This window comes from Tubulanus polymorphus, chromosome 4 (assembly GCF_964204645.1).
Source record: "Tubulanus polymorphus chromosome 4, tnTubPoly1.2, whole genome shotgun sequence".
Classification (NCBI taxonomy): domain Eukaryota; kingdom Metazoa; phylum Nemertea; class Palaeonemertea; order Tubulaniformes; family Tubulanidae; genus Tubulanus; species Tubulanus polymorphus.
This window is the reverse complement of record NC_134028.1, coordinates 10,767,773-10,911,951: the sequence shown is the minus strand read 5'-3', so window position 1 is coordinate 10,911,951 and position 144,179 is coordinate 10,767,773. Positions and strand designations below refer to the sequence as shown.

At 35.3% G+C, this 144,179-nt stretch overlaps 2 protein-coding genes across 7 annotated transcripts; both read left to right on the top strand.

Moving 5' to 3' along the window:
- The first annotated feature begins 4,589 nt into the window (after window positions 1-4,589).
- Window positions 4,590-36,396, top strand: LOC141903568 (alpha-2-macroglobulin receptor-associated protein-like). 4 transcript variants are annotated; one of them, XM_074791742.1, is made up of 8 exons: window positions 4,590-4,731; window positions 14,094-14,291; window positions 30,239-30,380; window positions 30,470-30,646; window positions 30,906-31,001; window positions 33,084-33,328; window positions 33,575-33,733; window positions 34,741-36,396. In XM_074791742.1, the coding sequence occupies exons 2-8, from the start codon at window positions 14,154-14,156 to the stop codon at window positions 34,801-34,803; spliced, it is 1,020 nt and encodes a 339-aa protein (XP_074647843.1). In that variant the 5' UTR covers window positions 4,590-4,731; window positions 14,094-14,153; the 3' UTR covers window positions 34,804-36,396. The 4 variants fall into 4 exon arrangements, with proteins under 4 accessions (XP_074647843.1, XP_074647846.1, XP_074647847.1 ...); XM_074791746.1 differs by having other exon boundaries at window positions 4,591-4,731; window positions 14,094-14,135; XM_074791744.1 differs by having other exon boundaries at window positions 4,711-4,796.
- Window positions 36,397-82,053: 45,657 nt separating this feature from the next.
- Window positions 82,054-138,688, top strand: LOC141904722 (glutamine--fructose-6-phosphate aminotransferase [isomerizing] 1-like). 3 transcript variants are annotated; one of them, XM_074793362.1, is made up of 21 exons: window positions 82,054-82,195; window positions 103,364-103,471; window positions 104,254-104,346; window positions 104,436-104,561; window positions 106,773-106,831; window positions 106,928-107,062; window positions 110,809-110,870; window positions 112,405-112,484; window positions 112,805-112,825; window positions 122,630-122,659; window positions 125,513-125,630; window positions 126,982-127,151; window positions 127,234-127,427; window positions 127,573-127,693; window positions 128,257-128,414; window positions 128,489-128,731; window positions 128,811-128,939; window positions 129,023-129,061; window positions 129,919-130,080; window positions 134,574-134,626; window positions 134,940-138,688. In XM_074793362.1, the coding sequence occupies exons 1-20, from the start codon at window positions 82,189-82,191 to the stop codon at window positions 134,616-134,618; spliced, it is 2,100 nt and encodes a 699-aa protein (XP_074649463.1). In that variant the 5' UTR covers window positions 82,054-82,188; the 3' UTR covers window positions 134,619-134,626; window positions 134,940-138,688. The 3 variants fall into 3 exon arrangements, with proteins under 3 accessions (XP_074649463.1, XP_074649465.1, XP_074649466.1); XM_074793364.1 differs by lacking the exon at window positions 122,630-122,659; XM_074793365.1 differs by lacking the exons at window positions 112,805-112,825; window positions 122,630-122,659.
- Window positions 138,689-144,179: the final 5,491 nt, after the last annotated feature.

Sequence of the window (144,179 nt, the reverse complement as noted above, 5' to 3'; positions counted from 1 at the left end):
TGTTATTTGAGAAGTCGTGGGTCTTGTTGTGCGTGGATGCTTTGATGAGATCTATATTGATGTCGCCCATAATGAACACGTTATTTTTAGGCAATTTAGCTAATGTTGAATTAAGTTCATTGGTAAACTGATCAATTGGTTAACCTCCTTGTCGATATAAGACACCGACTAATATTTTTTCATTACGTGAAATCGACAATTCACAAAATAACAATTCAAAAGTGTTACTTTCTATACTCAGGTCGTTACGTACTTTACAATGGTAATGGTCATCGATGTATATAGCCACACCGCCTGCATGGTTAAAATGACGATTTAAGAAAAAGCTATTGTACCCGTCTAGTTTGTATAATACGTCATTATCGTGATCGTCTAGCGCCCACGTTTCGGATATCCCAATGACTGTGGGTGAAAGTTTAAACTAGTTATTGTATCTCTTAAATTTTCAAAGTTTTTGTTCATGCTTCTAACATTGGTATGGTATAGAAATAATCCACTCTGTTGGTCGTTGGTGTTCACAAGAGCGTTAAGCGAGTCAATGGAATAATAAGTAGTGTCGGGGGGGATCCTTCTCACTATCCAAAAATATATCATCATGAAACATAATTTACAGGCGAAATGCGGGTAGATGGTTACACAGTAGAAAAATTGGAAACAACAAAAAAAAATTTTGTCCTTTAGACATGTACACAGTATTAATCGCATATGCAGAGTAATAGTGATGATAACTTGGGGATATCGCACTGGAGTTATATTATCGAAAATTAATCAAAATGTACTAATGATAGGTACATAATAGAACGGGCAGACGTGTTACATATCTCTATACACCAAATGTCTACGTATTCAAGGAAGGATAACAAGTAGTTTTATATTCCGATTCGCTCGGATAGTAACCAACAAACGAGTCGATGAGTAGAGAAAATAAAGTTCCCTATTATAACTCATTGATAATAAGGAAGAGGTTTAAAGGAGGTACAATCTCGAGTCCAGACACAGAATTGAATTGAGAGTTCGAATAAATGCATGATTTAAAAAGAAATGTAACACCTTTTGAATTTACATCTAGTATCATATTATCAAATTCAACAATAAACGAAGTGAAATGCAGTTAAGTCAAACACCACAAATATATACTAAAAGAGGTTTTGTTCGAGACTTCCCTTAGTCTCGGATTTCGTTCATATCGAACGTTAAGGATCGCCGAGACAATTAACGCAGTGCGGACCATGGAGCGATTTTTAGTGCCCATCGAAACGGTATGAATTATTCTGTCGAGTCGTTGAAAGGAAGGTGCGTAATTTAAACGGAAACTGAAAGTAATGCACAATGCAACATTTAGTCCCTTAAAGGGTCTAATTTCGCAACGGATCGTAGAATAGGTTAGGTTTGTAGGTAGAAGGGTATGGTACGGATATCACGATGGACGGAACACAATGTGATGTAAGTATATAATGAACGGATCGGAACACTAGTACGCGGAGTCGTTCGAGTTCGCTAACGGGGTCGAACATAGAAGTGTACGGATTTCAGATATGAACAAAACACGAATGCAACGCAATTGTTGACGGGATCGGATTAGTAGTATGTGGTGTCGTTCGGGTTCGCTGATGGGGTTGATTCCTTGTTGAGAGCCGATATTGATGAATGGTCGCTGATTTCAATCGCTTTCTCGCGCTCGGTTTTAATGACGAGTATTTTACCATCGCGAACGTAAAAACCGTAAATACGCTTAGATTTCCATAATTTTCGGACTTCGTACAGAATCGCCTGGCGTCTTTTCGTCAGGTCTTCATTAGCGTAAACATCTTTAGGGAGCTTTTTACGATTAACCAACACGTATTGCCGCGCTCGGTGAGTGACGAATTTACAGATAATCGGGCGGTTTGTTCCATCTCTTTTGGGCCCGAGGCGATGAGATCGATCGATATCTCGGAGTTCCATCGCGGGAGCGTCATCAGGCATGATCTTACGTGCGAGATCTAGAATTATTTGGTCCGTGTTTTCGGAAGAATTTTCTTTTATACCGTTTACAATGATATTGTTTCGCCTGGAATATTGTTCCTGGTGATCCAGTTTCGCACTAAGATCAGCTATGACTTCGTTTTGATCATCGATCGTTTTTACAAGATGTTCCAGTTGATTTTGAAATGTGAACTTTATGGCCGACACGATTCGGTTCACTAGACCCGCGGTTGATTCCTCGTTATTTAGCAGGTTCGAGACGGTGCTCGCAATTTCGTCTACGGGGAAATTTTCATTATGTGGCCTCGTTGCCTGTTGATTCACGTTTGGAGGAATATTGGGTTTTTTTATACCTTCACGAGGTGAGAATTCTTCAGAGGGGAATCTTTTCCTCGATTCGGGGTCTGAGGCTGCAGTCGGGGTACTAGTGACTGGCGTGATCAGAGTTTGTTGTTTCGGAGCGCTTTGAGTATTTGACGCGGGTTCAACGTTATTGTTACTCGGCGTTGTGCCTTTGTTATCTGCGGTAGCGGTGGCAGGTTTCGTCGAGCGATCTTTCTTCGGTCTACCCATACTTAGATTATCTCCAGTCGACCATGACTTTTTGACAGGTACACAACGTCTCTATGGTAACGTTTGGCAACTACGGTGTGAACGACTTAAGGACAGACTATCGACGATATCTATAGATTAATACTATAGAACCACTAAATACCAGTAAAAAGTTACCTAATTTCTTTGTACACTTCGTTGTCTCATTCAGAAGAACAGCACTGCATAGATTGAGTAGATCTTATAAATCAAGCAAGTGTGGAAGGACATCGAAATGAAACTTTAAATCTCCACTGTACCAACACGTCTTAACAGCCGGACGCCATTTTTTGAACAAGATGTAGGCCCTAGTCGAATAAAGGAATCAAGTAAGCTGCATCGAATCGATCCTATTCCTTTTCAGCAATGGAAACACAACGCTATGGTCTTATTTGAAAATATCTTTATTGACATGTAAATATGCACAAAATCTGTAGAGATATGATTAATTCTCGATGACTACAACATTAATACATATGTGTCAAACCTACGATGGAGAACCGAAACATTTTTTTCTCAACTATTTTTTCATTTTTTGACTGGTCCCCTGATGTACAACCATGGAGGACTCTTAGTAGAGACAACATGCCATGCAACAGAAATAGTCTATTCCCACAATGGTTGGTACGTGGTATGGCAATAATGAATATTCCGACACTTTTGATAATTACAGCACAAAATTAATCTTTTACACAAGGGTCATTTTAAACTATGTACGATATACATGTACCTGAGGTTGATAGAAATTCCTCAAATCGAAAATAACTGAATCTACATAGGGGAATCAATATATACCTTGTAGACAAATGGCCATTTAACATCATTATCAATACATAACATGGTTTTCATAAAAATTGACTAATACGTAGTAGTGTATTCAAATTTTCAACTCCCCTGGTGTAGAGTATACTCATTAGTCACAGATTTCTACAGGTATATAACATGTGACAATGCTAATGATTATTGAAAATGAAGAAAATCATACATTGGATAATATAGCAGCAATATTAGACAATTGGTGGTCACCAATTTTAATAGGGGTAGACCTCTTACCTGCTAATACACCAGGGTCAAGGAAATCAATATAGGTTGGCAGGCTGTATGGTGCCAAATTTCAAGATGGCAGACATGGCTGTCATGTTGGACATATCATCTAGCTGATAGATCACCATTTTCAATATCACCTCTTACCTGTTCCAACTCATACACAAACTTTCAAGAAGATTTATTAAGACTTACCGGCTGTAGAGTTCTAACAAACCTTACAGGAGGGTGGTGCAGGAGGGTTAGAGATTATTACAACATTGAACATTTTGAAAGTTCAGATGAGAAACTAAGCTTCTTTCGCAAGTTATTTTGTACCAATGGAGGCACGTGTCATACATGAGCAAAAATGGACTTCAGTAAAGCAAAAGTCCATAAAAATTATACGATGCCCCTAGGAAAGGCATCAAGACAACACATCAAAGTGTAATGAAAACGTTAAAAAGAAACCTGATTCCATCTATGGACACTCATAATCCTCAAATGGACAAAAATGTTTGAATATTCAATACAAGTTCATACCTGCAAAATGCAAATCAATTATGCAAATTCACACATGGAATCAAAATTAGAAGAAGTTGCGTTGGCACAACCATAGAAGAGAATCTTCAATGACATAACAAAATAGAGAATATTCTTTTTTCAGAGTACATTTTTAAAGGGGTCCAGGAACACTATACTATGCCTACTCGGAAAGTGATATGGAATGCCCAAAAATCAGACACTCCATGTCAAGTTTAAATATAGAATGAATTGTGTGAATTTTAGTTAATTAAAGATTTCATATCGATATGAGCTTACTGTTTTGATCAGTTCAAAAACCTGGTGAAAAAAGGATAAATTCGAGCCTCGACTATTTTTGCACCGGTAGCTGGCGCCATCTAATTAACTAACACATCAGCGTTTCAGTCGTAGCGGAGTTCGGATTTTAGATGCAACTATATTTCAACTTGGGTTGTATTCTCACTTGGGGCGTAACATCTTCAATTAGAATAGAGAATGGGACAGGCAACCAGTCTAGACCGTCTATAAAACGATTGCGGTAAAAGTGGGACTATTAAGCGAATTTCAAGGCCGTGTGGTTGTGTGTGGATGACTTTGCAACGCAAACAGACATCAGACCACAATGAGGTTAGTAGCTTAAAGAGGCGTAGGGCCGAACCAAAAATAGTACCTGCAAATGGGATAGATAAGAGGTAACGAATTTCGGTTAGGCCTATGTATGAACAGATGAAATCCATTGATCCTGGAGACAGATCGATGATGAAATAAGGGATTCCGTGGACTTTTTTGCTTGGAGGAGTAAGGTAGTCAGTAACCTGTCTGTGGTTTAGTTTCACAATCGGATATTTTCACAAACCACAGTCAGGAATGGGAAGGTCACTTTTGTATGAAATCTTCGTCAGCCAATTTGACTGACGAGTAATTTGCCTGGCATTTCATTGTCTCTTAAGATATCCGTCCAATTTTTGTTGTAATCGACGCACAACAGATTCGTAGTTTGTCTGATACCTATAACACCTCACCTGACGATCTTAATCCATGTGCAAATCGGCCGTAAAGTGAGAGTAAATTTCCGTCGGGTCAACAGCTGCCATTTTAAAAATTACTGGAGGTGCTGGCACCTGTGGACTGAGGCCAGGACAACAGCACAAACTAACGAAGCGAAACGACGAAATTGAAAAAAATTAAGAAATCAACACTTATTCACATTTTTCTTATACCAGAATTTATTATTTCATTATTTATTATGGAAAACACGAAGATCTGAAATATAGATTGGAAAACCATCAAAAATAAAAATTGTCGTTTCGTCTTGGAAGTTTTATATAAATCCTTGTAGGTCCCCTTGTCTTATCATGCCACATGTGCAATACAGAGAAATGGCGGCCAATGGCGAAATTGGTGGAGAAATTAATTAATTTCTCAAAATAATGTTCATTAACCACTCGAAACATACATAAAATTGGATTATTTCGGAAGGTACCTGTGTTAGTTTGTGAATTAAGCCATTAATTGTGGACTGAAGTGAATAGAAAGTATATTTTTGAAGTGTTACTTTTTTCAACCGTGTTTTGGTCCTTGTCATCCCTAACGTTGGTATAAGCCCATCTGATTATAAAAAGCTTACCACCAACGATTAGGTAACTAACTAGGAGTAAGGGTACCAAACACGGTGGGGGATTCGGCCTTCTTAGACATTGAAACATCATTTCGCAGATTTTACGAAAGATTTTACTAGTCAAGTTTACGACGTTTCATTCTGATTGGCTATTTCGCGTTGCGCATGCGCACTAGGGTGCATGACTTAGAAAAATCAAGAGTTGGAGAAAATAGAGCGGATAGAGCGAGACTCGAACCCGGGTAGCTATATCCATAAAAAATTCAAATAGCTCCAATCTTACTGAAAGAAAGCTTGTTGGAATGGGGAGTGCTCAAATAACAATATGCTTTTTAAATTTTTGAATTATCTTCAGTAGTTTTCGAGATATCGTAAATTGAAGTTTGAAAATTTGAGCGAAAAGTGTCTTCATGTTTCAATACACAAAAACTGTGATCTAAGAAGGCAATATTTCATGTAACAGTGGTGGCGCCACCAGAGCGATGGCGGGTTAATTGAGTCTACTCTAAGAAAGTCAAAAATTACCAACGAATTAACCAACACAGTTACCTAAAACTGCAACAGCTTATAAGACAAGATACTCGAGAATAGTTATAAGCTAACCAACAAGAAACGTGAGTGTATTCAAGAGTTTTAAGGCATTGTTTAAATACCAGAACGATCGGAGATATAAATCCAAGATGGCGGCGCCCATTAACAATAACAACAACAAGAAACCGCGAGAAACGACTATGACGAAATCCGACATCAAAGGGATTCTATCCGTCCTCAAGCTATCGAGCACACCCAACTCCTTAGAAGAACTGAGAACACAGTACATAAACTTAGCAAAGCAGCTTCATCCGGATAAAAACGTAGCTGCCGAGGCAACTGAACAATTTCAACAGCTTAATCGAGCCTATATCTATCTCAGAGACAAACTTAAAAGTTCAAGAGCGTCGACCAGGACCAGTACAACCCCCGAGAACAACGTCAACATTGATGAAAAATCAAACTCTATGGTTATTGAATTTGATACGGAAAAAACTGCTGCGTATATAATCGTTCTACGTGAAATGTATGGTAACCCTGTTGACAGGGGAGCACACGGCCTTCACTTCTCATCGATCTACAAGGGTAGTAATGAAAATTCGCTTGGATCGGTCCATATCACCCTGTACCGTGGGTCAGCAAAAGGAAAGACAGCCAAATCACCCAAACTACACGTCCAAGGAAACTCGTATCTCCTATGGATGAACGAACACTTCCATGATATCCAGAACAGAATTACTCAAAGGGGACAACTAAAGCGTCTATCGATTGCCAGCCCTACCAAGGCAACAAAGAATAACTGTATCGAGTGTAATGATCCAGATAACACGCAGATGATCCAGTGTTCTCTGTGCGAAAACTGGACGCACTTCAAATGTACCAAACTACCGAAGGACCAGGTAGAAAACCTAGTGCAAAACATTGATGATCTGTACATGTGTCCTAAGTGCAGGCCTTCCAAAAAAACTGATGTGACGAATATCAAATCATACTGTGATGCTGCCACTATGTGCGAGATTGCTGTAAACCCGGAGGCCGCAGATACTATCACCAAACAGATAGCGACTGAACCAACAACAACTGCTGCGTGCCAAACGAAAGAGACTCTTCTGGATGGGGAAGACATCATACAAATGTTTCAGACCATACAGGCAGCAATAGTATCACTAACACAGGAAGTCAGCCAGTGCGCGAGAACTAGTCAGTTACGAGGCATCAACGATAAGCTTGACAACTGTGCGCAGAGGATTGATAATGTATCGCAATATTGTGAAAACATTCCAGACATGATTAAAACCACAGAAACTGTCCGAAAAATTTTGGATAGAAACGATTCGAGAATCCGCGATATCTTACAATCAACACACAATACAGATACTCTAAAGCAAGATCTACACGATATGAAGGCAAATATGGAGGAACAAAACTCTAGTATAAACCGTGTCGCGAATATGCTAAACAAAAAAGAGGACACTACCGACTATTTGCATACGAATGCTAAAACTACCGTACAGATACGTAAACCGCGGGACACACACAGACCAGATATACCAATCGGCGAGCATGACCACGGAAAAAACTATTCGGGCGAAAGAAAGTCGTCGGTAAGCCACCAAGATAGCTACCCGCACGATGGGAACAGTCACCGGTCTGAACACATACAATCGCGATCAAAGAAAAGTGTACTTGTAATCGGTGAGTCAAACTTGAAATACCTTAACGAAAGGAGGTTTGTGAAAGACAGTTGCGAAGTAGAAAAAATCCGGGCGTACACAATTACTGAAGCTGCAAACGTGATCGACAGTCTCCCAGATACATACGACCCGAATTGTATCATACTACATGTTGGGACAAATGATATTCGAAACACTAACTGCGCGGACGAGTGCGTAACAACAATGATCGACCTCATAAACATGATTAAACGCCGATATCCGGAGTGTAAAGTCGAGACTATTTAACGCCATCATAGAAAGTATGGCCGCTAAAGATTCTAACGCATACGTCTGCAGACATGAGAACCTAAACAACAAACGACTCTTCATGGACAATGTACACTTTAACGACGGGCAAGGAATCCGATCCTTCGCTAGAAACTTGGCTGTAACCACACGCTCATCACTCGGACTTTTTGGAAAATAATATTCACTATATTACGTGTAGTCTGATCTCGGAACAACCAATATGATTCCAAGGTCCGATAGAGTTATGTTGCATGTTTGTACATGGAATATCCAGGGCCTGGTCAGTCATTATCATAACAAAATTGAAGACAAACTATTTCTGGATCAAATCAAACCGTACGACATCATTTGTCTAACTGAAACCCATTCCTCTGAATCCGATGACATCCAGGTACCTGGCTATTTCAACTACCAGGTCACCAGAAATCGCGGTGAAAATGCTAGGCGCAATTCTGGTGGTATAATGATACTATGTAAAAATCATCTCAAAAATTGTGTAAAAGTAATTGAACAACCTTCATCTGAAATTATTTGGCTGAAAGTCCAAGACAGTACAGGGCAGAACTCGAATACTCCCCTTTTCATTGCATCATGTTATATCAGCCCAACAAATTCTACCTTTGGTAACAAAAATTCGGATGACACTTTTCAATTAGGGCCTACTTGAATTAGAGTATTTAAAATATGCGAGCCAGGGCAATGTAATAATTACGGGTGATTTTAACGCTAGAATTGGGGAGGTATCTGACATAAGTTCAATTAATCCAGATGACAAATATATACCAAATATGGTTAGTATAGATCTAGACATACCAATACTGAAAAAACGGAAAAGTAAAGACAAAACAGTAAATAAGATGGGTAAAAATATGATTAACTTATGTAAAACAAATAACCTGTGCATCCTAAATGGCAGGACCCCAGGTGATCATTTCGGGGAGTTTACATGCCATCAGTGGAATGGTAGCAGTGTTGTTGATTTGGCAATTGTAAACGACACTATTTTTCCCCTGGTTCAATACTTCTATGTCCACACATCATTCTCAGAATTATCAGATCACAGTGCAATAGGCTTTGGGATTGATTTCCAATCGCACTATATGGGAGAAGGGAATCGCAGTGAATGTAAATCCAAAAAGTTCAATAACAGACAATTCTCGAAGTTTAAAAGCCCTGATGACGTCATAGAAATTCTGACAAACGACGACATCATCTCAAAACTCCAAAACTACTGCGAAGATGCAGTATGGCAATCTCTGAACCCAAGCTATGACACTGTAGATACTGTTGTCAACGATTTTATGCTAATCCTAAATGAAAAAGTAGCTGAACCCCAACGACATCCTAACCCCCCCATGAAAACTGATAACAAACAGTGGTTTGATAGAGAATGTGAAAGGTCAAGAACTAAAGTTCGACATTTCGGCAAGATCCTGCATAAATACCCCAGTCAATGTAATAGGCAAAAATATTTTATGCGCAAAAAACTCCACCGCAAACTTCTAAGGTCTAAACGTGCTGAGTTTAGGCAGGGGCAATTTGACGAACTTAGAAACGCGAAAAGGAATCCTAAACAGTTTTGGAAATAAGTTAAAAAATTATCAAACACTAACAGATCCTCACGTAACTCTATTGATGACCTGGAACCATTCATTCATCATTTCAAATCAATTTTTCAAGATAATGTAAATGATGCAAGGCAAAAACATCCCCTTAAAAATTTGTCAAATGATGATATATTCACTGAATTAGACTTCTTGATCACCGACAAAGAAATTCGAATTGCTGTTCAGAAACTAAAGAACAACAAATCGCCTGGTCTTGATGGTATAACAAATGAGATTTTGAAATATGGCATTGATATCCTGATTCACCCACTGGCCAAACTATTCAACTTTGTGTATTCAAGCGGGCACTTCCCGCATCAATGGGCTGAAGGGTTGATAGTACCAATCCATAAAAATGGAGACAAATGCAACCCAGATAACTATAGGGGCATAACCCTAAACAGCTGTCTCGGCAAATTATTCTCTTCAGTATTGAACAATCGGCTTATGTCATACCTGGAGACCAAAAATGTTATCACCAAAAACCAAATTGGATTTATGCCTAAATGCCGAACAACAGACCACCTTTTCACACTCCAAAGACTTATTCAGATGAAACTTAGTGCCTCGGAAAAATTATATACATGCTTTATCGATCTTAAAAAAGCATTTGACTCAATATGGCATGAGGGACTGATCCACAAAATTAGCAATTTAGCTCTTGGAAAGAGGTTCACCAGACTTATCGAAAGTATGTATCAAAATATTTCGTGGAGCCTAAAGATTAATGAAAACTCCACATCACAGCCTTTCCAGTGTCACAATGGTGTACAACAGGGTAATATTTTAAGCCCGTTACTCTTTAATGTCTTCATAAATGATGTCGCCGATATATTTGATGAATTTTGTGATCCTGTACTAGGCTACTTGGCGAAACATTTATTAACTATCTCTTATGCCGACGACCTGGTCATTGTATCGAATTCGAAAGAAGGTCTTCAGAAATGTATGGATAAATTTTCTAACTACTGCTCAAAATGGAAACTCAGTATCAACCCTGTTAAGAGTAAAGTTATAATCTTTAACAAAAAGGGGCAAATTCCAATCAATGTTGAATTCGATATAAATGGGAAGAGTGTTGAAATTGTTAAAGAATTCAAATATTTGGGATTAATTTTTACAGCCAACGGTTCATTCAAAAAAGCAAAAGAAATACTCTACAACACTGCCAACCGGGCCATGCTATCAATAATGAAAATGATAGGGATACAAAATTGTTCACCAGATATCTCTCTGAAACTCTTCGACAGCCTTGTCATGCCCATTTCTTTATACGGCTGTGAAATTTGGCTGCCAAATATTACATTAAGCAAGAAGATGACCTCTGGTAAACCATATTGTATTGAGCAAGCATTTGACAGTGATACTCATCTAACTGGACTGATTATTAAATTCTGTAAATTTATTCTGAATGTTAACCGAAAAACAACAAATCTAGCTGTCCTAGGGGTACTAGGGAGATTGCCTATGTACATCAATGCCTGTACTCAAGTCATTAGATACTGGGAACACGCTTGCGCACGAAAAGGTCATCTTATCAATACAGTCTTTAAAGAAATGATGTCAAAAAAATGTACATGGAATAGTTTTGTTGATGCTCTTTTAACAGCCACGAACAGGAACATCAAGCTAGATACTGACAGAGTACTAGCTGAACTCTCAAAATCTATAAGACACGTCCTAACTGAGAGATACAAAATATTTTGGAAACAAAAAATCCTCCAATTTAGCAAATTGAAATGCTACTGCCAAATTAAATCTGAATTCAGCATGGAACACTATCTATCAATGAGCATCAACAAAACCTATAAATCCGAAGTCACAAGAATGCGACTGAGTGCTCACCATCTGTTAATAGAAAGGGGTAGGCATTCTGGCCTCCCAAGGGAAAATAGGTTATGCACCTCATGTAATATAATTGAAGACGAATTCCATTTTATTATGCAGTGTACCAAATTTGATAGCTACAGAGTTGAACTAATTAAATGTTTTGATACCCATTTTTCCGAACAGAAATTTACAACCCCTGAAAACAAATTTATCACCATTATGTCTTCACCCCTGATGGCTCATAACCTTGGCAAATATATTTGGCTTAGCAAAACAAACCCGCTGTGAATAAAGAAACAATACCTAACTATTCCAGATATGTATATAATTTCCTATCATGTACAAAATGTAAATACTGTTAAGGAATTTCTCATATTTTATACTGTTTTTCTTCTTCTTTTTTTTTCTCATCTTTATTGTGCAAAACCAATAATGTAAAGCATTACGGAATAATAAAGATATTTTGAATTGAATTTGAATTGAATTGTAAACAAACTTCAATATCTCTTAAACTAAAAGAGATAGACTAGAAATTTAAAGAGCAATACACTCATAGCACTTTCAGGTGACAGTTGAAAGACCCAAAATTTTTATCTGATTCCAAATGCCTATGGTTTCCATGGAAACCAGCCGAAAAATGGTAAAATAATGAAAATATCGATGTTAGATCAAAAGTTATGATGTAGAAAGGGGATAGAATAACTAGTTATCAATAGTTCATGTTTGCCCAAGTTTATCTAGGAATATCTATTATTATATAGATTATCATTATTAGATTTCCATGGTAACGGCAAGAAAAAATGTGAAATATTGATATGATTTCAGAAGAAATTATTTTTTTCACTACATAATTTTTGAAATGAATGAACATGATTATCAAGGCCTGTCAGTTAGGTCTATAGCCATAGGCTCCTATTGCAAATTGATTTAAATATACCAATTTTATATATGATTTGCTAAATGGATTTTAGTTAAGAAAAGCAGAAAATTAGGCTTGGCCTAGCTCAAAACGCTGAAATTTGAAATATATTCATGATATCATAATAAAATCAATCAGTTTAGAAACATAAACCAGGCAAAAGTAATAATACTACTAATAATAACTAAATAATAATCCATTTGTTTTGTTTTGAGCTAAATTTCAACAATATTTTATATATATTTCAATTTTGCTGCTTTTGGAAAATCCCCTCGGGAGCCTCACTGTCCCATCACGCGCCTCTATTTTTGCCCGTCACAAGCCTCAATTCATCCCGTTAGACGCCTCCCTCTTTCAACAGCCGCTTTACCGACGGGAGCGTAGTGGCGATCCGCGCCCCAAAAAAATTTTTTTTGCCGATCATTTCGCTAAATCTGTCCTAATATTCAGAAATATAGTGATGAGTAAGTATGAATCGGAAAATAAATACAATAATTCACCGCTAGACCGATGAATAATTGTTGAATATTGATCTCATCACGAGCAGCGCGGCGCGTCGTCATTCAATAACAAGTGCCGGCCACCATTTTGTATCGCTCGCTTCAACGCAAAACTTAGACATTGAATTTTCCGGCAGCGATCGCTCAGCCCTGACACGAAATAAAATCATGCGGTCTTCAGTATTTGAATTTTAAGATCCTAAACCTTCCGATTCCTGATGATTCGTCGCTTATTCCGGGTCCTAAGCTGACGAATTTTGCTCTTGAAAAAGGGTATATTTCGATTTCTATTTTCTTCGTCTAAAATGCGGATTTATACACTAAACCAACCCCCAAGTGATAAAGATCGATCTTATTGGTTGATTCCAAAAGATTTTAGCTCATTTGCATTGATAGACAGGTTTTATGAATGATTTTACTACGCGATGTCAAAACGCGTAGTAAAAACGCGCATCACACTTTTCCTAATCAATAATGGTCGTCACAATCGATAGTGGTGCCCCGCGCGGACATGAATATACCTAACCTGGGCCAGTAAATTACTAGCGCAGCATCATACCACTGGCACTAGACCACCGAGCTCGCTGAAAACCACTCGAATGTTTTAACTAAATATAGCCTCACCTTACCCTAATCCTATCCCTAGGGGGTAAAACGGACCCTAACCCTAACCCTCTGGACCCTCTTCTCACCCTCTTGACACTAATCCTCTCCTCTCTAGACCATAATCCCAATGTCAATATAAAACCGTCGTAAATATAGAATTTACTACTGCTATACGGCTACGACGCCGTAAATATAGCAACTTTGTTCTGAAAATTGTGTGTCTCAGAGAATTTTGTATCACCTATTTCTAAAGGACCTTTCTTTCTTCAAACATTCTCTCAATGTAGGCCCCCTGGGCGAAAACCACTTCAATGCGTAGCTAAGATGCTGGCCTATGAGCCAAAAGCAGGATTTCCCCCAAATTTACGCGCTTATATATGAACTAAACTCTCGAATTTCTTGTTTTTGCTATAGGATATAGAAGATTTTGGAATAGTGGTCTGAGCTCAACAACCGGTACGCAATTTGGGTACAATGCTTCGCTTATTGTGTTTTATCATGTGTGTCCTATTCCTGAACAGAATCATCGCGTCTGGAATGCAGTACTCTGCTGATACTATTAGACCATTTAGAATGAGTAAGGTGAATTTGGTATGGTCGAAAGCGCAAAAGGTTTGTGTATTTTTTTCACGACACATGTCAGGGGCTAGTCTAGTACCTAGCCGTTGTTCCCCAAATGCCAAATTGGCAGAATAAGCCGTTTTTGGAAAGTGTTCCTGACTGTGTTGACCTTGTGTGTGCTTAATGCCAGTTGTTCCCATCGTCAAGTTACATGTTTCAAACAGATTGGGAGTCACAATGTTCATTTTAAGCCCGGGCTAAAATTCGGTTTAAAAAGATGTGTTTGCCATCTAACAGTGAAGTACCGTACTATACATCTAGTAATTTACTGACCTGACTGACTTAGGATAGCCTACACAGCACAGCATCATAACAGTGCATGACACAGTTCTCTCACACTGAGTTGTTCAAAACATTGGTTATGACATTCATACACAATCTTTGGATCAAAATTAGTATGATTGGACTTAGTGATATGTTCTGACCATGTTGCCGGTCCATACCGGCGTTTCAGAATGGTTCTTGGAGGGGTACAGACCCATTGCTCAGTTTTTCAGAATGGTTCCTTATCACAGACAGGTTACTGGCGGATGTTCTAACATCGCTGAATCACTGAATTGCTGAAAGGCTAAATTCTGTGTTAATTATAATCTTTTTTCATTTCATTGATTTTTTTCAAATAATTGTAAAAAAAACAATGTAGGCTATAATTAGTGATAAAAGCATATAAATGACAGCATATTTGACGACGGTAACGCCTTAAGAGCAAAATTAAAGTTATTGATAGCGCTCTAACATTTAATTGAATTCGCTGTAAGCGGCCCAGCAGGACAAACAAACGCACGTTTATTTGTATTTACATCCAGCAGTCAACGATTTCAGGTTCGTTCCCAGGGTGAATCCCTACTAAAGCTGTAAGACTACATTGAAGTGCCGATGACGATAGTCGAAAGCCATTACTATGGTGGCTGATAAGGGCCATGCGTAAAAAACACGAATATGCAAATGAGGGCGACATTACGACAAAACTAAAATAACGCGACATCCATCCTCCATCAAATTGTGACAAGTCCCTGTGATTTTTTTGGCAATGCAGCGTCCCAGTGAAGGGTGCTCCTAATTACCGAGATGACACAATTTACCGAGATGACATGAAATATAGCATTTTTGCCAATTTCTGAACCCTTTTAACACTTGAAATCATGTTATATCAGTAATAAATACCTTCTAGATTCATATTTTGTAGAAAAATAACTTTAAGCTGAGATCAGAATTCATTGAAATTTATTGTAAAAAATTGAAATTTATTGAGAAAAATACAATGTAAATGCACTCTCCAAAGTAATTTGTACCGAATATCATGAAAAATGAAAGACATTTTATTTTTTAACGGAAATCTGAAGTGAAATAAACTTTTGATCTCGGTGAAATCAAAGAAATATATTGAATTGATCGCAATGTGATCTCGGTAACTTAATGTCATAAATACTAAAATATTTCACCCCAAAACTAATTTCATATGCATAATAATGCACAAAATGCATTTCAATATAAATTTTGTGTATCCAAAAGCAACATATTGACTTCAAATACGTCATCTCGGTGAGCAATAAATTTCATTGAATTAGATTGATCGGCAATCTCATCTCTGTAAAGTTAAAAGTTATTTCACTGTTTTCACCGTCTCCATTGAATTCATTGATTTGATCTTTTAGTTTCTAGTTGCCACGAGCTGTAAATCGTCTTTCAGTTTTTCATTTTCTGATATAGTATTATCGAGGATTTCGTTTTGTATGATTGGTACAGTTGTTTCATTCGCTTTCTTTGTTTATTTGCAACAATAGTATTGTTCCCGTGCGGCTGTTCTTTTTAGGGTTGACTTAGTTGACTGTCATCTGTATGTTAGAGACTTGTTTTTGCTTGCACAAGTAGTGAGTTTCTTTACTGATTCAGTTAGTTTCTCCTGTGCATTCAAACTTGATTGAATGAATAGTAGTGTAGTGTCTTTATATTTGACAACATCGTGAATCTTCAAAGCACGGCCGGTATCCATATCACTGAAAAAAAGATAAAAGATCATTCATTAATATTTTTATCCTCTTCGTTTTTTATTGGTTTACCTTTGTCAGCAGTATGAGGTTGGCATTGGGCCAATTCATCTAAAATCGCGGTACGTTTTTTTATGTGAGCATTTTTTTCGTTGGTTCTCGGGTTAAACGATGTATAATCGATGCGATTGAAGACATGATGAACCTTCATCGATGACATGGTCAACTTTGTTTAAATTCGACGAAAAACTGTTTTTGGCGGGAAAATTCTTAGCTCTTGCGTATAAAATTGCAATGACTTCGATTGGGGGGCGTTGTCTCTACGAGCGAATGTGATTGGCTGTTTTTGGGATATACGGGGAATTGCGGCGCAACTAAAATAATAATGGGAAAGCCATTAATGGTGGACGTTGCATTGGACTAGGTGCCGTATATGTGCGAATTTTAAATGCTCATTGCTGGTGAGAATATAATTATTTCACATATCGCCATAGGTATTGTTTCATTTTAATACCCGGTGATTGTGTTGATTGAGATTGAAGTGAAGCAAACGTTCACTACACAAGGCCTCCACGTGCGCTGGAGCGCTAACATCAGACTGTTGCACACACTAACACACGCTCATACTAGACTACTATATGGTGATGCTGTAACGCTGCTTGGCGCGTGCACGTTTGGTATGATAACAGGCTGAATAATCCTCGTAGCAGATGAGCATTGAGTTTTCTGTTTGATAGAATTTGTAATAAATTGTAATTTTTTGTGACCTGAAAATACTAAGCAGCAAACTATAGGTATAGGTCGAGGAATATTGTAGTGGTAAATTCCAGGATTTAAAACGATCTAATACTATGCCCCGGTTAGCTTCCGCGGCCATACATTGGAAGAGGTTTTATTTCCAAGACTCAATCTTCAGCCACCCTCTGATATGTGACATCATATGAATTTTATTTGAATATTTTTTCATATTGTGAAAAATATTTTTTTGAAAATATAAAATAGTTTCCAATGCCGCGCCTACCTGTACCCTACGAAATTTTGGACGTAGACCATAAACAAATGTTTATATTTGGTCTTATTTGTCGACTACAAAATAATTCTTTAAGAAAGATAAAATACAATTTAAACTTCTAGAACTTTGAAGTCGCGAATTAAAAAGATTTTTCAAGCAATGCACTTACTCCAAACAACCTCAAGCTTTCAAGGTAAACCACACTTTGCCCATGGGCAATTTATTTGGCACTGCTCATAGTATTTTTCTTTTTGGTTTGCTTGAAGGGCTTGTATAAAATTGACTTAAAGTCAATTTTATCAATCGTAGAAACACTTAGGCCTGATTAATTTGGTCACAACATGATTTGTATTAATGCCTAATTTCCTCGTAATTTCACTTTCTTGTGATATGATATAAATTTCATAATTGTCTGCAAAATTGTGTATGTTTGAATATAATATGTATGTGAAATAAAAGTGTGCACTTGCTAGATTCAGAATGTGTAATTTGGAGGCTCTTTGAGTTATATCTGTGTGAATATTCCTGGAAATGTCAAAATTCATGTTTACATTTGATGCGCCCATTATATTGATCGCGTGGCACCGACTGGCCGGTCAATATTGGCTTCGGGGAAAAATGCGCGACATTGAAACTTCAATTTGTTTCATTTTATGACTAAAAAACATTACAAAGATCAATATTTTTGTGAAGTTTTAGCGAGGAAATATTGATTTCATTCAATTTTTCATCTTAATTCCGGAAATAGTAGTGCAAAATGTACTCACTGTTCGTTGATGACCTATTTCTTGCATTGATTTTTGACGATTCGTAAAAAAAACAGCCTAGATTAGCTGACACGTCATCTTTAGCCTTTGCATATCAAAATATTTACCCAGAATCCCTTTCTTAACATCCCAGAACCAATAGAATTGCCGTCGATTAAAAACGTTAACAAACAAAATGGCCGACAATGTGTCCGATCGATGTGGAAATTACCTTGTGTTTAACGGACTATAAATCTTAATAAAAGGAATGCAAACGATTTATGCACATTTAGACCGTAAGTTAAGATTATATTCTATGATTAGTGACCTTTATTTACATACAAATCTGGGTAAACAGCCGGCAGAATATAAATCCAATATGGCGGACATCGGTTCATATTCCTACTAAGACAGGTACCTTTCGAAATAATCCAATTTTAGGTATGTTTTGAACGATTAATCACCATTTTTCTGAGAAATTGATTAATTTCTACAAATTCCGCCATTTCTCTGCATTGCATAAGCCTACCGGTCATGGGCCTACTAATTAGCGTCGACAAGCGTCAATGGTTCAGTATTTAGTATCAATATTTCAGGATTCAATGTCAGAATGTCTGAATCCCCTCGAGAAAACAAAAGCAACTTGTTTTATAATTATCAATTTACAACTTATTATATAAGGGTAATACAGTAAAAAGAATATAACATGATGTTATATATAGTTGTGTATATATGTATATGTATATATGTAGTGAAAACGATATTATCGTTTTCATAACAAATTAATCATATTGAAATGAACCGTGACTGGATATTTACATTAAAAAAATGTACATTCCTGGTTTTTGGCGAACCGTAGGTTAGCCTATGCAAACGGCCTGGTGAAGCAGTTTTCATTGAAAATGAATAGAGTACCGGTGTGTCAACAAGGCACAAACATTGGCTGTTGAACCAATAGTTTTGATTTTTGGTGTCATAGTTTGGCTTAATGAGTTCTCGAGCCCACAAAAATTTCATAGTGATCAAGTTATTTTTAGGGGACTTATTCTTGAAAAACACGTAAAAATCCAGCTTTTTAGCACTAATTAATGGAACGTTTTCACATATGAAAATTTGCGTACTTGGAATTGAAATATATAAAAGTTCAATCCTTCCTGGAAGTGTTGCCGTTTTTCTGTGACTCCTCTCAATATACTTTTCTACCTAAACCCCCTAAATTTGAGTTGACCTTGTTACCTGAGCTACATAGAATGCTGTTTGTTGGATATACAGGAAATTCCGGGAACTTCTGATGTAAGTGGGAAAGCCCATAGGGAAAACCCAATGTGGAACCCAAAACAAAATGGCGAGCATTTCATTCGACTAGGTATCGTATGTTCACTTATAATTTGTTTGGTGTAACCTACGAGCAATTATCTCAACAGGAGGAAGCTCGTCCTATATCAGTGTATTACACACTGGTTGGATCAGTAACGCTGTCAATCACTTATTTACGGGTGTGTGGCATTCGACCTAGCTGGATAGCAGTGCCGCGCGTTGCTACTAAAAGCAATCCATTTAGGTATTTTTAGATGACGTATACAACTCACACATGCGCATTTATCACCACAATGGCTGCGCCCATGAGAGCTACTCCTCGATGAAAAAATTTTTGAAATCGGTTGAAGAATAGAGTTTCTACGATATTGTACGCATCTATGAAATTTTAGGTAAGTTCCGCGATGAATATGCATTATAAATGACATATTTTATACGTTGCTGACGGTTCCTGTATATGAAATATCCTGTTTTGAATAGATAAGCTTTCGATGAATACTGGGGTTACCTTCTGATGTGTGCGGAACAATGCGGAATTAGAGAAAAGTGCTCTTACAATTTTGCAAAAATAGTATATTTCTGATCTCTATCGAAATAGGGATTGACACATATGACTGTTTTCTGCGGTTTACATAGTTTCCTAGCAGTCTTTAGGCCTAATAAAAAGCACTTATTTTCAGTGATCTATTACTACGAAATCCATTCAGTTGTTCAAATAGCTTTATTTTACGAGCACATACTTGTTCTTAAATGGGTAAGTAGAAAGATGTAGCCCTCATTTTGAAACTACATGTAGCAGTTTTATAGACTTCAGTCCAGAGTCTGATTCAATTAAAAGGTCAAATCTTACAATTTGGCCATTACTGGAAAATCAAAAACTTAAAAGTTGCCCTACGCATTTTGTTCTTGTAGATCGACATTCCTGTGCTGAAGCATTTTGCCGTTTGTGTTGTGAAGAACGCGTTTTGATACAGAAAGGACGTCCGATCGATAAAAATCTTCAACATAAATTAATCAATGACGCTTCAGAAGTCGACTTTAATTTGACTCAAATTTACATCCTCCCTTTTTATGTACAGTCTGCCTCAGAAAACTTGAACGATGACGCGGACAAAAAAATAAAAATGTGCTAAGGCAATCAATATAACGGTACGCAGATGGGGGTTGAGCCAGTTAAGTGTTCAAAATGTTGTTCGCGCGGTATTTACCTCCTTACTGACTCGATTCGACAATGTATCGTGGATAAGGCTACTGAGTTTGCTTTTCAGATTTTCAGATTGATACCAGAAAGCACAATAATATTCTTTTTCTTTAGTACTGGCTTTATAATTTCTTCAAGATACTGAAACAACTTAACTACACCTTCATTTCTGATCTGATACAGGCCCCCTCTATTTATCATATCGGTCCACTTTTGTGCATACTCAAGAAGGTTTGAAGAGTTACTGGCACCTGGAGATATTTTTCATGATCTCAGTATCTGAACAATAAGAGTAGGACCAGGTTTTTTGGACTTAGAGTAATGTTTTAGTAATTTAAAACAAATGTACCCTGCTGTATAATGTGATATCTGTATTTCTGCAGTATTTAAAATACATTTTTCTGAATCCATGGCATCATTCGAATCATTATCCATTTGTCTCTTATTCAGAACGACACGGAAAGCTGTTCGGAGGAATATCTGGGACAAGAACGGATCCGTTTTTGACTCTGGAATGTGTAAGAGACACTTCAACTGCTTTATTTCCGCGGATCTAGCATAAGTGTAAATAGCATTATAGCGCTCAGAGAAATGAAGACACGAACCGCCGGCAACTATACAATTCCATAGTCTTTCAATAATATCGTCGATAAAGAATGTTGCTTCTGTCCCTAAATTTGATGTTTTGATTGTGGATAGCAACTGATCAACTTCTGATTTCAATGCCGTGTTCGAGATTACTATTTGGTTTTTTGTCATTTCTTCGAATGCGTTGATGGTGACCTGCACCACATTCATCGTTATATCCTGCTCGGAACATTTTAGTTTATCTGTAAGAAAAAATATTAATTAAGATTAAGTGATAATCAGTTGCGTTTATGTGTATGATTAAATGAATTGTATAGGCCTAATCAAATTGGAATATATTATTATAAAAATTACCATTATTGCAAGAATGAACATTATAAAGTGATTTATTTTATGTGTATAAACTATGATAAAATAAGTTGCTATTATTAAAAATTACCACTGATCGCTTTTATTTGTTGATGTTTGCAAAGTTTGGCTTTTTTCTGGGCTGCTTGATTTTGAATTTTGGCAATATTGGCTTTGCGCTCTTTCAATACATCTCTCCCTAAGATCGGAAAGTTGAATAGGCTACATTAGAATTGAATTCAAATCAAATTTAGGACTTGAGATCCTATCCCATGGCTGTGTCCCTGCTTTGAGCTTTCAAGCCATATTCTTATTTAATAATATATAAATACTTACCAGATAAACATGACAGACAAGTCCAGTTATCATCATCCTCATCTGGTTTCTACCCGATACAACTCCGATGGCACCACATTAAAATACATCTTTCTCGGGCGCAGCAAACCATATCATTGGTTGAATCAATTCCACAAATACAGTAAAAATCCTCTGGTTCATTTAATAGGCCATTGATATCAATATCTTCAGGATCTATATCGAAAAAACCATCAAAATCGCACGTTTTTTGTACATGTTCATCAACGGCCGCCATCGTCGTTATTGTTTGTTGCCGTGGATACGTCTCACGGGAATCTCCGAACAAGCAGCAGAAATAGCCGATGAGCAATTAGCCTGCGGCAGCAGTTTGATTGACAGCGTTGCTGATCGTGTCTACAGGAATATAGGGCGAGCTTCCTCCTGTTGAGATAATTGCTCGTAGGTGTAACGAATATAACCATGTAGGCTATTCAATTCAGTATCCAAAGTAGCAAGTATGGTAGAGAATTGTGATAAATTGATAATGGACTAAAATAGTCTGTAGACAATAGCGGGCAGTGGAATGCTCTCAGCTTTTCATCTAATCTACAGTCAGTTTTTTCAGCTGATTTAGGGGTGGGAGCTAGTCTTCACACATATACCCTTATATATATCGCTATCGCATAGGGAAATCCGTGCAAAGCGATCAATAGAGAAAGTACAGCATAGTTATCACACGCATGCTGTTAAAAACAAACACGGATGAGATTTGGAGAAGTCGTGCGTTGCGCAAGTATTTTAATTCAATTCAAGGATGATAAAATCTGGAAATTGCGAGTATAATAATATCTTGTATGTATTAATCGTGTAATAAGGGGCTAAGAATTAATGAAGTGATTAGATTTAGAATAAAAGATTGTTGTTTAAGAGTTTGTTCAGCATATCGTTGTCAGTTGATGGATTTAATTCGGTAATCTATTCTACATTTGATTGCAATCCAAATTAATTTATAGTTAGTAAAATATTTTTGACAATATACACTCATTGATTTGAAGGTGAGCCACAGGGCCATTGGACCTTTATTATGGACTTAAGTCCATTTTGTTATCGCTTATGAAACTTTCTTCCTTTGGTACAAAATGACTTCCAAACGAAGCTTAGTTTTTCTTCGGAAATTTTAAAACATTAAATGCAGTAATAAGAGCTCTAACCCTATTGAATTTCATTGGATTCTGTTGCTTATTTATCAATTTAGTTATTTATTTGTTGTTGGAACTACATTTCGTTTCGGAAGAACACATGCCCTTTTACGTATATTCATGCTTCACACACGTGCGCGTTAGATATACTCGCTGCTATGTGGTGTATTGATCTGTGTATGTATATGAAAAGCGTGAGTTGCTTATTGCCTAGTTAAAGTTTTCTTGGAAACTGCAAATGACTCAACTGGGAGGGTTCGTCACGGCCGGCCATGAAAAGCAGTGAATTTTATAGAAGGGCAGTAAAAGTGATTGGGAAAGAGGGGAGTGAATCTTGGAAATTGTTCAATTTATGAAAATAAATTGTCCAACAAATTTCGTACACAGTGTATGAAATAAATGAAATCGTCACACCATGAACGTGGAGAGTGCCTATTCGAGTCAGTGGGGAAAAACCACTACCATGTATATTCATGATGAATCATGATGCAGTTGTGTGTGATGGAGATCGTATCAATAGACAGATTTTGATGAAAACTTCTGGATTCAATCAAGGTGGACACCTTAGGCTTTTTCGCATTGTTAGCTATTTTCTCTTCTAGTCTCTTCATCGCCTTTCGGTTAATCTTCCTTGCTTTATTCCTTGCAGTAATATAGGTTTGGTAGTCCTGGCCATTCCTTGTCCAAAGCCATCTTCTAAAAAGCTGGTGTTTTCTTCGCACTGACTTGAGTGTATCTAGGTTTATCCAACTTCTGCCTCTCCTGCCTGATGACCTTGACATCCGTGTTGACTTGTCAACAGCTGCTTTCCAGACTTATTCAGACTTATCAACAGCACAAAATGGTCGCTCTTGCCTAGTCCTGATACTGCTAATATCATTGATAATGTCCTCTCTGTTGGAAAGAACCAGATCCACTATGTTGGCCCTTTCTCCCACTCTGTAGCGTGTTGGTGATGTGTGGTGTTGTATCATGAATACGTACTTAACCACTTTCAAAAATGAATAAGCTGGGTGGTTGGGTCCAGTCTCACACTTATTGTCTACCCAGTTCACCAGGGGATAGTTAAGGTCTCCCATAATCATGAGATGTGAGTCATCTCTTTCTGTGGCCTTCCTATGAAGGTCATTTAGCTTTTCACTATTCTCTGGAGCACTGCTTGGGCTTTTATAGATGAATCCGAGCATTTCCATTTTTCCTTTTTTCCATTCATAATCTTGAAGGTGGCATTCGACGAAGACCGACTCAGAGAAATCACCATGTTTCAAATCTTCACACGGGAGCGGTTTCAGTTTGCTCAGTACGTACAGGATTACTCCTCTCCCAAGTTTTTCAAGGTTATGGAACTGTTCGTAGCCAATGTTAGCTCGTGGTCTTCAATCTTATATCTACACTTCTTTTGCTTCATATTTATGACTCCACTAACGTTGGGGCGATCTAGGTCTATCAATGCTTGTAATTCTGCTCGTTTATTCATCATCGGATCAACATTTGTATATATACATGTGCAGTTTCTAAACACATTTACATGATGACTGGAAACATCACCCGAAGAAGTAGAACTATTTACACCATGTGTTATTTTGCTGTCTTCCTTGCTGGTTCGCCCCTTGTTGTGTACTTACCTATGTTCACAACTCTTTCTTTGCGACGAATCCAGACAGCACATTGGTCCCCTGACTCCTTGGATTGGTTCCTCTTGTTTTTCAGGGCCTTGAAAAGGTCTTCCTCTTCTTGCCTTTGAGGTGTGAGATCTTTTTGCACTGATACTATCATACACAGTCTTGAATCCTCATTATCATCTGTTTTTTTATTCTCCCTGGTTTCTTTTCTGGCATTGTGTTACGCCTTCAAGCGTCATCTCTCATTGTTTCGGTTAAGAATGTGACTCTCGCGGGCCTACACTTGTCACCAACATTTTCTTGAAATTTTCCAATTCGGCGTTGTGCGGGAGTCTGAACACCATGAGGTTGTTCTTTCTCCTGGCTGTCTCCTCCATCTCTAATAATTGCTCTTTTTGTCTAGAAGAGATAATTTCTTTGATGCAGTAGGAGATCGGTAGGATCATCGGGATCTACCGGAGTAAACTGCTGGGATATTGCTTTTACTGCTCCTACCGTCTTCTCCGGGAGTTTACATTCACTCAAGTTCACAAATGCCTGGTCAACTTAGGTTACTTTCGTGAAAGCTTCTCTACCTCTCTTTCAAGATGCTACTTTGTTGCATTCTTTTGAACAATACCAGTGCATAAGTGGTAGTTCTTTCCTGCTGTCTTTTTTAATCAGCTCGTATGTGTCTTTATCGATATTTTTTTTATATGAGCATTATTTTCATTGATTCTCGGGTTAAACGACGTATAATCGACGCGATTGAAGACATGACGAACCTCCGTCAATGACATGGTCAACTTAGTTTAAAATCGTCAAAAACTGTTTTTGGCGGGAAAATTCTTAGCTCTTGCATATAAGGTTGCCATAACCTCGATTGGGGGGCGTTGTCTCTACGAGCAAATGTGATTGGCTGTTTTTGGGATATACAGGGAATTCCGGGGCTACTCCAAAATAATAATGGGAAAGCCATAAATGGCGAGCGTTTCATTGGACTAGGTGCCGTATATGTGCGAATTTTAAATGCTCATTGCTGGTGAGAATATAACTATTTCACATATCGCCATATTGGAATTGTTTCATTTTATTGCCCGGTAATTGTGTTGATTTATTTGAATATTTTTTCATATTGAGAAAAATATTTTTTGAAAATATAAAATAGCTTCCCTGCCGCGCAACCTGTACCCTACAAAATTTTGGACGTAGACCTGTTTATCTTTGGTCTTATTTGACTACAAAATAATTCTTCAAGAAACATAAAATACAATATAAACTTCTAGAACTTTGAAGTCACGAATTATTCAAGATGAAAAACGAATTATGAAAGATTTTTCAAGCAATGCCCTTACTCCAAATGAAAGGCTGAATCCAAGAACATGTCTATCGCAATTTTGAGCCCAAACGTCTACTTTTACTTAGTAGCCACTTGAGAACAATAAGCAATTAACGATATCAGCTACTTTTCCAGCAGTATACCTTTCAAAACAGTCACTCTGAAGTAGCATTCCTTTCAATTCGGTTGGTTTTCTATAGTGGCTGTTTCGAAGAGTCTACTATTGAAAAGTGACCATTTTAAAACATCTGGTTTCGATAGTGTACACTAGCAGTAGAGGTGACTGTATAACCACCCGTCTGTCAACAGTGACTTTGTGATAGTAACTCTTACCATAACAGCTACTCTCAAAACACGTCGTTTCTAAAAGTCAACTATTGAAAAGTGACCATTTTGAGATGGCATGGTAATTTCCTGTTCAAAATAGCAGCATCTGTTTAAGATTTGCAGTGATACGTGACAGGGTCAAAGGTACTGTTAAACCCTATCTGCTTTGTATACAGAACTCTGTATGCTTTGAATACAGTTCTGTGAATAGAAAATCTAAGTTTTTGAGTTGCTGAGAATCCCCTAAATTATATCATCATGGATTAAATCCATTAATACGAAAATATAGTGCCAGTCCTAGAATTTTAAGATTTGCGATTATAAAACATTCTGGTGCGTTCATAAATCTTTGATTTTGTAGAAAAGAAAGACAAAAAATAAATTTGTCTTTTAGGCTTAATTTGTTTTTAAGGGTATATGAGAGAGGAATATACAAATAAAATCATATGTTGAGAAAATGAATTACGAAAAAAATGTATCTAAAATACTTAGAATTAACCTTGAATTTATTGTTTATTTCGATACAAATGATTTTTAAGTAATCCATGTGATGTTCACTTTGTCACGCGGTTCTCTGCTTGTTCGTTCTTGAAAATCGTTTTATCGCTTGCTAGAAGTGATACCCTAATCAAAATCTTAGTTCGTAGTTATATAGTTTGGTTGAAATGAAATTACCGAGTATTATGAAAGATCAAAGGATTAGCGTATAAGAGTTGAGTGTTGAGATGTTCACGTAATTTTGAAATCAGCAATTTCATTTGATAGAGAAAACTTCGTTTGGCTTAAGTAGTGAAAGAAATGTAATAGGCTGTAATTTCAGTTTCACATACTTTCCTACTTTGTTGAGTAAATTGTTAATATAGGTTATCAACAACTCAGCAGCAGCTATCGGTCAGCAGGTCAATTACACTGGCTAACTAGACAGTGATTGATGAACCAATGAACTAACTGCACTAACCTCCTAAAGACCACGAACCAAAAGTAATCACCTCTCTTAATAGTAATAAACTTGCACCGCAATATCTCTATGAGACTATATTTTATTTTTACGAATCGATGAACCAATGAATCGCTGAATTATAAGATAATCGTCAGTTTTCTCCAACTAACCTCTTTTTTTCTCAAATTATCGTAAACCAACGTTACCAATACTTGAATTTGGAAGCGAATGCAGGCTAGAACCAACAAGGGTACCGCTTTATGGTGCAGATATACAGGGAATCCCTCGCATAGCGACAAACTCGGTTGTATATCCCTTCTGTGCCGAAAAGTAAATAATTTTCGATCTAAACGGCTACAGGACCCGAAGAAGTCGAATAAAATACTCTAAACCGTGTTAACTGTAGATAAATGAAGAAATTCCACAATAGAATTTTGTATCATGAAATTTATTAAAGTTGAACCACAACGTTTCGGCTGTTGACTGACAGCCATCTGACTAAAAGCCCTTCTCACTAGGAATGCCTACATTCCACCTGCTGATGGCTGTTAGTCAACAGTCGAAACGTTGCGGTTTCACCATAACAAATTTTATCATATTTAAAATTCTATTACGGGATTTCTTCATTCATGACCCCAGGGACGATCACCAAAGGCTGTTACCATAATCCAAATGATATCTTGAATACCATACAAAGTTTCTTCTATTAAATTCGATCAAATATGGGCTCTCTTAGAATTTTTAAAATCCACATGGATAAAGCATATTTTGTTTTTAAAAAATCAATGATTTTGCGAAATAAGGATTCGGGGAAATTCAGACACTCCAAAATGCACATCTTAACTTAAGATGCAAAGACAACCAGGCCCCGTTGAAAATAAACCACCATTTCAATAATGAGAGGTTAGCCTGAATTCATGATTGTGCTTTTAATCTAAGAATTTAAATCAAAAATAAATGCAGGCCTATGCTTGAAAAAAGCTGCATTTGTTCAAATTGAATTCATGAAAAGAAGGAAATTTCGATTTATCTTAAAACTACATAACTATTGACAATTTGTAAACAAATTTAATTCCAATCTCGACTTTTATTGGTTAGAGTTGGGAATCGCTCATTACATTTCACATCCTCAAAGAGTATCTACAATATCTTCGGATCTTAACTGAGTCACTCTTAATGGAACTATACCCCAAACTATAGAGTGAGTAGAGTTTTCCGTATGTTTATATTGTCACATATCACTGCAAATTTGAAGCATATGTTGCTACCGTGTATTTATAACAGGGAATCTGGCAAGCGATCTCAAAATGGTCACTTTTCAATAGTTGACTTTTAGAAACAATGTGTTTTGAGAGTAGCTGCTATGGTAGGAGTTACTATCACAAAGTCACCGTTAACAGGCGGGTGGTTTTACAGTCATCTCTACTGCTAGTGTGCACTATCGAAACCAGATGTTTCAAAATGGTCACTTTTCAATAGTAGACTCTTCGAAACAGCCACTATAGAAAACCAAACGAATTGAAAGGAATACTATTACAGAGTGACTGTTTTAAAATGTATACTACTGGAAAAGTAGCTGATATCGTTAATTGCTTATTGTTCTCAAGTGGCTACTAAGTAAAAGTAGATGTTTGGGCTCAAAAGTGCGATAGACATGTTCTTGGATTCAGCCTTTCAAATAACCTCTAGCTTTCAAGGTAATCCACACTTTGCCCATGGGCAATTTATATTGTCACTGCAATTGTACATATACCACAACAATCATCTTTTTAATCATCTCCTGTTGCAATGCTTTTCTTAGCCCCCTTGTTTGTTGGGCCATGTTGTTGGTCAATCTTAGACTTAGCGAGGCTTTCTGGGTTGAACTGTTACTTTTCTTTTTTAATCTGCCGGTTTGTGCTGAGAGAGTCATTAGAAAAAAATGTAAACATAAGGGTCGCTCGCCGGTCTTTCCGGAGGGTATCAACACTACAGATCCGCCATTTTGTCCGCCATCTTTGTCCGCCATTTTTTTGCCTAATTTCAAGTCCAGAAAAATTCTTTCCTGACTGTCTGACATTCTCCAATAACCTAATAGCTCTGCAGATGGTCCATTTTGCTCTTACCTAGGGATCTGTCCTTCGTGGAATCTTTCTATCGTGTTTTCTACCTCTAAATGCCACTTTTTTCTGAGAGCGAGAAAGCTCGAGACTGCTTCCAACGGCGCATGCACTAATATCCAGACGCTTATTAGTATGACCCTTGCATACATGTGGCACGATAGACAAGGTGACCTGCAAGGATTTATATAAAACTTCCATAAGGAAAGGACAATTTTATTTTTTTGGTTTTCCAACATATGTTTCAAATCTTCGGGTTTTCCATGATAAATAATAAATTTCTAGTTGAAGAAAAATGTGAATAAGTGTTGATTTCTTAATTTTTCAAATTTCTTTGTTTCGTTAGTTTGTGTTGTTGTTCTGGTCCCAGTCTACAGGTGGTAACACTCTCCACAATTTTTCAAAATGGCCGCTGTTGAATCAACGGTAATTTACCCTCAATATACGTCCGATCTGCACAAGGATTAAGATCGTCGATTTTGGAGAATCACTAAACATTATTACAGTAGATATTTTTGACAAATCTCTGCTTCATATTTGCTAATCCTAGTTAGTCCGGAGCAAAAATCGTGAAGATATTGAAACCAAAAATGTCTTTAAAATCTATTTTCTAGTTGAGATGTCGTAAAATAAACCATTCCACTGGATTCCTGATAACATTCTGAGTCTGAAACAGTGATCTTTGATATATTTGTAGAATATAAGATATATTTCAAACTAGTTTCACACATAAGTTTAATACTTACTTAAACGTAGACACTTTCAATCATAAAATATTCTTTGTCCATCATGCAGTAGTCCTGAAAGTGGCACTTTGGCTGCAATCCCTACAATACGATACATTGTAGTACTAGCATGAACCCAGTCACCCCGGTCTGGACTACACATTGAAACCTGTTGAACTGGGGCTCATTTTGGTTTATTTTTCTTTTTAAGCGATTGACGAAAACTGAATTAATAGAACTTTATTCAGATTTAAAATTACAAGATGAGGTTGAATGGGAATTAAAAAAGCGAAAATCAGATGGCTCTGATGAAGCTGGAGAATTCGAATCCAAAGTCAGAAAATCAATGCTGGGTAAATTCTCTGTATGCTCCCCTTGTACCGGAAACAAGTAGACACTGTGATATACATGTAACAAAATATTTATTTTCATTAATTATCAGCAATTATGGACAGATACAAACTTTATGGAGCTGATGGAAGTAATTATAAGCCACCAAAGATAATGGATAAGAATAAAATTCCTGCACCAGTGTTTGATCCAGCAGGGGATATAGATGGTAACACAGACCCCTCACTAGCAAAATTGTGGAATAAAGCCAAAAGATCCGGATTTACTGGTAAATTGAATATTGTTTGTTTACTTTTGTTTATATTGGATTGTCCATTTAACCTTACGAAAGGTTTGGAAGTGTTACTCGCACACTGTAAGTAGCCAGCAGGACTCGAAACCATGTATGACTCAGCATTGACAGTGAATGCAACATCATCAACACTGCCCCACTGAGCCTCTATGGCTGTTTATTTACTTATTGACATACCAGTACTAAAGTAATCTTTCAATTAGGCCTAAGTGCTGTTTTGATTATTAATTTTCAGGTCCGGAACTTTTGGATTTAAAGCAAGAGTTCGTACAGCATCAAGAAAAGATAAAGGAATATAAAGAACTGTACGATAAACTTTTAAAAGTTGACGGTAAATTTTTTATCAATGTAACGGAAATGTATGCAGTGAAACTTGCCATATTCGGGACAATCGTGTGAGGCGACTTTCCAAATGATAACTAACACTAGTGAATTAAATTGGAAAATGAGATTAAAAAATAGCGACGACTTAACTAATGTGATGACTAATCTGGCATCGACTTTATAGAGTTAGTATTACAGTCAGAAATAACCTATAGACGAGAAGAGATTTCCAGGTAGAAATAACCTACCACGAAACTTATCATACACTATATACATTTAGTTTATTGACCATACTGACGACAAGACCAAGCCAAAAACTGTCTGGTGTCACTGGTGGCATAGTATTTATGCTAAACCACTCAACAGTAGCGAGCATTACTACAATAGTATTGATATCCCCCAGTGATATCAGGACAACCATTGGAAATGCACATTACACAATACAGTATCTAAACGCACACGTACTGGGTACGTAACAGTAAACTTTAATATAGAATGACTGTCAAACCCACAATAAGACAACTTAAAAAATTCCAAAATATCACAGAATGAAAAGTTTATTAAGAGCCTCAAATTTGCACTCCAAAACAACGGAATATTCATGCACATCAGCTATTTTTGGCTTTACCACAAAATGTCTATGGGTCCCCCTGGCCCTGACATCCGAGGATATACCCAAAAAGGCTATAGTACAAGCCTTTGGTTGTCCAATAATCAGCCCACATATTCTTCTTGCCTTAGGGCGTATTCTTTTATTACCTCCAAAGTCTCCATCCGAAATGTCGAGGTGACTCCAAACAAATCCGAATCACACCACCTCAACAGAAAGGAGGTTTTGGACTTTCGCAAAAAAGTAACATGATTATAAATAGAGTGCGATTTGAGGCAAACGGATTCTTTCAGGGCTCTGACCCGTCTGGTTCTGGGTCTGCCCTCTGGGGGCATATCCGGATAATGATTTTAATCTACATATGCCATCCGGGTTATCCAACCTTACCCCACGTATCTGTGCCCTAGGGCCAATGTCATCTCGAAAGAAACCGCTAAAAATAACTTCGGTTCACAGCCTTAATATCAGCCTTGCTCCATTTCCAGGACCTTAGTATATGCCCCAAGCCTATGATCCTAGCATGTGCCGGACATAATATGACAGTCCTGTGATCTTATTTGTGCCTAAGAAGGTAATCATTTGCCTGAATTGCTAGACCTGTTGGTTCCTTATAGTTTGCCATTTTTCATTGAAATTCGCGATATGGTATATTTAGAGAAGGGATCCTTATCAGGCGCCAGTTTTTAGGCCTGAAAGAGCCTTAAGGGATCGTAAGTGCACTAGTAGCAGGAGTCAGCGACTTTATTTAGACAAGCTGAGGTTTTATCGTATCCAACGGTCCAATGGTAGGATATCATATTTGAAGGATTAATAATGACGATGCATTGTAAGTGAAAAAACGCTCATTGAAAACTTGCAGCAAGAGATCTTTATTCCAAATGAACAAAAACATGGCGGATTTTTGGTTCCAATTTCCGGTTCTAGCGCCATCAAACGAGTAATTCCAGAACTTTAATTTGTCAATTTCCCGTATTGCTAAGGTTTTCATTGTAAGCCGAATCTTGCTGACTAGGTTCGACTGAAGTGTAAGTCTGCCGTGTGCCAGTGAGTCATGGGGAAAACCTATTACCATGTAAGCCTATTTCATCGAAGTTGAACATGCTTTCACTAAGATTTCATCATTATGTATTGCAAATTCACCCCTAATGAATGAATGGATGTCATTGGCAATTAAATGTGGCTGCCAGGGTGGCCATCTTGAATATCTTGTTGGCACTATACAGCCTTCAATGCTTTATGGATCTTCATGAAACTCAGTATGATGATTGGGGTAGGTGAGATGTCCATCCCAATTGAAAATAGAGAATTTGGGCCTTTAAATAAGGCCGTCAAGGCAGCCATCTTGAATTTCTCGTTTGCGCGATACAGCCTACAATTCTTGATAGGTTTGGATGAATCTTTGTGTTAGGATTGGTGCTTACTGATTATCCTTGGGAGACACGTGGCTTCGCCACATTCTAGTTATTGGTTATTTTTCAGGTATTTCGGAAAATTCAGTTGAACCGTCAAAGATTTTAGATATGTCATTTCAAGAAATAAAGGAAAAACGTAAATCATTGAAACAGATGCATCACGGAATTAAAAACAGCCTCCAGAAGTTGGAACAAATAACCCATGGTCAGCAAACTGAAAGTAAACTGGAATTTAATGAGCCAAGAGTATTTGATTTATGGATTCAAGCATTAAAGTCCAATATGACACAGATTGAGTTAATTTCATTTAAGGTACGTGATGTATTTATTCATGAGGTGAATTCAATATCATTGATCTCTTTATGTTCACCAGTGGCCATTGAATTGCCGGACAACATGGTATTTCCATTTTTATCAGATCTATACATATTTTGAAACTGCAGTCTAATGCAAAATTATAGTGTTGCTGATATGTTTAATGAATATATCGAAATTGTCCGGTTGGCAAACGTTTAAACAAGTCCAATTTCATTTTCTGGTAGAATCTTTCATTTCTAGGAAGAATTGAAACATTTCGAACATAAAATCAAGAAACATGAGTACATGAAAGAAAAAGCTAAATTAGAGAATATAAATTTACGAACTAAAAAAAATGAAATACCACCAGATTTTCCTGTGGATAGTATGAGTCGCAGAGCTGAGGAATATAAGTACAAGGTTTGCAATGTTTTTGTCTTACTCATTGTTCATATAATGCACCCATCATTGATTTGGATCAATCCTCCCAGCTCATCCAATCAATTTTACACAAAAAGGTTGGGGCGGTCCACTCCATCACAAATCTATTTTACAGTCCTTAGCAGTCCCTGTGCACTCACCTCTAATCGATGTGTTTCTGTCGTCATAGTTGTGGACTCAACCTCGACTCGCCAATGCCTATATTTTTTGAAGTCAATGAAGATAGTGATAATTTGCATTACGCCAGTATCTTGTAAGGACTGGATATAATATATCAAGCAACAGCGCTGAGTGATTGTTGATATATTTACTGTTAGTACCGCACGTATCATGCCAAAAGCGAGCCTCCGACTGATGTGAGACCTATTTAAACTGTTCCAGGAAACCAGGTACTTGCTGACAGCTGGCTACATTTCGAACAAACTGCCAATGATTTTAACGACTCCTGTTGAAGCATCTGATTTCTTAACTTACTACATGTATACGTTGTTTAAAATCAACTTTGTCGAGGATAGATGAAACGCTGATTCTGAAAGACTACGCATATGGCAAAGGACAACAATTTTTTGCTTGGCGATAAAAGTTTTAGGATGGCAGTGAAGTCTTAACACAGTAGGGTGACCTGCCCTGCAAATACACTGCCGATGGTTAGCACATTTTCGCTCGATTTCCGTGTGTTGGGGACTCGATCGCATGTACTTTTTGTGGTTCTGACATTCCATATTGAAAAGATTTTATGAATTTTTTTATCGTTTGTACCTCGATATGTTGTATCGTTTGTACCTCGAGTGGATGTTGAGTTCATTGAATAACGATCGAGTGGATGAGTTAAGGGGGCTCGTCCAATTGATTGATGGGTGCCTCACTCATTGTTGCTTGTTGTTTTTCTCAATGCACGAAGTACCTGCCTCTACTACCACAGCTCCTTCAATGATTTTCCTTCCTTCTGAACTCCCTTTTCATATGATTTTATTATGCTTTTTCAGTTGAAAAAGATTCATGCTGATTTGCAGTACAGACTGGAAAAAGTTAAACACACAGAGCTTTAAAACAGCGGTGCTACAGACGACTTCCCATTTTTTAATCCAGATCTTGATGAGTTGCGAGTTGTACCACACAAATCTGGGTCCACCTTATTTGGTCTCTGTCATTTAGATATCTATTACTTATAGTCCAACAAAAGAAGGGTTTCTGTACATGTATAACATTTACTCCGGCTTTACTCCGGCAAATTTGGATTAGGCGGGGTAAGATTTTACATCACAATTTCTCCTGAACTGATTCAATTGATTATAGACTATTTCAATTGTATAGACCATTAGGTTTTAGAAGTGTTGCTGGTACATATGTAACATTGAAAGAAATGTGGAATTAGGCTCATCAATATTGTAACACATGACCTCTCCTTCCCCCACCCAACCAGGGGTAATGTAAAAGGAATTGTCAAAATGGGATCGGATAGACTACACATAGGCCTATGCCTACCTGTTTCTCAAAATACTCAAAATTGAAAAGCAATGTCTTACATTTTAGTCCACTTATGACTCGAGAGTCGCAGTGGATTTTTGCATTCACTTTTCTCTTTGTCCATCCATAGGCGGAGTCCAGTTATTTTGGAAAGCTTTGAGGATGCTTCAGTGGTTTGATGTTTACTTAATACATGTAGGTCGATCTACCCTAGACACATCCGCAGCAGCCCAAAAACTGGCTGGGGTTAAGATTCGGATTAATCACTGAATTCTGAGTTTTTACACATTTTTTCAGTTTTTAAGGGAAATGTTTGATACGCTTTTATCAATTTTGATTGTTCGTATTTATGGGTACATGTATTTTATGTATACCCTCTAGCCCTTCATTATGAGAAAAAGATTTGGGTCCACTGGATGGCCGTCCATTATAACAATACAATTCTTTTTTTTTTTATCAGGGATGGATTCGTTCAGTTCCACGTGCAGCACGCACAACCCCCTCAAAGTTTTCTAGTGCCCTTGAAATGTATCGTTACAAAACACCATCTCACCACATTACCCCCAAACAGTGATGATGTCTGTGAATTCCTTATGGCAGTGTTGTCAAAAACATAACATCTATGCACTTCATAAATAGGCTACTTGAACATAAGCACTTCCAGTAATCTAGTCTGCTCAGAATCGTGGAAAAGGTGCTTTCTTTGCCAAAAATAGTTTTGAAAATCCTGAAAGGGCAGAAATAATTTCCAAAAATTCTTGGCATGGCTCAATTGACAAATTATAAAAAGATCAGGCTCAAATAAAAAATCTATAACGGACATGTTCATACTGCCAAAAATTCAGAAATGGCTCCCTTTTTTCCCCACATAACATTTTCAAAGCCGGGCTAAAGAAAGTTACATAAGCAGCGGCAAATAATTGGTGTATGATTTGTTCTAGAATCACTCTAGATGCTACGAAAATTATCCATTTAACAATTTTTTCGAAATTTTCTTAGGCGATTGGTATTTGTGTATCATTATATAATGCGCATGATGTTTTTGGACCCTGCTTGTATATTCCTTACCTTCGGCCTTGTTTACAGATGTGCTCTTGTGAATAAGTGATACCTCTGTGTTTTGGGCTGGATCCTAGAAATATTCATAAATAATGTACATTTTATAATAAACTAAAATCATCATAACTTATAACATCTTTTATCTGTTTATTCGAATGTCAAGATGCATTCTCCAAATTCTGATTGCACACATGTTGGTCACATCAAGAACAGCCCTGATTATTGGTTAACCTACGTATGCAGTCACTTTTGAGTGACTGGGAACACTTTTTGTGACACAAAATTTTATGCCAATAGTGGTGCTGATTTTTATGAGTCCAGACAGTTCAAGACTTGTCCGCTTTGTTTCTTACAATGAACTAATATCATAGCTATTGATTTTTCAGTGCTTTCTCTGAAAATTCAATTTTGCCTATGCCGACTTTTCTTTAAATCCATCATCTCAATCTGAGCCTAATGACACACACGATTCTAAACTTGAGACAGAACGTACCGAAGAAGGTCCCACCAAAAAAAACATTTGATTTTGATAGATGAAATTTTGATTTTTGTGTTCAGTTAAGGAAACTACTTATTTTCCATGACAATTACCAGTTAAAGGGATGGTTCCTTAGAAATTTCTGAAAATACTTAAAATTTAGATATGTGTTACTTGGAAAAAAATTCAGGGTTGGAAGGTCTGCTATCCTCTGGTTTTATGTCATAAAAATGTACGATGACCTGCATTTATGACATTTTGAAGGAGAAAAGGATTTCCTCATCCAATTCATCGACATATAATATGTACACACGGTATCAGTAACAAAAACAAGAATAGAGATACTTAGGACATGATTGTCAACGCAGTTGTGACGTCAAACTGTTTAAACACGAAGAATACAGTTGGACAATACAACAAAGTAGCTTTATTCCGCCACGTAACTACTTCCTTCTTACTCTTCTTACTCCTTCTTAGGTTACATAAACAACCTGACACTAATACAAGGACACTACAGTCCCTCCTTCTACCAGATTTTGAATGAACTTACTAAATTAAAAATGTATGATACAAATAATTTGTATTTCCCCACCAACCACAAGTAACATCAGTTTAATCAAAACTACACGGACATAAACTTAGAAACTACAAGTATCTAAATTATACATTAATAAGTCCAAACACTGTTCCGGGGCCGGTTCTATAGTCGAGACTTAAGTCCAAAAAGTGGTCTTAAATCTTAAGTGCAGTCTTATTTTTTTAAGACCGGACATTTTCTGTTCCAGAGAGAAGACTTAAGCTTAAGCCACAGTCTTAAGTCTAATATTTTTAAGTCCGTCCATTAGTGGACTTAAATATTTAAGACCGGTCTTAAAATCTAAGGAAAAATACAAAATGGCGCATTTACTTTTTAGTATCATTTTGCCAGCTCGAAAAGAAAGAGAATTTCGTTGGTTATCTAACCCATTAGAGGTTTTTACCGCTGATGAGTTGAAAGAACGGTTTCGATTCAGACCAGAGGGTATCGATTTTCTCGTGAGAACATTCGGAGCCGCGTTGACGCCTATACAGGATAACGAAAGAGGGAAACCTTTCTCAGTAGTTTGGCAGATTTTAATCGCGCTTCGGTTTTATGCCACAGGGCATTTTCTGCAAGTAATTGGGGATACTTTTGGTATAGCGAAGAGTTCCGTTTCACGCATAATAACTCGAGTAACAAATGCAATCGTTGACCAAATACCAAAATTTTTTCGATGGCCAACCGACGTAAATACAAAGCGCGAGATAATGCAAGGATTCTATGACATAGCCCATTTTCCATCAGTTATTGGGTGCATCGACTGTACACACATCCGAATACAAAGACCACATCATCACGAAAATTACTACGTAAACCGCATGCGGTATCATTCATTGAATATTCAAGCTGTTTGTGACAACAAAGGTAATTAACCCTTACCAAATTATGATTGGCATATTCATATTTTGGTAGTTGATCAAAGAAATATTGATTCAGAAAATTGATATTTTTCTAGGTCGTTTTACTAATGTAGTAGCGCGCTGGCCAGGAGCCACTGACGACAGCCACATCCTGCGAACTTCACAAATCGGGAGGTAAGTTTCACATTTTCAAGAACTGTATTGAATATATGTGTGCGTGTGCGTGCGTGTTACCAACTGAGGCGATTTCACTAAATATACTTTGTATAATAGGTATTTTGAGGAAAATCCTGCAATCGGAGGATTGAGAAATGGACTGGTTTTGGGAGACAGCGGTTATCCATTATAACCGTACTTGATGACCCCATTTCATCAGCCCGGAGACAGGTCCGAAGAGAATTATAACAGGGCTCATAAGATGACTCGTAGCCTCATTGAACGAACATTTGGAGTGTTGAAGCGGCGTTTCCACTGTCCTCATGGCGAAATTCGTATGGAGCCAAAAAAAGTCTGTAAGATATTTTCTGCGTGCGCGGTTTTACATAATATAGCGATCAACTTGAATGAACCTTTAGATTTTGATGAAAACTTCGAAGTCGATTTGCCAGAACAAGAGGCTGTTCGTGAAGTACTTGGAAATCGCGGGCAAGAAACAAGAAATCACATTGTTCAAGAATATTTTTTGTAAAAATTTAACATAAAATATATATTGTTTGAGAATGTTTCATTATTTATAACATGTATTGTATTGTAATATAAATGCAAAGAGTAAAACATAAAATAAATCATAACGATAACAATAATTGGCATTTAATAAATTTAATTTTCTTGTTTTTGATGGGTTTCGTCGTCGTCATGTCTGTCTGTCTGTCCGTCTGTGGATGTTTCTTTATGACACGATTTAAGCTGTTTGTGTGGACCGACAATTCTGTAATTTCACACAGGTATTCTCTACTTGATGTAGATGGTGCAGCTTGGTTTATATTTGATTCCGATGGTTATAAGTGCTCTAATTTGGTTAAAAGATAATTAACGTTACTCGCTAGTTCAAGCCGCTGTATTGCGCGTTGCTACGACGAAGCTCGATCAACATACTGGTACTCGCTGTGTAATACTGAACACGTATATACCTGTAGATATTGATCGTACTAGCACCGGTTTTAGATAGCGCGCGCGCTGATCGGTCTTAACACTTCTCGGAACTGCTGTGCTAAATGCTGAGAGGCCGAATCTATGCGCAATCATTTATTGGGCTCGTCACATTTGATAGTGAATGGATAAATAACCGGTGTCAATGACGGTCGCTACTCCCCATCAGTATAACTCATCAGTATAAGAAATAATTCTTTTTTTTTCAATCCCCGAAGTTGTTGTTACTATGTTGACATCGCCGTTTTATAAGCATATACCGATGATTCTTCTAGTATTTTCAGGGTCACAAGACATGACGAAGTCGCAAAGTTTTGTACAAATTTCACGAAACAAACAATTATTTAGGCGGCACCTGATCTATTGATTAATTATGATAAATAATGTTTATTTCATTAAAAATTTGTTTTATTCAAACACTACTTTCATCGCACATAGCGTGATCGGTAGGCCATGGACTCTTTCATGTGGTAGGCCTATTGCAAATGATACAATCCGCGTGTCCGTGAATAAGTGACACGTGGTCGGGGCGGGTTGTGAGGAGCATCGAAACTAATCCGTCACAAATAATAGATAGAAAACAATACCTTAAGAGCTTAACTTTTATTAACATCATTACCAAATCAAAACCTGCACATCCTATCATAAATAGAAATTCTAAGAATTTATTTCAAAGAATAATAAATTACGTCTAAATATTGGGATTCGAACTCGTAGCATCGATTCAGGTGCCTTTCCCAAAGCGGGTATCCCGCGGAGAAAACCCATTACTATTTATATCGAGAATCGCCTTTTTGACAGCGAGTTCGGTGAATGAAACAGAAACAATTACACCGAAACCCATCATGGAAAGTTTCTTTCTGGTTTCAGTAAATATAATTCCATTTTAAGTTTTTCTATTTCGAGGTCTGTCTTCATCATCTTTCTTTTTACATACTCCATCTGAAGCTCGATAAGATCCGCCTGTGTCGCCGTTCTCTTTTTCTTGTTGCCTATAATCAAATAGAATATTAAACTAAGCGTTCTATTCTAGTTCTTCAAAATTTGATTCATTTAGAAAAATATTTACCATCAGCCTTAGATGAACTAGCCTGCTCAATATCTGCTGCCTGTAGGCCTACTCCTGAAAAACACGTATACACAATATCAAGATACCAAGTCGGGTTGCAGATGGGATACAGTATATACCGGTATGTAACGTTTCCAATACTTACCTCCATCAATCATAACAAGCGGGCCATCTCCCATAGCCGTTTCAATCAGAGTTACATTTTGGAATGGTTTATCTGCTTGGTCATCTCCTTCAACGGTAAGAATATACTATTTATTTATGAAAGATTGAATAATTTCATACGAGAATACCAATAGAGCTGAAAATAAGTCGAAATACAATTTGTTTTACGTAGCATACTAGTACTACTCATTGCCTATTTTTCATACAAAAAATACACTGGAATCATTTAAGCACCGTAAAAGAACTAGATGTAAGCTTTACATAGACGTATCGGCCCCACTCCGCGCGGTTGCGCCACCGCGCGGGATTTACGCGAAGCAGCAGAACACAAACATGGCCACTCAATTTTCAATGATAGAAATCGTGTGTGCATTTCAATTATTTCGGCTGTTAGGGTTTTAAGGCACAATATAAGTTGATGATATGATATGGCGATGTTAATTAATGATAATTCTGCAGTGAAGCTAGTCACGAACGGTACCGATTGAGTGTACAGCTGCCAAAAACACTGAAATGTGCGTAGTTGCGTAACTATTTGCAGTGAATTGCAGACGAAACATCAAGCCTTAACGGCCGTTTAAAAAGAAATTATACCAATCGCAATAGTAAAATGAAAATGAGATAGAACCTAAGTTAAAATTCTGGCCATTTCTAAAATGTTATTACTAATTTTTAGTCAGTGCGGAACGTTTAGTTTTCCAACAATAATGAGGGGTGGTAGGTAGTCATGCGATTCAAGTCATCATTTATTACACGTTACTTCCGTGTTGTTGAAAATCTCGCGAGTCCTGGACCAAACCCCAATGAACAATGTGATCTGTGTGCTGGCCACAAATGCACACAGATCACACTACACTACCCATTACACACTCCAGTACCCACAGCTTTCATATATTCATCCAAATATTTAGTGTCTTTCTTCCTGGGTTATTTGCCGTAATTGTGGTCAGAGGTCTTGCATTGGGAGCTTCAATATTTCCGATTTGCTCCGCTCCATCGACATCGTCTAAAATTAGAAATAATACGAATTTACGGGATTCGAACTATGCGTCAATTTAGCCATGCTGGCGTAGAATGGGAATATACTTCATGGGAAAGAGCAGTCGCCTGACACTACGGTTTACGACGATGATTTTATTAAATTATGTTTAATACTCTATTGCTATGGATTTAGTCGGGGATACTATGGATTTAGTCGGGGATACTGTTCAGTCATGCAATGCTAGATCGGAATATGGTTAGATATATATGTGGATAAGTCTTCGAAAAGCTGTCAAGGTAGGATCTTCCAATAAAGTCAATTACTTTGGGATTCGATTCAAATGTTGCCAGTTAGCAGGTGCGTGATCAGGTGACGTACTAGGTCAAGGTCACCTTTGTTTACACACAGACGAAAATGAGTTAGGGCAGGCTAGATTGATAAAACAAACAAACTATGAGCTCTAGACACTAACAAACATCCCACACCCTCACCATTCTTAAACAAATGGTGAATCGTGAATGATTTAAATCCAAAAAGATAGAAACAATTATTTTACTTTGTAGAATGAACGTTTCCACGCCGTCGATCCCGTACCACGTTGTATTGTCACACCACAATTCGATCACGTTCTTAGTTCACCAAGAATCTTAGTGTCTGATGTAGGCTACCACAATTTGAATGGACGTGTCTGGGTGGGTGGTTACACAGGATCGTAGAGAAACGTAGATACACTGTGGAGACAGCCACACTGCCAGGACTGGGTGAAGTTCTTAGTTGCCTGGTCCAACTCAGGGTGGAGGTCCCCCCCCACCGGTTTTCGAAATCAAATTGTTTTGTTTAACGAATTTCTTTTTCGCCTCCCCTTTGATATTCTTCCACTTTTTCTTGATTTCGTCGACCGTTCTTCGCGCTACGCCAATCGCGTTCACTTTCGAGCAGATTTCTTTCCAAATTTCGCGTTTTCGTTTAGCGGTTATGGTATCGCTAAATGCACCCGATAAAATTGCGTTATTGTCGTTAACTAATTTAACTAAAAGATTCGTTTCATCCGTCGTATAATTGAAAGATCTCTTCCGCGCGATACTGTCATTTAAAATCTCCGCCATTTTGGATTCAGTCTTAAGTCCTTAAAAGGGGCTTAAGACTGTCTTAAGACCAACACTAAGACCACTCTTTGGAACGCAAAATTAAGACCGACTTAGTTAAGTCGGTCTTAGAGGATTTAAGACAAACAAATGACTTAAGACTAGACTTATTTTAAGTCTCGACTATGGAACCGGCCCCCGGTAACTAAAAACTACTCCTGTAACCCAAGTAATTTGTCTTAATTAATCTTACATAGATAATTTGACGTAATGGCCTACTACTTCGTGTAAGCAAATATCAGTCTGACCATATATTCATACAAATCGTTAATTAAAGCATTATCCATTCTCGAAACCCTTTGAAGCTGAGTTTTGAGTGGGCCTCGTTAAAGTTTTATGAGCTTTTTCGCGAAAATCTGATCACAAAAATATCTTTTTTAAAAAGCCAATCATAAACCAAAGTGAATTTATGATTGTTTTTTTAAAACAGATCAGCAGGTGTTCAAGTTCATTTATTGTATAGAAAAGAACGTACAGTATAATAATGTTTATTATTTATTATATGTTCGCGTGAACCCGCGGTATCGTCTCCCGTTTTACTTCCGGGTTTAATTTTAAGATCTAAAATTGCATTTTAAGATCGATTTCTGTGAAATCTTTGGTTGATTTGTTTTTTTGGAGGAATATTTTTATTAGCTCTACAGAAATTATCATTGACAATTGTGTTAAGTTTGGTAAAATTGCTTTTTCTCAAATCGGATGGATGACCTTGATATGCTAATTAGCCATGTGCTCAAACTGCAAATTCAATCGAATTTTATTTAGCAATGAATATTGAATCCAGTTCAATTTTATTCTATTGAACAAATAAAAACATCAAATCCAATTCAATTTTGGTTTTATTGAGCAAATTTCAGAAAATTCAATTCTATACGCGATTCCACATAGTGACGGTGCTAGCGGCAGGTGCGCGTAGATGGTGGATAAACACAAACCCGGAAGTTCATTTTCATCGCGCTTTCTTTCGGAATTTATCATCATCCTCTTAAAGTCTAAAGCGATCTTTTATGGATAGACTAGATATGGTGAGTCATCCCTCCTTAACAATCATAGTAACATTGCATTGTATATAAAAGCCTTAAAAGTCTACAACAAAGCCGGGACCCGGGCGCGTATTCAACGATGTTCAACTGATTTTTCTCCCGGGTTCTTTACCTCCATCTATTCAAATGACTCGTTTGTTTATGCTCCGGTAAATGTAATGGTAGGCCATTAGTATTTTGTTCGAATGTATTGGAATAAATGCCTGGTAATAATATGAGTAATAGGGGTAATGGGCTTTCAAGCCAAAGGTCGAACGGTCGAGCTCAATAAAAAACAAAACATTAAAAGTAATTTAAAACTATAATATATTTTCATAACCGTGTGTATTTTATATTATAACTAAATATTTATTCTAAGATATTAATAATTTTAATTTTAAAAGCATATTGTATTAGGGCCTAAATCAATTGGTCGCTCCACTTCGCTACCGCTCCGCTCCGCGACCAATTGATTTATTTACAATACACAAATTCATATAATCAAATATATTTTAATAATAATAATTATTCTATTATTCAACTGAAATACACACGGTTATGAAAATATATTATAGTTTTAAATTACTTTTAATATTTGTTTTTAATGAACTCGACCATTCAACCTTTAACCTGAAAGCCCATTACCCCTATTACTCTTAAAATATTCATGTAAATGAATAACATTTAAGTTGACAGATTATTCAATATAAAAGTATATATTTACAACATTATTTCAATATTCATATTTGTGTGAGTTAGATTTTTAAACATTAAAAGTGTTAGTAAAGTGTGATTGAAATAATGCATAGCTGTTTATACTAGAACATGATTCTATTTGAGCCTATATACATTTCATGTAATGAACTATTGAATAAATCTATAAATTCACAGCTGTTACAGCTGTTACTATGACGCCGAGACATATGAGTCATAATATTACAAACGTGTAGAACACTCTAGAACCGGAACCAGATGACGTGGCAAGAAATGAACAGGCGCTGTAACATTACGCTCAGGATATTCTATCTCTCGAAACGAAATTAGGAGTTTATAGTTTACAATTCTAAATCTAAATGTAAGTACTGTTTTTTGTAGTTATTAGGGCTATTAAATATGAAACCTTTAGATATATTTAAGTGTATTTAGTATATCTTTTAGATGGCTAGAGTTGCCGCTAATATCTTTTAGATTAATAAAACGCCATACGCATCAAGAAGTGATAGAGAAACTCAAGATACTCTTTCTGACTGAGGAATCAACAGCAATGGGGATATCGAACCAATAGAAATTAGCACAAGAAACACAAGAATCGCCAAAAGATCGACGAAGAAACTATATAAGAATTTCAAAAACATTAAGACTCCAATGATTAAGTTTAACATTTGTTGATGTAGTTAAATATTTACCAGCAATTGAAAAATGTTTGTAATTATAAATTGTATTTATAGATATCAAATGATGTATTGGAAGAAACGGCCGAACAACTTGTATAATGTATTGTGTAAATCTGATTGGCGAATTTTTATGTTCGGACGTTTCTATTCAGAATGAATATATAATTAGGATTAGCGCATGCGCATTGAGCAAAACCGCGCACGAATGCGCGGTTTTGCTCAGTGGTATGATTTAGATATTTCATGTCGGTTGTTTCTATTTACATAATGAATATATAATTATGATTAACGCATGCGCATTGAGCAAAACCGCGCATGAATGCGCGGTTTGCCTAATGCGAACACGTTTAGATATTTCATGTCGGTTGTTTCTATTTTACAGAATTTACATAATGAATATATAATTATGATTAACGCATGCGCATTGAGCAAAACCGCGCATGAATGCGCGGTTTTGCCTAATGCGAACACGTTTTGATATTTTCTGTGTTCGGTTGTTTCTATTTTACAGAATTTACATAATGAATGTATAATTATGATTAACGCATGCGCATTAAGCAAAAGCGCGCATTCATGCGCGCTTTTGCTTAATGGTATTTGCCCAGTGGTATTATTTAGATATCAAGGAATCGAAACAATTTATCAAAAGCAGCGAGGAATGAAAAAGGATGACGTTGGTCGAAGAAATGGAAGAGGATTCTAAAATATTAACCAATTTAGTAAAAAATACGTATAATAAATGGAACCAGAACAACCACAAACTATCAATATTACAAATAACACTGGTGTTATAAATATATATTACAAGAAGTGTTCTAAATGTGAATTAGATAAATTAGCTTTAACAGAATTTAGTAAGCGTAAGATTAGCAAAGATGGTTTTCAATATTGTTGTAAAACTTGTTTTAAACTATATACTAAACAATACCGAGAAGATAATATAGAACATTATAATTATTATATGGCAGAATATATGAGAGAAAGATATCAAACAGATCTTAATTTTTGATTTAAACAATGCTTAAGATCTAGATTAACACAATTATTCAACAAAGAAACACATTCAGAAACACTATCTATTCTATTGGGTTGTTCAGATGAATTTCTCAAATCATGGATTATATTTCAATTCGATGATAAGATGAATGTAGATAATTATGGGGATTATTACCATATTGATCACGTGTTACCAATATCTAAATTTAACATGAATGATGAATACAATAAAAAACTTATTTGGGGTTGGAAAAATTTAAGGCCTTTAGAAAAGAAAGAAAATCAAATCAAATCTAATAAACTAGATTTACAGTTATATTTAGAACAGTTAACAAAGGCAAAGAAATTTATTGATCAATGGAACAATGATCCAAATAATGAACTCATTGAAAACTAGAATGTGGAAATATTTTACTGCTAATGAAACATATGAATATATCGATGTATTAGATGATTTAGTGAAAGGTAATAATAATTCTGAACATAGTTCTATAAATATGAAACCTATACAAGCTAGAAATGAAGATAATTCAGAAATAGTTTGGAATAATTTATATGGAGCATTTGTTACACATGATTTCGGAGAACCTAAATTTAAAATAGGACAACACGTCAGAATATCTAAATATAGAAAAACATTTTATAAAGGTTATACCCCAAATTTTACTGAAGAAATATTCAAGATTAAAAAGATAATATTAACTAAACCATTTGTTTATAAATTAGAAGATTTAAAAGACGAACAAATATTAGGTTATTTCTATGAACAAGAATTATCACTTGTACCAAATCCAGATGAAATAGAATACAAAATAGAAAAAGTATTGAAAACAAAAACTCTTAAAGGAAAAAAGTATTCTTTGGTGAAATATAAAGGATATGATGATAAATTTAATGAATGGATTTTATCTAGTGAAATTAAAAGAATAAATGAATAAAGATTTATTTATATTTGAACCGCATAATATGTTAGTTACTGGTGTAACCAATTGTGGTAAAACACATTTCATATTAGATTTGTTAGAAACTATTTATAAGAATCATTTTGATAATATAATATTATTCTGTCCTACTTATGAAATGAATAAAACATATAATAGAGATATAGTTAAGATAAAAAAGTTTATTATATTAAATCCTAAAACAGTAAAAGAAAATTTAGATAATTGTATTAAAATAGCAATTGATACTTATAAAGGATCAAATACATTATTCATTATAGATGATTGCGCAAATTTACATGATTCAAAAGTTAGAGAAAGTGAGTTATGTTATCTAGCTTTCTCTGGGAGACATTTTGGGATAACAACATGGGTTTTAAATCAAAAATATAATTCAATTGTTAAAGACTTTAGGGAGAATATAAGATTTCTAGTTTTATTTTATAACAAAGATAAAAAATCTATGCAACAATCATTGGAAGAAAATCAAATTATACCTACTGAATTACATGATGAATATATGAATGAATTTAAGAATAATAAAGGTTCAAAATTATTACTGAGATTACAATTTCCATATGAATATAAATTTATAAAATAACTATTTATATATCTATCTAATACGTATTAAATACGTATTAAATACATTAATACTTAAAACCCCCTTTTTTAAAATAAATATTATTCATACAATTTCCAACCAATTTATTTTTATTTTTTTCAACTAATATATGAATAAGTTTGCATGCGCATTGAGCAAAACCGCGCATGAATGCGCGGTTTGCCTAATGCGAACACGTTTAGATATTTCATGTCGGTTGTTTCTATTTTACAGAATTTACATAATGAATATATAATTATGATTAACGCATGCGCATTGAGCAAAACCGCGCATGAATGCGCGGTTTTGCCTAATGCGAACACGTTTTGATATTTTCTGTGTTCGGTTGTTTCTATTTTACAGAATTTACATAATGAATGTATAATTATGATTAACGCATGCGCATTAAGCAAAAGCGCGCATTCATGCGCGCTTTTGCTTAATGGTATTTGCCCAGTGGTATTATTTAGATATCAAGGAATCGAAACAATTTATCAAAAGCAGCGAGGAATGAAAAAGGATGACGTTGGTCGAAGAAATGGAAGAGGATTCTAAAATATTAACCAATTTAGTAAAAAATACGTATAATAAATGGAACCAGAACAACCACAAACTATCAATATTACAAATAACACTGGTGTTATAAATATATATTACAAGAAGTGTTCTAAATGTGAATTAGATAAATTAGCTTTAACAGAATTTAGTAAGCGTAAGATTAGCAAAGATGGTTTTCAATATTGTTGTAAAACTTGTTTTAAACTATATACTAAACAATACCGAGAAGATAATATAGAACATTATAATTATTATATGGCAGAATATATGAGAGAAAGATATCAAACAGATCTTAATTTTTGATTTAAACAATGCTTAAGATCTAGATTAACACAATTATTCAACAAAGAAACACATTCAGAAACACTATCTATTCTATTGGGTTGTTCAGATGAATTTCTCAAATCATGGATTATATTTCAATTCGATGATAAGATGAATGTAGATAATTATGGGGATTATTACCATATTGATCACGTGTTACCAATATCTAAATTTAACATGAATGATGAATACAATAAAAAACTTATTTGGGGTTGGAAAAATTTAAGGCCTTTAGAAAAGAAAGAAAATCAAATCAAATCTAATAAACTAGATTTACAGTTATATTTAGAACAGTTAACAAAGGCAAAGAAATTTATTGATCAATGGAACAATGATCCAAATAATGAACTCATTGAAAACTAGAATGTGGAAATATTTTACTGCTAATGAAACATATGAATATATCGATGTATTAGATGATTTAGTGAAAGGTAATAATAATTCTGAACATAGTTCTATAAATATGAAACCTATACAAGCTAGAAATGAAGATAATTCAGAAATAGTTTGGAATAATTTATATGGAGCATTTGTTACACATGATTTCGGAGAACCTAAATTTAAAATAGGACAACACGTCAGAATATCTAAATATAGAAAAACATTTTATAAAGGTTATACCCCAAATTTTACTGAAGAAATATTCAAGATTAAAAAGATAATATTAACTAAACCATTTGTTTATAAATTAGAAGATTTAAAAGACGAACAAATATTAGGTTATTTCTATGAACAAGAATTATCACTTGTACCAAATCCAGATGAAATAGAATACAAAATAGAAAAAGTATTGAAAACAAAAACTCTTAAAGGAAAAAAGTATTCTTTGGTGAAATATAAAGGATATGATGATAAATTTAATGAATGGATTTTATCTAGTGAAATTAAAAGAATAAATGAATAAAGATTTATTTATATTTGAACCGCATAATATGTTAGTTACTGGTGTAACCAATTGTGGTAAAACACATTTCATATTAGATTTGTTAGAAACTATTTATAAGAATCATTTTGATAATATAATATTATTCTGTCCTACTTATGAAATGAATAAAACATATAATAGAGATATAGTTAAGATAAAAAAGTTTATTATATTAAATCCTAAAACAGTAAAAGAAAATTTAGATAATTGTATTAAAATAGCAATTGATACTTATAAAGGATCAAATACATTATTCATTATAGATGATTGCGCAAATTTACATGATTCAAAAGTTAGAGAAAGTGAGTTATGTTATCTAGCTTTCTCTGGGAGACATTTTGGGATAACAACATGGGTTTTAAATCAAAAATATAATTCAATTGTTAAAGACTTTAGGGAGAATATAAGATTTCTAGTTTTATTTTATAACAAAGATAAAAAATCTATGCAACAATCATTGGAAGAAAATCAAATTATACCTACTGAATTACATGATGAATATATGAATGAATTTAAGAATAATAAAGGTTCAAAATTATTACTGAGATTACAATTTCCATATGAATATAAATTTATAAAATAACTATTTATATATCTATCTAATACGTATTAAATACGTATTAAATACATTAATACTTAAAACCCCCTTTTTTAAAATAAATATTATTCATACAATTTCCAACCAATTTATTTTTATTTTTTTCAACTAATATATGAATAAGTTTGAAAATAATAAAGGTTATTTATTATTACTGAGGTTTCTAATATAAATTTTAAAAAAATATAATTTAAGGTATTTTGAAATAATACGTATTAAATACGTATTAGATACGTATTAGATATGTATTAGATACGTATTAGATACGTATTAGATATGTATTAAATACGTATTAGATACGTATTAGATACGTATTAGATACCTTAATACTTAAAACCCCCTTTTTTATTTACTATTATTTTATACAATTTTCAACGTTTATTACTTTTTGAGTGTTAGATAATCACTTTCTGAATCACTTTCATCATCACTCTCCAATTCATCATCAGACCCTAACAATCTATTCAAATTCTCTACCGAATTTTCTTCTTCAAATTCTTTATTATTTGTGTACTTATTCTTTACCCTTTTTACCGTATCTTCATAAATAATTGGTTTATTGATATACTTATTAGTCATCTCAACTATATCTTTATTTTCTGATTCAAGTTTCATAGAATCTTTATTATCAATATGCTTATCTGTATAGAACGATGACCACACTCAAACGTGGTGAACGGATAATAAGATAAAATCCCACTATTTACAGATTAAAAGAATTTAAAAACAAGAATTTATTTATTAAATCTAAAATATTTTAAAGACACGACGTTTCGATCTCACCGATCTCTAGGGTGAGATCGAAACGTCGTGTCTTTTAAATATTTTAGATTTAATAAATAAATTCTTGTTTTTAAATTCTTTTAATCTGTAAATAGTGGGATTTTATCTTATGCTTATCTGTAACTATATCACCATGTGGGTGCCATACGGCGCCATTTTCGTTATTATCTTTATTAGTGTTTGCTCCTAATATTTCATTTACAATGTTTGATTCTAATTTAATAGCATCGGTTAAATCTAATTCATCTTTATTAGGTGTTCTTCATCCAACACGTTTTATAACATTAGTAATATGTGAATTTGTATTCATATGATTATTCCAATTTGATGGAGCGTTTGAAAATTCGCCTTTACAATAATCACAATAATTTCTATTTTCACTAACATTTAATATTATTTCATTATTAGATGTAGAAGGTATTACATTATTAGATGTAGAAGGTATAACATTATTAGATGTAGAAGGTATTACATTATTAGATGTAGTAGGTATTACATTATTAGATGTAGTAGGTATTACATTATTAGATGTAGAAGGTATTACATTATTATCAATTACATTACTTAAATTATCAACAACACCACTTTTATTATTATCGATTTCTATTAGTTTAGTTTTATAAATTTTGAAAATAGGATCAAATATCAAAGCTATATTACAAGGTATTACATAATATAAACCATCATTATTTTCATGTGTATCGATGTATGGAATATGTTTATATACTTAACCTCCTTCCATTTATTATATAAATTTTTATTAAAGTTAAAATTTTAATACGTAACACTATTTAATTGACAATTTACAATATTTAATTGTGCGTCAGATATAATATAAATGTGCATTTTAAAATTTTTGATTCCTTTATTCTTTGTCATGAATAATTGTATTCCATCTTTAGTGTTCTGTAGTTTTTTTCCAGAACCATGTAATGAATTATCCTCTGTTGTTCTAAAATCTAACCATAATGCATATTTATTACCGGTATAATAATCAATTTGATTAATGTTACAATTTTCAGATGATTTTACTTTTTCATTCATAAAATGTTTTCTAATTTCTGGCCATTGATCAATCATTCTCATTCCTTGACAAAATATTTTATTTGCTATTCCTTCGATAGTTATTTCTACTTTTGTTATTTCAGGATTACAATAATTATCAACATTTATTGCACCATTATTATATGTTGCAATGGTAAAAAATATTAATATACCTTTAATAGATCTTCTTGGGAAGTTAATATTCTCATTAATAATTTCATCATTTGCATTAATAGTTACAGTTTTAAATTTATCAATATAATCATATAATAATGAAAATCCTTGATTGTATTGAGTTTGAATTATACTTGAAATATTTTCATCAGTTACTGTGTCATATTCTAAACATATATTCGATAATTTATAACTCATATCTTTATCAACGCTAGATATTACAATTTCATTTACAGGAGCAAATGTTATTTCGAATATAACGTCTTCTTGAATTGCGTATTTATATAAAGGTGCATTGTTATTTATCAATTCAAAGTCTAATGGAATTTTATATTTGATTCCATATATACTTTTTATCAATTTATCTACGGCATTAGTTAATATTGCGCTATTAGCTTCTGATCTTAATTTATTTTGGTTTTCTGATTGGATGCCTTGAAATATCATATTATTTCTATTTTCTTTAGTTAACCATAAATCTTTATAATGCATGAATAAATTATAATCATCTAATGAGAAAACTGTTTCTGGACCAATCTTTATAGTTAATTTTTTAATCAAATATCTTCCAACATTATCGACAACATAATTATTATTATTACCGGTTACTTTTATATCGGCTGATAAATAAATACTATTTGGAACATAAAAAGTATTTTGTGTTAATCGAGGAATTCTAACATATAAAGTTTCATCGGGATTAATATTAGAAGAGTTATGAGTAATTATATGATGTGATCTTTCTGCTTTAATAGCATTAGATATTCTATGATTCTTAGAAGGATTGATATAACTCCCACTCATTTATTTAACAAAAAAATTAATTATTTATTTTTGATCATGTTTACTAACCCAAAAATAATTGCACTTACAACTGTAATTAAAAATAAAATAATATGTTCAGCAGCAAAGTTAAGAATATTCCCAGCAGATTTCAATATAAAACCAACAATTGATGCAATAATTCCTGGTAAAGCTGCAGCAGGTTTTTTAGATAGTTCCCATAAATATTTTGCTAATTTCTTTAAACCATCTTTAACTTTATCTTGTATAGAATTATTATCATTCGGGGGTTTATCTGGTTTATTGGGAGTAGGAGTAGATTTTAAAGCATTTGATAAAGCTAAACCAATTGTTGTAAATAACATAGTTACAGCTGTTAAAATTGAAAGAATTGTTATTCCTTCTAATTTAAATACTAACTTTATTCTATCTTTCAATGATATTTCAGAATTTGGTTTAATCAACAAATCTTTAAAAATAACTTTTAATCTATTAATATTATAATCATATGATTTTAATAATAATTTAATTTCTTCTTTCTGTACTTCTAAATTATCTTTTAAATTATTAATTTCTTTTTCTAATCGTAATTCTTTTTGCCTATATTCTATTTCATCAATTACTTGATGATCTAAATCAGACTTTAATTGTTCTATTTCTTTATTTTTATCAGTTAATTCTTTTTCTAAAGTTCTAATTTTAAAATCTCTTATACTTTTATCATGCGCAATTTTATCGGATGCAAGTCTTATACTTTTAATTTCTCTAATTGCTTCAACAGAAAATATATTATTCAAACCTTCTAATTCTTGATCTGTTGCATCAATTAATCCATTCGGTAAAAGTTTTTCAATTGGAACTTTATTTGATTTAAGTTTACTAGTTTTGGAAGTTATATTCTGTTCAGAAGTTGTTTCTGTTTCTGATTTCTTTTTGATTATTTCAAATAATTCATTAATTCTTTGTTTAAATACGTCTATATCATTATCAGTTAATTCTTGTTTTATAACATCAGTTATTACATTACTATTACTAATTCTTTTAATTCTATCTGGATCTAAATCACTCAAAGTTGATTTTGTTAATATTTTATTTTTATTATTTTTATAAGTGATATCAATATAATAAATACCTTTCAAATGATAATACCACTTACCATTATCTAAAAATTTTAATTGATCTGCTAAAGGTCCAACGTCTTCATCATTTATGTTAAGTTTAGAATTTTCAATTATACGTTCTAATTTAGGTATTTTGTTTAAATTATCTAAATCTTGTTTTACTAAATCTGGGTCTAAATTTTCAGGATTTAATTGTGATTCTGCATTTTTAATATAATCAGGCATATTTAAATTATTATTATATTCTGGCTCATTACCGCCATTAAAACTTGTTTCACTAAAATCAGGTTGTTGTTCATCAGTTATGCCAGGTTCATCAAAATTATCTTCTTGGGAAGTTAATATTCTCATTAATAATTTCATCATTTGCATTAATAGTTACAGTTTTAAATTTATCAATATAATCATATAATAATGAAAATCCTTGATTGTATTGAGTTTGAATTATACTTGAAATATTTTCATCAGTTACTGTGTCATATTCTAAACATATATTCGATAATTTATAACTCATATCTTTATCAACGCTAGATATTACAATTTCATTTTCAGGAGCAAATGTTATTGTCAAAATTATACATTCCAATATCTTCACCTTCTACATCCATTTATATAATAAAAAAATTAAAATTTAAAATATAATATTGCTCCTATAACAATTCCTATACAAGTTAAAGCTAATTTAGTATTTTCATGGGATTTATTATCATTATCAGTTTTAATTATATCATGTTGAATATTATCAGTTTTAATATTTTCTGATGTATTACAATCTTTTATTTTAGAATCATTATTTAATTTAATATTCTTAGTTTTAGTTTCTGTTGATTGAATATGTTTTTTATTTTTTTTCACCTTCCATTAATTTTGGAGCAGTAATAATCTTTTTATTTATATCATTTAATCCAAATGAATTATTTATTGTTGCAGTTTTAATTAGATTATTGTAACCAATTATATTTCCCATCTTTAATACTAAATCATTAGAAATAATTAATAGATTAGGGCCTATATAATAATTTAGTCTAATATGTGATTTATCTAAAGAATTTTGATATCTTACAATGTTTTCTGGAATCGATCTATTTTTATCATTATGAATGGAATCTTCAAATAATACTTTGAATTGTTTCTGCGCATCGAATGAAGTGTTATCATTTCCAACTATTGGCGATCTTGTTTCAACTTGCGCACCTAAAATACATATCAAATAAGTTCTAATTGATTGATTTATTCTTTGTATACCAGCTTTAGTAAAACCTTCACTATTTTCTAAAATGAAATAAACCCAACCATTATTATTTTGTTGTTGTATATTATCATAATATTTTGGTAATTCATTCAAATTTAATGTTCTTATATCTGAATTTCATTATTTTTCCAAATTCTTTAGTATATAATATTCCTAATCCACCCATTGTTCCAATTTTTGCTCTAAAATCTTTATTTGAATTAATATTAAATTCATTACATATTTTATAAAACTTAGAAAAATTAATATTATTATTCAATTCTTTAAAATATTTTGAACCTGGTAAAGGACATTCTAATTCATCTAATATTAATTTTAATAATTTATCTTGTTCTTCAACTGTTATATGGCCATTTAAACTTATTGTATAATCTAGTGTATTCTTCAATTTATTAATTTCTTTTATATTAGTTTTAATTTTTTCTTTATTACTTTTTATATTTAATTTTGAACTTATACCAGTTAAAACACTTGAACTTAATCCTAATACACCAATTGATATAGCTTAAAGGTGTTAATGGTGAAAATATTGCTAGAAATGTTATTACAGAACTAATTGTAACCGAACCACTTATAATCAAATAATATATAATTTTAATATATAATTTTAATATATAATTTTAGATTTTATATATTTTTTCTTTTTAACTTTTAAGTCACTTTCAAATTCTAATATTTGTTTTTCTAAATATATTTTTAATTTAGTTTTATTTATATCATGAGGAATAATATCAATATTATCTTTATCATCCATTTGTTTAGCAAAAAAAATTACTAATTAGTAAACTTATAAGCAACAAATATAACAATAACAGTTCCACCTAAAATCCATATTATTTCATATTTCTTCTGTTCATTACTCGGGGTATAATAATCTGATATTGTAGGTTTATGTAGATGTAATTTTTCTTTATTGGTTACCGCGTTATATAAACTCATTGCATCATCAACTGATTGAAAATCTCTATGTGAAATCTTCTGATCATATAATTCCTTGTTAATATAATCCATATAGTTTTGTCTCTTTTCTCTATATTCTTCTGCTGTTTTAGTGTATTTCTCTAATGCTAAGTTATGTCTTTTTTGTTCTGTTAATTATCCATTTTTATCAATATGTTTAAATAAATAACCCCCACCAGTAAAGCTAAAGCGTTAACAATTGCCGATCCTATAATAGTTATAACTGCAGAAGCCATTTATTTAGTAAAATAATTATGTATTTATATGGGAGGAATATATTTTTGTTTTTCCAAATAATCAATAGTTAAATTAGATAAAGTAACTGCTAATGTTAATTTTAAGATGTCATTTATATCAAATCTATCAACATTAACACTTTCCATTTTGAATACTTTTTTTAATACCATTGAATAACCAACAGTTCCAACTGATAGTAATGCTCCATTATATAATCCAGTTATTATCCACTTATTACCACTCATTAATTAATCAAAAAAATTACTATCTTCAAAATATTTAGTTATCTTATTTATGATTATTTCAACATTTATTTCATTACTACTTTTATGATTATCATATATTTTGGTTAATATGTTTTTAATATCATCTATGATAAAATCTTCATCTAATTCATAAAATCTTAAAGATTTTCTAATTAAATTAGTAATCTTTTCTACATTTATAGTTTCTTTATTTATTGTTGTTTCATATTCAAATGTTGTTTCATTAGAAAATGCAATATTTTTAATATGTGTTATTACATCATTAATATCAAATTTCATTTCTTTCTCACGTTTAAAATCAAATCCAAAACATATACTCGGTCAAACAGTTATATTCATTTATATAATGAAAAAATTACTCTTTACATCTTATAACTAATTCATATGTTACAGGAAAGTTATTCAAATCAATTAAATAACCATTATGATTTCTTATTTCTAATTTAAAATTATTGAAATGTGGAATACAAGGTTTAAAATCACATTCAGCTAAATTATAATTTATTTGCGTTCCAAATTGTTTAACATTTTTTAATGGTAAAATATTTAATATACTAGAATTACAAATTGTATCTTTAGTTGCTTCAAATGTTTTTGTAGGATTAATTAAATTGCAATAAATATAAAAATGTGTGTAAGGTATTAAGTTTGATCTACCTTCTGCGTATGCTGTAACAATATCTGGGTTTATTCCTAACAGTTTACCTAAAGGTTTTCTTACTGTAAATTTAAATTGTTCGTCATTAGCTAACCTAATCTTTATTTTATTAGAACTATCACTTTTTAAAATTCTAATACTAAATCCGGAATCACTTCCTAATTTAGCTCGAGCTTTTCTATTAATTTCTTGTGCTAATGTATCTAAATTATATAATCCTGGTTTTAAATATATAAAAAACCATTTATTCCTTTTTTTTGTAAAAGATTGAAAAAATTGAATGTTCTAGACTTTTATCCGATACATTATAAAAAGAATTACATAAACTTATATTTACTAATTTTAAATCTACACAATTCTTAAATTCTCTATCTAATTGTACTAATAAATTATGTGATTTATAATTTGTAAGTTTTCTAGAATCAACAAATATTCTGTATTCTTTTAATTCTACCATTATTTATAACATAAAAAAATTACCGCTCATCACTAAAAATTAATCTTAATAAAATTTTTCCTAAATAAATGGATTAGAAGACAGCATGTGAAATTTGTGGTGAACTTCTAACAAAAAGTAATATGGCTCGACATATGAAAAAACATGATGAAAATTATAAACCCCCTAAAATAAACTGCCCAAAATGTAATAAATTATTCTCGAGAAATTATGTTAAAAAACATTCAGAGAAGTGTAAAATTAATGGCACAACGGCTAATGTTGATATTAATGAAAGTAATAGTAATTTTGCTGAAGTTGAACCTGAAATTATTTGGAAAAGACCTTTCTTGTTCTATGACAAGGATAATATAAAAGATCATTTCTGCGAGCCTTGTCAAATAAAATATAGCCCTGAAAATATAGAAGATTGGGAGAATCATCAATTTCGTAAAGTACATATAGATAAAATTTCTAATAAATTTGAAGTAGAATTCAATGAAAGAAAAAATAGTTCATTAGAAAAAATAAAATATGAGAAAACGTTACCAGATAATAAAGAAACAGTTGAAAAGTTAGAAAAACAATATAATGAATTAACAAGAAAAACATATTATTGTAAATATTGTAAATTGATTATTACCACAAGTAATTTAAATCTACATAATAGAACAATAAAACATAAAGAAAACGTAAGAAAATACCAAGAGCTTAATGAAGATCTATTACTTATAAATTATAAACGAAAGTGCCCACAATGTAGTTATGCGACCTTAAGACAAGAAGGTACTGTGTTATTTTGTAATGAATGTGGATGGCAAAAGAATTTATGGGGTGATGAAAAAACTAGAGATTTTCTCATGGAACCAAAATTAAATTATCTAGATGAAATTTTTAAAATATTTTCTATAGAAGATCATACACCAGAATATATGCAATGGCTTGAAAAAATGAAAATAATAGAAAATAAAAATGGTGAAATAACTAAAAAAGATATTATAAAAACAATTATTCCATCATCATTTAACACAAAACAAAAGAAAATGTATTTATATTTATTATTTAACGATTATTATGAAAAACCTAAATTAACAGAAGAAGATATGGAAAATATAAAAAAAATATTCAAACAAATATTAATGTATCATTTGGAAAATAGAATAACAGATTCAATTAATTATGAATTCTTTTTAAATATGATTGTAAATTATTTGAACATCGATATTATAATTCCATTTGACGAATTAACAAACAAAAAGAAACAAAGAGAGCGAGATGAAATGTGGTACAAGATAGAACTTTATTTAAATGAGAAAAATGAAATGGAAGAACCTAAACAAATTATACAAGAACAATTAAATGAAAATGAAGAAGCCAATAGTGATTTCGAGTATGATGATATTGATTTTCTGTTTTAATGGCCATAAGGTAATGTTTTTATACCATCATCTAAAATATGCCTTTTATCATCAAATGGATTCAAACTAGTTTTTTCAACTTCATTAATGTACATCTCGTGATCTTCTGATCTTAAACAATTTATTTTGTGTTTCATTACAATTGAGTTATATAAACACTTTATATAATCTTGAAATTCTATATGTTTAACAACCACATGTTTTGTTATTCCTTTTAACTTTTTAGCTTCATGATCTTTTGTTCTGTAACTATACATTTTACTTCTTATCCCAACAAATTCAATCATTTCATCACCCCCTAATTCAACTTACCAGGAATCTTTTTATTATCATTGCTAAATAGTTCATGATCTTTGGGATAATTGCTAAAATCAAAATGATGTTTTAATGTTTTTAAGTCTTTTGTTATGTCATTTGTCTTGATTTTTAGTATGTACGCATCAGTATTTTTTGCAATTAATGGAAATCCACAGTTAAAAATGTACCATCTTCAGTTGATAAATCATAAACATAATCTGATGGGTTATATATTTCAAATAAATCTTTAACTTCTTCTGTTAATTCTTTTTCTACATGCCTTAAATTAAAACAATTTGGTTTAGTTTTAATTAATTCTGTATTCATATTAAATCCTAATGGACTGCATAATATATTTAATCCTGATATAGCAACTTTTCCTTTCTGTGCAAAGGTTATCTTTTTATCCTTTGTAAATTTTTTAGTGCCATCTGCGGCATAGAATCCAATGAAGAACCACTTTCTTAAATTATTTTTTGCATTTAATACATAATCTGGTACTATCCTTTCTTTTGTTGAAGTATTACTTTTCACTATTGCATGAATATAGAATTCATCATTATATTTTATAGCAAAATCTTTAGGATTATTTACAAGTATTCTATAAACTGCTGATGATTTCATAACATCCATGATTTTAAATGTTTTATTTGGATATACTTCTTCACAGAATTTCTTAATTCTTTCTAATAATTTTAAGTCTTGATTGCATAAATACCAACAATATTTATTACCCCAAACATAATTATACAAACCTGCTGAACCATCACCCATGAAAAATCCTTTGATAAAATATTCTTTTTCTTCTAATGTTTCAGGTTCTATATTATAAATATTATCAATAATTGCATCAAATGACATATGATTCATTCTTTGGAAAAATCTTTTATGTAATAATTCATCTCCAATTTTTATATCAGTTGGTTTTATTTCATCGCCATTTCGTTTAATTAAACTATGATCTTCTGTAACATCTACAAATCCTAATTTAGTTCTAACTCTATAGATTTTCTTATTTGTTTTATGTCTAATAATATTCTTTAATTTTTTCCATACATTTCTTTTCCAAACATCCATTAATCCATTTATTTGTATTAATTCTTTTTCACCATATGAAATATAACATTCATTTTGTTTTGGAATTATTTCTGAAATTCTTCTAATTAATATTTTATCATTACATTTTAATAATATTGGGGTGTCAGCTGTTACAGAATCAAAATATAATATTTCAATATGCTTTTCCCCAAAAAGTGGTTGTAAAACATTATAATAAAAATCATACATTAATAATTTTGATACTTCTAAAACAGTTGAACCAATGAATATAGGTTTATTAAATTTCATTGACGTTCTTTTTAATTTAACTGCTGTTAAATAATCTTCAAATCTTTTATTTCCTAAATGTCTAGGACTTGATTGTAAATGTCTTAATCTTTTAGAATTATTTACTAATTCAATATCATTTCTATTTCTAATATGTTCGCATGTTTTACCATAAAAACTATTGTTCATTAATTTGAAGAAATCTTTTTCAAAATCTGTTTTTGATATGGTTCTCTGTTGAGTATTGAAATCTATATATTTTTCTAACCACTTCGATTGATTAAATTCAATATATCCATGTACTTTCTTTAATTTCATTCCTTGTTTTAGATAAAATTTTAATATTCTATAATGAACGATATTGTATTTATTATTTTGAGTAAGTATTAATTTTTCTGTAAAACATGATCTTTCGGTTTTATTTTCTTCTGGTATTCACTTAAATAACTATCATCTACAGTTAAATGTTCTGGGCAATAAGGTAAGTTTCTTGTTTTAAACTTTATATTTTCAGGATATTCTAAATCAACTACAAAGAAATAACCAATTGGTGCTTCATCTTTTAAACTCGCAATTGCGCTTTCCCAATCAGTTTTATCATCATTTTCAACTTCTGTTAATATAAAATTTTTATATGGTTGATGTTGCATCATTGCCCGACCATATAAATTATTGGCGTCAATATATGATAATTTATATTCATCATTTGCTTTAAAATATCTATCTCCCATAACACCACTAATTCCACCTCTAATTGATTTTTCAAATAATAAAACCATGTCTGGTTCTTTTAATAAATCTAATTCTACATTTGTGTATTTTAAACCACATTGCCAGGTTAAACCAGGACTAGAGTAGCAATAACAAGGATCAACATTAAAATGATTCAAATTAACTTCTCTAAATTTTTCAAATATGTCAGCCAATATCATAACATCTGATTTTAAATATAAATCTACTAATTCACCATGATTTTTCATCTTAAAATGGTTCCAAATATTTAATGTTCTATTAAACACTTCACATACTCCTCTTTTAATTGATCTCAATAAATTAAAATCTTGTTTATTTGGATAATAATATCGAGTTATAACAAAATCATTATCAACTAAACTTTTTGATAAATTATCTAATAAACTTGCTAGAAATCTATAAGAATCTAAAAATCTAATGCAACCAAATTGAAATGAAATATAATTTTCAGATGTTTTAGCTAATAGTTTAAAATCATATTTTCTTACATTTACACCATTTATAGCATTATATTCTTCTATTTCTTGATTAATTGCGCTCAATTTTCCCGATAATTGTTTTATAAATAGATGGGTATCATAGCCTGATAAATTATGAAATAATATTGGTACGAAATTAACTTTCTTGTAAATTGCAATCTTCATGAGCAGCTCCACGATATTTTGAATTTAAATGATCATGATCTCTAACTTTTTTATCAAATGAATAAAAACGTTTTTCACAGTTACAACAATGAGTTGCATAATGAAAATCAATTTCATCTTCTTTTGTCATAACTATTGTTTTATTTTTGTTTAATAATTTTGCAAAATCACTTTCTAATTCAATCATTTTGTTACAAAAATCATTAACTACATCCTCACCTCTAAAAGAAATATATTGACTTTCATATAAATCAGGATAATTTGATTTTATATAAATTCCATAAGCAGCAGCTCTTTGATGAACTTTTTTAATTGTATTTATAATTGGTGGGTCTTGTATTGTGTCTTAATTTAATTCATTTCCTTTATCCATTGATTTTGATAATTGCTTTTTGTTATATATTTCTTTTCTATCTTGATCAGTTAATTCTTTATTCAACGATTCAAAATCCCCATAAATTACAAATGGAACAATATTCTTAAATTTATGATTAGTAAATTTCAATTTATAATCTTTTTCTGTTGGCATTATTAATTCACAAAAATCTTTATTATCACATAATTCTTTATGTTTTAATAATGTATTCTCAGTCATTAATTTAGATAAACATTTTCTACATAGATAAATTTTACGATGATGATCACTTTCTGTTCTAAAGAATAAATCAATTTGTTTTAACCACATATAATGTTCATTTTCATCTTTTTTGTAATATAACAAATCTATAGCATTTTCATCATCATAATATTCTGTTAAATATAAAGCTTCCAATGTATAATCTTTAATATTTTCACCTTTTGTCTTTGGTAATTGCATTAATTCGAATACATTTATTTCTAAATTATTAACTTTTTCTATTTTAGAAATCATTTTTATAGTTACTGGATATTGATCAATTCTATATAATGTTTCATATTTCCGGTAATTTGTTATTCTAAAACTATGTGTAATATCTTCTGTTGGATGTAAGCAACTAATAATTGCACACAGAAAACATTTATTATCTTCATTTTGAACATTTATTACTGCTTTTGTTGTAAATGGTAATTTAATATAAGATGATCCTTAAATATCCTCCTTTTCTGTTGTAAAGTTTGAATCCTTTTTAAACATTTTATTACTTTTTGATGTTTTATTTCTTTTTGTATTATAAACATTTAAATCTAAAAATATAATTTCATTCAATGTTAAGCCAGAACCCTCAAAATATCTTTCTTCAATATGACGTTAAAATTCATTAAATATTTTTTCTAACTTCTCTTTTATTTGTGTTTTTGAAATTATTTCTTCAGAGAGTGTTTGAATATTATAATCCATTTTATCTTCTGACTTTAAAAAACTTACTTTCCCAGAGATACTAATTTTTGGATATTCAACATCTGTTATCAAATCTAGTGTTTTTTCTATTTTTTCATTAAATTTACTATAATCTTCTATTGTTGTACCTTTAAAAAAATCTAAATACAATAACTGCAGGACCAATTTTACTACGTTATGTTTCTAATATTTCAATTGTATCTTTTATTTCTAGTGAATCAATATAATTTCTAACATTTTCCATGTAAGGTTTATTTGAAATGGATTTAGTTTTTGAACTTGTTGAGGTTTATCATCAAAATAATCTTTTCCTAAAACATTATTACTCAAATTTTGATGGTGTTTTTGTGATTCGAGATGTCTATTATAATTCCTTTTTACTATAAATTCATTACAAACTTCACATTTTATTTCATCCACATTCATATTTTCTAATCGTTCTTTTCTTTCATTGGAATTTTCTGGAGTTTCAAAATCTATAACATTTTTTATATGATTTGAAGATTTTTCATGTTTAGATTTATCGATGTATTTTTTACAATATTGGCAATAATATTGATTTTTATTAACATTATTGTTTTCTGTCTGGTACTCACTCTCTCCCATTTATTAGGAAAAAAAATTACTTGTGGTGATGAGTGGTGTTTAGTACTCTAGTACTCTGGTATGAAACCCACATCTTCCAATTACTCAACTCACCATCTATTTGCGTCATCACGGTTGAAAATGCATTAAATGCCTCTGGAAGTCCTTTTATTGTCATTGCCACAAGTAGGCTATCACTGACCGTTTCTCCCGCAGATTTTAACAACGCTACCGCGGTCTCAGCCCGCAACATATAATCCGTTAAATATTCTGTTGGGCTTTTCATCAGCGATGTTAGCTGGCTATATAATGTTATGATCTTTGGTTTTCCTTTTGACATATAATGTTCCTTTAACAATTCAAGTCCTTTCTGGCCATCATTCTTCGTTTCGCGCATGACTAATGCCAGGGATCTGTCGTCCAAACATTGGACTAATTCGGCGTACGCTTCTGCTTTTTTGTTTACAAGTTCTTCTCCAGTAATATTAGTAGTCCCATCGATTATCTTATGTAATTTAATAATCCGCATGTAACCTTCAAATTTAGTCAACCACAGTTCGAACTTATTCTCGTCCCCATCAAATATGGGTGCCCTTGTTCTGCCACTGGGCCCATAACCTGTTACAGGGGACATGTTGAGCAGATCGTGGAATCCAATCCCAGTCTTTCGACTAAAGAAAATGATTATCCTGGAGGCTTCAAGAGAGTTAACACACAAGAACTTTCTCTTAGATATCACAACTAAAACTAAACTTTATTATATGGTCCAACATTAGTTAACATACAACATAACAGATGTCTCCACTGTCTAGTGGTGGAAAGTAATGATTACATTTTCACAGTAACGGCTCCAACGACTCGTGAGGTCACGGGGTTCGGGGAACAGCTTTAGCGTAGTGGGTTCGAATCCCTTGACGGGTGAAGATGCCCCTGAGTCACAGTTAAATTGGGGTCCTGGAGATGCGGATGCCGGGCGACCAACTGCTCGACAGAGACTTCTAACCACAGACGCAGAAACAAAGAGAGACCTGCGACAACAGAGATATCAGTATAAATAATCACTTTTAATTACGATATTGCAAATCCGGAGATATCACCTGATCGATGAACAATCTCGAACTGCGCCTTACATTATTTCAACAAATATCTACAAATCTCAAATACAATTATTTTCACATTCTAAATCATCAACAAACATTTCGTAACAAAAACTTCCTCACCTGCGACAACAGAGATATCAGTATAAATAATTACTTTTAATTACGATATTGCAAATCCGGAGATATCACCTGATCGATGACCAATCTCGAACTGACCGGTTGCCGCCAAAAATCATAATATAGAGCACTGTAGATGGCAGCACCTTACAGAAAAACCACCCGGCCACACGTATACTGGTCGAATCATTCCAACGCAAATACAATCGACAGCATCTCCTTCTCGATTTGAGCCCAATTACGTTCGGCAGAGGTTAGGCTACGAGAGCCATATTCAACGGGATGTTTGTCTTGTAGTAAGACGGCTCCGAGCCCGATCCTTGCTGCTGTCCACTTCATTATGAGTTTTCCGGTTTGCTCGGCTACCCGTACTGGCGGGGTAGTCTAGAGAGGCTAATGAAAACTCCGGTTTGCTGAACCACCCCTCTTTGCGGGGATGCGGTATGATGTTTGATCTGACAGTTTCAAGTGGTTAATGGCTGTTTCAAGTGCTTACAACGATGCTTATTACTTCGTGGTACATGGTGGTTTAAAAAAAGATTTCATAATAATACGCTCACCGCGTGGGCTTCGTAGAAAGTGTGGCCTTCCCAAATTTTAATTGTCCTGTCCGATTTGGTTTCATCCAATTGAGAGACTGCCTTTTCCAGTTAGGGCATTTTTGGATCACGTCACTCCAGGAAATGACTTAACGCTTTTGGGCCCCTTCGTCGGTTCCACATGTTTCATTTGAGCTATAGACCACAATGGTGACACCATGATGGTCAGTAACTGACCAATTGAGATATCCCCGAGTCTGACCACTTGACTTCGAATTTCGGAAATTTATCATGTAATGTTTGTTTTCAAACCTCTAAGGAATCATCATTGCAAATTCATCACTGACCATCACTGACCACCAATGACCAATTCAAACTTCTCGAATATGAAAACGATATACCGCGTTATGGTGTCAAACTAGAAAGGATTCGCCATTGAAAATTCATAAATTGACCATCACTGACCACCACTGACCAATTGAAACTTCTTGAAAGAACGATATACCGGTACCGCTTTTGGTGTGAAACTAGAAAGGATTCGCCATTAAAATTCATAAATTGACCATCACTGACCACCAGTGAAACTTCTCAAATATCGTGGTCGAATTCGAAAGTGTTTGTCGTCGTATTGCTATTTCTAGAAACCAGCAGAAAGTTTTGCTACTGTTTTTGAATGGCGTTGACATGATGGAAATTTATTACCCATAAATGGGTTACACATCTGGATCACAGCACCTCACTTGCCGCAGTGCGTTATTTTCACTGCATAGTAATGCTAATACATAAACTTTTTTACTACTTGACTCGAATCATCTGAACAGTACTGCGTTTGAAAACTCAACGAATAGAAAATGTTTGCGGGATGCGCCTACAAATAAGTTATAATAAGATTAATTAATCGATGCATGAAAAACAATTAAATCACAAGGTGACTAACACCCGTCTTTCAACCAATCTGCGCGATACCAATTAATTAAATCATTATCGCATTGGGTTCCTAATATTTGAAATCATGTGATACAATAGTTGTTCTTTAGACTTGGCCACTTTCATTTCAGAAAACCGCGTACTAGACCAGTGGTCACCGAGGCATTAACCATTCCTTCAAGTTTTGAAAATTCGATGGTAACGCGGATTCTTCGCTTATAAAAACTGTTTCGTTAATAGTTTTCTTTATATTAAAAGTGTTCATAGGAATTGAAATTTGGAGCGATATCAGTCACAGCTGTAACCCTTTTTCATTGTCAGTTCTTTTTTGGAATTCAAGTAGATTAGTTAAAATATCAATGATGAAGTTCACTTATTATATCAAGTACCGTTTTTACTGTCGCATGCGAGTCGAAACAAAAAGATCTATCCAACTGCATATGTTCGGGTATAACCTGTGATATCCTTCAGTATGTTATGAATATCTTTGTTTAAATTTGTGTTCTAGTATAATACCCGAAGGTTTAACTATCGGACACATAAAAGATTCGCCATAGTCAAAGTTTTTAAGAAAATCTTTCTTCGAGAAAGAATGATCTTTAAAAGAACGATTGGCGTCAAACTAATCCATAATGGACTGTTGTGAATTTATTGAATTATCCACCTGAGAAATTTTAAGATTTCGAAGCGAAATTTATTCATATAAATCAAAAATGCATAAATAACTTGACGTTATTTGCGGGTCTCATGAAACACTTTCGTGCGCTCTTTTTAAATCTAAAATAGCACAAATACATGCGTGTTTCGTTATAAACAAGGTTAAATTCCAAACGCGCATGAAATATGGAGTCTGTATCACACGATATACACATCTTGAATTTTCTCTAACTACGTAGGCCCTTTCCAAATGGGAATTGTTCAGTTTTTTTAACGGCCGACATTCAGAGGCACCTAAAAAACCGGTTGTATAGCACTTGAGATTTTCAGTGTAGGGCACATCTCACATCGACTCGGCTCGCGGTCGGTGGTTTAATGGGAACACATCTGGTTGTTACTAGTTTAACAGTTGACGAATTCAGAAAACTTTTTTCAAATGTCTTTGATAACTTTTTAAACATAGTATTCCTCTTAATTACATTTCGCTGATTCCATAGATATTTTTTCATGAAAATTGCTCCAGTTATAACGGATTTAAACATACATGTAAAATGATTATTTTTAAAATATTAAATTTTCTCCGATTTTGAAGAAATTCTGACACAATATCATCTCCACTCGACACATGATTTTACTTCGGCGCCTTTGAAGGGAGTGTCACTTGTTGTTGAGTTCATATTTAGTCAATAAAGAAGATATGCCTAATTCCTTTTTAGAATTTAGATTTCGACGGATATCATCAAATTACTAGAAAGGGACAGCAGCTTTCGGTCATCCGCAAAAAATACCTAAAATGCTCTCCTAGGGTTATGGAAAAACATGTCACGAAACATACGGAAAATCCTTTGTTTGGTAGACTGAAATTATTGAACTCTTAAATAGCAACATTCAGAGAAACAAAAACATAAGAATATATTCTCGCCCACCCTTTAAAAAAACAACGTGATTTCAATTGAAGATGACACGTAGCCTCATATCAAATGATATGAACGCAACAGAGCCTATTCATTCTCTTTACGAGGATGGGTCTCCACATTAATAGGTTACGATACGAGATTCGTGGGTACGAATGATGAATACAACTGATAAAGCGCCAATTTCACTGATTCTTGCACATAAAGGTGTTTTAGAGTAATCTAGTTAACAGGTGTGTTTTAGGAGTATTTTGAATTTAAACTCAAATCGGGGTTCATGACGAATATTGAGCATTCTAGGGCTGGAGCAAGAAACGTGTGGGATCGTCCGCCAATGGTATCACCAAAGAAATAATAAGGAGCCAGTCCGTGGTGGCTATTGAAAGCGACGACCGCATGTGAATGCATTGATTGAATGACATCTCAAAAGTCAGATTTTATAAAATTGAAGATGATATATGGATAGGTTATTCAATATATACTGGTAAAAATGATGCCCAATATGTGATATAAATGTTCAATTAAAAAGTAGAAACCGAATGCATACTTCAGTCTGATATTGTTATAACATCAAACACTCAAATTTTATCCTTTGTTAGATTGGTAGCCAGTGTAGATGAGCAAGAATAGTGGTCCCTAATTTTAATGTGGACTGTTCAACAAGTTGGAGTTTGTGAAGAGATGGCCAAATGAGTTTAAAATGGAGTGGAATTTAGATAATACTGTTTGAATGTCTATTACTCAATCTTTTTATTAATCATAAAAAATTGTGGTAAAATATTTGACTCTAGGGTTGGTTTTAGATTGTATCTCTCCACGCCAGAGGTAATCACGGATATTGGACTACACAAAATTCCTTGTGTACAGCTCAACTTTTTAAATCCCTGGAAAAGCTCGCCACGGATATATCTCAGTAATGATTAATTTTCCCACAAATTCTCCCCTTCGAAAAACCTAAACAACCAATGTACGCTTGCTCTAAGTTTGCCAATGCACTATTGTTACCTTTTCTAGCTATTTGCACTAGCTGTTTGTCGCAAATAGATTGCATCCTCTATTACAGGAGTAAAGGATACAGCTCTGGGACCCGTTTCTCAAAAGATAGTTTAAATTAACCATCATCCAATATGATACATGACCAAATACATTGAAAAAGATCAACTGTGTACACATTTCAAATTTCAAACCATGTTTTATCATTAGAAAATTACGACACAACGTTCGATCTCTCACTAGAGATAATCTTTTTGAATTTGTACACTGAGTTTTCGTATCGTATTATCGTATTTTCAATTCTCCGCTTTTGAGTCAACAAGTAAAAAGTTATTTTAGCAATGAAAATTTAATCGTCATTATAAATGTTAACTATCCACTGGTAAACTTACTAACTTTTGGCAACTGACCTTAGATCGTGGAATAGTCTCAGGTGGCCTGCTGATCCACTCTTTATTTATACTACTAAAGAAATATACAGTATAAGACGTAAAAAGTATATGAACATATTATTTATCTTTATATCGCGATAATTCGTGTACGTATGATTGAAAAACGATATTCTATCGAATCTCATGGTACTTATGATTATTGTGTATTAGCAACCCTCCACGGATACGAAGCAGCCTAAGTTTACATCCTACCAAAATTATCCTCGGAACTCTCAGCATTATTTCAAGGGTCGGTCTTAGAAAATATACGAAGGACGTGTTCACAGGTTAACGAGGCCAAAAATCTTCCCCAAAATTTCAAATTTTTACAAGCAAAGATAATATACTTCATGCTTTTGGTGCAGAAAAAAATACATGTCCACAAAATGCAAATTGTGTTTTCAAAGTAAACGATTGAGTGTGGAATTGTTTCGAATTCAAGGTTTTCCCATTAACACTCCGGTTTTTTCAATAAGATAAGTCAAACTATTGTTGTGATGGCCAGTTGAATACTTCATCATTATATTGAAAGATATGTTAAACTTAATGCATATTTTCTTAGGACTTACAGCTTTCTCTATTGGTTAGCGTTGTGATCACTCAAAATTAACCATAAGTTTGAATTCTCACTGATCTACTACATCTCTATAACAAAAATATATTTCATATCAGGCAATTAGCTTTGATCTGTGGTCAGTGGACAGCAGCTATGAAACATTTAAAACTACTACATTATCATTCCATCTATTCATGTATATATAATATGATATGATATCTTCTTTGTTCAGTTTAAAGTCTTGATCGTAAAAGTTTGACAAGTCTCGCATGTTGGTACCGATACGCACGTTCACGCGAGTGAAATGTGCACGTTACAGGCTCAAATGCGCACGTTACAATTACAAATGGAAACGTTGTTCGTTCGAAACCCTACGTAAAAATCTTATGCATTTTAGCGGAATTTCAAAGTTAGCTCGCTACCTACAACAAAAATCGGACAAGACTTTTTCAAGCGACAAATTTAAATGTAAGAGCTAGTAGTACCAACGAAGGATTCACTAAACATATAAATTACTTATGGGGGTTCTGGTTAGCACTGGTAACTGGTCAGTACTGGTCAAGCATTGGTCAGTTAAACAATTTTTAGATTAATGCCCACATCATATCTAGTTATTTGACACCAAACAACTTAATTGTTTGCAAACAAATAATTTACTATATGGTCAGTACTGGTCATGCATTGGTCAGTTAAAAGACCATGGTCCACGCCACATTTGTTACCAAACATGATTGGATTGTGTCGTTTCGAAAATTTATCTGTTGGGCAATTTGTGGTCAGCCCTGGTTCGTTAGGTTCTTATTTTGCGGGCATTTTATCTCGAACCACCGAAAGACCGAATCACTAATTAATTCACCAGATCGTTAATTGCTGAAAATGAAGATTAGTGTTTAACTAATAGTCCTTGTCTTATACTTTGTACTTGTTGACTCAAAAGCAGAGAATTGAAAATACGATAATACGAGACGAAAAGTCAGTGTACAAATTCAAAAAGATTATCTCTAGTGAGAGATCGAACATTGTGTCGTAATTTTCTAATGATAAAACTTGGTTTGAAATTTGAAATGTGTACATAGTTGATCTTTTTCAGTGTATTTAGTCATGTATCATATTGGATGATGGTTAATTTAAACTATCTTTTGAGAAACGGGTCCCAGAGCTGTATCCTTTACTCCTGTAATAGAGGATGCAATCTATTTGCTACAAACAGCTAGTGCAAATAGCTAGAAAAGGTAACAATAGTGCGATGGCAAACTTAGAGCAAGCGCACATTGGTTGTTTAGGTTTTTCGAAGGGGGGAATTTGTGGGAAAATTACTGATATCCGTGGCGAGCTTTTCCAGGGATTTAAAAAGTTGAGCTGTACACAAGGAATTTTGTGTAGTCCAATATCCGTGATTACCTCTGGCGTGGAGAGATACAATCTAAAACCAACCCTTGAGTCAAATATTTTACCACAATTTTTTATGATCAATAAAAAGATTGAGTAATAGACATTCAAACTGTATTATCTAAAATCCACTCCATTTTAAACTCATTCATCTCTACACAAACTCCAACTTGTTGATTTCTTCAAAATCGGAGAAAATTGAATATTTTGAAAATAATAATTTTACATGTATGTTTAAATCCGTTATAACTGGAGCAATTTTCATGAAAAAATATCTATGGAATCAGCGAAATGTAATTAAGAAGAATACTATGTTTAAAAAGTTATCAAAGACATTTGAAAAAAGTTTTCTGAATTCGTCAACTGTTAAACTAGTAACAACCAGATGTGTTCCCATTAAACCACCGACCGCGAGCCGAGTCGATGTGAGATGTGCCCTACACTGAAAATCTCAAGTGCTATACAACCGGTTTTTTAGGTGCCTCTGAATGTCGGCCGTTAAAAAACTGAACAATTCCCATTTGGAAAGGGCCTACGTAGTTAGAGAAAATTCAAGATGTGTATATCGTGTGATACAGGCTCCATATTTCATGTGCGTTTGGAATTTAACCTTGTTTATAACGAAACACGCATGTATTTATGCTATTTTAGATTTAAAAAGAGCGCACGAAAGTGTTTCATGAGACCCGCAAATAACGTCAAGTTATTCATGCATTTTTGATTTATATGAATAAATTTCGCTTCGAAATCTTTAAATTTCTCAGGTGGATTATTCAATAAATTCACAACAGTCCATTATGGATTAGTTTGACGCCAATCGTTCTTTTAAAGATCTTTCTTTCTCGAAGAAAGATTTTCTTAAAAACTTTGATTATGGCGAATCTTTTATGTGTCCGATAGTTAAACCTTCGGGTATTATACTAGAACACAAATTTTTAAAGATATTCATAACATACTGAAGGATATCACAGTTTATACCCGAAGATATGCAGTTGGATAGATCTTTTTGTTTCGATTCGCATGCGACAGTAAAAACGGTACTTGATATAATAAGTGAACTTCATCATTGATATTTTCACTAATCTACTTGAATTCCAAAAAAGAACTGACAATGAAAAAGGGTTACAGCTGTGACTGATATCACTCCAAATTTCAATTCCTATGAACACTTTTCACATAAAGAAAACTATTAACGAAACAGATTTTAGAGGCGAAGAATCCGCGTTACCATCGAATTTTCAAAACTTGAAGGAATGGTTAATGCCTCGGTGACCACTGGTCTAGTACGCGGTTTTCTGAAATGAAAGTGGCCAAGTCTAAAGAACAACTATTGTATCACATGATTTCAAATATTAGGAACCCAATGCGTTTAATGATTTAATTAATTGGTATCGCGCAGATTGGTTGAAAGACGGGTGTTAGTCACCTTGTGATTTAATTGTTTTTCATGCATCGATTAATTAATCTTATTATAACTTATTTGTAGGCGCATCCCGCAAACATTTTCTATTCGTTGAGTTTTCAAACGCTGTACTGTTCAGATGATTCGAGTCAAGTAGTAAAAAAGTTTATGTATTAGCATTACTATGCAGTGAAAATAACGCACTGCGGCAAGTGAGGTGCTGTGATCCAGATGTGTAACCCATTTATGGGTAATAAATTTCCATCATGTCAACGCCATTCAAAAACAGTAGCAAAACTTTCTGCTGGTTTCTAGAAATAGCAATACGACGACAAGCTTTTTCGAATTCGACCACGATATTTGAGAAGTTTCACTTGGTCAGTGGTGGTCAGTGATGGTCAATTTATGAATTTTAAAGGCGAATCCTTTCTAGTTTCGCACCAAATGCGGTACCGGTATATCGTTCTTTCAAGAAGTTTCAATTGGTCAGTGGTGGTCAGTGATGGTCAATTTATGAATTTTCATTGGCGAATCCTTTCAAGTTTCACATCAAATGCGGTACCGGTATATCGTTCTTTCAAGAAATTTCAATTGGTCAGTGAAGGTCAGTGATGGTCAATTTATGAATTTTAATGGCGAATCCTATCTAGTTTCACACCAAATGCGGTACCGGTATATCGTTCTTTCAAGAAGTTTCAATTGGTCAGTGGTGGTCAGTGATGGTCAATTTATTAATTTTCAATGGCGAATCCTTTCTAGTTTGACACCATAACGCGGTATATCGTTTTCATATTCGAGAAGTTTCAATTGGTCAGTGGTGGTCAGTGATGGTCAATTTATTAATTTTCAATGGCGAATCCTTTCTAGTTTGACACCATAACGCGGTATATCGTTTTCATATTCGAGAAGTTTGAATTGGTCATTGGTGGTCAGTGATGGTCAGTAATGAATTTGCAATGACGATTCCGTAGTAGTTTGAAAACAAACATTACATGATAAATTTCCGGAATTCGAAGTCAAGTGGTCAGACTCGAGGACATCTCAATTGGTCAGTTACTGACCATCATGGTGTCACCATTGTGGTCTATAGCTCAAATGAAACATGTGGAACGGACGAAGGGGCCCAAAAGCGTTAAGTCATTTCCTGGAGTGACGTGATCCAAAAATGCCCTAACTGGAAAAGGCAGTCTCTCAATTGGATGAAACCAAATCGGACAGGACACTTAAAATTTGGGAAGGTCACAGGTAGTGGTGTTTCTACGAAGCCCACGCGGTGAGCGTATCATTATGAAATCTTTTTTTAAACCACCATGTACAACGAAGAAATAAGCATCGTTGTAAGCACTTGAAACAGCCATTAACCACTTGAAACTGCCAGATCAAACATCATACCGCATCCCCGCAAAGAGGGGTAGTTCAGCAAACCGGAGCTTTCATTTGCCTAGCCGAGCAAACCGGAAAACTCATAATGTGATGTTTTCAAGTGTCTTAAGTACCGCTAATAGCCGAAAGTCGTTGATTTATGTGAAATTTACATACAGCGCCACCCGTTGATAGTAAAACTAACCCGAGCAATACGGGTGTTAAATAGATACGCTAGCAAACCGGCATTCTCATAATGTCCAGTACACCGGTTTAGCTGGGTCGAAGTACGCCAATACAGTTGTGGTCGTCAGGCTTTGCTTGACTTTTTCGAACGCAGCTTCACACTCGACCGACCAATTTCATTGGGGATCATTTCTGGTCAGTGCACGAATGGGTTCGAGGTCACTTGCCAGGTTCGGCAGAAAGCGAGCCCTGCACCATACCCCACAACTGTTTGATACCTTTGATATTGTGGGTGCAGGCATCTTACATATCTTCGACTGGTCTGCCTTGACGCCCTCATTCGTGAACAGATGACCATGTATTTTGATAGCTGTCTTTCCGATTGTCAGCTTTGTCACATTATGAGAATGCCGGTTTGCTAGCGTATCTATTTAACACCCGTATTGCTCGGGTTAGTTTCACTATCAACGGGTGGCGCTGTGTGTAAATTTCACATAAATCAACGACTTTCGGCTATTAGCGGTACTTAAGACCACTTGAAAACATCATAGTCAATTACGGTAGTAGTGAAAATAAAAAGTTACAGTTCGGTGTACAGCACCATAGCACCCATATAATACCACATACATTTTATTCAGACTAAGGACTTAGTTAACACTGATCTTCATTTCCATTAATTAATGATCTGTTGAATTAATTAGTAATTCAGTCTTTCGGTGGTTCGAGATAAAATGCCCGCAAAATAAGAACAAACGAACCAGGGCTGACCACAAATTGCCCAACAGATAAATTTTCCGAAACGACACAATAATGTTTAGTATCAAATAACTCGTGGCGTGGACCTTGGTCTATCAACTGACCAATGCATGACCAGTACTGGCTATATAGTAAATTATCTGTTTTGCAAACAATTAAGTTATTTGGTGTCAAATAACTAGATATAATGTGGACATTAAACTAAAAATTGTTTAACTGACCAATGCTTGACCAGTACTGACCAGTTACCACTAACTAGAACCCACCATATGTAATTTATATGTTTAGTAAAGCAATAAAATCGTGTTTGGGCGTCGAGCTACTAGATACGGTGCGGGCTATGATCTAACAACTATTGAACTGACCAATATTTTACCAATACTGACCTTAAAGTAATTTGTTTATTCTAGAAGCAACACAGTCGTGTTTGGTGTCAAATAATTAGAAATGGTGTGGGCTTTCATCTAACAACTATTCAAGTGACCAAATCTTGACCAATACTGACCACATAGCTATATTTATCTGTTTCGGACACAACTTAGTCGTGTCTCGTATCAAATAATTTCATTCGGTCTGAACGTAAATATAACAACTCTTATACCTGTACAAGCTACACCAGTACTGTCTAATTACCGGTTAAATGTTTTTAGAAATAACACGGGGTATTGCCTGAATCCTTCGTCAGTACTACTCTTATTAAATGTGTCGTTTTAAAAGTCTTGTCCAATTTTTATTGTAGGAAGCGAGCTAACTTTGAAATTTCCCACTAAATGCAAAAGATTTTCACATCGGGTTTTGAACGAACAACGTTTCGATTTGTAATTGTAACGTGCGCATTTGAGCCTGTAACGTGCACATTTCACTCGCGTGAACGTGCGTATCGGTACCATTATGCGAAACTTGTCAAACTTTTGCGTTCAAGACGTTTAAACTGAACACTAAAGGAGATATTATATCATATCATATCATATATATGAATAATGAATAGATGGAAGATAATGTAGTAGTTTTGAATGTTTCGTAACTGCTGTCCACTGACCGCAGATCATCAAAGTTAATCGCCTCATATGAAATATATATTCGTTATAAGGGATGTAGTAGTTCAGTGAGAATTCAAACTTATGGGTAATTTTAAGTGATCACAACGCTGACCAATAGAGAAAGCTGTATCACAACAAAAGTGCGACTTACGTATCTTATTGAAACATTGTAAAATACCGGAGAGTAAATGGGAGAACCCTGAATTCGAAACAATTCCACACTCGGATCGTTTACTTTGAAAACACAATTTGCAATTTGTGGACATCCATTATTTCTGCACCAAAAGCATGCTCGTAAAAATTTGAAATTTTGAGGAAGATTTTTGGCCTCGTTAACCTGTGAACACGTCCTTCATATATTTTCTAAGACCGATCTTGATATAATGCTGAGAGTTTAGAGAAAATTATGGTAGGATGTAAACTTAGGCCGCTTCGTATCCGTGGAAGGTTGCTAATTATTGATCTTATACACAATAATCATAAGTACGTAACACGAGACTCCATAGAATATCGTTTTTCAATCATACGTACACAAATTATTGCGATATAAAGATAAATGGTACTTTAATATACTTTTTACTTCTTATACTGAATATTTCTTTAGTAGTATTAATAAAGAGTGGATCAGCAGGCTACCTGAGCCCATTCCACGATTTGAGGTCAGTTGCCAAAAGTTAGTAAGTTTACATACCAGTGGATAGTTAACATTTAAAATGACAATTAAAACTTCATTGCTAAAAAAAACTTTGTATTCGTAGAATAGTCACACTCAAATGCGGAGAATTGATAATACCATAATACGATACGAAAATTCACTGTGTACAAATTCAAAAAGATGATCTCTAGTGAACGATCGAACGTTGTGTCGTTATTTTCTAATGATAAAACTTGGTTTGAGATTTGAAATGTGTACATATTGGATCTTTTTCATATTAACAGTGTATTTGGTCATGTATCATATTGTATAATGTTTAATTTAAACTAACTGGTTTTAGAGTTGTATCCTTAAATCCTGTAATAGAGGATGCAATCTTTTTACGGCAAACAGTACAAATAGCTAGAAAAAGCAACGATAGTGCATTGGTAAACTTAAAGCAAGCGTACATTGGTTGTTTAGGTGTTTCGTTGGGAAAATTAATGTTTAATCATTATTGAAATATCCGAGGCGAGCTTTTCCAGGAATTTACAAAGTTGAGCTTTACACAAGGAATTTTTTTGTAGTCCGATATCCGTGATTACCTCTGGCTTGGAGAGATACAATCTAAAACCAACCGTCGAGTCAAATATTTTACCACAATTTTCTATGATTAGTAAAAAGATTAAGTAATAGACATAGGCATGCAAACAGTAATATCTGAAGTCCACTCCATTTCAAACACATTCATCTTTACACAAACTCCAACTTGTTGAACAGTTCAAAATCACGTGGCTTGAATTATTACGATAACAAAAATCAGGGACCACGATACTTGCTCATCTACACTGGCTTCCAATTCAACAAAGGATTGAATTTGAGTGTTTGCTGTTGTAACAATAGGCCTACCATACTGAATTACGGATTCACTTTCTACTTTTTGATTGAACATTTATATCACATATTGGGTCATTTCATTTTTACCAGTATAGGCCTAATTTGAAGAACCTATCCGTATATCATGTTTAATTTTATATAATCTGACTTTTGAGATGTCATTCAATCAATGCATTCATATGCGGTCGTCGCTTTCAAAAGCCACCACGGACTGACTCCTTAGCGATACCTTGGCGGACGATCCCACACGTTTCTTGCTCCAGCTCTATAGAATGCTCAATTATAAGGCGCTTTTACGAAATTGAATCTGATTCGGTTTAGCTAAATCCGATTCGATGTTGGAAAACGTAAGGATTAGTAAATCGAATCGTTTTTCGTAAATGAGTCGAATCAATTTATTAATCTATAGGTCGCGATTCGAAAGAAAATGGGCGTCAATGGTGACCGAATTATTGATAGATGATGGTCTGCAATAGATGTCTTTAGCCCGCGGTCGAAGAGGACGCCATGTTGGATTTCACTGACTAAATCGCCACTAACTTGCTCGCCGAGCAAGTTAGTCGATTTAATAAATCAATTTACTAAACCGCGTCCATAAACGAGTTGATTTACCAAATCGGATTCACTAAACCGCGTGCCGTAAACGTGAAACTTAAATCGATTTACAAAGATTCAGTTTCGTAATGGCCCGGACACACTGGGCGATTTGGTCGCCCGATTTCGTCGCCCGACGAAATCGCCGGTAAAATCGCCCAGTGTGTCCGGGCAATCGCCTTCGGCGATTTAGTCGGCCGACGAAATCGCCCGAATCCAACATGTTGGATTCTGTCGCCGGCGATTTCGTCGCCGGCGACAGAATCGCCCAGTGTGTCCGGGTACGGCGATCAGTCGCCTCGAGCGCCGTATTAACCAGCCAATCACGGCTCTTTGATTTATTAAAGGTGGCGCTAGCAGCTGGTCGTTTCAAAATAAGCGGCGCTGTTTGCCGATTTCGTCGCCGACGAAATCACCCAGTGTGTCCGCGGCTTTAAAGCGCCTATAGTCGTCATGAACACCCGATTTGAATTCAAATTCAAAAGACTCCTAAAAACGCCCTGTTTACTCGATTACTGTAAAGCGCCTTTGAGCATTTATATAAGAATCAGTGAAATTGGCGCTTTATCAGTTGTATTCATCATTCAAACCATTATTCTCCTTATCCTATGAATTTGGAGACCCGTCCTCGCATGAGAATGAATATAATGTGATTTCAATTAAAGATGACACATGGCCTCATATCATTACGTTATGTTTTTTAACGGGTGGGCGAGATTATATTCTTATGTTTTTGTTTCTCTGAATGTCGCTATTTAAGAGTTCAATAATAATTTCAGTCAACCAAACAAAGGATTTTTCTGTATGTTTCGTGTCCTGTTTTTCCATAACCCTAGGACTGCATTTTAGGTATTTTTCGTGGATGACCGAACGCTGCTGTCCCTTTCTAGTAAATTGATGATATCTGTCGAAATCTAAATTTTAAAAAGGAATCAGGCATATCTCCTTGTTTGACTAAGTAAGAACTCAACTTTAAGGGACACTCCCTTAAAGGCGCCGAAGTAAAATCATGTGTCGAGTGGAGATGATATTGTGTCAGAATTTCTTCAAAAGCGGAGAAAATTGAATATTTTGAAAATAATGATTTCACATGTATGTTTGAATCCGTTATAACTGGAGCAATTTTCATAAAAACATATCTATGGAATCAACGAAATGTAATTAAGAAGAATACTATGTTTAAGATGTTATCAAAGGCATTTGAAAAAAAGTTTTCTGATTTCGTCAACTGTGAAACTAGTGTCAACCAGATGTGTTCCCATTAAACGAACCGACTGCGAGCCGAGTCGATGTGAGATGTGACCTACACTGAAAATCTCAAGCGCTACCACTGGTTTTTAGGTGCTTCTGAATGTCGGCCGTTAAAAAACTAAACAATTGCCATTTGGAAAGGGCCTAGTTAGAGAAAATGCTAGATGTGTATATTGTGTGATATTTCATGTGCGTTTGGAATTTAACCTTGTTTATAACGAAACACACGTGTTCTTTTCTATTTTAGAAGAGCGCATGATAGTGCAATAAAGAACTGACAATGAAAAAGGGGTAACAGGTGACTGATATCACACCGAATTTCAATTCCTATGAACACTTTTCATATAGTGAATTCTGTACAAGAGTTTAAAAAAAAACTTGAAATATTAACGAAACAGTTTTTTGACGGACAAATCGTTACCATCGAATTTTCAAAACTTTTTTAATGCCTTGGTGACCACTATAGTACGCGGTTTTCTGAAACAAAAGTGGCCAAGTTTAAAGAACGACAAATGATTACAAATATTAGGAGCCTAATGCGTTTAATGATTTAATTAATTGGCATCGCGCTGATTGGTTGAAAGACGGTTGTTAGTCATCTTGCCTGTGATTTAATTGTTTTTTTAAGCATCGATTAACCATAGATTAAATCTTATCATAACTTATTTGCAGGTGCTTCTCGCAAACATTTTCTATTCGTTTTCAAACGCAGTACTGTTCAGATGATTCGCGTCAAGCTTTGAGTCAAGTAGTAAAAAAGTTTATGTATTAGCATTACTATGCAGTCAAAATTACGCACTGCGGCAAGTGAGGTGCTGTGATCCAGATGTGTAACCTATTTAGGAGTAATATATTTCCATCATGTCAACGCCATTCAGAAACAGTAGCAAAACATACTGCTGGTCTCTAGAAATAACAATACGACGACAACCAATTTCGAATTCGACGATATTCGAGAAGTTTCACTTGGGCAGTGGTGGTCAGTGATGGTGGTCAATTTATGAATTCTAATGGGGAAAATGCTTTCTAGTTTCACACCAAATGCGGTACCGGTATATCTTTCTTACATTCGAGAGGTTTCAATTGGTCAGTGGTGGTCAGTGATGGTCAATTCATGAATTTTCAATGGCGAATCCTTTCTAGTTTGACACCATAACGCAGTATATCGTTCTCATATTCGAGAAGTTTGAATTGGTCAGTGGTGGTCAGTGATGGTAAATTTATGAATTCTCAATATCTATGGCGAATCCTTTCTAGTTTGACACCATAACGCGGTATATCGAACTCATATTCGAGAAGTTTGAATTGGTCAGTGGTGGTCAGTGATGGTCAATTTATGAATTTGCAATGATGATACCTCGGTAGTTTGAAAACAAACATGACTTGATAAATTTCCGAAATTCGCAGTCAGGTGTTCAGACTCGGGAATATCTCAATTGGTCAGTTTCTGACCATCATGGTGTCACCATGTGGTCTATAGCTCAAATGAAACACGTGGGACCGACGAAAGGGCCCAAAAGCGTAAGTCATTTCCTGAGTGATGTGATCCAAAAATGCCCTAACTGGAAAAGGCAGTCTTTCAATTGGACGAAACCAAATCGGACAGAACAATTAAAATTTGGGAAGGCCACAGGCAGTGGTCTTTCTACGAAGCCCACGCGGTAGGCCTATACTTTGAGCGTATCATTATGAAATCTTTTTTTAAACCACCATGTACCACATTAAGTAATAAGCATCGTTGTAAGCACTTGAAACACCCATTAACCACTTGAAACTGTCAGATCAAACATCATACCGCATCCCCGCAAAGAGGGGTAGTTCAGCAAACCGGAGCTTTCATTTGCCTATCTAGACTACCCCGCCAGTACGGGTAGCCGAGCAAACCGGAAAACTCATAATGATTGTTCAGAAATAATCGCATATGCTCTACTGGGCAACGAAACTCATTTTCCTCCACTGTAAACTTCAAAATGAAAATACAAAATAATACTTTGTGCTAAATAGCCAAATTTTGATACTTAAATATCGCCAAATTTATATATCATGGACTTGTAAATATCACGTAAAAAAATAAATGAATTTGAATTTCCGGTTAATATTGTCAATAAAGTATTTTTCTTTGAATTGATATTCCTGTCACTCAATAAATTGATTTGAATTATTTTTTCTTTGACTGGGGACGTGGCAGGACTTGAATTTGCTTGTTGTGTTGTGTTGTGTAGTGTTGATTGAGATTAATAGTGCCTATTCATCATTCATTACCAAATATTGACAACAATATTGGGATAGAGTGCGATCGCGATACCGTTTAAAAATTCAATATGTGTGGTAAGTAAGAATTGATAAAAGTGGCTATTCGTCGTAGGCACGCACAGGGGCTCGTATCAGAGTTGTAGGTAATGTAAAAACGATAATCTGTTAATCCAATGTATATAGTGTATATAAAATAACAAGGGGGCTAACGACGCTCACAAACTACTCAACCTCAGTCGCTTACTTTTTCGTTATTTCTCATCCGATTTTGATAATCCAGACATGATATGAAAGCTAAAATAGCTTCCTGCTTCTAACGAAACTAGTCCCGTTAACTTTCAATGAACAGTTCGTGAAAAATATGTCTTTGAACGCAAAATTCGGACCGAAATCGCCTGGACCGAAAATGCTATGACGCCGGTTTTCGTCGATTTCGAAATTTCAAACGTTGAGTTCGACGCGAAATCCTTCACCGATTTTGATGATCGAGGGTAGGTATGTTCATATCCGCGCGGGGCGCCACTATCGATTGTGACGACCATTATTGACTAAGAAAAGTGTGACGCGTGAGCCACGCTACGCGCGGGAGAGGACTCGTAGTAAATTCATTCATAAAACCACTAGAATCATGTGAACACTTAATGACCTCTATAGATTAGCCAATCAGAACCTTCTTCCTGACCTGGTGGGGTTTTTCACTGTATAAATCCGCCAATAGTAGATGAAAATTCAATTTAAAAATTTACCTCATGTTTGCATGCAAAATTATATACTTTTTCATCCGGAATAAGCGATCTCGCACCAGGAATCATATCCTTTAGGTTCTTAAGTTTTGAATCGGGAAAACCGCTTGAATTTATATTGTGTCGGGGCTGAGTGAGAGCTGCCTGAAAAGTGCATGTCCTAGCCGACGATTGAAACGCGCATTCATCATGGCGGCTTCTCGCGCAATGAATGATCACGCGATGCAGAGAAAATCGATGAGTCATTCAAATACGCAGTGCAGCAACTTTTAACGGTTTCTGGTTCAACAATACTAATTCATAATGCATCTGAGGTGGAAATATAATACGATTACTGAATTTATTTAACTGGAAATAAGGTCGTTTTTCCGCATTAATTCTTAATGCGGAGTGACATTTGACTTGGCATATTCTGTGAACCGGTTAGGTTAAAAAAAGCGCATTTTTTAAGGGAGGGGAGGCAGGCTTGTTTTTTTTCAAACTTTTTATTTTGACCAACTTATGCATTAAATTTATCGAGTTAAACTATTGATGGGAGGCACATAGTGGTTCAAGTCGATCATTGGAATGTTTTAATGCTAATTTCATCCAAAAAGCGGTCATGAGAAGTTTTAGAAAGAAACTACTAATTCACCCTGGGTGAACTTTTAAGACAATATAGGTCGGGTAATTTTCCAGGAATCCTCATTAGCGCGTTGGAGGTTGACTGAGTCGGCAAAGCTACGGTCAATCGCGATTGATTTAGAGATAACTTGACCTCTTTTCAGTCGTTTTATCGTGATATTCGCGTAGGGTTTTAGCTCTAGGTAATAGTTTTAATAGTGTGGTACTTTTCAGTACGGCATATATTAAAATAACGGATTTTCTTCTGGATTTTGAGATTTGAAGACATACGGGGATCGTTTTGCCTTAACCTGTCATTCATTCTTTTGATTCAGAACTCGCGACAAAAACACATTTTTAGACTTCGTTTGGGTGTTTTGGTATCCAAACTTTTAAACGCGTACACTTTACACAAACAACGCATTAAAAAAACACTAGTTTAGGTTTCTAAGGCACGGGCATTGCACTTCGCTCTGTACCCCTCAGTTAGTACATTTAGGAGGGTGCCTTAGGGCAGTTTGGTGAGGAGTATCCACCGATCCAGCTGCTGTAAATTTAGGTTAGGTTAGGGTCGCGTAAACCATTAAATATTTAATACTTTTTCTGACGATATCGAAATATTTGGCTCAGCGTTCTTACAGATACAATTCAACGCTTATCGGTTAGGTTTTCACTTCTTTAAGATAGCGCTCAGAGTTAGGTCTTATTAGTTACTTTTTAGACACTTTCAACTTATTTAAAGTCAAAGTTTGATTCTTGACTTATAATTTCGGTTTTTTTCAATTTCAAGTTAGGATCATTATCAAAGTTTGAAATTATTTTGCTTTAATTCAGACTATTTCAAGTTAGGATCTTTTCGCTCACTATTTCAAGTTTGGATTTATTCTCAAATTTGAATTAATTTAGTTTTGATTCAAACTATATCAAGTTTTATTCAGACTATTTCAAATTAGGATTTATTTTCAGTTTGAATTATTTTTGTTTAAATTCAAACTCCAAAGTCAGGATTTGTTCAGACTACAGTGTATTTAAAGTTAGAATTTGTTCAGACAATTTCAAGTTAGGATTTATTTTAACTATTTCAAGTTAGGATCAATAAGTTTGAATTAATTTTGTTTTAATTCAAAGATCATTATCACAGTTTGAATTAACTTAGTTTTGATTCAAATTATTTAAAATTAGGATTTATTTAGACCATTCCAAGTTAGGATTTATTTAAAATATTTGAAGTAAGAATTTATTTAGACCATTCTAAGTCGGGATTTATTCAGACTATTCCAAGTTAGGATTTATTCAAACTATTTGAAGTTAGAATTTATTCTCAAAGTTTGAATTAATTTTTGTTTTAAATCAAACTATTTCAAGTTACAATTCGTTCTATTTCAAGTTAGGATTTACCCAAAATATTTCACGTTAGGATCATTCAAACTATTTCAAGTTAAGTTCATCAGACTATTTAAAGTTAGGATTTATCCAAACTATTCCAAGTTTAGATTTATTCAAATTATTTCGAGATAGGATCATTCTCAAAGTTTGAATTAATCTTTTTTAAATTCAATCTATTTCAAGTTAGGATTTATTCAAACCATTTCAAGTTCGGTTGTTTCGAGTATTTCAAGTTAGGATCATTCTCAAAGTTTGAATTACTTTTGTTTTAATTCAAACCATTTCAAGTTAGGATTTATTCAAACTATTTAAAGTTTGGATCATTTTTCATGGTTAGAATCAATAGCAATTAGGGTACATATTTGCCACTCGCGTTATAGCGGATTATATGAATATATAGTGTTCTATCATTTTAAAAGGGTTTATTCAATAAGGATTATAAAACAGAGATTTACTGCAGTTTCATAGTTCAATCATGGCTACCTCACTTGGTCCTTTCTGTGATTCTTTAGGAATCGATAGCGAAAACCTAGATAATCTAAAACGTTTGAATCCTGCTGACATAAAGAATGGGAATGTATATGAGATTTTCAATTACGCTACAAAAGCCAAAATCTCATGGATTGAAATAGCTAAGACATTAGGCTATGTATACCCACACATATCCGGTATACATTCAGGTAGAATAATAAGATCTTCATTCAGTCAAGTTCATTGCAAAAGGAGGGCTATATCCAAAAGCAAGTCTCCTTCAGAATAGGCCTACCTAAATCAAACTTACATCCCGCCTAATGTCGATCCAATTACTACACCAGAACCATCTTCAGAATCCAACCCTTTGGCTTCAAAGCGACAAAGGGTTTCATTTGAACAAGATATAGTGAACGAAGTCTCCATAACTATGGCTCGTGAAATAGCTGAAGCTAAAGATAGATTAAGATCCTTAGAAGAACAGAATAGCAATCTAAAAAGTAGAAATGATTCACTTGAAATGGAGAATTTGCAATTGAAGCAAAAACTGAGAAATTGCAATACGAGCCGCACTAATTTCCTCATGAAAAGGAAAGAAGCTTCAGCAAAATTATGGAAATCAAGATATTTGGATTTAAAATCAACAAGTGAGGCTCAGAATGTTGCCAGGCTTCAGTCCAAACTGCAGAAAGCCAAAGGAACTATCAGGCAACTTCACAAGAATAAATCAAAAACAAAATCCCGTTCACTATTATGCAGATCTAGCTTAAAAGAAAAACATTCCCAGAATTTAAATGGATCTCTTTTGGAACATCAAGAAAATCTCTGTGGAAAGGTAAAAAGGATTTCATCTCTTAATTCAGAAGTTAGTCATCTACAGGATAAATGTTTGACTCTAGAAAATAGGGAGAATCAGGTATTAGGCACTAAAATGGACGGAAGAACGTATTCGCACAAAATTCGTGAAGCTAGCTTTCATCTGCAGAACTTAGGAATTTCTCAAAAAAATGTTTCAACTGCCATTAGATTAGTAAATTCTGCTCTCACCGATACTGAACTATCTGGAAATATCCCTTCGTATACAACCCAGAATCGATTCACTAAAGAAATGAAAGCTGCCTCTAGGTCTCAGGTTCAAGAAACCATTGAGAAAGAAGATAATCTCACAGTGAAATACGATGGAACTACAAAAAAACTAGGACATCTTGTAGAAGTTGAGGTAGCCACCAAACAAGGCGACTTACTAATGGGACTAACCATTCAAGCCGGTGGAACTGCTGATGAATATACTAAAACCATCGTTAAAGCATGCAATAGAATCGATTCTTCGAATTCTCAGAATTCAGTAGATTCCAACTCTACTTTGAATAAGATCAAAAACACCATGTCTGATCGTGTCACTACGAATATAGCGATTGAAAAACAATTAGAAAACTTGATAGGCCATAACTTGAATAACTTTAAATGTGCCATGCACCCACTAGAGGCAATGGCAGGCGACTGTGAGAAAGTGATCAAGATATATGAGGCATCAGTTGACATAGCCAGCAAAAAGATTGGCGTCAATTATCCCTTTCTACATCGCGGTGAGAGCAACACAGTAGCTACAGTCAGAACAACCAGTAAATTATTTCATGATACAAAGTACAACTGTAGCACTGAATTGAGCAGTTTTCTTCATTCTAAAGGAATCGTACCTGAAACAGAAAGAAGAAAATCAGTACTTTATAATCGTTTTGTCGGCAATAGGTTTCATGTAGTTTTCCTCTCATGCGGTTCATTATACCATTATAAATCAGGAATTATCGAATTTTTCAATGACACTTTCAGTCCTCGAAATGTTGTTCAAACAAGTGTACTGAACGCATTACAATTAGATGAATTGGATCCATGTTTACGTAGTCAGGGAATCATAGGCAAAGTTTTAACCGGACCTTGGATGCGACTCTTAGGCCAAACATTCTTGAAATGAATGAGCACTTTGAAATAGCTCATTCAAGACTTGGTGCTTGGGCAAAGGATGCTAGTAGTCTATTGACACCTGATGCTCCTTGTGCTTTTGATCTTGTTGATATCCAGAGAGATGCTGTATTTCGAAGTTTAACAGCACCAAGTCATTCAGACGGAACCACTTTAAGTTTATTGAAAGACCTGTGCCAAGCATGTTTGAATGTGATGGACAGGCAATTGAAATCTCAACTTCCAGGTGGAATTTTTGACAATCCATCTGCTCAGCTATTAGAAGAAGCCGCATCCTGCTCAAATACAAACATAAGCGGAGAACGAAATTTTGCGTCAGCAGATCAGGAAATTGCGCGTGCCAGAAATGCGAAAACTGGCTATATAGAAGCTAAGGTTATGTTTCGAAAGAATAAAACAGGCGAATGGTTGCGATCGAAGTCAGATGTTGATAAAGAAAGTGTAATTAGTCTAGCTAGAAGATCAGTTAAGAATATAAACGAGCAGGATAGATTAGATGAAGAGGAACATTCTGAGAAAATTCAAAATAAACTACTTGAGGCGCGAAAAAAGAAATTAGAAAAGGAAGATCGCGACAGAGCTAAATTTGAACAATGGCTCGAATGTATGTTTCAATCTGGGGGTCTGTGGACTGGACCCGATATGATGGAAAGTTATCTGGCTGGACATTCTAAAACAAAATCCTTAGAAGTAATTAAATCTCAGATTAATATTCGAACTAGAATCTTTCAATGTCAGCCTGAGTCGAAGATAACATTTAGCAAGTCCACTTTAGAAGATTTGAAATCGATCATGAATGAGCTATTTGATATTGCCATTCCATTAGAAATGATAGACTTATTTGAGCTGATAATTACACCGCATAGTTTAGTTAGTAGTAATTTTTCGCAGAGATGGCTAGATGAAGGGACAACCAAATGGTATAATGGATATTTTGAGTCAGTAGAAGTAACTAAGTGCGGAATTCTAGATTTTAAAGTTGTATTTGATAATGGTGAATTTTGTTATATGTCGGCTGATGAAATTATTGTTGATATTATGCGTAATGACCTAGAGCTATTCCCTTGAAAATCAAACTTGCTAATGAACATTATTAACCTGCTGTAAATATGTACATATATATATATATATATATATATATATATATATATATATATATATATATATATATATATATATATATATATATATATATATATATATATATATATATATATATATATATATATTTGAATATGAATATTATTTATTCTTGTTGAGTTTCATTGTTATATTTATCTAAAAAAAATCCCAAAAAAAATTCAATACTCGTTGTATTTATTGTTGTTGAATAACTTATTATTGTTGTATAACTTATTTAAGTCTAAGTCTTGTTGAATCGGGCAATAACAAAAACCCTGATAATTTAGTATCATTTGGTAATTTATTTTATTTACTATAGTTATCTATTACAGATTTATTGGGGTGTCGTTGATATTTTTCACAGAACTAATTTACTTTCACTTATCTTTTGGTCAACTTCACTTATCTTTTTATCAACTAGGAATATATTTATCTTTACTTTTTCTGAAGTCAATTCCCTTCAGATCTTTAGTTGTACTTTTTAGTTATTTATATTTTTGTTATGTCAATTCTTTTCAAATCTTTAGTTGTGTCTATTTTTAATTATTTATTTTTTTGTTATACATTCATTCTTTTCAATTTTTTATATTTTTGTTATATTAATTCTTTTCAAATTTTCAGTTGTGTCTATCCTTAATTATTTATATTTTATGTTATATTTATTCTGTTTTAATCTTTAGTTATGTCTTTTCTTTTATTACATATACTCTTTCTTATATTTAATCTTCCAAATCTTTAACCTATGTTTGTGTTGCATTCCAGTATATTTTGTTAAGTTTCATTTTTATTAATCTACAGTTGTATTTTTCTTTATTTATTTGATTCTTTCAAATTCTTATTTTTGATGTCCTGATGGCTGGATAGAGTGCCTGGTGTGTTTAGCACCAGTGAAGCCAAGTTATTAGGTCAGAATATACCAGTGCTCCCAACTGGTTTATCAAAGGCCGGGCATGTACATTCTTTTTTAAAGTGCATGTAAAAGATCCCTTACTGTGTAATCGAGAAGAGTAGCTGGGGTACCGGCGGCAGAAGGATTTTCATTATTCTATCCCTAAAAGCCCATACAAAACCACTAGATTCAGTCTCACATACTGTTCAACCGTATTTTCACTCTGGTTTTACTAAATAGTAGTAGTCATAGATTATGCAACCCTTAGATCACAATTCTACCAAAAAATGAGTTCTGGATTAAACCAGTGGTGCTCAATGGTTTAAAAACCTTCAGAGCATGAAAACTGCCTGCGAATTCATTTTAAAGCATCTATATGAATCTATATGTACACGCGCATAGGAGCGCACAAAAAATGTATACATTTTGTTAAAGTTTTTTGGTCGCCTAGCAACAGCCGAGGCACCCTGCCAGCCAGGTAATTTTTAGATTATTTGGTCTGGCTATCTATTTAATTCAATCCAGGATAATTTTAGAGAATAAACCTTTGATTACAGCCATTATTTTCATGTAGAATGTAGAATAATATTCTAGAATATTACGGCTCTGAATTTCTCAGAAAAAAATTTGTTCCGTACCTTTCTTGTTTAATTGAGTCGAAAAGTCATAATTTCTATTAAAAATATTATTTCATCAGCATAAAGACCTTCCATGGTGTTCAGAGGGGGCTAATGATCATATTGTATCCTTGATTTCACCCAAGAAACCTATGTTAAACACCAATTTCATCAAAATCTCAATTTTTGACATTGTTGCCATAGCAACCCTTTTGAAATTAAATCTATCAAGTTTTATACAACATTTGGATTATGTTTATTGTCAGGGGTTAATTAGTTAGACATGTATAATACATTAAATAACTGTTTTAACAACTTTTAGGCCTATTTTACTTGTTTCCATGGCAACTGGGGTCAAGTGCGAGACCCCCAAATAATTTAACCTATCTCAATTCAAGGTCTAAGTATTCACATGAAATAACTTTTTGAATTGTGTAATTATCATATGTAGTTTTCAAGATATAGCACTTTTACTGTAAAATATGTGCACAAATTACACGACAAAGATCACAGTTTTTGCGTTTTGAAATATGAAGACACTTTTCGCTCAAATTTGCCAACTTTAAAGTGCGATATCTCAAAAACTACTGAAGATAATTCAAAAATTTAAAAAGCATATTGTTATTTGAGCCTTCCTTATTCCAATAAGCTTTGTTTCAGTAAGATTGGGGCAATTTGAATTTTTTATGGCTATACCTATCGAGGGCTTGAAATGCGCAAAACATTCTATATTTTCTAAATATTGCGGTTGTTTCGTTGATCCATACGATATTCCAGCTTTGCAAACGCGAATTTTCCGATTTTCGTCAATTCACGCACTCGACTCGCGATCTCAAAATGGCGACCTTGAACTTGAACTAGCAACAGGTCCGCAGTGAATTTTATTTCGTAACAATTCAATCAAATAATATTTTATCTTATTTAAGCTAGAATAAACACGATCAGGTTATAATAGATTCTGAATTTCACGTAAATATACACAGAAAATAAATTGGAAATAAAATTCATTTCGGTTCTGCATTGCGCTAAGCATTGTGGGAGATGACAATCGCCATTTTTAGATCGCGCATGGAGTTCGTGAATTGACGTAAAATCGGAAAATTCGCGTTTTCAAAGCTGGAAGATCGTATGGATTAACGAAACAACTGCAATATTTAGGAAATATCGAGTGTTCTGCGCATTTGAAGTCCTCGATCATCAAAATCGGTGAAGGATTTCGTGTCAAACTCAACGTTTTAAATTTCGAAATCGACAAAAACCGGCGTCATAGCATTTTCGGTCCAGGCGATTTCGGCCCTAATTTCGCGTTCAAAGACATATAATTCACGAACTGTTCATCGGAAATTAACGGGATTAGTTTCGTTAGAAGCAGGAAGGTATTAGCTTTCATATCATGCCTGGATTATCAAAATCGGATGAAAAATAACGAAAAAGTAAGCGACTGAAGTTGAGTAGTTTGTGAGCGTCGTTAGCCCCCTTGTTATTTTATATATACTATATACATTGGATTAACAGATTATCGTTTTTACATTACCTACAACTCTGATACGAGCCCCTGTGGTCGTACGGACCACACACACTGGGACTTGTCACGATTGATGGATGATACCAATGATGGGGGTACCAGTATCCCTGCAACTGTATAATAAAATAACAAGGGTGGCAACAAATTGTCAATCCACAGGGGCTTGTAAACTGGCTTGGATTTTACTTCCGGGTTGTTGATAATCTCGCAAGAATGGCGCTAAATTTAAACTGCAAATAAATTCAAAATATCACAGAAATACCTCTAGTTGATGTTGTTTATTTATCCACTATAGAGTTTCGCTAAACAATTGGCTGTTAAGGATCAGTATCAGCGGGCGCGACACCTTACTATATTAAAATAACAAGGGTTGAAACGGCTTCGCTTTTGCCTGTGACCGTATTGATGCGGCGGAATCCACTGCGCATGCGCAGCAACTTCCGAGCGCTATTGAGCTGTCAATCAAACAACACATTATAGTTTTTCTACATCAATTCAAAAATTGATAATTTCCTTAGAAGTGTGATTGCCTTGGCTTGACATAGGTTTTTGAGAAGAATCAATTGAACTTGAACTGATCTCAACCTTTCGGAAAGTTGCTGCGCATGCGCAGTGGTTTCCGCCGCATCAATACGGTCACAGGCAAAAGCGAAGCCGTTTCATCCCTTGTTATTTTAATCGAAGTGGCTACTCGTACGGACTCGTACGAATAATTCCGTAGGCTATTCGTACGCACCCGTCGAATAACTCGGGAATTATGTGTACGGGAAGGGTTAGGGTAAGGTGAGGCTATATCTTGTTAAAACATTCGACCGACTGTCGCGTGCTCGGTGGTCTAGTGGAGTGATGCTGCGCTAGTAATTTACTGGCCCGGGTTCGAGTCTCGCTCTATCCGCTATTTTTCTTTAACTCTATTCTCCACACTTTCCTTGAATTTTATAAGTCGTGCACCTCTGTACGCATGCGCGGCGTTAATCGGCCAATCAGCGACAGTTATTAGCGTACAGATCCTAGTCCCGTACGAATAGCCTCCAGAGTAATCCGTACGGGTCCGTACAAGTAGCCACAGCGTATTTTGATATAGTAAGGTGTCGCGCCCGCTGATACTTATCCTTAACAGCCAATTGTTTATCGAAACTATAGTGGATAAATAAACAACATCAACAAGAGGTATTTCTGTGATATTTTGAATTTATTTGCAGTTTAAATTTAGCGCCATTCTCGCGAGATTATCAACAACCCGGAAGTAAAATCCAAGCCAGTTTACAAGCCCCTGTGGTCAATGTGACAATGACTTCTCCACTTCAATCGACTGTAATTCCAAAAATTCTCAACCGATTCACATGAAATAAGCTTTAATATAACCTAGAAGACTTCTGCTTCCAACTTCACTGAGAACCTTAGTGTCAGTAGTATATCGCTAACGCGACCCCTAACACTAAGTCGCGGAAGCCATATATGCGGTGATTTTAAATTCTTTTGAATTCAATTCTAATTATATCATCACTACTCAGCTCTCATTCATCCGATTTCAAAAAATAAACCATCATTGCAAACCTCTGATCTTTCTTGTTCTTACTGTTGTGTTTCTTTAGTCATTTTGTCATCATATTTTATGTATGAAACGATTATTCATGACTTGTCAAATATCCACGAGTCGCGCAGAGCGGTTTCTATTGTTGTGTTGCTAAGATATTGATTTTTTCATGCGGGTGAGTCTCGAGAGGAACCGTTTTTTAGTAAAACAAAAGCGGAACTAAAATATTTCTAGAGGCAATTGCCAGCCACTTGAACTTCAAATATATTCTTTGGAGTGTAAACAATGAAAAGATAACAACATAAGGTCAGTGTAGGTAGTTTATTTATTGAAATCGGATGAGTAGTTGCCGAGTACTGAGTGGTTAAAGTGCCGACTGAGCGCCAGTCGGCAATTTCGACGTAAAATAACGACTGGGTGGCTGGTTCACGCGAGCTCTTTAGTATAGGAAGTATACGGAGCTCTGCGAACCGGCCATTCTCAGGACTGGGTGAACTTCCAACGAGCCTTTAACCACAATTGGCAACCGAAATCACCATTTTTTGACGAGAGATAGCTCAAAATGGAGGTGTACCGATTCTATGGTGGACAGCAAAATGGTGGTTTTTTTTCACTTCAAACGATGATTTCTATGTGAAATACCAGTACGCTAATCTCATTTATTTGTATAATCCACGCGATGGGTGAGCTCACAAGCTCAAAATCACAATCACAAGCTCAAGACTTTAGTTTGTAGAAGAGTTTATTTCGTGCAAATCGGTTGAAAATCTGGGAAATGACAGTCGATTGAATTGGACAGATTTAGATAGCACCCTTTTCTTTTTTATACAGGGATACTGGTAACATCCATCCTCCAACAAATTGTGACAAGCCCCTGTCCGTTTTTTATCCCCAGCCCAATCACAACACTTTGGAGAGTATTTTTGAATTCGCCGTGGCTACTTGTACGGAATACATTGACATTTTACTTGGGGGTACCAGTACTTGACATTTTGCTTAATTTTGGATGTGCATACCTCAAATAGGTCTTAATTGAATCAGTAGGGTTGTGCAGTCCAGATAAATCGTCGTTTCTATAGGCCTATCCATTTTGTACCGAACGTTTCATTGGACTAGGCGCGAATTTTAAATGCTCATTGCTGGTGAGAATATAATTATTTCACATATCGCCATAGGTATTGTTTCGTTTTAATACCCGATAATTATGTTGATTGAGATTAAAGTGAAGCGAGCGTTCACTACACAAGGCCTCCACGTGCGCGGGACAGGAGTGCTAAACATCAGACTGTTGCACTCACAAACACACGCTCATACAGACTATTATATGGAGATGCTGTAACGCTGCTTGGCGCGTGCACGTTTGGTATGATAACAGGCTGAATAATCGTCGTAGCAGAAGATGAGCGGCTGTGTTGTCTGTTTGATAGAATTTGTAATAAATTGTAATTTCTTGTGACCCGAAAATACTAAGCAGCAAACTAGGTATGGGGCGGATCTGAATATTGTAGTGGTAAATTCATGGATTTAAAAATATCTAATACTACGCCCCGGTGTTATAGCTTCCGCGGCCATACATTGAAAGAGGTTTCGTTTCCAAGACTCAATATTCAGCCACCCTCTGACCCTTAGACATCATATGAATTTTATTTGAATATTTTTTCATATTGTGAGAAATATTTTTTTGAAAATATAAAATAGTTTCCAATGCCGCGCCTAACTGTACCCTACGAAATTTTGGACGTAGACCATGTTTATCTTTGGTCTTATTTGACTACAAAATAATTCTTTAAGAAAGATAAAATACAATATAGACTTCTAGAACGTTGAAGTCACGAATTAAAAAGATTTTTTCAAGCAATGCCCTTACTCCAAACAATCTCTAGCTTTCAAGGTAAACCACACTTTGCCCATGGGCAATTTATTTCAACCGTGTTTTGGCCCTTGTCATCCCAAACGTTGGTATAAGCCCATCCGATTATAAAAAGCTTACCACCAACGATTAGGTCACTAACTAACAAACTAGAAGACTTACTTTTTAGCCCACTTGGGACTTAAGTCACTTTTCGTCCGTCGTCCGTCCGAGCGTCCGTCCGTAGACGGAATCCAGTTATTTTGGGAAGTTTTGAAGACGCTTCAAGGTAACGTCTTGATATTTGGGTTACACGTGTATCTACCCTAGACACATCTTCAGCCCAAAAACTGGCCCTGTCAGAATCAAGATGGCTGACTGGCAGCCATTGTTGTTCGCCAAAATCAGCACTTTATACACATTTTTGAACTTTTTGAGGGAAATTTTGAAGACGCTTCGATCAATTACCTTGATCTTTCGGATATATATGAATCCCCCCAGGGCCCATCAACGAAACAAAAATTGGGTCGGTCGGACTCAAGATGGCCGTCCTATGACCTTTTTAGTGCCCAAAAATGTTAATTTTTGCCCGAATTCTGAGTCCTGTAGCTTCCTACTGGTTTACCATTTCTCATTGCAATTTGTGATGGGTATTCTTTAGAAAGGGATGTTTTATACCTCAGACAGGTATTTTTCATCAGCAAATTATGACGCAATTGGCGGCCATCTTGGTGTCAACGGTACTCATTCTTAAGTGAGAAAAAGTTTTTCCACATTATATTGATACCTAAGCGTCTTTTGCTACCACAATCAATTAGAAAGTTGTAGCTCATAACGTGTTCTATGATTGTGGTGAGTTTCAAGGTAATTGGATTTCGTATATGGCCACCAGGGGGCGTTGAATAATACAATATCTTAGCATTTCTTTATTATATTCGTACCTATGCATATTTTGTAACCACAATCAATTGGAAAGTTGTAGCTCATGACATCATCTATGATTGTTGTGAGTTTTAAGGACATTAGTTTTTCTATATGGTCACCAGGGGGCGTTGAATAGTAGAATAGCTTAGTATTTCCTTATTATATTGGTACCTAGGCATATTTTGTTACCATGATCAATTGCAAAGTTGTAGTTCATGACATGTTCTATGATTGTGGTGAGTTTCGAGGTCATTGGGTTTGAATATGGTCACCAGGGGGCGTTGAATAGTAGAATGACTTAGTATTTCCATATTAAATTGGTAACGAGGCATATTTTGTTATCACAATCAATTACAAAATCGTAGCTGCTGACATGTTCTATGATTTTGGTGAGTTTCAAGGTCGTTGGTTTTTGTAAATGGTCACCAGGGGGCGTTGAATATTGAAATTGTTAGATTGTTGAGCATTTTAAACCATTTCCCAAGTGGGCATGGTGTCCCTGGACCCCTAGTTTAGCCCACTTGGGACTTTAGTCCCAGCGGGTTATTGCGTTCACTTTTCGTCCATCGTTCGTCTGTCCGTAGACGGAATCCAGTTATTTTGGGAAGTTTTGAAGACGCTTCAAGGTAATGTCTTGATATTTGATTTATACATGTATCTACCCTAGACACATCTTCAGCCCAAAAACTGGCCCTGTCAGAATCAAGACTGGCAGCCATTGATGTTCGCCAAAATCAGCACTTTTTGCACGTTTTTTAACTTTTTGAGGAAAATTTTGAAGATGCCTTGATCAATTACCTTGATCTTTCGTATATTTTTGAACCTCTGAGTCCTGTAGCTTCCTACTGGTTTGCCATTTCTCATTGCAATTGCTGATTGGTCATCTTTGAAAAGGGATGTTTTATACCTGAGAGAGGTATTATTGTTCAGCCAATTATGACGCAATGGGCGGCCATGTTAGTGTCATCAGTACTCATTCGTAGGTGAGAAAAAGTTTTTCCACATTATATTGTAACCTAAGCATATTTTGTAACGACAATGAATTAGAAAGTTGTAGCTCATAACGTGTTCTATGATTGTAATGAGTTTCAAGTTCATTGGTTTTTGTATATGCCACCAGGGGGCGTTGAATAATACAATATCTTAGTATTTCTATATTATATTTGTACCGAAACATATTTTGTTACCACAATCAATTGCAAAGTTATATACATCGTCTATGATTGTGGTGAGTTTTAAGGAAATTTGTTATTTTATATGGTCACCAGGGGATGTTGAATAGTAAAATAACCTAGTATTTCCTTATCATATTGATACCTGGGCATATTTTGATACCATGATCAATTGCAAAATGTAGTTCATGAAACGTTCTATGATTGTGGTGAGTTACAAGGTTATTGGGTTTTAAGGCCAGCCATGCTGAGCCAGCCGTAGGCTGAACCTATTGCTATACAAATGGAGCGAATTTAAATGACATGGTTTCCAGAGCAAAGGCTCTTTTACTGTGCAACTGAGCATATATCCATACAAATCATTCATTAAAGCATTATCCATTCTCCAAACTCTACGTAGCTGAATTTTGAAGGAGGGTCTCGTTAAAATTTATACTGATCGCAAAAATATTGGTTTTGAAAAGCAAAGACTCCTCTAAGATTGGCTTAGCCGCAGAAATCAGCAGGTGTTCACGTGAACCCGCGGTACCGGGTACTTCCGGGTTTTATTTTATGACCTAAAATTGTATTTCAAGATCGATTTCTGTGAAAGCTTTAGTATGGCGTGAAATTCAGGACAATATTAATATACATGTTTTCTATATTACATTTGTCAATATTTGACGATATTACTATATAGATGGGTAAAATACAATATCAAAATACATGTTTTCTATATTACGTTTGTGAAATATATATGACATTTGCACTACGATGTTTATTTTTACGATACAATATACATTTGGAAAATATATATGACATTTGCATTAATTAGATAATATACATGTAGAGTGCGCCACTATACAATATACATCATATATACAGAAGCGCCACTACAAAGTCCGAAAATTGAGCTGTAGAACGTTAGATGATAGATCCTATAACCGACTTGTCGTGCATGCGCATTGGCTGTATGGACTTGGAAAATTTCATAATTGATTACTGAATAAATTTTGAATTGAATTGTATTAGCATTTGACCACGTCCACAGCGCTAGCAGTGCAAGCTTTTTAACAATAATTTTTTAACTGCATATAGCCATACCCTAAGCTACCCTAAACCTTCACCAAGAACCTGTCTGATGTACCATGGGTGGGTGGGTACACAGGATCGTAGAGCAACGTAAATCACTGTGGAAACAACCACTGCCAGGACTGGGTGAACCCTAAACCCTACCCGAAACCCCGCCATTTTGTTTACGAATCAATAATTAATAAATACAAGCCAGGATCTGATATGACATTGACAACGCCGCAACACCTACACTCAATAGTTCTTTTAATCAGGCCTACTATCAAAAGCCACATAGGGAGAAAGTGGTTGCTTGACTTTAGCCAGTATTGCTGAGGTGAGTGAGAGGGAAGTGAGAATTGGTGATTTTTTTTTGGTTAAATAAAGGCCTAATACCTAATCCGAATATTAATAAATAAGCTACCTACCGGGCACCCTGATCGGTCTACGACCTTGACTAGTCTCAATTCAATTAAATTAGTTGGGAAAATCCAGTCGTTAACCCGTCCAATATCGCGCGCAGCTACCCGCGATGCTTGTGAATTAGTGACGTCTGACCAATATAGTGGCGCCCTGCTGTACAGTGGCGCCTCTATATGTATAATGTATTTTATAAATGTATATTGTGTAGTGGCGCCTCTATATGTATAACGTATATTGTATAGTGGCGCTCTATACATGTATATTATGCAAATGTCATATATATTTCACAAACGTAATACAGAAAACATGTATATTGATATTGTATTTTACCAATCTATATTGTAATATCGTCAAATATTGACAAATGTAATAGGCCCTATAGAAAACATGTATATTAATATTGTCCTGAACTTCACGCCATACTTTAGTTGATTTGGTTTTTAGGAGGAATATTTTTATTAGCACTACAGAAAATATCATTGATCATTGTGCAAAGTCCGGGAAAAATAGCTTTTTCTTAAATCGGATAGATGACCTTGATATGCTAATTAGCCATGTGCTCAAACTACAAATTCAATCAAATTTTATTCCGCAAAAAAAAAAAAATCAAATTCAATTTTACTTTATTGAACAAATAAAAACATCAAATCCAATTCAATTTTGTTTTATTGAGCAAATTTCAGAAAATTCAATTCTTTCCGCATTAAAAGCGATAAGACCAAGGGAAAAGATATATCTGAGGTATTTGTTCCTGCCAGATCCAGTAGCTGTCTGTGCTACTTTTGTATTCTATGATTGTATTGTGTAAATTATTAGGAATTGACTCTGAGCTGGGAGTGTAATTTGACAAATTTAACCCATAGAATGCATCATCATTTGCCATTTTATGAAAAGCTGACAGGCTGGCCATAGTGCCCCTTGGGGCTCTTGTTTAATATCGTCACCAGGGGGCGTTGAATAGTAGAATAACTTAGTATTTCCATATTAATGTCGTAACTCTCATTCTGCAGAAGGGAAGAACTATTCCTATAAATTAGGCGGAACAGAGACGTAGAGGGGTAAACTAGCTTCCATCCGAAGGAGCCGCACTTTGATCTGGCAAATCCGATTCCGCTGTACAATCCGCGATGACTAACCAGCCTGAAGGGCAGCTCAAAGGTCCACTCCAATCAACCTGCAGTAAGACCAAAACGAACGCATAAATTCGACAAATATGCAGAATATATTTACATTAAATGCTACCTCATTCGACCCGGAAGGGGAATGAACATAGCAACACACAAACAGATCGCATGAATTATATAACAGTTAGACTAGTATACACATAAACACATGACAACCGCCAGATCATTTTCAATGACCCCAAGTGGTGACTCCCACCAAAAACCGCGGGAACCGGTTGTCGTATTTAACCTGAATAAACATCCCCAGCAAAACCAAATAGATTCCCAGTGACAACCCCCACAACGTAGCTCGATTGCTCATAATTAACAGTACTAATTAAAACTCAAAGCTTACCTGCAGTAAGACCAAAACGAACGCTTAAATGCTACCTTATTCGACCCGGAAGGGGAATGAATATAGTAACACACAAACAGATGGCGCCACCAGGCAGCACCAACCCTACTGCAGATAAACAGACACACAGGGAATAACTATCCAGATCTGGGCGGAACCGTCCTACCACATTAAATTGGTAACGAGGCATATCTTGTTATCACAATCGATTACAAAATCGTAGCTGCTGACATGTTCTATGATTGTGGTGAGTTTCAAGGTCATTGGTTTTTGTATATGGTCATCAGGGGGCGTTGAATATTGATATTGTTAGATCGTTGAGCATTTGAAACCACTTCCCAAGTGGGCATGGTGTCCCTGGACCCCTAGTTGTATATGGCCACCAGGGGGCATTGAATGAAACAATATCTTAGTACTTCTATATCACATTTCAGTGCTTCATCTAGCCAAAAATGGAAGGGCGGTCCGCCCCGCCCACGAAAATAGCCGCCCTTGTGCCCTTCAGATGCGTCCCATGCTCGCCCTTGTGCCCTGATCACTTGCCGTAGGTCCGCCATCCTGCCCTTGTCAGTCACGAGTAACGAGTCAGGGCTTTCAAAATAAGCCGATGCATCCGACTGTTAGTAAGTGTCCTGCGACGACTATGAAATATCTCCTATGATAGCAACGATAGTAGCTCGCGTGGACGCGTGGCCTAGTTTAAGTTTCCAGGAAATTGGCTGACTTCCAAACTACTGCCAATCATTCTAGCGACTGCCATTGTAAAGCTGGTAGTGTATATTCGATGGATTGTTTCGTTTTGAACACATCGTGATGCTCTGGGTCATTTTATCTAGACTATTAGACAAATTTATATATACAAGGTGAAAAACTTTGTTGGGTGAACTCACAGAGAGACTCGCACAGACAATTAGTTTGAGTAGCCTAATAACAATAATGTGTTCTTAAGCTGGCTGCTTACCAATTATCAACAGTTACTTGCCAATCACTAACACTATCAATTTAAATCAATTGATTTGATATTTCTAAGATTAAAAATATCCAATTTCATGTAGGCCTATACACTATTGCTAGCTCTTTTTCACTGTATTTGCTACTTGAGATTGCTTTTTTCTGCAATTTTTTTGTCTGCAACTGGTTTTCCAAATCATTTTGAACGCCCTATCTAGATTAACTTTTGTTCATTGACAGGCATAGGTGTAAGGATGTACTGTGGTCAAGTGTGTCACTCATTGCAAAATCAGACTAAACATAGTTTCTAGTCCTAAATCGTAGTAGGGGGTACCTTAATTCTATGCAATGGGGAACATTGCAGTTTGCCCCTAAAACAGACGTGAGCGCGTTATTGTGTGCCCTTGCTCCGATGGAATCACGCACAAAAATGCCCTTATTTGAAATCAGCACCCTGCCCTTTTTTAATGCTAGATGAAGCACTGCATTTGTACCAATACATATTTTGTTACTACAAATCAATTGCAAAGTTGTAGTCATGACATGGTCTATGATTGTGGTGAGTTTTAAGGAAATTAGTTATTCTATATGGTCACCAGGGGGTGTTGGATAATAGAACAACTTAGTATTTCCTTATTACATTGGTACCTAGGCATATTTTGTTAGGCCTACCATGATCAATTGATGACATGTTCTATGATTGTTGTGAGTTACAAGGTTATTGGGTTTTTTAATATGGTCACCAGGGGGCGTTGAATAGTAGAATGACTTAGTATTTCCATATTTGATTGGTACCGTGGCATATATTGTTATCACAACCAATTGCAAAATTGTAGCTGCTGACATGTTCTATGAAAGTGGTGAGTGTCAAGGCCATTGGTTTTAGTATATGGTTACCAGAAGGCATTGAATATTGAAATTGAAACCACTTTCCAAGTGGGCATGGTGTCCCTGGACCCCTTGTTCATTGAAATTTGTAGTGGCTTTTCTATGGAAATGGATCTTTAATACTTGAGACAGGTATTTTTCATCAGCCAATTATCACGCAAATGGTGCCAACTCGGTGTCGTCAGTATTCATGCGTAGGTGGAAAAAGTTTTTCCCCATTATATTGATACCTAAGCATATTTTGTTACCACAATCAATTGCAAAGTATTCCCTGGATCCACCCCTGTTTATGGTCTAGATTGCAGGAAATTGATCGAAAAACAGGTTAAATATCAAAATCTTCTCATCTCCTGCGGAATTGCACAGTCCAATACAATGCCCACCTCTATCTTGGGTGCCTATTTTGGTAACATTGCCTTTTTTAGCTCACTAAGGAATTAAGTCCCAGCGGGCTATTGCGTTCATTTTTCGTCCGTCCGTTGACGGAATCCAGTTACTTTGGGAAGTTTTGAAGACGCTTCAAGGTAATGTCTTGGTGTCATCAGTACTCATTGGCGGGTGGAAAAAAGTCTTTCCACATTATATTGATACCTAAGCATATTTTGTTACCACAATCAATTGGAAAGTTGTAGCTCATGACATGGTCTATGATGGTGCTGAGTTTCAAGTTTATTGGTTTTTGTATAGGCCACCAGGGGGCATTGAATAATACAATAACTTAGTATTTCTATATTATATTTGTACCTATGTATATTTTGTTACTACAATCAATTGCTAAGTTGTAGTTCATGACATCGTCTATGATTGTGGTGAGTTTAAGGGACATTAGTTATTCTATCTGGTCACCAAGGGACGTTGATTAGTAGAATAACTTAGTATTTCCTTATCAGATTGGAACTTAGGCATATTTTGTTACCATGATCGATTGCAAAGTTGTAGTTCATGACATGTTCTATGGTTTTGGTGAGTTTTAAGTCATTGGGTTTTGTATATCGTCACCAGGGGGCGTTGAATAGTAAAGTAACTTAAGGTATTTTTAGTCTAAATACTTCAAGTACACTGGGGAACGGGCGGCCAAAGATTTTGCATTTCAAATTCATTACTATGGTAAAATAGCTATGGTGAATCGTAGAATAACTTAGTATTTCCATATTGAATTGGTAACAAGGCATATTTTGTTATCACAATCAATTACAAAATCGTAGCTGCTGACATGTTTTATGATTGTGGTGGGTTTCAAGATCATTGGTTTTTGTATATGGTCACCAGGGGGCATTAAATATTGAAATTGTTAGATTGTTGAGCATTTGAAACCACTTCCCAGGATGGCATGGTGTCCCTGGACGTCTAGTTCACGGAGTAGAACCCCCCTAAATAAATTCTGTGTACGGGCCTGCTAATGTGCTATGATGAAAATGTATGTAAGTGAAACAACGATAATTAACACTTTTTTACAGCTTGCACTGTGCTAACAGCATGAACATCCAGCCAATGTTTGTTTGTTTTTAGCTCGACCTATGGTCAAGCATGAACTTAAATGGGATAACAAATAAAGGCCCCAGTTGATTAATATGAAAATTATAATTGATTTTCAGGAATATTTGCGTATTTGAATTATAAAACACCAGCTACAAGACGAACTATAATAGAGATATTAGTGAATGGACTTAAGCGGATGGAATATCGTGGATATGATTCAGCTGGTAGGTACCAGGCGGCACCAGTATAGCCTTGTTTCCACAAGATATAAACCCAAAACCAGATTGTGTCTGTGTTTGATGACTTGATTTGTTTGCTGCCACATATTGCAAAACACTGGATACTGAAACTAACCTACATTGCCACTAACGATGAGAACCGTACATGTAGTATTGTATGCATAGTATTGTATTACATGATAACCAAACTGGGGGCAACCATATTGGTCAGTCATGTGACTTGTTCACTACTGTTTTCATTGGTTATTGCATCTAGCCTACCAGTACTCACGATTAATGTACTTTGACCATCTCAAAGGCTGATAGAAACAAGTGTTTCAGGTTTTGCAAAACGAACTTGGCCTATTGGTTTTGGTAAACTGTGTGGAGTTTATATCTTGCTACGTACACTTGGCTTTACGGGAAGCGTAGTTAAGGTTTTCAATACATTTTGCGATACCAGTCAGTTAGTAGATAGTTGATTTTAGAATTTTTTCGATTAGTTTACAATGTTAAGGGTATGAACGAAGATGAACATTTTGTCGACAAAATTGTTATATTCAAATAGTTAATTGCTGATTTCTGAGACGGTATAAATTAGCCCCAGCTAATTTGTAGGGAAAGCATTCATGAATAAGAATGAGGTGAATTTAACCTGCACTATGTAAATATAACATGCACATAGAACATTTCGGCTTCTGCCAAAGTCATTACATAGGGTCGAATTTGACATTCAAATGCCAGTGGTTTGATTGTACTCGTGTTAAAATTATCCTTATACGGAATAGGTATCGCTATTGATGACAGTGCGGGAAAAGACGCAGGGATACATCTGTTTAAAGCGCGTGGAAAAATTGCTGCCCTCGATGAAATGGTTAATAGTAAGTGTATTTTCTCATCACTGCATAGATTGTGTGGAGCTCCTATCAATCCTAGGTTGAATTGATTTTCTGTTGTTCTTTTTTCACAGCACAAAACGAGTTTGATTTCGATGTTTTATTTGATGTTCATGTTGGAATAGCTCATACACGATGGGCAACTCATGGAGAACCAAACGCTGTTAATAGTCATCCTCAACGTTCCAATAAAACCAATGGTAATTAGTGCCAAATATTTATCGCAATCTCTGCTTCCTAATATTTCTATAACATATTTCACCCCTGGCTTTATCCCAATGATTTCGTAATTCTACTTTAGGCTTTTAGGCCAAAATAAATGTTTGTTTCTGATTTCTGACCAACCCACGAAAAAAGCACCAACTAAAAAATTTCATCACATTTTTGCAAAATAAATCTTTCAAAAGTACTACTGACTGACATCTTAGGCGAGACCAATTTTTGCCGATCTTCATGTTTGGGTGTTTTCTGAGAATAGAAATAAAATAAGTCATAAAAATCATGTTAGGCCTAAATCATTATTGATCAATTCATTGATTGCTATTGCCACCTATAATGAATAAAAACTTGGCTGCACCCATGGCTCTGCCGGTGAAGTTAAAGATGCAATCAATTTGGATTCTTGTTTCAGTTTAAAATGTTTCAATGAATAAAGTTCATAAAAGAGAAATAATCTCCAAATAAGCTCTTCTGGTAATCATTTTATCTTTGTTCCTCCCTCCTACCTTGTGAAAATAAAATTTCCCCCGCAGGCGCGTTGGAAGAAATTTTTGATTGCTGCGGGCAAATAACAATTTTGGACAGGTTCTAAATATTGCCGCGGTGAATTTACTTAGATGTGATATTCAAAGAAAAAAACGTCATTCAGTAAATTATTGCCGCAGCTATTGCTGCTGCAGTTGCTACGGTTCCAATGCCACTGCCCCGTTAACCAAAATAAAAGATTGGTCTGGCCTTAGTAATAAAATAGTCATTTACTGACAAAAATTAAGCTGTTGGTCCACTGGACAGCGTTCATCTGATGTCGAACACCATGTCAGTTTAGCGTGTACAATGCCTGCGCGTATAGAGCCTAGCACGCATGGTATAAATGTCTAGAGCTAGTGTGACTCACAAGAAATACCCATTACAGAGTACCAGGTATTATCGCCCAATAAGCCGTGGCCCTTCTTTAATCATTTAATTTTTTTTCTTAAAATCACTGATTTGCAAATTAGTTTGTCTTAATTGAGGATGTTAGGGGACTGACGTGAGAGTGCTCTGTATTCTATCATAGCCGAGCCGTGAGGTGATGTAAAAAAAAATGCTGGTAGTTCAAAATAGATTATTAGTAAATAATACCAATCTTCTTGACTTTGACAATCTTTGGGACCATTTATTTTTTAGGTCTGATCGTAGCCAATCATGATATTTTGGAGGGTAAAAACTCTGAGACTAGAAAATTGGCCTATTGGCCGGAGAATACAGTTTATATATGTACAGTAAAGTGTTTCCCCAAAATGAAATTTTTTTCCTGCCTACCTTTTTTCCTATAAGTTATTTTGGAGAAATGGCCGGAAACAAAACACACATTTTATTTTGGCCTAATGGATTTTAAGCCTACCGCATACTTCCACCTGCCATCTGAATATCTTTGATCTTAATTAGGTCTATATCTTTTGCAAATACAGTCAAACTCGCTTAATTCATTGTCGGCTAATTTGTATAATGACCTAATTTCTATAAAAATGAAAGGTCCCCCTTTTTTCCTTCATTCTTTCCATCAGATGATTTGTAAATTATAGCCGTATCCACAGTCCCTCTTAAAAACAATTGAAAATGTGAAGTGTAATTCATATCCCATTGTTCCGCTTGCTGGCAGTGATTGGCAAGCTTATCAATTACTCGTCAGGATCAATTACTTGCCACGGAGCGTGCTGCGGCCACGAGACGTATATTCCGCCATTTAAGTCTAAACGATGATTGGCGGTGGCACACGGCATTTGTTCCAATGCCAGGGGAAACAATTTTTAGCAGGTTTTTATTTGTAGTATATAGGAATTAATAGAGTAATCATTAATTTTACGAATTATACTTTATTTATACTTAATTCATAGAAAATAGGAATTACGTATAATCCATATAATGTATAATTCGTAGAAAAAACGACGGTTGCAAGAAATATGAATTGAGCGAGGTTAACTGTATAGTCAACCCCTAATATACCGCCATACTCTCTCTACCGCCAAAATTGTTCTGCACCAATGTGGGTGGTATATCGGGGGTGTTTTACTATGTATTTGTATAGAGATGTACATTGAGAAAACCTGGCGGTAAGGGGGGTGGCAGTAAATGGGAGGGGGCAGAATATGGGGGGTCGACTGTATTAACGTACTCAAGCCTACAAATATTTCTGATACACTTTTTTTTAGATTTTGTTGTTGTTCATAATGGAATCATTACTAATCATAAGGATATCAAATTGTTTTTGGTAAGTTTCAGACGGTCAATAGGATTGCAAATACTATTAATGTCAACAAAAATAACCATTACCGCTGTGATATGTAATAAATTCATTTCATTATAGCAAAAGCAAGGTTTTGAATTTGAATCTGATACAGATACTGAAGTTATACCTAAACTTGCAAAACATTTGTATGATTCTCATATCAACGCTAATTTAAGTTTCCGAGAGCTTGTTGAGATGGTTATTCAACAGTTGGTGAGTAAAAAAAGCTCATATTACCTAACTCATGTGTTGCTGCCGCTGTAGAGATCTAGCTCAGTGATGTGCCAGGGTATGAGGTGGTTTTAAAAATGATATTCATACACGGCATAACGAAAACACGTAGAAGACAATTCTTGCACCATAGAATCCATTTAGATAAACTCAGTTTATAAACAATAAACTCAGTTATTCACATCAATTATTGTAATGCCGTGTGATGCATCGCTGTTGGTTATTCATCCGTGGATGTTTTGTAAAATGCAAAATATCCACCTCACACGGGACGAAAAACGTTTTCGACTACGCAAAATGTTCTTCGCAAATCAAGCAGTCCTCGTTTCATTAAAAACGTTTTTCTGTTCGGGTTTTTGTGTTTTGACTCCCCCGCACACGGCATAACAAAACATCAAAAAACATTTTTACTCACTACCTTATGAAGGTTATAAGATGGTACTGTATAACTGATTGTTAATGACATACAACAAATAAACCTTAAAGAAAGGTACCTAGCGTCTGACATTCTACTGAAAAATTCCGGATTGATCCATCGCATAGTTTTTTCATAGTGAGCATTTTAGTTTATGAATCAATTAAGATGATTGACAGACGCGGGTGCGGTCTTATCAACTGTTGAAGACGTTCGATGTAAACAATAATTTTAACCACGTGCGTGATGAAAACAGGGACATCAAACTAAGAAGCACTTTTTAATTACATGTGATTTGAATAGGCATCTTAGCTGGTTTTTCAAAAAGTCGAATCTTAATTGACTCCTATTACATAAGCCTAAGCCAGGACCTCTGGAATTGAATTCGACACAGTAATTAGCCTGTAATTTGCGATGAATCTTTTTGAAAATTAGCATGAAGATTGGGTCTGGCGAGATGTGCACCCATATTGTAAAAAAATGTCATTGGTGATCAAATATGGCTGCCATTGGGGTGGCCATGTTAAATTTCTTGTTTGCACGATGCAGCCCGCAATTCTCGATGGATTTCCACAAAATTTGGTGTGAGGATCAGGGTCAAGCTGTCCATGCCTTTTGTATATGGAGGTCATCGGCCTTCAAATATGGCCGCCAGGTCAGCCATCTTGAATTTCTAGCACGAAATGGCCTGCAATTCTTGATGCATTTTCAAGATACTGGGTGTAAGAATTTTGGTAGGTGAAATGTCTACCCCTTGTGTCCACCAGGGTTGCCATCCATCTTGGATTTATTTTCAGCACGATGCCTACACCAATTCCTGATGCATTTTTTCACGTATGTGATCTTAGGGGCAGTTAAAATGGGTTGGACCTGTTCATGTAAGGATATATTAACAGAAAATGAACATTATCGCCACATAGCCTATACCTCTTAACTATTTTAAAACTTGTTAAATCGTTACAATGTTAATCATTCTGTAAAACTTTGAATACTGAATCATTCTTCTTCTACTGCGTCATGAAAGTGCAAGGTCCGTGGGCCTCTTGTTAAAAATTTGACCTTCTTTCCTGAGCACTATGACCTAGTTTTCAGTTACAATTGGGGCGTTATCTCTACAAGCGAACGTGATTGGCTATGTGTGGGATATACGGGGGAAAATCTGGGAATTTCGGTGCTTCTGACATAATTTGGAAAGCCCAATGTGGAAACGAAACAAAATGGTGAGGATTTTTTTATTGACCTTACGGATCATATGTTGTTTAATTGTTACTTGTGACGAATAAAATCGAGTAGGCTATTCAATTTAGTATCCAAAATAACAAGTGTGATGGTGCCAATGGAATTTTGGCTAAGATTTGTCTTGTCAAAGTATTAAAGACATGCCAACCCGAACGTATGGTTTCATTGTTTTTACATACACTTGTTGCTTTTCGTGTAAGGTGTAAGTGTCACTCTCTATTTTAATTCTGCTTATGACCAACTTAGATAAAATTGTGAGCGGTGATAAATTAATAATGGAATAAATAGTCAGTAGACAAAAGTGGGCTGTGGAATATCGTCTAGTCAGTTTAATTCTGTAATCTGGCTTTCAACAGCTTTTGAGCGGTTGGAGCTAGTCTACACACAGGCGCCCTTTTATGTTGCTACTGTATTACTGGGAATCCCTGCTGAAGCGATCAATGAAGAACGTACATGGCTATAGTTCTCACATGCATACTGTTGTATATAAACACAGATGAGACTGGGAGATGTGCGCCGCGCGCTATTTTGATTTTATTCAAGGACTTATCACAATGGTGCGGATGAAAATAATATAATATATAATAATATATAAAATAATACCATATATATTTATTTATCGATATGAAATCTACACTATAAGTCTGGCATTAGAAACAAATATCAAAGAAGAGAAAAAGTATTACAATATTTCGCTGTAAACTATGTTTTTGGTTTGTTTGGGTGAGTACTGGGTACCTACTCTGGAAATGGAAACATAGTGCATGCCATGTGTGAATGGTGAATTCCGGAAGTCCAGTCCAATGTATCTGAATGTTTGGCCCTGTGCTTTGTTAACTGCATGTCATGGCAAAACAGGGGCGTAACTGGAATTACTCTTCCATACCTTTAATCCGAAAACAATAACAGATCAGGCTATTAAATCTCGGTGATTCTTAGAAGAATGGATTGGCATGCTTTTCTTTGGGAAGTGGCACTGTGGTGAGCTTGAATACATACAGTCTCCACTATTAGATTCCAGGCAGAGAGAGGAGGTCACCGGCGTCTCTGTAGTCAAAAGCCAAGCAACAGCTGATGCTCACCCCATCGCAGTAATCTCCACTACATGTATTAGATCCCCAGAATTGTAGGCAGAGAGATGAATTGAGGTCACCCGCGTCTCTGTAGTCAAGCACACTATACAAAAACCGACACTCAAATGTTTGTTTTGATCATCGCGCGCAGTGACGTCACGCGGAGCGTCCAAACTTAAATGGTCCAAAAGTCTACCTAAACTTTATCGTATCGGCACGAAATCGATTCTATAACACAGATCAGACCACCCTCTTTCAATCCATACACTCAACGGGTAATCGAAGCCACACGAACGGAGATTACGCGTTACAAAGTTAAGACGCCTAGCCGCTTATAGTATAGATGATAAAATTTTGAAATTTGGGAGTATCTTAATTATCATAAATTGTGATAAGGGGCTATTAATTAATGAAGTGATTAGATTTAGAATAAAAACGCTATTTGTTGAAGAGTTTGTTCAGCATCGTCAGTTGAAAGTTATAATTTGGTAAACTATTCTACAGGGCATTAGATTGTAATTCAAATTGATTTATATGTAGAAAAATGTTTTTTACAATATCCACTCAATGGTTTGATGGTGAGCCACAGGGCCATTGGACCTTCATTTAAGGGTGGGTTCAAACATAGCCATTTTCAACAAGAAACGAAGCCTCTTCTAAAATGTGCCTCTTACTAAGAACATTTCATACAGACAGATCTTTAAGAAAAAAAACTTTTTAGGTGTTTTTTTTGCTGTGGGCATGAACTAAATAAGTTGGTATGGTTTTGGCATTCTTGTAAGCTAGATTTTGGCTCTGAAAGAGTTTTAAAGTCAACATTTCAGTCGCACACAAGAACCTACCATCGTGGTAGAACATTTGTCTCTTTAGAATCTTTTGATGGCCTCACCTTAGTGATTGAAATATTTAGATTACATTAGGCCCTAGTAAATAAGAAAAGGATTCTTCCATTTTCATGGGTATTTGTATATAGCTTTGACATATTCAGGTTCTGATTTCAGGAAGGGGCGTTTTCACTGGCATTTAAAAGCTGTCATTATCCTGGGCAGTGTGTCGCTACAAGGTAAGAATTTTGGTATCATTAGGCTAAAATAATTTATAGGCTAAATTCTTTCTCATTTCTGCTCAGCTTAGTAGTTGACCCGGCTGGCCACCTATCTACCCCGTACGCTAACACGTATCTATCATGGACACATATTTAGTCCAATAAAATTTCAGAATCAAGATGGCTTTCCAGCACAAAATCATGAGATTTTACACATTTTTGGTTAATTTTGTTAGCGATAGTGGAATTGGCATTGAGCCCAATTATGTAAAATTTTGGTACTTTTTTGATGTAAGCAATTTTTTCATTAGTATTAAGCCTAAACTATGTATAATTGATCTGATTGATGACATGCAAAATCTGAATAGTAGAGAAACTTACCATTTCCATATTATATTGGTATCTAGGCATATTTTGTTATCACAATTGATTGCATACAGGGTTTCCAATGGTACTTCCATGTCTTTCTTTGGAAAAAGTTTTGACAAACATCATCTTTGTCCTTCATTTTGACTCTAAGTCCTTCCTTTTGATAAAAAAGTCCTTCAAAATTGGATTTTTATGCATTTTTCATGTTTCAATTTTGCATTTTTCGCAATATTATAATATATACTTCAGAAGTATTTTGTTACTCAGGCGGGGGAATTCAATTATCAGTAAGATTGAATGTACAGGTAAGTGCTATGGAATTACCCTGAAATGTATGACTGGTCTACATGACTAGCATGACTAGCAAAGGCATTGCGAAAATGATCCCTTGTGGGCCCTCATTTTACTGGAAATTACTTCTTTCCGAGTCAAAAAGTCCCTCCTTTTGGGTCTAAAATTGCCGAAAAAGTCCTTCGTAGTACTCTTTTTACCCCTGGTCTTACCACTAAAAAGCCTGTGCAAAATTGTAGCTAGTGACATGTCCTATGATTGTGGTGAGTTTCAAGGTCATTGGTATTTGTATAAGGTCACCAGGGGTGTTGAATATTGAAATTGTCAGATTGTTGAGCATTTGAAACCACTTCCCAAGGTGGCATGGTGTCCCTGGGCCCCTAGTTTTATGTTCAACTGCTTTTGAAAGACAATGACAAACTTAAGAAAACAGTGACAAACTTAGAAATTTATGCTGAAATCATTTTTCTGGGGTTGGCAGTTGTGCACACAAAAATTTGTTGAAAAAGATCAAATGCAGTATAAAGTAGAACTTTATTGAACTCTTAAGTAAAAATGATTTTCATAGGCAATAAATACCCTTGACAAACATGCAAGCATCCAGTTTTCAAGGAAAACCACTTTGCCAATGGGCAATTTATTGAAGGTTTTAAGGAAGGTTTTGAACATGCTTCAATCAATTATGATTTTTCAAAGACATGTATGTCTGTTTGGCCCATCAATGTCAGAACAATTGGGTCAATCAAATATTAGCTGACTGACACAGATTGAACTGATAACAAATTGTATTGCAGTTTACAAAATGACCTAGTCGATTAGGAGAAGATATCATTTTATTTTAGCCTTAGAGTAATTAATTAGAAATAGTAATAAAATGAACTCTTCATTACAGACGAGGAAGTCCATTGTTGATTGGTGTAAAAAGTGCAGTACGTTTGGCTACAGATCATATTCCTATTATGTACAGTAAAGGTTGGTTTTCATTCCACAATTTCTTCAGTTGTGATGCCTTTCCTAGCCCGCCCTAATATTCACTAGCATGAATGTGCTTAAATATTTCGCCAAGAATAATATGGCGTCACGTTATAGCAATTTAAACATTTTATAGAATGACATTTTTTTTAAATGAAGTTGGATTCAAAATATTTGTTCTCGTGACGATTTTTGGCATCGAGTGAGCACTGGTATTTGAAGGATGGCATTATAACTGACTCTGGATCTTTTCATCCATTATTGTTGTTAATTAATCTAAAAGATAATTGAGGATTGATTATTGATTTTTCTATTGATAGCCCATCATTGCAAAGATAAAGGTACATTTTCTTCATAAATATATATATCCAAATACTTCCTAATTATATAATTATATATATATTCTTTCAGTCTCTTGGTTTTAATTTTTCATAATTCTTCAGACTAAAATGACTTGTTGTTATGAAGTAGATAGAGAGCAATAATAGCAAGCTGTTTAATCAACACATCTGTTGTTGATCAAAGCCCTGCTGCTGTCTAACAATCATTACATACCTTATGTTAACCAAATTGTGTATGTGTCTGTCTAAAACAATGTAACTCAATCCCCATATGTTTGATTTGTTTCGTGGTTTCAATATGTGTCCCGTGTGGTGTATTTTTTAAATGTATTTTGATGTGTTATGTGCTGTATATTTCATTCCCTGTAAAAACATATATAGCCATTGCTAAGCTGGCTCGGTTTATGCCAGAATAAATTAATTTTGAGTAACCAGCCGTTGGTGCCTGCATACTGGCATTGGCATATGACCCAGGGATGAAGATCTTCCTCCATATGATAAAAATGGACCTCCAACCGCGGAAATCTTCTATGCTTCAGTACAATCAACAAAGCATAGCCTACGTGGTAAAAAAGATTAGTCATTGTTTTAATTCAGGCACTGTGTGCTTGTCTTGAGTGATAGGAAGATTATTGATAGGGGCTCACAAGACTCACAAGAGGGGCACAATGGTTTCAGTGATCAAGGAGGCTCTCATGAATCCAGTGGAGTTTTTTGATCAACTGATTTAGAAGAGCGGGCCTAAAAATCGCTTAAAATTCCGAAATACAGTAAAAACTTATTATAACGCCAGTCCTAGGACTGTCAAAATTTTGGCGGTATAGGGAATTGACGATCGTGAGAGTTGACATAGTATACAAGACATCACTATTAACCAAATAAAGAATTAGACATCAGTTGATCTTAATTTAGGAAGGGTAAAGGTCTTAGTTGACAAAAAATCGTAAGGTGGTATAACAAATGTTTTTTCTGTGAGTTTGAATAGGACTGTTCTAGGATTTTGTTGGTGTTATGGCGGAGAATGTGAGGTGGTATAGCGAAAGCTATCATATGCAAATAGATACCAAATGAACTGTGCGCAAGGAAATTCTTGGGTATGGGTATATTTGCCGGTATTACGGATGGGGGTATAATGAGCTTTGACTGTATCAGTAACTAAAGTTTCAAGGTGAGCTGCCAGATCACCGGGAACCAGTCATTGGAAAACCATGAACTTAGAATCAGCCGTTTATCATGACCAAACATTTACATCAAACTAATCAGATAGAAATCATCCTCGCTTGGAATGAACTTGCTCCATTGTTTTTACAACAACCCGGGTACAGCAACCCAAAATCTTTGGAAGACCTGGAGGACCATTCCAGTTGCTCATTGCCAAAATGCTAGTAGTCAGTTGCTTATTCAACTGGCATGTCCCTACAGCACTTCCATGGTTTTCCAGGTCTTCCAAAGAAATCTGATTCTCCACGATTTGGAAACTTTAGTTACCAATATCTCGGAATTTTAAGCGTTTTTTTAAGTTAAATTTAAGTTAATAAGCGAACCCAGTTAAATTTGTATGATGGTGCCCCAGAATGGGCCCCATTTTTGGGCCCAATGGGCTACTGCAGGTTTTACAGAAACCCGATAAAGGGCATTCTCCAAATGACCATCATGGCTGGCCCTTCAATCTGGATAACTTAGGGGGTCGGACTCTGAATTTGACTCCCAATGTTGGCAAACTTAGTTTCATTTGAAAGCTTATGGAAGAGAGCTTTTAGAAAATTTATACTTTTATAGAGTTATCTCTTGCTATCTCTCGAGTTATTAACTTTTCCCCTTACGTGGTCCGAAATCAGTCACAGACTAAAAAATGTTTGCTGGTTAAAGGGTGTTAATTAATGAGATTACAGTGTGTCTTTTTATTTCTATCTTTGTGATCTTTCATTTAGAGTTGAATAGCCCTCTCTGAATACTTTGGATATCTGGACAAAGCAGTATTACTTTGGATGTGTAGGTGGTCAATTTACCTATATTTTTTATTGTGGGTACATAACCAAATCCACAATCAGTGATCAGTGTGAAAATGATGTATGAAAATAGAAATATGGCTATAACAGATACCTCGATTTTTATCACATCTTCACGCTTGTGAAGACTTTTTGTAGGAATGAAAACTATTTATTTCTGTAAAAAACTTATTTGTATCTATAAACTCTGTTCTCCAGCGATTAGGCTTCTAACCCTGCATGATTTCGATCATGAAGATTAGACCATCAATGGTAGATGGGTAATTAGGGTTTTCTGTTTCTTCACAGAAAACCCTATTGAGATTCACGTGATTATTATAAGATGGTAGTGAGTCGATGACGTCATTTCGTGTCGCCACTTATAACTTGTTGGTGGGAGTTCAGAGGAAGATTTGTCAAACGATGTGATGTTGGCATTAAGCCAATTCATGTAAAATCGCGCAACGTTTTTTTATGTGAGCATTTGTTTCATTGGTTCTCGGCTTAAACGACGTATAATCGATGCGATTGAAGACATGGCGAACCTCCGTCGATGACACGGTCAACTGAGTTAAAATTCTACGAAAAACTGTTTTTGGCGGGAAAATTCTTAGCTCTCGCATATAAAATTGCAGTGACCTCGCTTGGGGGGCGTTGTCTCTACGAGCGAATGGGATTGGCTGTTTTTGGGATATACAGGGAATTCCGGCGCTACTAAAATAATTATGGGAAAGCCATTAATGGCGTACATTTCATTGGAGTAGGTGCCGTATACGTGTGAATTTCAAATGCTCATTGCCGGTGAGGATATAATTATTTCATACATCCACCATAGGTATTGTTTCATTTTAATACCCGGTGATTGTTTTGATTGACATTGATTGAGGTGTAAGCGAATATTCACTTACACGAGGCCTCCACGTGTGCGCGGAGTGCTACACGACACACACACACACACCTTCCGTACAGTACACTAATAAGGGTGATGCTGTAACGCGTGCACGTTTGACATGAAAATAGGCTGAATAATCGTAGCAGAAGATGAGCGCTGTGTTTTCTGTTCGATAGAATTTGTAATAGATTGTAATTTCTTGTGACCTGAAAATACTAAGCAGCAACGTATAAGGTCTGTCGAGGTCTGAATATTGTAGTGGTAAATTCCAGGATTTAAATCTAATAGCCGATTTCTTCTGTACCAGTATTTTAGCTTCCGCAGCCTACATTGGAAGAGGTTTCCAAGAGTCAATATTCAGCCACCCTCTGATATGTGACATCATATGAATTTTAGGCCATCCCAAAATAATGGTCTGTTTGCCGTAACCCGACCGACCCGACTTCAAAGGTACTGAGTTAAAACTTTTTTCTGGGATTCATTGAAATGGATTTTATTTTTGATAAAAACGGCCGACCGACCCACTGTCGACGTATGAGCTACGTATGTTTGAATTCAAGTGTGCCTCGTGTCTTGACATGTGGCCTAGTTAAAGTTTTCCAGGAAACTGGCAGTGTTCCAATAAGCTGCCATTCATTCTAATAGTGACTGGTAACGAAAAAGCGCGCACATATTCAATGTACTGTTTCATTTTTAACACAGAGATGACGCTCTGGACGAAGTTATTATTTTAGAATAATTCTTGAAATCTACGCTATAAGACAAATTTCCCGTGCACAACGTAGATGATTGTTTCCATGTAAAAAAGCCCAAAGGTGAAAATTTGTTTTTGTTGCCCAAAAATTTTGCAAAAAAATTGCTACCTACGTACCATCTTATGCTGAAAAGTTGAGTCGGTGTTAAGGCAAACGGACAATTATTTTGGGATGGCCTTGTTTGTTTATTTTTTTCATATTGTGAAACATATTTTTTTGAAAATATAAAATAGTTTCCCTGCCGTGCCTACCCGTACCCTCCAAAATTTTGGACGTGGACCGTAAACAAATGTATATCTTTGGTCTTATTTAACTACAAAATAATTCTTTAAGAAAGATAAAATACCGTATAAACTTGTAGAACTTTGAAGTCACGAATTAAAAAGATTTTTCAAGCAACCCTTATTCTAAACAACCTCTAGCTTTCAAGGTAAACCACACTTTACCCATAGGCAATTTATTTAAAATATTTCCCTAAATTATTAGAAAATGCCGATAATAAGACCGTGGGAAAGTTTTTATCGTTGAATGGGCGAATTACGGCGGCAGAGTGCACCTGTGAAATAGTTCCATGTGAAGGCAAAGCTTTTAAATGATATTAAAGACACATCTAGACACATCTTCAGCCCAAAAACTGGCCCTGTCAGAATCAAGATGGCCGACTGGCAGCCATTGTTGTTCGCCAAAATCAACAATTTTTACACATTTCGAAGTTCGAGGGAAATTTTGAAGACCCTTTGATCAATTACCTTGATCTTTCGTTTATATGTGAATCCCCCCAGGGCCCATCAGCATAACAAAAAGTGAATCGATCCTATGACCTTTTTTTAGTGCCCAAAAATGTCAATTTTGGCCCAAATTCTGAGTCCTGGAGCTCCCTACTGGTTTGCCATTTCTCATTGCAATTTGTGATGGGTATTCTTTGAAAAGGGATTTTTTATACCTGAGACAGGTATTTTTGATCAGCCAATTATGACGCAATTGGCAGCCATCTTGGTGTCATCATTACTCATTCGTAGGTGGGAAAAAGTTTTTCCACATTATATTGATACCTAAGCATATTTTGTTACACAATCAATTAGAAACTTGTAGCTCATAACGTGTTCTATGATTGTGGTGAGTTTCAAGGTCATTGGTTTTTGTATATGGCCACCAGGGGGTGATGAATAATACAATATCTTAGTATTTCTCTGTTATATTCGTATCAATGCATATTTTGTAACCACAATCAATTGCAAAGTTGTAGCTCATGACATCATCTATGATTGTGGCAAGTTTTAAGGCCATTAGTTATTTTATATGGTTACCAGGGGGCGTTGAATAGAAGAATAACTTAGTATTTCCTTATTATATTGGTACCTAGGCATATTTTGTTACCATGATCAATTACAAAGTTATAGTTCGTGACATGTTCTATGATTGTGCTGAGTTTCAAGGTAATTGGGTTTTGAATATGGTCATTAGGGGGTGTTGAATAGTAGGATAACTTAGTATTTCCATATTAAATTGGTAACGAGGCATATTTTGTTATCAAAATCAATTACAAAATCGTAGCTGCTGACATGTTCTATGATTGTGGTAAGTTTCAAGGTCATTGGTTTTTGTATGGTCACCAGGGGGCGTTGAATATTGAAATTGTTAGATTGTTGAGCATTTGGAACCACTTCCCAAGTGGGCATGGTGTCCCTGGACCCCTAGTTTCATGTAGTGTGATCTTTGGTGCAACTAAAATCGGCTTGTCATGTAAGGATATATCAACAGAAAATGAACATTATCGCCACATAGCCTATACCATCTTAACTATTTGAAAACTTGTTACATTGTTTCAACGTAAATCTTTCTGTTAAACTTTGAATACTGAATCATTCTACTTCTACTGCGTCATGAAGGTACAAGGCCCATGGGCCTCTTGTTTATTGATTGAATCTACACTACAATGTATGTATTTATTCAAATATTTCCATAAAAAGATTAACTCCTTAAATCTATTCCAAATTATAATACTTTTCTTATCTGTAAATTTACTCAATCTATCGACTCAGCAGGTGCTTAAGATGAGTTCTTAATAGGACGGATCCATTTTTAAGCGTAGTGAAAATACAGAATGATGATGTTGAATGCCAAAATAAACGCCTGGTCGAATAAATTGATATTTGTTGATTATATGTCCGCGTAAGTTCGGTTTCAAAGCTGAATCCCGCATTTCAATTTATTTCAATTCCCATCATTCTGAATGGCTTTGCAGAAACCTGTCATCGCTGCCTTGCAGCTATATTTTCTATATTTTTTTCAAACTAATAATTATTGCGCAAATTGGCATGTAGGGCAAGTTCTATTTTTACTGCTTTTTAGCATGTTGATTTCTTACGTAGGTGGGTTTTCGAAATGATGAGGAGCAAGGTATTTTCTTTTTTAGTCTAAAGTATATTTAAGATGACGAGCATGGATTCATTAATGATTGTGCATAAACTTTCAGTCAAAAGCTTGGGATACCCAATTGCTTTGGTATTACCCTGGACCATGGCATGTGTGGCCTATTGTGGTCTATCGTTGGAGTGAGTGAAATTTAACAATTTAATAATAATAATACTTGGTCATGCTTGGCATAATGTATGTATATATCCTGGCGGACATTCAATATTGTATACATTTGTCTTTCTAAATTGAACCAAGCAATGAAACAGCTGATTGGTTGCCACGTTTTAGCATATTTGCATATAACTCTAAAAATATTTTAAAAATTTTAATGAAGTCGCCATTGACTGTTGATTGCTTGGAAGTTCAGTTTATATCTCAAGAGATTTAATGGTAAGATTCTACATTGACCTTATGACATAACTTTTTTCACAGGTAAGAAAGGTATTTTTAGTCTAAATACTTCAAGTACGCTGGGGAACTAGCGGCCAAAAATTTTGCATTTCAAATTCGTTACTATGATAACTGAGACAATGGCCTCTTTAAAATGTATGTTTGAGTGTCGTTTATCAGTCTTGAATATGGTGATTAAATACTACTTAAAATTACTACTACTTATATAAAAATAACAGGGGCAGATTTTCAAGTTTTTAAAATTTTCAAGGGGCGGCTTGCCCCTCAAAAACCCCTTATGGAGAACACTGGAGCTAGTAGTCTGTACTTAACTTTCTCATACATTGACTTAGATCTCCTGAGTATTTTCTGTGAATTTCAGGAATCTGTTCAAGGTGCAGCACTTTCTGCCTGGGCACAAGATAAGTGCTCGATTCACGGTTAAAAAGCTGAAATGCTGAAATTCTTGGATGTCCCTGAAAAATGAACAGTTTAATGAATAAAAGATTTAATCAGGGTTTATTCCCATCATGCCCATTATTCATTCCCATTCTGCCACGTTCCTGTTTCGTTCCTTCCCAATTTGTCCCTTTCTCATTTTACCCCTTGTTATGTCAACCCTTTCCCATACATGTAAATGTGATACATGTCGACACACCTGTGGTCAATGAAAACATATCTAAAGGCACATATGAAGCAAACATTGGTTGATGCCCATGTGACTATTGGTGGTAAAATGGCCCAGCTTCCATATGTCAAAGCGAAAAAAAAATTATTTAGGAAATATCGGGGTGGCCTATTTTATATCAATATGGGGCGGCCTATATTCATTCCTGTCAGCTAAAAATGTACCAGCAGAATAATCAGCCTGTTGATAGAGGCTTGTTACCAGGATGATGATGATGAGCTCTCCCCATCTGTGCTACTTATGAAAACACAATTGTGCTGTGTAAATGATATTGACTCTGAGCGGGGAGTTTATTCTGACAAATAAAAACCCACAGATTGCATCATGTGCCATGATTTATGAAATGCCGATAGGCTGGCCGTAGTGTGTTTGGGGCTCATGTATATAACGACACATTGTCGCTATTAAATTCTTGCGACTATCTTGCGTTTTTCAATTTAGGTCAACAAATTAAGCATTATACAGTAGAACTGGCTTAAGTCCGACACATTAGGACAATGGGAAAATGTCGGAATCAGAAATAGTTCCGATTATGAGTAAGTCAGATTTTGGGAGGTTTTCTCAGAAAAGTTAATTACAGATTAAAGGGGTCATGAAGAGGATTTGAAAAAATTTTTAAATCTATTTTTTTTTGTGTAAAACATTCACTGTATGCATCTATAGTAGTCTTATGAAAAAAATTTTTAAATATCTTTATCCAAACTCGAGAAAAGCCTGTGACAACAGCCCTAGCAACGGGACGCTCGCGTTTGCGCGATGATGTTGATGACGTCATTCTGAGAATACAGAATACGCCTGCAGACACTCAGAAGCGTTATAATACAATGCTCATTTTTGTTGAATATCGCGCTAATTCTACCGTCTTTTGAAATGCCTTAGCCCTAAGATGATGGACCGTAAGAGCGAAAACACCCGGCCTATGTGTAAACTAGCTTCACACTTTAGAGAAGGATTCTCGCAAATATTACAGCACACATACACTTGGATACACAAAACTTATGTTTTTATTATCTGAGAGCCTTTTATTCTGCCAAGTGATGCTATTTTTGCGAATTAAATACCTAGTAAGAGATACGCGCTTTCCACTGCATATAGTACTGGCTTTCCCCAGTGACCCACATCGCTGTAGTATGTACAACATACTGACTGTATGTATGCAGCACACATTACTATTACACGGCTGGGATGGCGCAGCCTGGACTGGGATTCACGAACAAGTTTACGGTTTCAGGACGCTTTTATGGTCCAGTACTCGATTAAAATATCTCTACCCGCAGAATTATCTGCAATGTCTATATCAGTCATCCCCTCCTCGTGGTTTTTACAAAGAGGGAATGACTTAAATGATGATGAACTTGCTGCTCCACGACGTAGAAATATGCTGTACTATAGTCACAAATTCCTTCATTCTGAGGCATCAGGTTCAAGTTAACTGGATTAATTTTGACTCTATTAATAACAACTGTTGGCTTCCTAAACTTCAGACGTTTGATTGGAATCTGATGTATTTGAGTCACTATTTTGCACTTTAATCGCTGTGAGTATCACCCGTTCTATACACTACACCATGTTGTTTGGTTTGGGTTCTCAGAATGAAGTCTCTCTTCCGGGTTGGGATGGAATCAGCGCGGCCGATCAAAAGTCTCGTTTTAACACTAATAGAAAAATTAAAAATTAATTTCTTGACCACTAAATCAATAAATAGGTTATAATTGATGATAAAAAATACTTTTAGCCATATCTTAAAAACCTCTTCATGACCCCTTTAAGGCACTAAACCCTAACAACTGATTGACACACGGTCAATACTCTATTATATAGCCGACTACTATTGTAAACATGTGCTTAGCATGTATCCGTCGACAGAAAACTCTATCTACCATAACATAATAGACGCTGTGCGCCAGTGATGATCTTTTTAAAAAGAACTGAAATTAACACTTTGAAACTCTCGGAACGTGTATTGAGCCGATTTAGCCGAATTTCTGACTTCTAGAATCTGACTTTGAGGCAGATTTTGATAGAAAAAAGAACTGAAAAAATCTGGACCTTAGAATTTCTGCTGACTGAGCCAATTTTCCGACTTAAAGCTGTCTGAAACGTTACAACACTGTTTTTTTCCAGAAATGTTACATATTTCATTTAAATTCAAAATGCGGGAAATTTTTTTCGTTTTTTTTTTTTAAACGTTTAAGTAAATATCACACCCACCTCCTATCATTAATGAACCTTTAATCATCACAACGTCACAAAATTATCTGTAATTGCTCAATTCTTTTGATGCTTTCATATATTCCAATTCAATTTCGATTTTATTACATTCAAAAATACAAATTTAGTTGAATTAAATTTTATTCGATAATGAAGCAAGTGATTGAGACTTATCGATAAATTGGAAGTATTTATTAATGTTTGTGCTACCATAAGATATTGTTCATACTGGAATATGATAACTCAAGCTATAACTCTCCAGCCTGAGGCTTACAGTTCTTTTTTCCCAAATGTTTGAAAATTCCAATTTCTTCATGAATTCTCAATGTCAAAAACTTTTAAATAGAAAGGTAAGTATACCCACTGATGTTATAATCTTGATAGTATGGATTAAACATGCACCATGTAAATTTGGGAATGTTCATATTAAGAATTTTGTTTCTTGTTATCAAATATTTACAGACGTTGACATAAAACCGGGATCAGAAAAAGGTACTCAGTGAATGGCTCTCAATTGTTCGGTTTGAAGGGCTCTAATCTATAAGTCATAGATATAGATGATTAAATACTGCTTACTCATGGTAGTTGGATTGATATTAACGCCTCTGGTGGCAACCTAAAAGCAAAAGCAATAATTTCTAATTTACTTACAACTTTCTTTGTGGTAATTTGTAATTATATACAAATGTCATGATAGGTTTTATGACAGCATGACATAATATCTTCAGGTCCCCATGACTTCTTTCTGAAACCTTTCTTCTATTTCAGCTGTCACTTATGGGCAAGATTAAATGTCTATGGCACACATATACTGTCACAATCATAACATTAGTAACAAACTTTTATTTGGAACATTTTAGCCCACTTTGGGCAAAGCCCCAGCAGGCTATTGTGTTCATTTTTTGCCATTGTCTATCTATCCATTCATCTGTACACAGAATTTAGTTTCTTTGGGAAGTCTATCCATTCCACTGTAGACAGAATCTGGTTTCCTTGGGAAGTCTTCAATCTGCTTTGATGTATGGCCTTGTATCGATTTATTTATGTATGCATCTTCCCTAGAGGCCTGCTGGCCCGATCCGAGTCAAGATAGTCAACTTGGCCAATGACTTTCGGAAAAATCAGTACTTATATACAATTTGTTGTTGTTATGGGTTCCGGAACAACAGCTTAATACTGGACTGGGAGTGTTGTAGTTGGACCTTGCGCTATTCCGCATCGATCGTTATGATATACTACTTAAACTGACCCACCGGCCTGTTTTTATTTCATCATAAAAAGAAGGTATTAACTCTAGGCCTAGAATAGAATTTTATTTCTACGAGTTTTGCCGTCGATTTATCAACCCCGCTGGGGAACGAGAAACAAGGTATCAATTTTTTTTTGGCCTTATGTATACATTTTAAGTTTTCATGGGAAATTTTGAATTGCTTTGATCAATTATCTTGAAGTTTGGTATGTATATGTATCACCTAGCACCACAAAAGATATTGGGTCGACTAGAATCAAGCCGGCTGTCTTGTGACCCTTTTGGTTCAAAAGAATTGGGTGCAATGTATACAATTACTGTGTCAAAGTCCAACATCCTACACAACACAGCAACGCAGTCACTTAGTGACATGCAGTACACTCATACATATCGCCATCTGCTGGCAATATCAGGAATATGCTGGGAATTTGAGTGACTAAATTAAGGTAGATTCGGACCCAGGACCAAAATAAAACTATTATCTCCAATATGACAAACTCTTCCTCTATGTACATGCCAAATTTTATCAGTGAACAATGGATAGATTTCCCACAAACTGCATAGGAAACAATGGGAGTTTCCCCCTTGATAGTATGGATAATTCAATTTATATTGGTACCTACCGGTATGCATATTTTGTGATCAAAATGAATGGTGAAGTTGGAGATCATGAAACTTTCTATGATTTTGGTGATTTTCGGTCATTGGCGAATGATGGAATTAAGTTCATATTTTGTTACAACATTCAATGGGGTATCGGCACAAACCAGATGGCGCTACAATACTCTCAGTTATAAGTAATGAAAATTAGTTCATTTTCAATGAACTTTGAACTGGATTTTTAGGCTCCCAAATGGAAATGTCAAATAAGTCATCAAATAGATATAAGATTGACGTTCCCAATAAGTGTATGAATGGTTTCATTAGAAACTGATTTACTAATGAGAAAAAATAACCCAAATTTATTTGAAAATGTAGAAGAAATTGAAGTGCGGTAACCGAGCAATCACTGGCAGATCCTCGCCTGCCATACGTGGAATCTTCGATTGCCGCAGTAGCGTTATGGGTACCCCATTGACAAGTTGTGGCTTATGCTTTATGATAGTGGCGAGTTTCAAGGTCATTGTGTTCAATGGGATTCGTTGAATATTGAAATGGTCAGATTTTCGGGCACTTCCCAAATGGGCTTGGCTTCCCTGGACTGCTAGTTTAATATGTAAAAAGCTATTTTCCATTTCTGACAACTGGTTTGGGGTGTAAAAATTTTATATTGTCAGAATTGATGTGATACAGTCTCTATTAATTATCTCATTTCATGGTAGGTGTGACATATATTTTATGTTTTATATAGCCCGATAGCTTAGGATTTGAAGGTAGTCCCCAAACACTATCATGATCAATTCACTCTGATAACTACCTATGACCAATTACAATGAGAACAATAAGGGACAATAATGGATCCAGGGATGCCAACTATCAAAAGGGGCAAATGAATAGCTTTTGACCAAATTTTAAATAAAAGGGTCATAATGATTTGGACAGTATATCCACTAGCCATAGGTTATGTCAGGCTCCGATAGCGTGATACATACGGATGCAAGTGACGAAAAACCAATCGGTGTAGCATTGCTCTGCTTGATTTTCAGCTAATGAAACTGATTTGCAGTTTTATTTCCCGCTTATGTTGACCTTTATAAGGGGCAAGTAATCTTAAGTAACACCACCCTTTAAAGAATTAGGTGACTTTCGTTTGAATATGTGGGCTATATTCAAGCAACATTAAACAGAGAGACATTGAACGTTCACTCATGCCATAATTTGCTAAGTGTTTTAGTTGAGAATATAATTTTGCTCTGCAATTAGAACTAGCACTAAGTAGGATTCTGGTGGATCAATGGTACTATTAGGGTTAACATACACTAGCAGTTCTTGAATACTCAGTTTGCATCTGTATGTGTCACGCTGTAGCCATACACTAGTTCATCATATCTGGAGACCTGAATATTCATCTTACAGGTTTAACATTAGTGTGCGATAGTGTATGATAACTTACCCTAATGAAGAAAGAAAATATAATAACGATTTCTTTGTTAAAGATTTAAGAATGAATGATGAAGTGAATACAGCTCATTTAGCAAGGTCCGATAGTACTACAGAACTGACTCCGATGGGTGAAGCTAAAGAGATAGAATATTTTTTTGCATCTGATGCCAGGTATGTTACAGAAACAAGTAGCTCGTTTTAGCCTTTATAAAGCCTTTTGAAGAACATCAGTGCTTCATCTAGCCAAAAATAGAAGGGCGATCCGCCCCGCCCCCGAAAATAGCCGCCCTTGTGCCCTTCAGATGTGTCCCACGCTCGCCCTTGTGCCCTCATCACTTGCCGTAGGTCGGCCATCCTGCCCTTGTCAGTCACGAGTAATGAGTCAGGGCTTTCAAAATAAGCCGACGCATCCGACTGTAAGTAAGTTTCCTGCGACGACTATGAAATATCTCGTATGATATCAACGATAGTAGCTCATGTGATCATTGGTTATATTCAAATGTACAGCAGTCAGTGTGCATCGTGTGAAAACGTGCCTCAGGCGCGTGGCCTAGTTAAAGTTTCCAGGAAATTGGCTGACTTCCAAACTACTGCCAATCATTCTAGCGACTGCCGTTGTAAAGCTGGTAGTGTATATTCGATGGATTGTTTCGTTTTGAACACATCGTGATGCTCTGGATCTTTTTATCTAGACTTTTAGACAAATTTTATATATACAAGGTGAAAAACTTTGTTCGGTGAACTCGCAGAGAGACTCGCACAGACAATTAGTTTGAGTAGCCTAATAGCAATAATGTGTTCTTAAGCTGGCTGCTTACCAATTATCAACAGTTACTTGCCAATCACTAACACTATCAATTTAAACCAATTAATTTGATATTTCTAAGATTAAAAATATGCAATTTCATGTAGGCCTATACACTATTGCTGGCTCTTTTTCGCTGTATTTGCTACTTGAGATTGCTTTTTTCTGCAATTTTTTTGTCTGCAACTGGTTTTCCAAATCATTTTGAAAGCCCTATCTAGATTAACTTTTGTTCATTGACAGGCATAGGTGTAAGGATGTACTGTGGTCAAGTGTGTCACTCATGGCAAAATCAGAGTTAAACATAGTTTCTAGTCCTCAATCGTAGTAGGGGGTACCTCGATTCTATGCAATAGGGAACATTGCAGTTTGCCCCTAAAACAGACGTGAGCGCGTTATTATGTGCCCTTGGTCCGATGGAATCACGCACAAAAATGCCCTTATTTGAAATCAGCACCCTGCCCCTTTTTAATGCTAGATGAAGCACTGACCATTGAGGATAATAAGTCGTTGAAAATCATCAATAGTTGGTCAATTATCAAGTGACTCATTTGTTTCTACAGAATCTTTTCTAGGAATATTTGTCTACTAGTACTATTAATCTAGTATCTTTCAGATTTCTTTCATTAGCTATTCCTGGTTATATACTATATTTTATGTTCATTTAGCTACCTATACTGTATATCTAATGTTTTGTTTGCTGCTTGGTACTCCTAGTGCTATTATAGAACATACGAATCAGGTGATCTTTCTGGAGGATGATGATGTAGCAGCTGTTGTAGATGGAAGTTTATCAATTCACCGAATAAAGAGAAGCCATAATGTGAATGAGTCAGCTGTACGTGAAGTAACTACTCTCAAAACTCAAATACAGGAAATCATGAAAGGTAGTGCACTCAAAGGAAATCTCGGTGTTCTAGTAACTGTAATATTATCCGGAATGAAATGGTAGTATACAAATATTTCTAGGAAACTACAGTTCATTCATGCAAAAAGAAATATTTGAGCAGCCAGAATCAGTTGTAAATACAATGAGAGGAAGATTAAATTTAGAGACATATGAAGTCATTCTCGGCGGAATCAAATCTTACATCAGTGAAATCCGCAGATGTAGACGATTGTTATTCATTGCATGTGGTACAAGTTATCACAGTGCTCTTGCGGTAAGAATAGTATGGACCTCTATGTGAATGCACGAAAACATTCGACTGGAAAGGACCACAGCACGCTCTCACTAAATTGACACAGCACTCTTGCTGAATCATAATCTTAAGTATTCTCTGTTAGTGGATAGGTTTTGTATTTCAGACGCGTCAGCTACTAGAGGAGCTCACTGAATTACCAGTTATTGTTGAATTAGCCAGTGATTTCTTAGATAGAAGTACTCCTATATTCCGTGATGATGTCTGCTTTTTTATCAGTCAATCAGGTAAGGTTCTCTGATATTAGCCGTGATCACACGAGCGTATTTGGCCCAGGACAACTGTTCACACGGGTGCCAAATGGGCCCGGGCCTGTTTGGCCCGGACCAAATTCTCGAGCCAAATTTAAGCACGGGACAAAAGATTGCGTTTTAATTGCCACTGATACCGGAAATGGCCCACTTCATTTTGTTTAAGCATTGTTTAGTGTCGAGTTAATTGTGTGCGTGTGAATGCGCTTTCTGATTAGGCACAGGCCAAATTTGGCTCGAGCCTGATCCGGGCCAAATCGTCTCCGTGTGATCGCAGCTATTGCATGATTTTTCATGATGGGTCATGTCAACTGATATTATTCTCAGTATACATAGTAAATAAGTAAAAACTCACGGTCGATGATTATATCATTTATTTTCTCGCATATTCTAACTGGTAACTCAATCTTCAGAGAAACCAAAATAACATAATTATCTCTGAAACTGTCAGAAAATAAATGATTTAATCATCAACTGGGGATATTTACTTACAAAGATGCGATTAGTTGTCCAGGTGACAAAAATGACTTTTTTTTTAGGTGAAACAGCCGACACACTGATGGCTCTGAGATATTGTAAAGGTCGCGGGGCTTTGATAGTAGGAGTTACAAATACAGTAGGAAGTGGAATCAGCCGTGAATCACATTGTGGTATACATATCAATGCTGGACCTGAGATTGGTGTTGCTAGTACTAAAGTATGAGAAAGATGACGGGTTGTCAGAGAACATTGCTTGTGACATTGTTTGAAGTATCTTCTATTCTTTTTCAGGCTTACACTAGTCAATTCATATCGATAGTACTGTTTGGATTAATGATGTGTGAAGATAAAATTTCAATGCAAGAACGTCGTAAAGTAATCATCGAAGGATTGAAAAAACTACCGGATTTGATCAATACTGTTTTAAAGATGGACGATGAAATTCATTCATTGGCTCAAGAGCTTTATACCCAACGCAGTTTATTGGTAATGGGACGAGGGTATAACTATGCTACATGTCTGGAGGGAGCCCTAGTGAGTCACTTCATCTTAACTGTCTGTAAGTGTCTTGTATCACAACTTTCACCAATAAAATGTAGAATTTTATTTATAGAAAATCAAGGAATTAACATACATGCATTCAGAAGGGATTCTTGCCGGAGAACTTAAACATGGACCTTTAGCTCTGATAGATAAAGCAATGCCAGTATTGATGATAGCTACACGAGACAATGTTTATAAGGTCAGTATTATTGTTTTACTCGATCTCAACAATGATCAAGTTTATTCCATCATTTGTTTTATTTCATCATTTTGTCATTGTAGAAATGTGTCAATGCCATAGAACAGGTTCGGGCCAGAAATGTAAGTGTTTAATATTGTTTCTATGATATTGTTCATTCAGGCGCATTGCATGCAATCTTTGATTGCTGCAGCCAATTGCTGATTTTTGCCAGGGTCTGTTAAAATGCTATCAGGAATTTGCCTCAATTCGTCAAAAGTTTTCAAAGAAATAAATTGTTATTCAGTAAATAATTGCCGGGGCTATCACCATTGCAGTCCTAAAGCCATTGTCATTGACAGTAGACATGTTATTTCCTGACCCCATTCCACAGTTGTGGTTTAAGTTTGACTTGAGAGTTAAGATAGATTTATCTTATCGTAGCGACGAGTGATTCAACCATGGTTATTTTATATTCTCAACTTATTTTTCGTACAAAAATTCATCTATCAGATTCCACAACGAATAGCATCTTAATGAAATGTTGAATTCTGATAGATATGTAACAGTCACTCTGAACTAGCAGACTGTGTATGAACTGTCCATCCTATTTTAAACTTAAAATTACTTACTGTCAGACAACACCGACGGAAATGGAGTACTACTACATTGGCAACTTACAATAAGCATGTCCCTTCAGGTACTCTGTACTCCTGTGTACGGTACTATGGAATACCTGAAAGGACATTTTTCCCAACAATACATAAAGAAGAGAATTGCTTTGAGAATATCCACATCAGGTCCGCACCCATTCGTTTCAGTGACTCTTGCATTTCATCCAGTTATATCTTGTTCAAATCCCCAGTAATTTATTCATTTCAATTCCTTAAGTTCAGTAGTTTGAATGTAAAACATGCATCTTTCCAGAAAACTTAGCAGCATATTTGAAATATCCATTAGTAAGTGGTGCCGTAACTAATTATTGATTTCATTTTTCTAGGGTAAACCCATTATTATAGGTAACAATGAGGACAATGAAACTAAGGCATTGGCTTATAAATATTTACAAGTACCTCACACAGTTGACTGTTTACAGGGTATACTCACTGTTATACCGATGCAACTACTATCTTTCCATATTGCTGTACTACGTGGATATGATGTAAGTTTTTAACCCACTTGGGACTTAATTCCCGGCGGTCTATTGTGTTCATTAGCCCACTTGGGACTTTAGCGGGCTATTACGTTCACTTTTCGTTCATCTGTCTGTCCGTAGACGGAATCCAGTTATTTTAGGAAGTTTTGAAGACGCTTCAAGGTAATGTTTTGATATTTGGTTTATACAAGTATCTACCCTAGACACATCTTCAGCCCCAAAACTGGCCCTGTCAGAATCAAGATGGCCGACTGGCAGCCATTGTTGTTCGCTAAGATCAGCACTTTTACACGTTATTGAACTTTTTGAGGGAAATTTTGAAGACACCTTGATCTTTCGTATATATTTGAACCCCCCAGGGCCCATCAGCATAACAAAAATTGGGTCGATCGGACTCAAGATGGTCGTCCTGGGACCCTTTAAGTGCCCAAAAATGTCAAAGTTGGCCCGAATTCTGAGTTCTGTAGCTTCCTACTGGTTTGCCATTTCTCATTGCAATTGTTGATGGGTATTCTTTGGAAAGGGATGTTTTATACCTTTTATACCTGATTTTTGATCAGCCAATTATGACGCAATTGGCGGCCATCTTGGTGTCATCAGTACTCATTCGTAAGTGGGAAAAAGATTTTTCACATTATATTGATACCTAAGCATATTTTGTAATGACAATGAATTAGAAAGTTGTAGCTTATAACGTGTTCTATGATTGTGGCGAGTTTCAAGTTCATTAGTTGATGAAAGTGAATAATTTTTGAAGTTTTTTTTTTTGGAAAGCATTGCATCATGTTCCATGCTTTGGGCCATAACCTCTGCACATACATTTTACTTCACAATAAAAAACACTAAATTTTGTGCCGCAACATTGACCTTGGCAGACTACCGACCGTCATTAAAATAGGTAACCCAAAAATGCTGGCCCATTTAGCCCATGTGGTTTTGATGTGAATACGGGAATTTCCGGAAATTTCAACGTTATCTGATAAAATTATGCCAAAGCTGCATTCGACGAAAAAAATAGCAAGCATTTCATTCCACTAGGTATCGTACGAAGTTGGTATATAATTTGTTTGTTGTGAAGAATATAATCGAGTAGGCTATCTAATCTAAAAACTGTAACAATATTGTCTGTGTATATACCGGTACATTGATATAACTATTTTGCGTTATCTGTAAGGCAAAGACCAGGGATGAGAATTTCTGTGGGAGGTTTGCTTTCTGGCAATATGTTTCGGCTCACAAATCTTGAGTATTTTTAGCATGCTTGGTGGTACTCGGCCCAAAGATTCTTGTGGTCGGGTTGCGAAGTGGTTTTGGTGGTTCAACTTGCACTTCATTTTCCCACTTTTCTCTGTTATTTGACATAAGATAGCTTTTTAACTTGCTCAGTATTTGTAGGAATTGTGAGTAGAATCCAAGAGACGGGGTAACAGAATACATGGTCACTAGACGTATCGGCCCCACTCCGCGCGGTTGCGCCACTGCGCGCGATTTACGCGAAACAGCAAACACAATTATGGCCACTGTCTCAATTTTCAATGATAGAAATCGTGTGTGCATTTCAATTATTTCGACTGTTAGGGTTTTAAGGCACAATATAAGTTGATGATGTGATATGGCGATGTTAATTAATGATAATTCCGCAGTGAAGCTAGTCACGAACGGTGCCGATTGAGTGTACAGCTGCCAAAAACACTGAAATGTGCGTAGTTGCGTAACTATTTGCAGTGAATTGCATATGCATATACCAATCGCAATTGTAAAATAAAAATGAGATAGAACCTAAGTTAAAATTCTGGCCATTTCTAAAATGTGATTACTAATTTTTAGTCAGTGCCGAACGTTTAGTTGAGGGGTGGTAGGTAGTCATGCAATTCAAGTCATCATTTATTACACGTTACTTCCGTGTTGTTGAAAATCTCGCGAGTCCTGGACCAAACCCCATTGAACAATGTGATCTGTGTGCTGGCCACAAATGCACACAGATCACACTACACTACCCATTACACACTCCAGTACCCACAGCTTTCATATATCCATCCAAATATTTAGAGTGTCTTTCTTCCTGGATGAACGCTATAGATGTTAAGATTATATAGGTTACATGAGTCATACTTCAAGCCTTTCTTGACACTGCGGGCGAGCAAAGTGACCAAATGATATAGTGATGAATAGTCAAATTAATTAACTTAATTAACTTGAATTGAATTAAAAAGTAGCAGATAATAAACTAGAGTGATCGTCCAATAATACAGGTAGCAAGTAATAATATTCTCATTGCGTTGAGTTTTAAAAATAGGTTAAGTAAACATGTATTTAGACTAAGTATTCAATAATTGAGTAATGATGGAGTAATATAATTTCATGTCCAACACCCGTTTCGGTTATGAGAAGATATCCATATATTCGAGGTATATAATGAACAAACTAACTCGAGGAGGCGCACGAATCGCCTAGGTAGTAATATAGTCTAAATATAACTAATAACATGCACATGACTTAGTGTAAACAACTGCATCTGACAAGCGAGATGCATACGAACCATCGTGTAACTTATCCCTGGACATGTATAAAAACAACTTTAACCCTTGTAAACTCAATGGATTGAACATATACAAGAATTAACAGATAAGACGTTGTATAAAGTTTGTAGACTACTAATTGCAAGGATTCAATATTTATTAATTTTACTTGACGGTTTCAGTATCAGATTTTAGGTAACATATGCAGCCATAATTATCTGGGCTGGCGTCACAAAACACATGTAATTCCATTTTGTGGGTTAACTTCGCTCAGATATTGCCACTAAATAACTTGTTTGTGGGAGTTCAGAGGAAGATTCGTCAAACGAATAAATACTTTAATCTTATTAATGCACAGGGTGAAATTTCGCTTTTTAAAAATATTTCCCTAAATTATTAGAAAAGGCCGATAGTAAGACTGGGAAAGTTTTTATCGTTGAATGGGCGAATCACAGCATCAGAGTGCACCTGTGATAAGGCGGAAATAGTTTCATGTGAAGGCGAAGCTTTTAAATGATTAGACAGTCGGAGGTGGTTTATCAACTTTTTTCAACTATAGTGCTGCTATTTTCCCAATCAAAATGCTAGATTTCGATTGTTTCTCATAAGTCAACACTTGTAAATCAAGTGTGATTTTGATGTGTGTAGAGATACATTGTGACTAGCGTATTGAATGGCGGCGCCATGTTTAAGCTGCGCGTCGATTGTTGAATAGTGAAATTAAAGGGTGGAATTATCTTGATTGTATCCATACGAAGCTTATTAAAGATTAGTGTCAACAAATGGTCCATTACAGTCCCCCTAATTTATGTGGAGAGAAGCTCTTAACCGGCAAAACTGTGGTCTGTTTCGTGTTATCGTTGGCCTACGTGACTGACCTTGCTTGAGCGTTCGCTGCCGGCGCGCCGCTTCGAAGTCATGAATAAAGTATTGTATAACTGATTGTTAATGACATACAACAAATAAACCTTTAAAGAAAGGTACCTAGTATCTGATATTCTACTGAAAAATTCTGGATTGATCCACCGCATAGTTTTTTCATAGTGAGCATTTTAGTATATGAATCAATTAAGATGATTGACCGACGCGGGTGTGGTCGTATCAGCTGTTGAAGACATTCGATGTAAACAATAATTTTAAACCACGTGCACGATGAAAACAGGGACATCGAACTAAAAAGCATTGAATTTTTTAATTACATGTGATTTGAATAGGCATCTGTACTGATTTTTCAAAAAGTCAAATCTTAATTGACTCCTTTTACATAGGCCTAAGCCTCTGGAATTGAATTGAATTCGACACAGTAATTTGCCTTTAATTTGCGATGAATCTTTTTGAAAATTAGCATGAAGATTGGGTCTGGCGAGATGTTCACCCATATTGTAAAAAAATGTCATTGGTGATCAAATATGACTGCCATTGGGGTGGCCATCTTGAATTTCTTGTTTGCACGATGCAGCCCGCAATTCTTGATGGATTTCCACAAAATTTGGTGTGAAGATCAGGGTCAAGCTGTCCATGCCTTTTGTACATGGAGGTCATCGGCCTTCAAATATGGCCGCCAGGTCAGCCATCTTGAATTTCTAGCATGAAACGGCCTGCAATTCTTTATGCATTTTCAGGATACAAGGTGTAAGAATTTTGGTAGTTGAAATGTCTACCCCTGATTTAAAATTGAGTTCAAGTATGGCCACCAGGGTTGCCATCCATCTTGGATTTCTTTTCAGCACGATGCCTACACCAATTCTTGATGCATTTTTTCATGTAGTATGATATTTGGGGCTGCTAAAATGGGCTTGTCTTTTCATGTAAGAATATATTAACAGAAAATGAACATTATCGCCACTTAGCCTATACCTCTGAACTATTTAAAAACTTGTTACACCGTTGTGAAGGTACAAGGCCCGTGGGCCTCTTGTTATTTGAGTCTAGTTCATTGCTCATCCATTCAATTGAGTCTGTATTTGATATTATTTACAGGTTGATTGTCCTCGAAATTTGGCCAAATCAGTAACGGTTGAATAGATTAAAAGGTTAGTGGTCAGGGCGGATCCAGAATAAGAATAGTTTTGCCCAAAACTTACTAGACCAAGTTGTATATATATTTTAGTATGCGAACAACATGTGACAAATGTGTAAAGTGTATTCGAGGAAATTTGAAGAAAAAAAATTTTCTGAATATTTAGAGTGATTCTAAAACAAAATTACCTTTCTATTATGTTATCTTGGCAAAAAGTAGGGGGCCCCTAAATCTGCCCTTGGTGTTTTATTGATTTCCAATATACCCTGTATTAGTATATCTATGTTTACATGATTTTATAATTTTGCCATTTACATATTTTTCAGAAGGAAAACTACATAAGATGTTTATTATGAGCCACATAGTACATAACTGGTATACAACTGCTGATTTATCTGTTAATGTTAAAACTGGCAAATTCTACTTCACTAAATTGTGGCGTTTATTCATAACCTCGGTTAATACGTATCACTGCAGGCCTTTTTAGTACAGATACGGATGTATGGAAAACAGATAATCCGTAATTCTAAAATTTAATATAAAACCTGTAATAACAATGGTTTAAGGGCAAACCAGTACTATATCTGGTTAAAAGATGTACAATATCCGATTGACCAGTGTTTATATTGCCTCTCGTCAACAACTTGGGACACAGGAAAGCAATCTAAAAGGGTTTATGCCATAAAAATAGCATATTGTTTAAAAGTTATTTTCAAATGTGATATATTCACAAATATCAAATATGCTTTTGGTTTGAATTTGAGTTTAGTCATTACAGAGAAATATGACTTCTAAATTGGCAATTTCAGCAAGTGCTCACTGTAATGTCAGCAGGTGCGTATTTCTGACGTCATCTCTGACAAGCGCTCCACGGTTTCCAGTCATTTCACTTGAAATTTCATAGGGTATTTTATCCTTTTAGAAGTGTGTTGAATTGATAAACTGTTGCCATTGTATACTGTTGCTACTGTTATACTTGAGGTGATAAACACGGACACACACGTGCTTGTGTTGATTGTCATAGATAACATCATAAATAGCGCCACTACGGGTTGTATGTGAACTACATACACAAAGTGAAGGATAAATAAATGACTAATTTACGGCTAATACCGGGGGTAAGATAAACTTTTTTTCGATCAGTTACATCTCAGGTTGCTGAAGTTCCATGTGGTTAAGTAATCACGGTAATTACAATTTTGATGGCATATGCCCTTTGAGCTATGCACCATCATTAGGCTAAATAGAGGTGGGAGGTTTAAGACAGTCAGCATGTGTTATTATGTGTCTTAGAATTACAAGTACACACTGGTCTCTGCTGGTCTATCTGCTATTAACATATAGAGCTGCTTCTGCATAGGATGCTTTTAGTGTCTGGACCAAAAAAACTTATGGACTCGAGAAGAGTCTTAGAATAACAGACTCAGCATTATTAAAAAAAGCCAGAGATAATGACTTGATCGATTAGTTTCAGTGTTTTGCAGAGTTTCTCAAATGAATATGGTCCCCATTGTACAGACAGAATAAGTGAAAATGCTGATTATGGGGTAAGAATTAGACACAGAAATTTAAAGGGAATAACTTTAAGTGGGACCAATTTATATGAAATAAGCACTTATGTGGTTTAACTGGTGTTTGATTAACCGAGGTTGACTGTAAATAATGTGAGTACTGTGAGATAATACATACTTGGTTGTACTTTGGCATAACTTAATTCTAAGAACCAAAACTTGATTGTAATAGTTGTACTGAAAATATTGGAGCTCAGCACTGTTGATCATAAAATTAACTTTATTATATCATTCTTTGGTTATAAGACTTTCGGTAATAAGTTGAAATTCTAGTCAATGTGTAACGCTGACAGATGCATATGTCTAAAGGTAACTTCATACCATAATATACGCAGTTCTGTACGTAATATATACAATAAGGTGGTAGAAAGTAAAAATCTAATAGGCTACACTTGTCAAATTCGTAAACTACATTGCTCCTCCCAGGATCGTAGGCCACTGAAAGTTGATTCCTAGTTTCTCGTCAATTCTGAAACTGCACGTGTCACTCAAATAATCCAATGAAATGAAATAAATAGAATTCGCACTCGTGCATTGAAAAATAGTAACTCGCCTCTTTTATCAAAATTAAAATCTGCCCACACCAATGTTTTGGAGTCGTTTGCTGGATGCAATTTCCTTAGTGTTAGTGGTGAAAGAATCGAACGTTGTACAGCCTCTTCGAATGGCTGTAATGATTTTTTCGATGGAAATAACGTCATAGTGGAAGGATATTTTTACCTACCCTTGTCACATTTTCAAAAATTTTTTGTGAGAAACTATGCATCAACTTCAAAGTGGCCTAATGACTCCTGTTTGTATCTGGCAGATGTCTATCTGTATCCTGGCTGTTGCTGTAGCAGGTTCTCTAGTCTGTATCTGTCTCAGACAGAACTAATTTTTTTTTTTCAAAGAAACTATGACAAATTAGAATTAATATTATACAGTAGTACAGTCAACCCCCGATATACCGCCCTCCCATGTACCGCCACCCCTGCCCATCGCCAGGTTTTCTCAATGTACGTCTCAATACAAATACAAAATAAAACACCCCCAATATATCCCCATACTCTTCATACCGCCAAAATTGTTCTGCACCAATATGGGTGGTGTATCGGGGTTGACTACTGTAGTTATATAACATGTTAAAATATCAGCGGTTAAAGTTGTTGATGTTGAGTAATATCTCATGCAGATTTCTGTTGGTTTCTGTGGCAATCAGTATCTATTGGTGGTTCAGGTGTCAATCATGTTAGGAGTTAACTCTTCCAGTTTGAAAATCACCATTTTATGTTTTCTATAGGATGACACTTTCGGAAGATTTATTTTTTATTCTGTATTTTATGTTTTCTACTCCCTACTTTATTATCCCCCAAAAAATTTCTCAGCTGAGTTTTTCATGAAATTTATTTCTGAATAAGGCCCATTTTTAGAAAAAGCTTGAATTATGGACACCGTCTCCGGGAATTTCCGGAATGAGGATGATCTCTGTAAAAGACTCTGTTGTAGATTACAAGGTAGGGAAGCGGCTGAATTAGCCTAAACATTTTTATTTTCATAGCAATCTACGATGAAGTTTTCGAGTATTTGACCCTCTATTCATTGACCCTGCTGTACAAATGAATCTCTTGACTATGAAAAACATTTACGAAATTTAATCAAACCACAACAATTAAAATGTTATACATTTGCCACCGTATATGGCCAGATGGATTCCTTATGAAATATCCATATATTTTATCTTTATTTATATTTATTTTTTCTGCTCCTTCCTGAAAAAAGCTTAATGTTATTTTCATTTTTTGCTCCTCCAAGAATTTAGGCACAATTCTACTTTCATTATTTCATCCTCCTCCTTTGGCTTGTCACTGAAACTTGTCTCAAAAAATTGTCGAAAGCTTTTTATACCATCCTCCTTTCAACCTAGGGAAAAAAAAACTGTCCGTAATACAAGCTGTTTTGCCATTATGTTTCTCAATTCACCTGCAGAAATTACCAAGTACGAAGTAACCAGGATCCAGTTCCTGAGTTCTCGGTTAGGCTATGTTTTTCAGGCTAGTGTTTAAATTACGTAGTTAATTTACAATTATTTAACTCCTTCACAAACTGCAACTGGGTCCTTATTTACACTGGTTACACTGAACTTCCTTCAAGCTATCACCTTTTATTCTACTTCCGAGTATGCACCAGAGCTTAGGCCAAAAAAAATTGATACCTTGTTTCTCCGCTCTGCTGAGTTTAAATGTTGACCCGGCCGGCCGCCTATCTACCCTATACATTACTTTTTTTAAAATCGTGATCAATTTCACCATAACAGACCCGGCCGCTATAGAAATGAACTGTTTATAAATTTTATCATATTTTACAAAAATGACCCGGCCGCTGCGGAGAAACAAGGTATCATTTTTGTTTAGCCTTACTGGGGTTAGTTATGTAATGTAACAATTACATGTATATATTGTGAATTTCATCTGAAATTAAATTACTATTTATTCTAATAGACTTTTGTTGTATTTTCGTGTGGATGGTTTTCTAGTATATTATATCTGAAGAAATCCCAGCTGAAATTGAATGCAGCCCTGAGCACAGGGGTTTGGCGATGGGCTTGGATTTTATTTCCGGGTTGTTGATAATCTCGCGAGAATGGCGCTAAATATGAACTGCGAATAAATTCAAAATATCACGGAAATACCTTGTGTTTATATTGTTTATTTATCCGCTATAAAGTTTCGATAAACAATTGGTCGTTAAGAATCATTATCAGACGGTCGTCACGCTTTACTATATAAAATCACAAGGGATGAAACGCCTTCAGAATTGTGCCAGCCAGAAAGTTGGGACAGTCACGTGACTTAACGCTTCTTATTTGACTGAACGCGAAGCTGAGATATAAGATGGAAACTATGATACGAAAAATATTTGAGAATAACTTACATTCAAATGCATTTTTTTACTATGAATTATATATTTCATCATAATTTATTCCTTATAAATAATTTATTTCATATGAATTATAATCTGACAATTGATATCGGTCTGTGAATATGTTAACTTTTCGTGTTGAAGTTTTAAATGCGATGACGTCATCAGAATGTCACGTGACTGTCCCAACTTTCTGGCTGAAAATTTAAGTACAGCGGAGGCCTGGCGTTTCATCCCTTGTGATTTTATATAGTAAAGCGTGACGACCGTCTGATAATGATTCTTAACGACCAATTGTTTATCGAAACTTTATAGCGGATAAATAAACAATATAAACACAAGGTATTTCCGTGATATCTTGAATTTATTCGCAGTTCATATTTAGCACCATTCTCGCGCGAGATTATCAACAACCCGGAAATAAAATCCAAGCCCATCGCCAAACCCCAGTGATATTAACCAACCACCAAGAGAAAGTTCCGCGGTGAAGGACTAACCTACAGTATTGTTTGGTGATCCTGAGACTGTTCTTCCTGGTTATGGGGTCACCGATGATCTCGAAGTATGGTTGATCTGAATCGTATATCCCCATATATAAACTTATAGAGATCAATCATATCACTTCTGTGCCTGCGTTGCTTTAAAGGGTGGGTAGTCACAGTATCGCCAGTCTTTCGGGGTACGACTTAATAATCCATCCTGTTAACATCATATCCCTGAAGGTTGCCAACAGCCTGGTTGCCTCCCTGAACGTCCTGCACCTCACTACAAAGGGTTTTGTGATGCTGTCACACAAGTGTGTCCGTACTCAAGTATAGGACGCATGAGGCTCTTATATAGTTGTACAAGGAGGTCATTGCTAAGGAAGTTGAAGGTTCATCGAATAAGGGGCCGTCCATAAAGTATGTACGCATGAAAATGACAACAATTTTGAGGTCTTACCTTTTGTATTGATACACCGGTCACAATCCTCTCTTTAATCGTTATCTATAAAATACTTGAGTAAGGCCCTGGCGAGAGAACGTGTCCGTGCACAAATCCGAATGAATAAATTGAAATACCGGATGATAATATTGAAGATAATATATTTTATTTACCTTGAACAAAGAATGATTTTCCTAATCCCTATTGTATATGAATCCCTATCGTTCCGAAGCTTCTCCTGTCCTGCTGTCGACACTCGTCTTACTAAGGTACAGATTCTCCCGATTGACTGCTCTCTCAAGATGCGGGTCCCTTTTATAGAAAGAATCTGCATTCTTAAAATACCGACTCTCCCACTCGACTTTTGGCAAGGAGCAGCAACCTTACTGTTTTGGTCATATAGAATTTGGCCTTAATGATTCGCTGATCTAAAATTATTTTCAAAACTGATTTGCTAAACTAACTATTTCCTTCCAACCCTCCTGTCATGACGCGTTGTGATTTACTCACTCCTTGCTAGTCGTTGTTGAGAGAGCAGCTATTGTCTGTGAATTACCAACGAGCGCATACAGACAACAGAAACTTCAGACAGCTAGTTTTAACATTTAACACAAATTAATTTTTCTAAAACATTAGCGATTATTAACAATTTGTTCTTAAACAACATCTAGATTACTCAAATTAAATATCTTTTCAAAACTTTGTTTTCTTTTCTAATTACAGTACAAATTCATTGTTTCTTTTTTAATTATTATAATTAACTACGATTCGGAATACATTGTGATTGATTATCAATTCTTAAATTATTTGAAATACTTATACTAATTATTTTATCTACAATTTAACTAATTCTATTTTAATACAGGATAAGCAAAACAACCACATCTTCCTAAACTTCCGGTTTTTCCTTTTACGGAAAGTAGCCGGGAATATCATCAAGTATCAGCGTGATCCCTTCACGAGCCTCATTATAAATACACTCCATTGTTCCGACCCAACCAAATATGGTTCCAACTATTTAAAAGTTTTATATAAAGATTTTCTGAATGTTTGCCATATCTCACAGCAGAAGAACCGAGAAAGAATTGTTGTTTATAGACTGATTTATGGTTTGCGTTGGTAGATGAAAGCATCAAACAAGAACTTTCGTAATTCTTACTACTAGTACGTTCTTGTCTGACGGCTTTAACGTAACCCCCACGCATACGGAAACAACATTAAGAACATTTCTAAATACTACGAAATATTTTCAAATACTACGAAAATCTAGCTGTGGATCAGTATACATGACTTTTCTGTTTTGTGCTCCTACCTTACGTACATGAAAAATGCGTTAGATATCACGAATCACTGCAGTTTACCTCAAATCGTCAGACGTACATCTCTGCAACGTTTCTTTTTCAGCGAATAAACTTAAGACATGATTGTAGAAAGAAAAGGTAGAGCATTAATTCAAATACACATATACATACTTATAGTGTCTTTTAACTATAGCGCCTTTCCACAATATACGTGTTCAAAGCGCTATCTCTTGGTGGTGAAGTGTTCTTTAAACAGCCAGGACTTTAACATGGTTTTGAAACTGTCAACGGATTTGGCAGACTTAAGTTCCGATGGAAGACTGTTCCACAGTTTAGGGCCGCACACTGAAAAGGCCCTGTCACCAAGGCAAGTTTTTGTGCGCTGAACCATAAAATTGTCAGAATAAACTGATCTGGTAATTCGGACTGGTTCCGGTCTTGTCAAAATGTCCTGCAAATACTGTGGTGCCAAGCCATTTACACACTTGAATACAGTGAGTAATATTTTGAACTTGATATGGGCACTGACTGGCAACCAATGTAATTGAATAAGCAGTGGCGTGACATGATCATACTTTCTCTTGCAACATATCGATCGTGCAGCCGAATTCTGGACGCGTTGTAGTTGAGCGATTTATTTTGCCGGGAGACCATAAAGTTTACCATTGTTGTAATCAATAAGCTAACTCACAAATGCATGAACCAAACGTTGTAGGCAAGCCGTATCCAAAAATTTACGGATCCGCGAGTTGCCGAACAGCTTCGCATATGCAGCTCTACACAAAGATTGGATAGGCACTTGCATATTCATGTTCTTGTCAATCAAGACACCAAGGTCCCTCACTGAGTCCGACTCGAGGATTGGAACATCACTAATCACAATAGATGGAACCGAACCTGTTCTACGACGTGACACTATGTTGCACATATCAGTCTTAGGAGCATTCAAAGCACGAGAACTGTTATGCAACCAGGAACCAACATCAACGATACACGATTCTACCTGTTCAACTTTCAACTTTGAATCACCACGTTTAATGACGAGATACACTATGGGCATCAATGGGGTCCCCCAATGGACGCGTGTATACCGTGAATAAAAGAGGTCCCAGCACAGAACCTTGTGGTACGCCATGAATATGCGATATACATTCAGAAACACTACTGGCTATGGACACCGCAACATTACGTCCAGACAGATAAGATCCAAACCATCGTAACACTGGCCCACTCAAACGATTCCGGGATCGAAGCCGATCACCGAGAATTTTATGGTTAACAGTCGAAAGCTGCAGACATGTCTAATAGAACAAGAATGATCTCATCACCAGCATCCAAGGCTGTAAGAATCTGGTCTACAACACTCAGCATCACAGTCTCCGTGTTGTGATTTTGACGATATGCGGATTGACGAGGATCGAATAAATCATTCCTCAACATATTCCTCGAGTGTACAGACGTACTGCGACAACACGTTCGACAAGTTTTGACAAAAATGATAAATTAGACACCGGTCTATAGTTACCAAGCACTTCCTTGTCAAGAGTTGGCTTTTTTCAGCAGTGGTTTTACTAAGGCGAACTTGAATTGAGCGGGAAAGCGGCCACACTGCGTCGATAGATTAATAATTCTAACCAGGACAGGCAGAAGACAATCGAGACATTTTTTCAACAAAGCCGTCGGGATTGGATCAAGTGCACAACTCTTAGGAGGAAGAGAGACAACAATCTTTCTGACCTCACTCTCAGTACAGAGAGTAAAAACATTTAACTCTTCACAATCATTTAAAGCATCTACACTCCTTGTCTCGATGGAGTCAAAACGAGAACATATATTCAGAACTTTCTCCTGAAAGAACTTGTTGAACCTATCTGCCAGCTCCTTATCGTCCAAATGGTCAGGAAGGGGTGAAACTGATTTCTTCCCAAGAAGATCATTCACTATCTTAAACAAATCCTTATCCGAGCTATTATCTATGCGAGCTCTGTGGAAACTTTGTTTAGCGCTGTAGACAAGATCACAGACAACACGACTCTGTTCACGGTACAGCTGTCTCGATATCTCTGTTCGCTGTTTTCTCCATTTTCTCACAAGACGACGCCGGATTCTCCTAGCTTGGTGAATTTCGTCGGTGTCCCATGGGGTATCATTTCTATCGACCACAGTGCGACTGACTACAGGTGCATGAGTGTCTAAAACGCTCCTTAAGGCTAAACAAAAATGATACCTTGTTTCTCCGCAGCGGCCGGGTCATTTTTGTAAAATATGATAAAATTTATAAACAGTTCATTTCTATAGCGGCCGGATCTGTTATGGTGAAATTGATCACGATTTAAAAAAAAGTAATGTATAGGGTAGATAGGCGGCCGGCCGGGTCAACATTTAAGCTCAGCAGAGCGGAGAAACAAGGTATCAATTTTTTTTTGCCTAAGATTGAATCATATTGTTCAAAAAGGGTATTCAGATCATCACTTGGCTCAGTCACAAGCTTTGATTTCTCAATACTCTCAGCAAGGCTTGGGTTGTCGATCTTATTTATTCTACGATAAGTTACAGTTCTCTTCGGGACCAGCGGTTTTGCCAATCTCATAGAACTGATTAGTGCAAAATTGTCGGTTGGAAGTGATTGATCTGAAGATATACCACCAACGAACTTATCATCACTCCGTGTCAAAATAAGATCAAGTGTGTGACCTCGTATATGGGTAGGTATACCAACATGCTGAGTAAAATTAAACCGATCCAGCAAATCGTTCATCCTTATAACATAAGTGTCAGTAACTTTATCCATGTGGATGTTGAAATCCCCAGTTATCACTACATGCTTCGTGGAAATCACAACTTGCTCTAGTAATGAACTAAATTCCTA

Excerpts from the sequence above, each read along its gene's own strand:
- LOC141903568 (XM_074791742.1), top strand. The coding sequence starts at position 14,154 with ATGCTTCGCTTATTGTGTTTTATCATGTGTGTCCTATTCCTGAACAGA. Across the intron at positions 30,381-30,469 it reads AGTCAGAAAATCAATGCTGG|CAATTATGGACAGATACAAA; the intron begins GTAAATTCTCTG and ends ATTAATTATCAG. Across the intron at positions 30,647-30,905 it reads CAAAAGATCCGGATTTACTG|GTCCGGAACTTTTGGATTTA; the intron begins GTAAATTGAATA and ends ATTAATTTTCAG.
- LOC141904722 (XM_074793362.1), top strand. Across the intron at positions 107,063-110,808 it reads AGATGGTTATTCAACAGTTG|GAAGGGGCGTTTTCACTGGC; the intron begins GTGAGTAAAAAA and ends TTCTGATTTCAG. Across the intron at positions 130,081-134,573 it reads CTGTACTACGTGGATATGAT|GTTGATTGTCCTCGAAATTT; the intron begins GTAAGTTTTTAA and ends TATTATTTACAG.